The 144,179-nt window shown below is 42.4% G+C and overlaps 1 protein-coding gene across 2 annotated transcripts; it reads right to left on the bottom strand.

Annotated features, from left to right (window-relative positions):
- Positions 1 to 48,940: 48,940 nt before the first annotated feature.
- EIF6 (eukaryotic translation initiation factor 6) lies at positions 48,941 to 108,019 on the bottom strand. 2 transcript variants are annotated; one of them, XM_088442794.1, is made up of 7 exons: positions 107,909 to 108,019; positions 107,684 to 107,820; positions 103,213 to 103,298; positions 94,034 to 94,209; positions 92,320 to 92,496; positions 75,029 to 75,210; positions 48,941 to 49,182 (listed from the first exon to the last, which is right to left on the bottom strand). In XM_088442794.1, the coding sequence occupies exons 2-7, from the start codon at positions 107,788 to 107,790 to the stop codon at positions 49,173 to 49,175; spliced, it is 738 nt and encodes a 245-aa protein (XP_088298920.1). In that variant the 5' UTR covers positions 107,791 to 107,820; positions 107,909 to 108,019; the 3' UTR covers positions 48,941 to 49,172. The 2 variants fall into 2 exon arrangements, with proteins under 2 accessions (XP_088298920.1, XP_088298921.1); XM_088442795.1 differs by having other exon boundaries at positions 107,920 to 108,013.
- Between the last annotated feature and the right edge of the window lie 36,160 nt (positions 108,020 to 144,179).

Genomic DNA, 144,179 nt, shown 5'->3' with positions numbered 1-144,179 from the left:
ACAATTCTGAACCTTAAACTCAGTTATGAAGTGAGTAAGAGAAGTAACCTTCCTAGATTAAAGATACGAAGGATGAAAGATGGACGGATTTTGACAGACCTACATAGAAAGCACACAGCAATGAATAGCATGCTACATAACACCAGCACACACTTCCCTTCAGTTCATAAGGGTACTCCTAAGGGAGAATCTTTGTGCCTGAGGAGGAATTGTTCGGATCCAGGGTCATTTGCTATTAGATCAGAAGAATTGAAGAATCAATTAATCAAGAGAGGATATAGTAAGAGGGCCATCAAAAAAGCATGGTATGAGGCCAGTCAGAAGAACAGAAACTCTCTATTATATTCTAATTGGATCAAGACCAACAAACCAGACCAAAAAATCTCCAAAATGTAGGAGATTTTTGTATGGAGTAGCAAACCATACCACAAATAATACAGAAGCATTGGTCTGTGCTTACTTTAGATGAAGATCTTTCCAAAGCCCTGGGACCTAAAGCCTCAGTAAGTTGGAGACGGTCAACCAATTTAAAACATAAATTGGTTCACAGTCATTTTAATAGTAAAAGAAAGAGAAAAGCAGTGGCAGAAGGCTCTTACAAATGCGGTGGTTGCAAGGCATGCAACTACATGACACGAACAATGACATTCAAGGACAAATACAATAAAGATCATAAAATATGAGATTACATTAATTGTTACACCACTGGGGTAATATATTGTATCACATGCCCATGTGCTAAACGATATATAGGTATGACATCAAGACCCCTGAAACAAAGAGTCCTTGAACATGCTGGTAATATCAGGAATTATGAGTCGGACTTGGTGAAGTTTAAGCAATTAACCTCGGTATCTAAACATTTCCACAACCAACATTTTGGTGACCCAAAGTACATGAAAGTATTTGGGGCAAGAGAATACAATTTGGGATTAGAGGTGGAGACATGAGCAGAGAATTATTAAGAAGAGAGAGTCACTGGATTTTTCTATTGGGAGGTCTGCAGCCAATGGGACTGAATGATAATATTAATTATGGAGGATTCCTACATTGACACCTTGTAACCTATAATGTTTTAAAAATGTGGTTGAAGTAAAATTTGTATATTGACTTTTATTTATGTAATGACATAATATGGAAGATCAGTTTGGGTGTGATGATCATGTAAATAAGTGATGGTATGGGATGGTTTATATCACATAGTATTTAGAAAATATTAGTACAATTTAATACACAATAGTTTTTTTTTGCGCACATACAATTTATTTGGATTTCCAAGTGGGTTCACTTACTTTTCACAATATTTTCATGCACACTATAAAATAGTGTTATAATTTTAGATCATTTAGATTGTCACTATCACTAGTTATGTGGTAGTATATATTACATCCTGTTCACGGGGTGTAGAATGAATTTATACACATTCTGTTTTTTTTTATTTTTATAATTATACTAATTGATAATCACATATATTAATAGGTTACATTTATATTTTTTTATATATTTCTGTGATGTAATATATATACATACAGCATAATGCACTGTAAGTTGGATCATAAAAATTATATAAATATGAAATATATTATTATTAAAGAAATATATGAGAATTGTAATATGTATGTGTTTTATAATTAAGATATATTTATTTTATTATACTTTATATATTATATAGGTTAACATAAGAAAAATAAGGTGTTCAATTGACTAATACCCCTTTTCCACCTAAATTCCGGGTTTGACCCGGAGTTGGAACAAAGTTCCTATCCGGATCAGACCCCGAATTTTGCCAGTACCAACTCAGGATATTCCTGAGTCGGCGCCGCTCACACTGGAGTCGGGTCTTCATAGACCCGGCTTTTCTGGAGTGAAAGACGTCATCTCCAAGCTTCACTGAAGCCGGACCAATCAGCCGGCTAGCAGCGCACTCCAGGTCATCGTGACCCGGAGTGCACTGTTCTCACAGCAGGGTTTCATGGGCTACGCCCGTGTTAAACCCTGCTAGTTACCTGGGTTGGATTGCCGGGTCACTCGACCCGGCGATCCAACCCTCTCCCCTTTTACACCAGGGAGCTGCCTGGGTTAACCCTTCAAAAACCCGGGTTTTAGCTCCGGTGTAAAATGGGTATAAATGAATATACTTATGATTTTATCCATTCTGTTCCTATTTCTATTTAATTCTATTTACATTTATTTATGGTATTGCACTGTTTTACAATGGAGATCTAAATAGCCAGTGAGAATGCTTATGAGAGGTTCCCATTGGTGTAGAATAATGTCAATCAATGTTTTGAACCGTGATTGGTGGATAACCAGGATATAACTTATGGCAACCTAGTGGTCTGGTTGCTCCTATGACTAAGCTGACAAGTGAAATGTGCGTCAGGACAGCACAGGCACGCAATGCATAGAGTGACCTGGGCCTTTTAAAATATCAATATATTGTATGTCTCCACAAGAGTATGATGTGTGAAACTACTAGAGTTCTGTAACTGCCCAAAGAAACAAGCGCAATTCAGATGCTGAGATGCAGTAGTTCACATAATCCTGAACACAGATACTGTCAGATAAAGTAGTTACCTGCAACTGATATAATGTTGTGATTGTTGTAAATGAAAGGCATAACTTAGACGCCGGAGTATAGTGCTACAAAAGCTCTTAATATAGACATTACAACTGTGAAATAGGGCGGCACTTTCTCGACAATGTTACATTGAGATGATCGAGACTGAGATATAAACAGCAGCGCTACATTGCATTAAAAGGGCAGCAAGGAGGTGTGTGAACACCGGCCAAAGGAGCAGTTACATCTGTGATATTATGTCACATAATCACAGAACTGTGTTACAGTGGTGATCACCATAATATGGTATATCAACCTGCTTGTAATATAGTATGTGTATGAGACCACACAATGCCAGAGTAGATCGATATGCCTAGTTCCTAATACAGGTATGATAACTGTCCAATAAGGCAGCATACCATTAAACAAACCACACTGGGAGTATTGAGATTGAGAGTTGTAACAGTGTGTGAATACAGGCTTATGGAGTGGTTGCATCTGTGATATTATATTGTAGAATCACAGATCATAATAGGAGTGACCACAGCCATATGGTGCCCTTACTTACCTGTCTCGTAGCATGTATAGAAGTACATCAATGCAGGACTATAGAAGTACAATGGATTAAACTTCTCAGTGACTGAGTGAAGGAATACTGAGCGCTGTTTGGTGCCAGCGATACTCCAATTGTCGTTTGATGGAATATACTCATAATCATATCTGTCTTGCAAAATAAGGCTAGTGGTATATATGTATAATTCCACCTTGATACAGCAGGATTAAAGTTAAACAGAGGTATGAACAGTGGCAATAAGAGTATCTGTGTTCATCTATTCATTGACATCACATACTTAAGACAATTGTCTTTGTAAAAGAACACACTGTGAGATATGTTGTGACATTGATTTATTAGTTGGAACAGAAATAATCATTAGAGTATTAAGATCCAACAGAGTAGTGTGGGTAACACTTGAGGAATTATTTCAATTATAGGGATACAAGACTAACAAATGTGGAGTACAACTTATACTTTTGAATTCACTTAGTCAATATTTTTCTAAGTATACTTGCTTGGAAATTGCTGTGCAAAGTTGTATGATGCCCAGCAGAGTTTTTCTGATGGATAAAACCCAAGACATGTCACATGCTATGTGCAGATAAGTACTTACAAATAATTTTAGCAGTTTGACAAAAAACAAAATTCAATTGTGCAAATAAGTAAATACAATCTATTTTGACAGTTTTGAAAAAACAACATTCAGTTGAAATTCACTCAGGAAATTGACTTCAGTAAGATAATGGAACCATGTCAAAGAATCTGAAAATTTGGGCTCATCCGGGATTTGAACCTGGGATCTCTCGCACCCTAAGCGAGAATCATACACCTAGACCAACAAGCCACCTACCTGAACATTTTTCATTTGATTTTTCAATTGATTTAAAAAAAAATAGCTTTTTGTTTTTAAAAACAACTTCTACATTATATGTGAAAATGAATTTGCAGAATAAATAAAATATTTCCTTATGGTCCAGTAAATAGTTTTCTAAGTATGCATATAGGAAAAGTGCAGGGACAAGATTTGTGAGTGCCCACAGAGTTTGGACTTCTCTCATGGACGAAGCTAAAGACTTGTCAAATGCAATGTACAAATCATGCTTCCAGACATAGAAGAAAGGCAAAAGAAAACCTTGCAATTTCATTTTTGAACTTTTTGTGTTTCAAAATGAGACTATTCTTTTAAAACATTCAAAGCTATCTAGACAGTAGGGAACCTGCAGTTTTCCTGATATACCACATTACAGTTGAAATTTTAATAAGTATGCTCTTATTTGTAGATCAACTAAAAGGTTTCTGTAAGATTCTATTGATAGTTTTCTATGTGTGCTTATTTGGAAAGTGCAGTGGCAAGATTTAAAAATGGCTACAGAGTTTGGACTTGTCTGATCGATAAAACCCAAGACTTGTCAAAAGCTATGTGCAAATCATGCATAAATAGAAGAAAGGCAATAGAAAAATGATGAAGGCAAGATTCATAAATATGTACAAGTTCTATTGGGAGTATGGCAAAAACAAAACTCAGTTGATGCTATTGACTTAGCCAATTGACAAGAATCAGATATATAAACCATGAGATGCACCGTAAAAAGAAATATATGGCTCGTCCAGAATTTGAACCCAGGACCTCTCGCACCCAAATGTTGCATCATACCCCTAGACCAACAAGCCAACTAAAGTAAGCACATTTTATTTGATTTCTTAACTTTTTTTATGTGAAAATTATATCATTTAAAAGCAGTCACTAATGTATACAAAGAGGAAATATTAGCATAAATAAAATATTTCCTAATAGTCAATATTTTTCTAAATCTACTTGCTTGGAAATTGCTATGCAAAGTTTTATGATACCCAGCAGAGTTTGTCTCATGGATAAAACCCAAGACATGTCACATGCTATGTGCAAATAAGTAATTACAAATAACTATAGCACAATAATACAAAAAGAAGATTGCACCAAGGAAAATTGTATCGATAATAAAATCATGCAAAAAAAACATATAAATATTAATGAATATAGCTCAGTTGTATAATGAATAATGTTATGGGGTGCTATTCCCAGATCCGAAATATAGATAAATCAAGAAGCCAAGAAGAAGGGGTCCTTATAGAGGAATGCATCTATAGTTGCATGACCATAATGATAATAGTAAAACTTAACCTTTAATAATAAATATTAATAAACATATAATTACAAACAAATCCAGCAAATTAAAATGGGTATAGATAAGTAAAGAAAGTAATCCAGTAAGAAACAAGTATTAAAATATGTGCTGTATTTATCACTATGTCCCAATAATTAGCTGTCCCAAGATATAGTGCAGTACAAATAGAATGTGTCAGTCTACCAGGGAATTGTGGCAAGATATAAAGAGAAACAATGTCTCATACTTCAAATTCACACCCCACTGACACAATATATCTATTTATTATATAATTCATACATTCATTCAGCTACATGTGATAGATTCACAGTGCTGAATATATTCAATAAAGTGGTCAATAACTGTATTAATTATAATCTAAATGCTCTCATGCAAAATAAATTGATAGATGAGGGAACTCAATTTATCATCTAAGTTGATGGATCGTTTAATATGAATAAACAGTTATAATGTATAGGATAGACAAAACTACTTCCTATATAGAGAACACTATACCTTAACTATTTATAAACTGCGGAGGCTGCTATGATAATCCTGCTGATAATAGATACTTCACAAATTGTAATAAAATACTGATCTATCAGCAGTATGCATGTAAATCAGAGGAATTCACTGCTGTAGTAAATGTAATGACAACATTCTGATGTCAGTTTCTTAATACTTAGAAAATAGCAGGGATCCCGCAACCATAATAAATTGCAGCGTGTTATATTAGTACTGTCCCAATCAAACAATATCTTGCCCCACTTTTGGTCAGTATTATATGCGCTATTGTGCGCTCACATTAACAAGTCAATGTGTAAAGGCAAAAGTAGCAGGGATCCTACACGTGCACTATATAGGACAGCATGTGATAGCATAATAGCTATTGCATTGAACATCTTAACAATATTCAGCCCCGCTCACAGTGAATATAACAAGCGCTACTGTGCGCTATCATATCACAGATCAACAGTGAACACAAAAAGCATGTACATTTAAACGGGCATAGTATTGATAATAACAGCTAGACACCGATGCGCGTTTCGCTGTAGCTTTATCAGAGAGGCAAGCCGACCGCTGCCTTTCCCGGTTCTTTTATATATTGGGTAGCCAATCCCTGTCAGTATTGTTTTTCAAAAACTGCAATCCAAGTTTGTGATTGGTGATCGTACACTCCATTATTATTAACTCCTTTTATATCAATATAGCCCATAATTGAGTGAAAACAAAAATTATATATCAATAAAAAACATCCTAAATTTTCTAAAATAATAGTGAATACACATTAGCAAAATACACTAAATAATAAATAAATAAACCATTTCATAATCTCATATAGACAAATATCAATCATGAATCAACCAAAATTTTTTTATATATATATATATATATATATATACATATACAAATATTCATGCATGCATACACATATACAGACACCTGCACATATACCTAAAACCCATACATAAAATAAATAATTGATAAATATATATTAGTTGTGAATAGGTAAAAATAAATGTAAGTATAGTATATAAAGTGTTAATAGAAATAAAATATCAGTGATATAATGTAAATGTGCATAATTAATGCAATATAGTATCAATAAAAAACCATGTGTCAATATTATGAATTTCATAAATAATGTAAAATAATACCGTAGATTGATAAATATGACCACCAAGAATAAATATGTTAATAACATATTACAAAAAATAGTGCCGTAATGTCCTCAATAGAATAAAATAAATAGAATAAAATAAAATAAAAATAAAAAATAATCCCAGTGCAGATTAATGAACATTTCTGAAATATACAAATATGTTCTGCACGAAACATTTATAGAAAAGTGTAAATTAGTATAAAGTATATATGTGTTCATATAAAATTATATAAAAAACCACTCCAACATTTCAATCACAAGGGTATTTGATATTATATAAATGAATAGTAGTCACCTCTATAGATAGTTATCAATATCTACAAAAACATTGAGAAATTAATATTTTCATTAAGTCCTAATGGTGTAACACTATTCATCAAAAAAAATTGTCTGGCTTCTTTCTTGAGGAGTTCCTGAGTTATATCACCTCCTCTTAAACCAAGATTTATTTTTTCCATCCCAAATGCAATCAGCCCATTGCTCTTGCCATGGTGGTAATGCAGGAAATGTCTGGCTACACTGGTTAAGGGTTTCATCCTACTGCTGTCCCTGTGCACATTATTAATGTTAGATACATGTTCCAGTACCCTCTTCTTCAGTTGTCTCTTTGTCATGCCAACATATATCTTACCACAGGGGCAGATTAAACAATATATAACTCCCAATGTTGAGCAGTTAATGAAATCTCTTATCTCACATCTCTTCCCATATCTGTTTACATAGTAGTATCTTTTCACCATGAACTCACAAGCTTTGCAGTGTCCACATTTATGGGAACCAGTGTTTTGTTCTCTTGGTCTCTTCTTGATTTCAAAGTGGCTGCATGTTAAACAATCCTTAAGATTCTGTGACCTCCTCCAACTGATATTAATTCTAGTACCAAGAGCTGCTGCCAGATCCTCATCTGTTTTAAGTACATCTAGATGTTTTTGAAGAGCATTTTGTAAGCTCTTCCATTGTTTACAAAAAGTACCCACAAATCTTATTGGTTGTTTTTGTTCCTTTTTTCTGCCAGCTTTATTCGGATATAAAAGTGTATCTCTATTTGTCAACTGGGTCTCATGATATGCTTTTTTAATGATCTGATTACTATATCCACGAGATTTAAGTCTTTCTTCTAATTCCGTAGATCTTATCTGAAAATGTTCTTCTGTAGAGCAATTCCTTTTCATCCTGAGAAATTCCCCTTTTGGAACGCTCTTTTTAGTAGCTGGGAAATTAGAACTTTGATAGTGCAGGATGCTGTTAGTTGCTGTCTTTTTCCTAAAAACATCTGTAACTAGATGTCCTTCATCACTAATTCGGATAGTGAGATCCAAAAATTGTACCTGTATAGGATTTATTTCTACAGTTAGTCTCAGATTCAAGGTGTTGCTATTCAATGTATTGAAAAATTCCATTAAATTATTCTCTTCACCTTCCCAAATGATGAAAATATCATCTATGAATCTGAACCACATGATTAATTTGTCTGTATATAGAGAATTATCTTCTGAGAAGACCACCTCCTTCTCCCACCAGCCTAAATGCAAATTAGCATATGTCGGGGCACATGTACTGCCCATTGCAGTTCCCCACACCTGTAAGTAATGTCTTTTATTGAATACAAAATAATTCTTTCTCAAAATGAAATTCAATAATTTTACAATAAAAGCATTGAATTCATCATCTCTCCTCTCCATATTCAAGAAATATCTCACTGCTTGTAATCCTGAGTCATGGTTAATGCTCGTATATAAGCTTTCCACATCACAAGTGGCAAGTATGGTATTTTTATTAAGGGAGATACCATCTAGTTTTCCCAATAAGTCCATTGTGTCACGTAAATAAGATGGTAATTGTGTCACATGTCTTCTCAGATGCTTGTCTACAAAATTGCTAGCCTTCTCCCCAAGGCTTCCAATGCCAGACACTATTGGGCGTCCTGGGGGATTCTGTTCATCTTTGTGTATTTTGGGTACCAAATAAAATGTTGCGGTTTTAGGGTTATCCACCCATAAAAATTCTAAATCTGTTTTAGTGATCACTCCTTCTTTAAATGCATTCGTAATCATATTCTGATATAATTTCAGATAATTTTGAGTCGGATTAAAAATCAGTTCCTTATAGCACTCAACATCAGTTAATTGCCTATTAGCTTCCCGCAAATACATCTCTTTAGGCCAGATAACAACATTTCCGCCTTTGTCTGATGATTTAATTTCAACGTCATCCCAATCTTTAATTTCATCAAAAGCTCTTTTCTCATCGGTGTTTAGGTTAAATTCTCTGTGTTTTTCAGACATAATTAAATCTAATTCCTTAGATACTAATTTCACATAAACCTCTACTTGTGGACAGATTTTAATGTCTGGTGTAAATGTTGATTGTTTTTTGAGAATAGGTTTTTTATGACAAATATCAGTATGACTCCCAGTACTTTCCTCAGCTAAATCTTCCAACATCATAAGTGCATTTTCATCTTCTTTATCCAAAATAATAGAGGAGCATTCCAATGAGGTTTCAGAATAATAATCTGTTCTTTTTTAAAAAAAATTGTGCAGGAGTAATTTACGTGCGAAGAGGTTTACATCTTTCTCCCATTCAAACCTATCCAGGTTTTTCATTGGTGAAATGGATAATCCTTTACTTAACAAAGAAATGTGTTCTTCACTTAGAATTCTATTGGATAAGTTCACAATTCTAAGTGCATCCAACTGTTCATCTACCTTCTGAAATTTCTCCTCTGACTCTGAGGCATTTCTTCCCACTTGGACTTGTTGTTTCTTTTTCTTAGATCTCTGACCCCCTCTACGTACACGCTGCAATTTATTATGGTTGCGGGATCCCTGCTATTTTCTAAGTATTAAGAAACTGACATCAGAATGTTGTCATTACATTTACTACAGCAGTGAATTCCTCTGATTTACATGCATACTGCTGATAGATCATGACAGTATTTTATTACAATTTGTGAAGCATCTATTATCAGCAGGATTATCATAGCAGCCTCCGCAGTTTATAAATAGTTAAGGTATAGTGTTCTCTATATAGGAAGCGGTTTTGTCTATCCTATACATTATAACTGTTTATTCATATTAAACGATCCATCAACTTAGATGATAAATTGAGTTCCCTCATCTATCAATTTATTTTGCATGAGAGCATTTAGATTATAATTAATACAGTTATTGACCACTTTATTGAATATATTCAGCACTGTGAATCTATCACATGTAGCTGAATGAATGTATGAATTATATAATAAATAGATATATTGTGTCAGTGGGGTGTGAATTTGAAGTATGAGACATTGTTTCTCTTTATATCTTGCCACAATTCCCTGGTAGACTGACACATTCTATTTGTACTGCACTATATCTTCTCCACAACAGCAGCTAATTATTGGGACATAGTGATAAATACAGCACATATTTTAATACTTGTTTCTTACTTGACTACTTTCTTTACTTATCTATACCCATTTTAATTCGCTGGATTTGTTTGTAATTATATGTTTATTAATATTTATTATTAAAGGTTAAGTTTTACTATTATCATTATGGTCATGCAACTATAGATGCACTCCTCTCTATAAGGACCCCTTCTTCTTGGCTTCTTGAAATAATTTTAGCAGTTTGACAAAAACAAAATTCAATTGTGCAAATAAGTAAATACAATCTATTTTGGGAGTTTGGAAAAAACAACATTCAGTTGAAGTTTTGACTCAGGAAATTGACTTCCATAAGATAATGGAACCATGTCAAAGCATTTGAAATTTTGGGCTCATCCGGGCTTTGAACCCATGATCTCTTGCACCCTAAGCGAGAATCATACCCTGACTTGCAGCTGCAATTGATGCAAAAGGTGGCTTGAAAAAGTACTGACTTTAGGGGGGAGAATAGTTATGCATGCTGAAGTTTTCTGTTATGTTGTCCTAAATGTTGTTTGATTCACAATATGAAAAAAAATACACAACTTCACAGTTGTAGGCATGTTCTGTGAATGAAACGGTGCACACCTTCAAACAATCCATTTTAATTCCAGGTTGTGCGGCAACAAAACATGAAAAATGCAAAGGGGGTGAATACTTTTGCAAGGCACTGTACTGGAGAGAAAAATTTCTTTTAAATTAACTACAATAACAGATCATAAGGCATTTGGAACAATAGCAGATGCCTTATACCTTTGGTAAACATAGAGAAAATTCTGGTTACCTAATAAGATAGTTAAATCAACCAGGTACACAAGGTGGAATACTCTGCAGTATATTTCAGTATACAAAATTCTGATTACCTATTAAGATAGTTAAATCAACCAGGCACTAGAGGTGGAATACTCTGCAGTATAGTTTAGTTATTTTTTAAAAAGCTGCACGTTAGCATCTAAATGCATTGGTGGCAATACCCTGGCACAGGACACTTTATTGAGAAGCTTCTTCTATTAATGTGATACTATTCAGAGTTGGGAGTTAAAGCACATGACTTTAAGGACTGTGGTCAAGGATCCATTTATGTGCGTTGGATTTCCATGCTTGACAGGACCATCGCTAATTAAGATCTGCTTCAATCAATACCACAAGCCGGTAAAAAGCACTTTAAATAGCTGGATTTATATCTTCCACAGGACTCCTCGTACATTAACTTTTTGTCTATGCAGGATTGTCCCCTTATGTTGTTTGGATATTAAATGAACCATATATTTTAAATATTGTTTGTAGCACTGTTTTTTTAGTTTGTGTAGTTATATGTATCTAGGAGACTGATATCTCCTTTTCTAACAGCAGCTTGGAGAAACATCACACAGCAGCTCCTGTACCCACTGTTTATAGTGATTACATTTTTCCATTGTTTTAAAAGAATAGTCTCATTTTGACAAACAAAAAGATAAAAACTATACTACATTTTGAAATGTCGGATTTGATGTCCCTTACTACCTCTAATTATGGTGGTCAATTTTTGGAAACTTCTGGTACTTTACTTCCATGTAGTACATGTATTTTACTTGTGCTGAAGGTGGAGGAGATTGAGGTGGCCAAACAGTTCAAAATACTGAGGTCCAGGAAAGCACCTGGCCCAGATGGTGTGTCACAAGCTAGCCTGAAGATCTATGCTGGACAGTTGGCCTCCGATTTTACAATGATCTTTAACAGATCTTTGGAATTGTGAAGGCCCATCTTGTTTTAAGTGTGCTATAATTATCACAGTGCCTAAGAAATCCTCTATCAAGGGTTTAAAATACTACAGACCAGTTGCTTTGACATTGGTAGTCATGAAAACATTTGAACGATCAGTGTTGACCCATCTGAAGGATACTGCAGGCCCTCTTTTGGACCCTATGCAGTCCGCTTGTCAAGCAAATAGGTCAGTGGAGGATGCAGTCACTTTGGGGCTGCATTACATCCTGCAACATCTCGACTCACAGGGTACATATGCAAGTGTCCTGTTTGTTGACTTCACCTTGACATTCAATACAATTGTTCCAGGAAAACTTTACCCTAAACTTATTAGTTTGGGGGTTCCAGTCCCTACTTGTTACTGGATCATCAAGTTTTTGGAGAATAGGAAGCAGCAGGTAAGGTTGGGGAGGTTTACATGTAATGTGATCTCTGATTTAGTTATCAGCAACACTTTGGTGTCTGTGGTGGATTCCTTCAGGTTTTTGGGTTCAGTGATTTCCCAGGACCTGAAGAGGGAGTCTAACATAAATGCCATTGTGAAGGCACAGCAGAGATTGTATTTCTTGCAGCAGCTTAGGAAGTTTAATTTATCACAGGACTTGTTAATCCTTTTTAATTTAGCAATAATTCTGTCTGTTCTCTGTACATCAATCACTGTTTGGTTTGGTGCTATTACGGAACAGGAGAAGAGCAGAATGCAAAAGGTAGTTAGGGCTGCGGAAATAATTTTTGGTATTGACCTCCCCTCTCTTAAAGAATTATACTTGATCAGGGTCAGTGGGTGGGCTGGTAATATTGTTGCAGATCAAACACATCCAGATGGTCATCTGTTCCAATTGATTTCCTTTGGTAGGCGTTATAGATCACAACGGGTAAAAACTTTTAGACACTTGAACAGGTTTTTTCCACAGGCTGTTACTGTATTAAATAAATTAGGAATGTAGGGGGGGTGGTAGGTGACCGGTATTGTGGAATGGTTGTTTGGTATTGTTGTTTCTATGTGAGTTTTACAGGAGAGTGCTAACCCAAAAAATTATTCCTTGCATATTTATGTATGTATGTATACTTAGAGTAAAGCTGAATCTACAGTTTTTCTTTTACCTTTCTTCTGGGTCTGGATGCATGATTTGCACCTAGCATGTGATAAGTATTGGGTTTCATCTATCAGACAAATCCAAACTCTAGGCACTCATAAATCTATTTACTGTTCTTTCCAAATAAGCATACCTAGAGGGCGTGGATTAGTGGCCATTGTTGACAGCAGCACCATTTTACTGCTCTGTCCTTACCTGCCCTTTCAGCTTACTCTCACCATGATTGCGCTTTGGAAGGTTCCATTCACCCACTATATACTTACTTTGAAGCCTGCAAATTGGTAGATCCACTCCTGGCACTTATCAACACTGTACCTTCCAAGGCACCCAGAGCCACAGCATTGATTATCATGTTGGATGTTGCAGTACCTGGTGGCTTGGCTTGCAGTCAAGATCACCCAGCAGGAATACCATATTACAAGAGGGGGCCCTCATCAAACTATTGTGGTGACTGTCTACTGGAAGCTGTGGACCTTAAATACTAAGCTAAGCCATAAGCATGGTGGGGCTGCCAGCATGGATCCATTTTACAGAGCCTAGTTAGTGCACCTATGTTCCATCTGTCATACATGCTGTATCCTTGCAGTGCCTGATTCTCTCTTAGGCAGGGCTCCAGAGGCTCTTTCCCCCTGTGGTCCAGGACTAGTGCTTTTTGTACCCAGGAGACTGTCTGTATTCTTCCTGTATCTTTAGAATAATGCCCTTAAACCAACTGCATCTTATCAATTGATTTAAAAAAAAAAAACAACCTACTCCAGGACTCTGTCTACAAACAGAATGGTTGGAAGTTGGTAGTGGATGAGAGGAGGTTTGTGTTTGGCTGCAATTCCTACATTTGTTTGCATGCAAATCATTATTTTCTCTTGTCTCTTCTTCTCCTTCCCTCAACCCTGCTCTTTTCTCTGCAGATGTGACTTGGACCTTGAGAAGTCAACTGCTCAGCCATATCCTTGGTTCGTGGCTGCAGATGATAGGGCTCCTACTCTTTAGCAGTTGCTTTGTCATCTTCTTTTACAGGCCTCAGCAGGAACCATTTGCTGATTGGACATAGACCCTTGGAATTCTCTTACCTACCTACCCTAGTTCATTAAATATTGGGACTGCTTCATTTATTTGGAGGTAACACTAGTAGGATGAGGAAATCCCCAACATTCCCAAGACTACACGTGCAGTTTTAATGACTGATGCAAACACTCTAGTGCTGAGACCTATGCATAGAGACGAATTTATGAAAGTTTTGACCCTCCCTTGAACTTTATATGTTGAACGTTGCAGGGTAGAGGTTTACTGCAACTTTACTCTTAACATAGATTTTTGCCATTCATTTTGCAGTTGTTCAGTATGTAGTGATGTGCATATGCATTCTATTACTTTAGATCTTGTTTTGTTTCAAAGATTCTTTATGTATATTCAGGGTTGAAATATATCTAGTTTTATATTACAGACTATGGGTAGCAGCCCTATGGAAACTTTCCCCATGTTAAATACTTGCTACTTCTTCCCCTAATGCAGAAAATACTGTAGCCCCAGTTTTAGGGCTATTCCAGTTTCCCCTCCCTTCCCTAATCCAGCCTTTTTCACACTGCCAATGACACAGGTTACATAAATTCCTTTGGTTAACACTGCTCTTTATGATACTGACTCCACAAATGGTCTCCCACTCTACTCTCAGCTCTCTCCTCATTTAGCTGAAAATAATGCTTTCTTTTTTCATTTACATGTCCGGGGAAATAATTTCCCAAACAAAAGCATTGTACTGGCTACCTTCCACAAATACAAAGCTGATGTGATTGCAGTCCAGGAGACTCACTTCTCTTTAGCACATCTTTTTTATAGATACTCAGTGTGATATATGGTCAACAAGCAATTGAAATGTAATTGGGTAGCCATTTTATTTAGTTCTAGATGCAACGTTAGTCTTATTACCAAAATAGATGACATGTATGAATGCAATTTAATACTCGCTGGCCTACTGGAGAATAAACAAGTTATTCTAGCTTGTATTTATATGCCCAATTCGAGACAAATCACCTTCATAAAATAAATTCTAGAGGCATTTGGTATGAAATCCCTGCTGTCAGGATGCCGCTGGTCAGAATACCGACAGCGGCATCCTAGCAGCAAGAATCCCAATACCCAAAGGAAGCAATGGTAAGTACTTTTCTAACACCTACCCTAACCCTCCCTCCCCGGTGCCTAAACCTAACCTCCCCCTAGTGCCTAAACCTAATCTCCCCCACACCCAAAACCTAACACCCCCTCTCCAATGCCTAACCCTAACCCTGCCCCTAATAAATAATCCCGCTACCAAACCCTAACCTCTCACTACCAAGCCAATACTTACCTTCAGGATGCTGACAGTCAGGATACTGGTGCCGGGATCCCGACCTGTCGGGATTTCGGCACTGGTCTGCTGACCGTCAGCATCCTGGATGCCAACTACTTCCCTTCTAGAGAAAATCCAAAGATACAGGGTGGGAGACCTTAAATTAGTTTTAGATCCCAAGCAAGAAAATTCCTATTTTCCTAGAATGCCCCTGTCCTAGGACACCACAGGGTCTTCCACTGCTTCTCGCATATCGTTTGCATATATCATATAAATCATGTTCAGCCAAGTCAACCCACCAAATGAGAGGGAAAATATTTACCACTCCTATGTACTCGCTGCCTACTCTTGGAGAGACTAAATATTATCTGGCAGATGTACACTGCTACACTGTAGATGTATCTGAACACTCTTGATCACTTGGTCCAATCACACCCCTCTCCATTGGAGTTGGGACATAAATCACACAAAATTCTCCCTAAACCTGGCACCTTCCAATTACTTGTTTATGCTGGCTGACTCTAAACAAGTACTTAAGTCTATAAAAGGATGTTTATACTCAGACCAATTCTACGGATGACACCTCTTTCTTTGCATAAACAAAAATAGGAGTGATTCCAAAGGCGCTGTCCTTTTGTGGGGATTCCGTCTGGATGTGGCTCGAATTACACCAACCCCATAAAGAAAGAGACTATTAGTGACACATAGTCTGTATTAGATCACGAATAGGTGGAAATAATCCTGTCTGCTCACCTAGACACAGAGAGATACGTTCCTTGAAAGGTATCTTTTAATATCAATATAGATAGCTGCACTATTAGGACCACGCTCACCTGAATAGAAATATAGGCGTTCCTCAAAAGGTATCTTTGGACTTCAGTCCAGGAAAAATTCACCATGCAAGTAGATATTCTCCATGTATTTTATTCCAAAAGACAAATTTTTTTTAAAAAGGATTTACGAGTAATCCAAAAACAGCAGATGAGTATTACTCCAAACAACAGTACACCATATGGAGATATGCTCTCAGTCACAAATATTGCATCTCACCCGGAATAAGTAGCAAAAAAAGACTGGTTCAAAAGTAGAAAAAGCAATCTCCAGATCTTGCAGTGTCCCCCTTTCTAGCACCAACGCGTTTCAGACCTCTTGGGTCCTTCCTCAGGATGTAAGGGGTACACTCCATGGATTAGTATTTATACCCTATCCACACCATAAGGGTGGGATTAGGTATAAAGCACATAGTAAAATGTGGAAAAACATGCATCTAATAAAACATAGCTCCTAATATTAAGAAGCTATGAACAGACTATTTATAAATAATCATCAATGCCTGCTGGTGTTACACTCATAAGTAATCACCTTATCATAAAAAACAAACAACACACAATACATAATAATATTTATACATCCGTATTCCAGTCCAGATTTTAATAAATACCACACATAGTGGTTAGGATTCCTCCCATCGTAATTAGCGCTGCATACCAGGTGGCTCGCCGCAATCTCGTATCATGTGTGCCGCTGGAACACACATCGTACATCATGTGACATCCGCTTCCGGTTACAATGTGGTGCCAGTATCGGTTGGACCTCTAGTGATCCTCGGCGGCCATTTTGGGTAAGTTCATTTCATTTCTTCATGATCGGCCTCTAGCGGTTGAGTAGCGGCCATTTTGGGTATGTCTGTTACCATATGTTATAACCGCTCAGTCCCCAGTGGTGATAAGTAGATAAAAAATATAATAAAATAATCAGTCAGTAAATGGAATCCATAAATAAAATTAAAATGGGCAATGAATATGGACAATAAATATGGACAATAAATATAGTAAAAGTCATAGTAAATGAATAAAAATCATAGAAACCACTTGGTTTCAAAATCGGCATTGAGGCCTCTAGGTACCAATGTTTTAAGTGTATATACCATTTGCATCTCAACTTTAGCCAACCTAATGTCTCTATCATTCATCCTCCAGTTGGGTTTAATTAATTTAATACCACAAAAAGAGACTAATGGTGCATACACACGGTCAGATTTTTCCTTCAGATATGAACGATAACGATTTAAAAATCGTTCAGTCGTTCATATCTGAAGGAAAATCGTTCATATCTGACATGCCTGAATGATGGACGATCAACGATGCGCGTTCCCGTTTGTCAGATAACGATATCTGACATCTGATGGGTTTGCAGTCAGACTTGGACGATTCCATTCATTTTAATGCAGTCAAAAATCGTTCAATCGTTCAAATCGTTCAAATCGTTCAAAACTTTGGTAAAATCGTTCAAATCGTTCAGTCGTTCAGTCGTTCATCTGACAAATCTGACAAGTCTGACAAATCTGACCGTGTGTATGCTCCATAACTCAGTTAATTTGCATGCATGTTTATTTTTAAAATGAAGGGAGACATTATGTGTTTCTAATCCCTTTTTGATATTCCTCACATGCTCCGCAAGTCTCTCCTTTATTGTTCTGGTGGTTTTACCCACATATTGACTCCCGCAAGAGCATTCTAAAAGATATACACAGTATTTGGAATTACAAGTTATAAAGTCATCTATAATAAACGTCTTGTTTGTTTGAGTTGATTTATAATGAGTAATCTTATTCACATTGCTTTTGCATACTTTACATATGCTGCACACCCCACACCTATAAAAACCCTTTGATTTAACATTATACATATTCATTGGGGTATTTATGGCACTTCTTACTACATTATCTCTTATGTTATGAGCCTTCCTATACACAAAGCTTGGTCGTGTTTCAATATGTTTCTCTAACAAAGGATCATTGGTGAGGATTTTCCAATGTCTACTAATGATGGTTTCTAACTCTTTATACTGATTATTATATTTAGTTATAAAGGGAATACCCATCTTTTTAGTAATTTTCTTGTATGGTTTGGTTCTAAAAATGGCTTCCTTTCTATCAAGATCCTCATCCTTTTTCCTTGCTAAATCAACCATTTCAACATTATAACCTTTGGATACAAAGTGTCCTTTAAGTGTCTCAGATTGTTGTTTATACACTTCCATATCCGTACAGTTACGTCTTATACGTTGAAATTGGCTGTTGGGGATGCTCTTTAACCAATTGTAATGATGGTTACTATCAGACTTAATAAATGAATTACAGTCAGTGGGTTTGACAAAATTCATAGTTTTAAGTTGTTCCCCATCGACATATATTGTAAGATCTAAGAAATCCACCCTCTCTAGACTGCTGTTAAATATTAATTTAATGTTGCATTCATTATTATTGAGATATAAACAGAAAGAGTCTAAAGATGCCTGATCTCCACTCCAAATAAAGAAAATGTCATCTATATACCGTCGGCAGGTCACCAGGCTGGCTCCGAATGGGTGCCCACTCCATACAGAGTGTGTCTCCCACCATGTCATAAATAAATTGGCATAGCTCGGCATGCAAATTAACTGAGTTAGTCTCTTTTTGTGGTATTAAATTAATTAAACCCAACTGGAGGATGAATGATAGAGACATTAGGTTGGCTAAGTTGAGATGCAAATGATATATACACTTAAAACATTGAAACCTAGAGGCCTCAATGTCAATTTTTAAACCAAGTGGTTTCTATGATTTTTATTCATTTACTATGACTTTTACTATATTTATTGTCCATATTTATTGTCCATATTCATTGCCCATTTTAATTTTATTTATGGATTCCATTTACTGACTGATTATTTTATTATATTTTTTATCTACTTATCACCACTGGGGACTGAGCGGTTATAACATATGGTAACAGACATACCCAAAATGGCCGCTACTCAACCGCTAGAGGCCGATCATGAAGTAATGAAATTAACTTACCCAAAATGGCCACCGAGGATCACTAGAGGTCCAACTGATACTGGCACCACATCGTAACCGGAAGCGGATGTCACATGATGTACGATGTGCATTCCAGCGGCACACATGATGGGAGATTGCGGCGAGCCACCTGGTATGCAGCGCTAATTACGATGGGAGGAATCCTAACCACTATGTGTGGTATTTATTAAAATCTGGACTTGAATACGGATGTATAAATATTATTATGTATTGTGTGTTGTTTGTTTTTTATGATAAGGTGATTACTTATGAGTGTAACACCGGCAGGCATTGATGATTACTTATAAATAGTCTGTTCATAGCTTCTTAATATTAGGAGCTATGTTTTATTAGATGCATGTTTTTCCACATTTTACTATGTGCTTTATACCCAATCCCACCCTTATGGTGTGGATAGGGTATAAATACTAATCCATGGAGTGTACCCCTTACATCCTGAGGAAGGACCCAAGAGGTCTGAAATGCATTGGTGCTAGAAAGGGGGACACTGCAAGATCTGGAGATTGCTTTTTCTACTTTTGAACCAGTCTTTTTTTGCTACTTATTCCGGGTGAGATGCAATATTTGTGACTGAGAGCATATCTCCATATGGTGTACTGTTGTTTGGAGTAATACTCATCTGCTGTTTTTGGATTACTCGTAAATCCTTTTTAAAAAAATTTGTCTTTTGGAATAAAATACATGGAGAATATCTACTTGCATGGTGAATTTTTCCTGGACTGAAGTCCAAAGATACCTTTTGAGGAACGCCTATATTTCTATTCAGGTGAGCGTGGTCCTAATAGGGCAGCTATCTATATTGATATTAAAAGATACCTTTCAAGGAACGTATCTCTCTGTGTCTAGGTGAGCAGACAGGATTATTTCCACCTATTCATGATCTAATACAGACTATGTGTCACTAATAGTCTCTTTCTTTATGGGGTTGGTGTAATTCGAGCCACATCCAGACGGAATCCCCACAAAAGGACAGCGATTTTGGAATCACTCCTATTTTTGTTTCTGTAATTTTGATGGTGTGGTGCTCCAGAGTGTGAACTGGGCTGCAGTCCGGGAGCGCAGGAGACTCAAATAATTTCTATTGTTTGGTATTTCTGTATGCACTTGGTTCTTGTTTCCAGCTGCTCCATAATATGTTTACTTATAGAAATCAAAGGAAAACATACATTAATGAAGTTTTTAGAGATAATAATGAAGAAAATATTATTGATTATGACATAGAAAATTTATTGTTTAGACTTGAAAAAGCCCTTTTGCGGGAAAGTAAAATATGGTGGGAGCTTGTTTCCCTAGAGAAATATTTTTCCAAAAAAATGATACCCAGGGGCCTTAGAATAGAAAAAATCCCCTCTTTTAATTGTGAATCATTGGAATTTAGGGATGAATGGTTAAGGATCTTGGATTCCTGCTCATTTTCCCTGATGGAATTAATTATGAGTGAAAAGAAGAGGGAATTGAAAATCTTAGGAGATGATATAGATATGTATAAAACTCTGATTAATCCGTTTTCAGAATCTAAAAATTATAAAGATTTGGAAGAAAAAATTATATGGAGGTTAGAGAAAAATTAAAGAGATCTAAAGATAAAGAAAAAAAAGAAGTATATAAGGGATAAAAATGATTATAAAATGGGGAAACAACATTTGATCACAAAAAAGGAGATACGCTTTGGGAGAGAAACTAATATTACTGATAACAGAGAAATTTTAAATAAAGATCATGATAACTATTGAACCCCCATCACTAAATATACAGGTAATATTAAAAATAATATAAAAAATCATAATAAAGATCATCAAGAGAGACCCAGGGGAATTCCTATAACAAATAGGGTATATAGAGAGAGAGAAATACCCATGCAGGAGAAAAAAAGAAGGGAGGAATTATTAGCCTAATGGTGATTATAATCAAAGGAACTCCACTAGGAATACATTGAAAAGAGGCTTTAGAGGTGAATTTAGGTCCAATGACCGGTATAATCAGAGGAATCTCAGTGGAAATAAAAATAAAATGGTATATCATAAGGATGAATGGAGGGATAAACATAGATATGGTGTCTTGGAACATGAAGACCATTTTTTAGGACTGAGCCTAGAACCCCAATATCGACAATAACTAAGAAAAAGCGGGGAAAGAGGGGAGGGACTAAAATACCATCTAAGAAGAGGAAGAAAGTAAAAACCGGCAAACGGAAAAGTAATAGGGATCTTAATGATAATGAAAATGATCGCAAAACTAAAGATATGGATCATAAAGGTATAACTAAAATCTATAATTTGAGCCAATATCAACTAAACGAGCATGAACAAAAAATCCTAGAGAGGGGCCTTAAGTTTGCTCCATCTAGTCGCGTCAATGATTTTGAGGTGTATGTGGATTTAAATAAATTTATAAGAAGACTGACCCTAAAAAGATTTTTTAGTGATCATTCAGAAAACGACCCAACCACTATGGAGAATAATAATTTTTCAATATTTAAGAAAAAATCCTCTTTTTTTCCCACCCACAAAAAGGGTTGTTTTATCGAATCATTCGAACATCTAGTAAAAGAAGACCTTGAGAAAGCCAATTTTAAACCGATTAGGAACATGAATATTACAAAGGAAGAGAGAAATGCTATAAAAACCCTTAGAGAAAATAAACAGATCATTATCAAACCCGCCAATAAAGGGGGAAGTGTAGTGATTTTGGATATAGAGGAGTATAATGCTGAGATTATCAGACAGTTGTCTGATAACTCTGTCTATAAAAAATTAAGAGGAAATCCCACTAATACCATTACTACTAAATTAGAGGTGTTTTTAAAACTCTATACTTCTAAAAAAATTATCACAGAGGCTGTCCAGGAATATATTTGGATCGACACACCTTCTATACCGGTGCTGTACATCCTACCAAAAATACATAAGGATAGAAAAAAACCTCCAGGACGACCTATTGTAGCAGGAACAAATTCAATTTTGTCAAACCTGTCCCACTATCTGGATCACCTCTTACAGCCTATGGTACAGAAGACACTCTCCTACCTAAAGGATACAGTTTCCATTATTAAAGAACTTACTGATGTAGAATGGAAAACAGGATATGTATTAGTTACTGCGGACGTTACGTCCTTATATACCATTATCAGTCATCAATTAGGTATAGAGGCAATTCAATTCTTTTTAAATAAGGAGGAGGTGTCAGAAGATCATAAGAACTTCATTACAGAGGGCATTGAGATGATTCTTTATAATAACTTTTTTTGGTACGACCATACGTTCTATTTACAACTGGAAGGCACAGTCATGGCCACCAGGCTGGCGCCGAGCTATGCCAATTTATTTATGGCATGGTGGGAGACACACTCTGTATGGAGTGGGCACCCATTCGGAGCCAGCCTGGTGACCTGGCGACGGTATATAGATGACATTTTCTTTATTTGGAGTGGAGATCAGGCATCTTTAGACTCTTTCTGTTTATATCTCAATAATAATGAATGCAACATTAAATTAATATTTAACAGCAGTCTAGAGAGGGTGGATTTCTTAGATCTTACAATATATGTCGATGGGGAACAACTTAAAACTATGAATTTTGTCAAACCCACTGACTGTAATTCATTTATTAAGTCTGATAGTAACCATCATTACAATTGGTTAAAGAGCATCCCCAACAGCCAATTTCAACGTATAAGACATAACTGTACGGATATGGAAGTGTACAAACAACAATCTGAGACACTTAAAGGACACTTTGTATCCAAAGGTTATAATGCTGAAATGGTTGATTTAGCAAGGAAAAAGGGTGAGGATCTTGATAGAAAGGAAGCCATTTTTAGAACCAAACCATACAAGAAAATTACTAAAAAGATGGGTATTCCCTTTATAACTAAATATAATAATCAGTATAAAGAGTTAGAAACCATCATTAGTAGACACTGGAAAATCCTCACCAATGATCCTTTGTTAGAGAAACATATTGAAACACGACCAAGCTTTGTGTATAGAAAGGCTCGTAACATAAGAGATAATGTAGTAAGAAGTGCCATAATACCCCAATGAATATGTATAATGTTAAATCAAAGGGTTTTTATAGGTGTGGGGTGTGCAGCATATGTAAAGTATGCAAAAGCAATGTGAATAAGATTACTCATTATAAATCAACTCAAACGAACAAGACGTTTATTATAGATGACTTTATAACTTGTAATTCCAAATACTGTGTATATCTTTTAGAATGCTCTTGCGGGAGTCAATATGTGGGTAAAACCACCAGAACAATAAAGGAGAGACTTGCGGAGCATGTGAGGAATATCAAAAAGGGATTAGAAACACATAATGTCTCCCTTCATTTTAAAAATAAACATGCATGCAAATTAACTGAGTTAGGCCCTCATTCAGAGCCATACGCTCTGAGCAGAGCGCACGCTCTGAATGAGGGCCGGCCTCCATGAAAATGGAGCGTCCTCCTGGACGCTCGTATAGCTGTGGGTCACCACCCACAGGCTATACGAGCGTGCAGTTTGATGGCCGCGATGGTCTTGACCATCGCGACCATCGAAACTGCGAGCCGGAGCCTGCGGTTGAGGTTTTCAACCGCAAGCTCCGGAGTGATTTTGGCTCTATCAGAGCCAAAATCCCTCCCACTGACATCACTAGTGATGTCAGTGGGCCGGCTTCTGATGGGAGGCGTTCCGGTGGGAATGCCCCCATCAGGGAGGCACGCCCCCGGCACGCCTACCAAAGGGGGCATGCTGTCAATCAACATCGACAGCACGCCCCCTTTGATCAGACACAACGAGCAAAGGAAAGTCCTTCGCTCGTCGCGTCTGGTGCATGCGCACGACGGAGCTCCCTCAGTCCAGAACATCGACCCACTTCCGAGCGGACAGCCGCTCGCGAGTGGGTCTGAGTCAGGCCCTTAGTTTCTTTTTGTGGTATTAAATTAATTAAACCCAACTGGAGGATGAATGATAGAGACATTAGGTTGGCTAAGTTGAGATGCAAATGATATATACACTTAAAACATTGGTACCTAGAGGCCTCAATGCTGATTTTGAAACCAAGTGGTGATTTTTATTCATTTACTATGACTTTTACTATATTTATTGTCCATATTTATTGTCCATATTCATTGCCCATTTTGATTTTATTTATGGATTCCATTTACTGACTGATTATTTTATTATATTTTTTATGTCACCACTGGGGACTGAGCGGTTATAACATATGGTAACAGACATACCCAAAATGGCCGCTACTCAACCGCTAGAGGCCGATCATGAAGTAATGAAATGAACTTACCCAAAATGGCCGCCGAGGATCACTAGAGGTCCAACCGATACTGGCACCACATTGTAACCGGAAGCGGATGTCACATGATGTACGATGTGCGTTCCAGCGGCACACATGATGGGAGATTGAGGCGAGCCACCTGGTATGCAGCGCTAATTACGATGGGAGGAATCCTAACCACTATGTGTGGTATTTATTAAAATCTGGACTGGAATACGGATGTATAAATATTATTATGTATTGTGTGTTGTTTGTTTTTTATGATAAGGTGATTACTTATGAGTGTAACACCGGCAGGCATTGATGATTATTTATAAATAGTCTGTTCATAGCTTCTTAATATTAGAAGCTATGTTTTATTAGATGCATGTTTTTCCACATTTTACTATGTGCTTTATACCTAATCCCACCCTTATGGTGTGGATAGGGTATAAATACTAATCCATGGAGTGTACCCCTTACATCCTGAGGAAGGACCCAAGAGGTCTGAAACGCGTTGGTGCTAGAAAGGGGGACACTGCAAGATCTGGAGATTGCTTTTTCTACTTTTGAACCAGTCTTTTTTTGCTACTTATTCCGGGTGAGATGCAATATTTGTGACTGAGAGCATATCTCCATATGGTGTACTGTTGTTTGGAGTAATACTCATCTGCTGTTTTTGGATTACTCGTAAATCCTTTTTAAAAAAAATTTGTCTTTTGGAATAAAATACATTTAGAATATCTACTTGCATGGTGAATTTTTCCTGGACTGAAGTCCAAAGATACCTTTTGAGGAACGCCTATATTTCTATTCAGGTGAGCGTGGTCCTAATAGGGCAGCTATCTATATTGATATTAAAAGATACCTTTCAAGGAACGTATCTCTCTGTGTCTAGGTGAGCAGACAGGATTATTTCCACCTATTCATGATCTAATACAGACTATGTGTCACTAATAGTCTCTTTCTTTATGGGGTTGGTGTAATTCGAGCCACATCCAGAAGGAATCCCCACAAAAGGACAGCGCCTTTGGAATCATTCCTATTTTTGTTTCTGTAATTTTGATGGTGTGGTGCTCCAGAGTGTGAACTGGGCTGCAGTCCGGGAGCGCAGGAGACTCGATTAATTTCTATTGTTTGGTATTTCTATCTTTGCATATTGGTGTTCGCTGAGAGGCACAGCAAGACCAGAGGGTGCCAGAATTAAGAGCTTCAATGGGCACTTACTTACAAACTTCTGGCTCTAAAAAATTAAACAAAATCCACCCCAACAAAACAAACAAAAAGGAAATACATTTATATAAGAGCCAATTACAAAAGCTCTTCATGTTCCGTTTGCAAGCTAGAAACAGCTGCTGACTGTGATAAAGTTTATAACCCTTGGATATTGCCAATTTATTTGCCAAATTGATGCAGCCCTGAACAATTTAATTCTGGAATACTACAGTGGGGTACTGCAATTCCCCCGCATTTTTGTTTTAGCCATTTTTAAGAAATGGCAGCACTTTGTTATTTATGCTTTCTGGTAAACGTCTGCCAGAGTAAGACCTAACCAGTAGCAGGTCTGAACTTGTCTGAAGTGGTTGAGTTATTCATTAGTAGCAGTTTTGGGGGACCGCATACTCCACCTAGTGTTATTTTAAGCATTTCTTCACAGTTTATTTCAGTTTTCTGCTATTATAAAGCTCCTGATTATGTAACACAGTTTAGATTGTTCATATCTGTGATTCATTTGGATTCATTACAGGGCCTGAAGCAGTTATGTGTCTGGAGGCCGTGCGATAGAAACTGGGAAATGTAGTAAAGCTTCTTTTCATAGAGAGATACATGTAATTGATTTATTGAACAAACAGACAGAATAATTGGCAGAGCACAATACAAAATCACTGTTACCGGCAGGACTGGCTAATATAATTCAATCAGGAACTGAGATAAGTGCTCAGCACTATACATAGAAAGTCTCTAATGGTATACAGCCCAAACAGGGCATGATGGTACTTCCAGTAGCAGGTAGTGTAATAACAGGGGGGAGAAAGTGGACGGTACCAGTGACAGCTTAGAGTCTTAGGTAGTGCTCACCAGCAGGGAGTGCTGTGGAACTCTGATACAAGGCTTCTTCACTGCAGACTGTAGAAGTTGGTGAATAAGTGTAGATACCACAAAGATGCACAATGATAATTCACAAGCTGAATAGCACTGATAGGTCACTGGAAAACTGCAGACTGTGATGAAACCAGCAGAGCAGACTGGCTGTAGTTGTAAACAGGTTGGTATAACAAATAGCAGCAACAACCTCCTTCGAGTGTCAGATAACATACAGATGCGCTGATTAGCTCTTGGATAGCACACAGTCTAAGGCCGGCCATACACGGTAAGATATTTTACACAATGTGTGCGATTTAGATCGATAGTACCAATTGATTGTGCAAATTGTATGTTGGTTTGGTGCACATACGATGGCGATGTGCATCCCCGCAGTCGTATAATCAGATCGCCTCTCGTACTGGTAAACCATACGAGGGCGACCTATCTAACCTCGATGTGACACACATCATATCACTTTTGGCAGATAATACAATCCGATGTCTTATTACGAGGTATATAAAATCCCTAGCCACTCCCTTCCTCCATTTTGTCTGAGACGGCGTTCCGAGCAGCAGCATCGCATCGCAGCGTGTGGAGTGTGATTGTTGAATGAGTATACATCGTGGCACTCAGGGCCTGATTCAGAGCTGCTCGTAAGCGGCCGCTCGTTCGCTCCGAGCGATGTTCGCAGATCTGCGCATGCGTATGGGTCGTAATGCGCATGCGCCAACCAGTCAGTGCGGTCAGAAATCGTGTGTTCGCAAAATAGCGAGTGTCTGCTAATTTGAGTGACAGGATGAGGCGTTTGTGGGTGGTAACAGGGGAAGGTGCTTGAAAATGAGGAGTGGAGATCCGAATGCAGGTGTGCCAAACGGTCAAATCGGGCGTTTAATGGGAGTGCATAATTAACAAAGCAGCGTCATCGGCCATGTCACTTGGTTGTCTCTTAACCTGAACTGTTCGCATGATTGCGGTAGGAAAATCCAACCACAAGCACTGCGAGCAGTTCAGACGCCTTTCGATGTACTCGATTAATCTAATAAATAGTGGAGATGAAGTATGATGCGAACGGCCAGGGGGCGTCTTTACAAAATAGCGAGCGCATGTTTCGTTCGCTTGCTCAGACATAGAGGCGCCAACAGACCGCAAAGAGAGAGCGCTCTATTTAAAAATCCAGCCCTTTTTTCTGAAAGAGTGAGCGCAAATAGCGTCCGGCTCTGAATCAGGCCCTCAGTACAGTCTGCCCTGCATTGTTTATATACCACTATGCCACCAATGCATATGACCCTTGGCACTGCCATTGTTTATATACCACTATGTCACCAATGCATATGACCCTTGGCACTGCCATTGTTTATATACCACTATGCCACCAATGCATTTGACCCCTGGCACTGCCATTGTTTATATACCACTATGCATCCAATGCATATGACCCCTGGCACTGCCATTGTTTATATACCACTATGCCACTAATACATATTATCCCTGGCACTGGCATTATTTATATACCACTATGCCACTAATGCATATGACCCTTGGCACTGCCATTGTATATATACCACTATGCCACCATGTGTCCCCCCACATGGCCCTGCATTGTTTATATACCACTTTGACACCAATGTATATGACCCCTGGCACTGCCATTGTTTATATACCACCATGCCACCAATGCATATTACCCTTGGCACGCCCATTGTTTATATACCACTATGCCACCAATGTGTCCCCCCCCACATGGGCCTGCATTGTTTATATACCACTATGCCACCAATGCATATGACCCCTGGCACAGCCATTGTTTATATACCACTATGCCACCAATGCATATGACTCTTGGCACTGCCATTGTTTATATACCACTATGCTACTGATTTATGTACACAGATAAATATTTCAAAATTTTAAATTTTATTAAAATCAATTTAAAACTCAACTATTAACTAAAAACTCAACCAACTATAAACTAAAAACTCAACCATAAACCTTGTAACACAATCAACGATCAACAATACAATTTTCAAAACATTTAAAAATAAACATATATATTACATTTACAGATGTTTCTGATTTTTATTTCCACAGAAATGAATAGCCCTCGAGAACGCCAGTTTATAAGTGGATTTCTCGAGCGTTATCACGCTCACGAGTGCCTTTGGAAGGTGAAGGCCAAGGACTATAAAAACAAACATCGCAGGGCAACGGCGATAGAAGACATAGTCACCTTTTCCCTCCCCTTCCATGATGAGGCTTGTCCGGATTGGGTGAGAAGACGTATCCAAAACCGGCCATGACGACAGAATCAGTTTTGTCCACACGAAGGTTTATAGTTATATGGAATATCCGGAACCTGCTGCACATTATCCCAAATGCAGTTTCAACTATTCGCCGGGCCCTAGATAGGCGATAATTGAAAATGAATTTCTCTCTGCTCAGTCCCCTTTGTCCATACGGCTTTAATAAATGTTAATGTAGAGCAAATGCCTCGTCAGCCTCGAACACATAGTTGAGGCCGTGCTTTGTAACTGCTGAAGATGGCAAATTGAGAGGGTTGGTGGATAGTCTGTTATAAAATTCCGTATTTTTGAAGGATCCACCATCTGAAGCATGGCCATTTTTTCCCACGTCCACATAAATAAATTCATAGTTGGCATTGACCACCGCCATCAGCACAATACTGTGAAAGCCCTTGTAGCTAAAATAAAAATGAACCGCTGTGGGCAGGCAGGATAATACGTATGTGTTTCCCATCAATGGCACCTCTGCAATTTGTGAAATTCCAGCGGCAATCAAATTCATCACCTATGGTCTGCCACTCCTCCACTGTTGTAGGAAACTAAAATAAAGAAAAATTATAAATTAGACTTTACTGTATATTAATATTAATCTCTCTCTACTCCTACAGTCTTTCCTGGCTGACTTGGACCCCTCTATTAGTCCACCAAGTGCAACGGCTACAACTGCTGTAAGTGTTGCAGAGGCACCACAGCCTCCCCGCCGAGCTAGAAGACAGGCACGCAGGAGTCTGCCAAACCTGGATCCATTAATACAGCAAGTCAGACAGGCACTCTGCAAACCCCCAGATCACTTCAACAGCCTGGGGTCACACGTTACAAGTAGCATGCGTGTGAAGGAGGAGGAGCAACAGCTTCATGCTGAAAGAATAATTTACCAGGTCATTATGCAGGGTTAATTAAAGAAGCTGACAGGCACCTCCACGCTTCACCTAGACCATGTAACCCCATCCCCTTCACTTCCACGTGCAGGTCCTCTACTCCTGTCACCTCCACTTCCTTACGCAGCACCATCCTACCATGGTCACCCACCACCAACCTATCTGGCCACAGAACGAATGGGGCCATCCTCATCCATTCCTACACCCCACCCACTTACAGTAGGCCCGAGAGGACCTACCTCTCCACATACACCTCTACAGAGGTTTTATATAGTGCCATGTTAGCTGAGGGACCGAATTTTATAATATTGGGTGATGTTGGAAAAAGTTTTATGCTCTTTTTTTCTACTCTATCAGCCATTTTGTTCTCTCCCAATACCTGCTGCGTGGTATGGGGTGTGGATGATGTGGATTGGGCAGGGCCACTAAAACACATGGTGCAAGGGCAGATTGAGGTTTGCCGGGGCCTCAATCTGCACTTGAACCATGTGCTTCATGGCCTGTTCAATCCGTCATCTGACACACCGCATACCATGCAGCCGGTATTGGGCAACAAAAAATGTGTGATAATATTTATATGTGTGTTCCTGTAAAGAGAAAAGTTATCCTCCAGCGGTATGGGGCGACAAAAAACTGGCAAATATGTTGTGTAATAAACAAACCATGTTGGTTTGATTAAACATTGTTTTATATTTTACTATGTTGACTGCAACGTAATATGTTGTAATTAACATTACGTTAATTAACAAAACATTTGATTGCAAACAGGTTGCAAAAAAATAAAATAAAATAAAATAATTTTTACACCAAAAAAAAAAGTGTTGTGTTTTTACTCACCATAAAATACTGGTACTTTAGGACTTTTACAATGGCATCACAGGTTTCAGGTATTATGCGCCCCAACGCCTGGGCGGAAATGAGGGTCCCAAACTTCAGGTCTTCGAAAGACCATCCTTTAGCCAGCTATCGCAGGGTAGCCACCAACCTGTCCTCAGCCAGAATGGCCATCCTCATGCTGGTGTCCTGCCTCTGAATATAGGGAGTCACCACACGCAGCAACTCCTGGAAGGTGTCGTCACCCATACACAGATAGTTGCAATAATCGTCCAGGTTGTTCTCCCTAATCTCCATCATCAGGGGCATATGAGGGCAACTCTGCCTCCTCGTCAGCCACTCTTTAGTCCAGCATGACCTCATCCTCCTCCTCATCTCCTCAGCTTCCTCACATTTCAGCTTCAAGTAGCCATAGGCTAGCAGAAGCTTATGGCGATATGAATCCATCAGAAAATGATAGAAATTAGAAGAAATACAACACTTTGCAAGCCTTTAATAAAGCACACTAGCACTAGGTATACAACCAAGCTTCAATAGTCACAGAGCAGAGTATATAACATACCTGAAAGGGTAGCTGTCTTTTATACCCCCTAGATAAGCCCTCCCCTATTCACATTCCAGCAAATTTATCGTAATGGTTATGTGCACAACTAATCAATCACTTACGATTTGTAATCGTGAAACAAAGCATCAGATCGGATGATCGAATGAAAAATCAACAGGTTGTATGTGTTTTTATCGCACCGTGTATGGGCCGCATAACACATGAGTCTACAATGTAGTGGTATTGAAAGTAACTCGAATTACAAATAAACAGAAGTCTATGGTAGCACAAGCAGGACAGATGGGTGCTTAGTAAGTGAATACCTTGGATCAGAAGCCTTGCATGGAATGTAGCAAGACAGGCAGGAACCTGGATGCATGCTAATGCACAGGATTCACAGGAGAGTGCTCAGCAGTGCTGACTAGCACTTCGTGAATTTACAGAAGTCTTTAATTGAATACAGCATGACAGGCAATAACTTGAAGCATACAACATACAGGAGTCACAGAATAACGCTCAGCATAAAGGCTAGCACTGGAAAACACATAGCAGCTGTATGGAACACACTGGACTGTGGAGTACTTGCAATTGGAACTAGCAGACAGGAATACAACAGAAGTTGTTTTGTCAATTAGAAGTGGCCAGGGAGAAAATTATATAGGGAACCCTAGCTACTGATTGGTCACAGAAGTCATGTGCAGGAAATCTGAACTGGCATTAGTTGAGCAGCGTTCAAATGATCTTAGGCAAGATGGTGGTGCCCATGTCCCAAAGGTGCTGTCTCCACATGAGAGAATCAACAAACTACTTGTTACAACTTATGGTGCATACACGCGGTCAGATATGTCAGATCATTGATTTCATTGAATGATAACGATGAACGATTTCAACAATGATTTGAACTATTTTCACAATGATCAATGATTTTTTACATTAAATAAAATGAATTAAATCATCCAAATCTTAATGAAAACACAGTCAATGTCAGATATCTTTATCTGACATGTGGAAACACACGTCGTTGGTCAATGCATGCCCAATATATCAATGATAAGAACGATTGAACGACTTTTACAATCTGACCGTGTGTATGCACGGGATCGGTATGAAATACAGCCGGAAGACCGGCAGCAGTGAAGATCCCAACAGCTCCAAAGGTAAGTATTTACTAACCCTACTCCCCCCCTAACCCTCATTTAGGGGAGCCTAACCCTAACCCCCCTTACCCACAGCCTAAACCTAAGTCTCCCAAGGGGTGCCTAACCCTAACCTCCCCCCAAGGGTGCCTAACCCCCCCTTTCCCTAGCCTAAACCTAACCCTCCCAGGGGGGTGCTTCACCCTAAGCCCCCCCAGGAGCCCTAAAACCTAACCCTCCCCCCACGGCTGTCCGCACCTGACTTACCTTCATTTGGTATGCCGGGCGTCGGTCTCCCGATGCCTGTCATTTGTACCTTGCCAGGATTTGACAGTTGGGAAGCCGGTGGTCAGCATTTCGACCATCGGCTTCCTGACTGCATCTTGTATGCACCATAAGAATATGTTCTGACAGCTTGGGTGAGTAATTCACTGTTTTGAAGAGACAGTGTCTGGCATTACCAGTCTGAAGTGACATTCTTACTATTATTGGCCTCTGTGTTTTTGATAAGCTGATGAATGTAGCTGGTGTTACTGCTACCCTGATATACACTATTATGCTGGTAGTCGAAGGAGAGAAGGAAATTCCAAGAAAGAAATTTCTTCTAAATCTTGGTCACCAATTCGTAAGTCCCTGGATTTGAAGCAGTCAAACTTGGAGCTACTAGTCAGTGACGTTCTTTACACAAGTACTCAAGTTAACCCATCACAAACTGTCCTCAATGAAAACACTGCTAGAGCAGGACATTGTTGTGTATGCCCTAGGAAATTTGACAGAAAAACAAAAATGTCACAGGTTTATTTGCAATACTCAAAGTGTGATTATGTCCTGATTGTCAATAGACTAATTTAGGAAACTGTTATTCAGTACTTAGTTGATAATAAATTCACATTAATAAAATTATGTTTTTCAATCATTTAAACTCTACTTTTACTTATTTTCATGGTTGGGGTATACAGTTCCCCAGTATAGTGTTAACAGTATTATGCATAGGTATAGTATGTCACGTTTTGAACACCTTAAACCACCTTTTTACCTCTCCGGTGCCTGTCCAGGATAGCACAGAGGTCCGCTCATACTGCACAAAACTCTTGGCTGATGCGGAGGTCTACTCCTGCCCCGCCTGCTCAGTGTCCTGTCACTGAGCATGGAGATAGCTCTCTGCAGTCACTTGCTCACAGCGTGTCTCCCCAGCATGATGATATACAAACTGCATGCCAGAATTTCCTCCAGAATGACAGTATGGATGCAGCCATGTTGACGCTCTTTGTCCACTCAGAGAGCTGCTCCCAGACCAGCTGATCACAGCATCCAATCCCTAGGGATCCACCCCTATAAACTCTGGACACAGAGAAGGCATTTGATCACCTACATTGGGATTATATGTAGGAAATACTAAGGAGGTTCAGATTGCACAGTAATACCTTAAGAGCCAGGGTTTCAAGAATGGCTTATCAAGAACATTTCCCATTACAAATGGCACTCGATACCCTCTTTCAACTTGGATATTAATTCTACTATTTTCCCATCCTTTTGAACTGTAGGGTACGATACACAAACTGCTTGTTTGCTGAAAAAATCATTCTTTTTGTAACCAGCCTCACTCCCCTCTCTGTATAATATTCCAGACCAATTCAGTTGGTTAAGCTTCTTATTATAAATTAAACATGACTAAATCTAAGGAATTGCTGATTTATCTTTCTCCACAATTATGCCACCTCTTGAAAAGTAAACACAAATATGTATGGAAGATAACCAGTATATCTTATTTGGGTAAACAGATTACTGGAGGATATCAAGGACATCTTTGAAGTAAAATTCCGTCCCTTCTGTTACACCTAACAAATTTGACCAAACCTCGGATGCAAAACGAGCCAGTCTGTCAGCATCTAAAATATCACATTTGCTGAAATTAATGTACTATTTTCATATGATTCCACTGAGTATACCCAGGAAGTTTCTTCACAAACTTCAGTCCTTAGTGCTAACATACATGTTGAATGCTAAACTCCCCAAGATTGCCTATAGCAGATATGACTATCCTCAAAGGATTTGGAGGTTTGGCTCTCCCCTATTTACTTCAATATTAAGATGCATCTCTGATCGCACAGCTTACTGATGAGGTCTGCCTCTAAAAACTTTTCTCCCAAATAATTGGCAACTCCCTAGCAGCTTGGGATAGATCCATAGCCTCCCTTCCAGAATTTACCCTACCATCCAAACCTAATAAAAAAACAGAATGGGAGGTGTCCCCCAACACACTAAATTGTACCTGCAACAATACTTGAAAACTATATTGTAATAGAAATTCTGAGATATTTGTTGCATGCATTTGCAAATATATGGTAAGCCACCAGACCAACTTCACGGTTTCTCTGATACTGGTGGTCCCTACACTGCATGATAACAGTACCCACTCTGGGCCATGTAATTGTCTATTGATCAACTGACTAATGACCTACAGACACATGAACAAATTGTTGTATTCCAGCAGACTTTTATGAAATATAAAAAAGAACTTGCTGAATATGAGTCTCTAATTACGGATCAGAAGAGACATAAGTTTGTTCGGGATAAGAGGGACTATGCTCTCAACCAGGTATTTAGATGGATGTTTAAGACAAATAAGAGAACTGGAGACATAATGAGAAAACCAATACATGGTTATATTTCTACGGACCAACAGTCATCAGAAACAGAGGGGTCAGAATATTCATTCAAAATAAGAGGCAACTTACCCTGTCACTCATCAAAGGATTTTTTAGATGCATCCCAAGGTACACCACTGGACCCGGGACCCCCAAGAGGAAGATCAGGAGGGGAAGAAACACCCAAATTCGAGACAGATGAGATGTTCAAGAAACTCCCAGGTACCAGAGACTTACACAGGAGGAGGAAATAGAATCCTTGGACAATGATGACAAGCTGAGAGTCATCAATTTGTCCAAAAGAAATATGAGTGATGCACATTTGAAGGTCCTAAATAGGGGCCTGACCTTTTCCCCAGAGGCTCACTTTGATAGATGTAAATGGGAAAAGGACCTCCAACTATTTGGGAGGAGACTTCGCCTTAAAAAAAAAATTTCTACCAGTTTCGTAGATAATACCGATAAGTCTCAACTTAATATAAGGAATGTGACTGATACTTTAACCACAAAATTATCCAATGAAGAGAGAGAAGCTTTATCTATTTTGCAAGATTTGGCCGATGAAACAGAATCCTCAGAATCTACATCAAGACCCATATGCAAAAGGAATGGAACTTTCTTCCCACCAATGAATGTATGTCCAGATTTTGGTACATTTATAAATCTAGTGTCGAGAGACCTGGACAAATTATGGGAAAACAAGAACAGATACCGTCAAATGATTACTAATTTAAAGAAGGAAGAACAACAAACCCTTCATGAAATCCAAATGTGGGACGACATAGTGATAAAACCCTCGGATAAAGGGGGAATGTAGTATTATGGACCAAAGAACAATACTTGATAGAGGCAATGAAACAACTAAATGACATCACCTGTTATAAAAATTTGATGTTTAACAACTAAATGACATCACCTGTTATAAAAATTTGATGTTTAATTCCTGGACACTCACCTAAGAAAATAGGTGGTTGATTTACCCTCATACACACAGGACACTATGGATGTGTTGTGTAAACTTGACGAGGTCCATGTAGATGAAGGTGTCATTCTGGCTACATGTGACATTGAGTCATTATACACCAGTATCCTGCATGAGAAGGGTATAGAGTCAATAAGATATTTTTTGGAAAAATAGACCGACGGAATTTGGTAACTTCCTCATACAGTTACTGACTTTTGTACTTACAAAAAACTTCTTTGTATTCAATGACCGATTTTATATACAGGTCAGAGGGACAGCTATGGGGGTGGCCTGTGCCCCCACATACGCTAACATCTATTTAGGTTGGTGGGAGGAGACGGTTGTTTTCAATGATGTCTATGAGGAATACACTCGTCATATACTCAATTGGATGAGATATATTGATGATCTCCTCATAATGTGTGTAATGGTCCTCAGGAGAAATTTATGACATTTATCAACCTCTTAAATGATAACAATTCTGAACCTTAAACTCACTTATGAAGTGAGTAAGAGAAGTAACCTTCCTAGATTGAAGATACGAAGGATGAAAGATGGACGGATTTTGACAGACTTACATAGAAAGCATACAGCAATGAATAGCATGCTACATCACACCAGCACACACCCCTTCAGTTCTTAAGGGTACTCCTAAGGGAGAATCTTTGTGCCTGAGGAGGAATTGTTTGGATCCAGGGTCATTTGCTATTAGATCAGAAGAATTGAAGAATCGATTAATCAAGAGAGGATATAGTAAGAGGGCCATCAAAAAAGCATGGTATGAGGCCAGTCAGAAGAACAGAAACTCTCTATTATATTCTAATTGGATCAAGACCAACAAACCAGAAGTAATTTGAAATATAGGAGATTTTTGTATGGAGTAGCAAACCATACAACAAATAATACAGAAGCATTGGTCTGTGCTTACTTTAGAAGATCTTTCCAAAGCCCTGGGACCTAAAGCCTCAGTAAGTTGGAGGCGGTCAACCAATTTAAAAATAAATTGGTTCACAGTCATTTTAATAGTAAAAGAAAGAGAAAAGCAGTGGTAGAAGGCTCTTACAAATGCGGTGGTTGCAAGGCATGCAACTACATGACACGAACAATGCCATTCAAGGACAAATACAATAAAGATCATAAAATACGAGATTACATTAATTGTAACACCACTGGGGTAATATATTGTATCACATGCCCATGTGCTAAACGATATATAGGTATGACATCAAGACCCCTGAAACAAAGAGTCCTTGAACATGCCGGTAATATCAGGAATTATGAGTCGGACTTGGTGAAGTTTAAGCAATTAACCTCGGTATCTAAACATTTCCACAACCAACATTTTGGTGACCCAAAGTACATGAAAGAATTTGGGGCAAGAAAATACAACTTGGGATTAGAGGTGGAGACATGAGCAGAGAATTATTAAGAAGTGAGAGTCACTGGATTTTTCTATTGGGAGGTCTGCAGCCAATGGGACTGAATGATAATATTAATTATGGAGGATTCCTACCTTGACACCTTGTAACATATGTTTTAAAAATGTGGTTGAAGTAAAATTTGTATATTGACTTTTATTTATGTAATGACATAATATGGAAGATCAGTTTGGGTGTGATGATCATGTAAATAAGTGATGGTATGGGATGGTTTATTTTTAGATAATATTTAGTACAATTTAATACACAAAAGTTCTTTTTTGCGCACATACAATTTATTTGGATTTCCAAGTGGGTTCACTTACTTTTCACAATATTTTCATGCACACTATAAAAAAGTGTTATAATTTAGATCATTTAGATTGTCACTATCACTAGATATGAGGTACTGTATATTACATCCTGTTCACGGGGTGTAGAAAGAATTTATACACATTCTGTTTTTTTTAATTCTTATAATTATACTAATTGATAATCACATATATTAATAGATTACATATATATTTTTTTATATTTTTTCTGTGATGTAATATATATATGAGAGCACTATGAACGAATCAATAGTTTATTTCACACAATATAACGCACTGTAAGTTGGATCATAAAAATTATATAAATATGAAATATATTATTATTAAAGAAATATATGAGAATTGTAATATGTATGTGTTTTATAATTAAGATATATTTATTTTATTATACTTTATATATTATATAGGTTAACATAAGAAAAATAAGGTGTTCAATTGACTAATACCCCTTTTCCACCTAAATTCAGGGTTTGACTTGGAGCTGGAACAAAGTTCCTATCCGTATCAGACCCGGAATTTTGCCGGCACCAACTCGGGATATTCCTGAGTCGGCGCCGCTCACACCGGAGTCGGGTCTGCATAGACCCGGCTTTTCAGGAGTTAAAGTGGTCGCTTGGAGATGACGTTATCTCCAAGCTCCACTGAAGCCGGACCAATCGGCCGGCTAGCAGCGCACTCCATTTCATTGTGACCCGGAGTGCACTGTTCTCACAGCAGGGTTTCATGGGCTATGCCTGTGTTAAACCCGGCTAGTTACCTTGGTTGGATTGCCGGGTCACTCGACCCGGCGATCCAACCCTCTCCCCTTTTACACCAGGGAGCTGCCCGGGTTAACCCTTCAAAAACCCGGGTTTTAGCTCCGGTGTAAAATGGGTATAAATGAATATACTTATGATTTTATCCATTCTGTTCCTATTTCTATTTAATTCTATTTACATTTATTTATGGTATTGCACTGTTTTACAATGGAGATCTAAATAGCCTGTGAGAATGCTTATGAGAGGTTCCCATTGGTGTAGAACAGTGTTGGCTAACCTTGACACTCCAGCTGTTGTGGAACTATATATCCCAGCATGCCCTGCCACAGTTTTAGCATGCCCTAATAGCAAAACTGTAGCAGTGCATGCTGGGTTATGTAGTTCCATAACAGCTGGAGTGTCAAGGTTAGCCAACACTGGTGTAGAATAATGTCAATCAACGTTTTGAACCGTGATTGGTGGAGAACCAGGATATAACTTATGGCAACCTAGTGGTCTGGTTGCTCCTATGACTAAGCTGACAAGTGAAACGCGCGTCAGGACAGCACAGGCATGCGATGCATAGAGTGACCTGGGCCTTTTAAAATATCAATATATTGTATGTCTCCACAAGAGAATGATGTGTGAAACTAATAGAGTTCTGTAACTGCCCAAAGAAACAAGCGCAATTCAGATGCTGAGATGCAGTAGTTCACAAAATCCTGAACACAGATACTGTCAGATAAAGTAGTTACCTGCAACTGATATAATGTTGTGATTGTTGTAAATGAAAGGCATAACTTAGACGCCGGAGTATAGTGCTACAAAAGCTCTTAATAAAGACATAACAACTGTGAAATAGGGCGGCACTTTCTCGACAATGTTACATTGAGATGATCGAGACTGAGATATAAACAGCGGCGCTACATTGTATTAAAAGGGCAGCACAGAGGTGTGTGAACAACGGCGAAAGGAGCAGTTACATCTGTGATATTATGTCACATAATCACAGAACTGTGTTACAGTGGTGATCACCATAATATGGTATATCAACCTGTTTGTAATATAGTATGTGTATGAGACCACACAATGCCGGAGTAGATCGATATGCCTAGCCCCTAATACAGGTATGATAACTGTCCAATAAGGCAGCATACCATTAAATAAACCACACTGGGAGTATTGAGATTGAGAGTTGTAACAGTGTGTGAATACAGGCTTATGGAGTGGTTGCATCTGTGATATTATATTGTAGCATCACAGATCATAATAGGAGTGACCACAGCCATATGGTGCCCTTACTTACCTGTCTCGTAGCATGTATAGAAGTACATCAATGTAGGACTATAGAAGTACAATGGATTAAAATTCTCAGTGACTGAGTGAAGGAATACTGACCGCTGTTTGGCGTCAGGGATACTCCAATTGTCCTTTGATGGAATATACTCATAATCATATCTGTCTTGCAAAATAAGGCTAGGGGTATATATGTATAATTCCACCTTGATACAGCAGGATTAAAGTTAAACAGAGGTATGAACAGTGGCAATAAGAGTATATGTGTTCATCTATTCATTGACATCACATACTGAATACAATTGTCTTTGTAAAAGAACACACTGTGAGATCTGTTGTGACATTTATTTATTAGTTGGAACAGAAATAATCAGAGTATTAAGATCCAACAATTATAGGGATACAAGACTAACAAATGTGGAGTACAACATATACTTTTGAATTCACTTGCACTAATAATTTTATTTAAAAACAATTTTTGTATATTTCGCTGACCCGATTTTAAAGGGATTTAATAAAGGTTACATTTTATTATAATTGCTAATAGGTCACCAATAGATTTATTTTCCAGTTAGTATGTCTAGACATGGTTAATCTGTGAGTGCCCATTATAGGAATACTTTGCTTTCTTTTGCTTCTGTATTGTTTTATTCCTGGGAAGCACCTCCCACTAAGATAATAAATATATAGGAAAAATCATTATGAGTGGGAAAGATAATCAAATAATATATGTTCTGTGCAGATATTTCTCTACAACCATTACAAATCTACAGAGTACAGGGGTTTAAATTAGGGAGCTTGTAGCCCCTCATGAACCAACAACAAATTCCACAATACCAGTGGAACAAACGGAGGCTGAACTCGCAGAACTCCCTGAAAAAAATTCTAATACCTGGTAATGAGGCAATCTTCCTCTGGAACCAGACTGACAGTGCAGAAACCTGTACTTTCAAAGTGGCCAAGCGGAGACCATGGTCTAAACCCACCTGGAGAAAAGCCAATAACCTGGCGATCCTGAACACCTTAGGATCATACTTTCTATGGGCACACTATTGACCAAAAGAATGCCAAACCCTGTAATAGATATCAGCAGAGGCAGGCTTTCATGTCCTAAGCATCGTCTAAATTACATAACTGGAAAAATCTTTTGTTCTTAAGATGGAAGATTCAAGAGCCACGCTCTCAAAGCTAGACGATTAAGGGCCTGATTCAGACCCACTCGCGAGCGGCTGTCCGCTTGCAAGTGGGTCGATGTTCTGCACTGAGCATGCGCACGACGGAGGGAGCTCCGTCGTGCGCATGCGCCAGACGCGACGAGCAAAGGACTTTCCTTCGCTCGTTGTGTCTGATCAAAGGGGGCGTGCTGTCGATGTTGATTGACAGCATGCCCCCTTTGGTGGGCGTGCCGGGGGCGTGCCTCCCTGACGGGGGCGTTCCTAAGGGAACGCCTACCGTCAGAAGCCGGCCCACTTACATCACTAGTGATGTCAGTGGGAGTGATTTTGGCTCTGATAGAGCCAAAATCACTCCGGGCCTTGCGGTTGAAAACCTCAACCGCAGGCTCCGGCTCGCAGTTTCGATGGTCGCGATGGTCAAGACCATCGCGGCCATCAAACTGCACGCTCGTATAGGCTGTGGGTGGTGACCCACAGCTATACGAGCATCCAGGAGGACGCTCCATAGTTATGGAGGACGGCCCTCACTCAGAGCGTGCGCTCTGCTCAGAGCGTACGGCTCTGAATGAGGGCCTAAGTCCGGATGCAGACAGGGACCCTGCATTAGCAGATCCTGACATAGAGGAAGAGGATACGGACTGTATATGGATAGATTCTGTATGTCAGTGAACCAGTGATGTCTGGGCCAAGCCTGAGCCAACAGTATTAATGTTCCACCTTCCTGCTTGAATTTCCTGAGAACTCTTGGTAGGAGGAAAATCAGAGGAAAGATACGCCAGCTTGAAGTCCCATCTTACTGCCAGTGCATCCACAAAGGCTGCTGATGCGTCTCTAGACCTGGACCAGTACCTGGGGACCTTGTGGTTGTTAAGTGATGCCATGAGATCTACTTCTGGTAGACCCCATTTGTTTAGAAAATCATACAATTGGAAAAAGGAGACAACCGCACCAGTCAGTGACCTTCTCTTCAATATTCAAATTTAAATTTATTAATTACTCACTAAAGAGGTGCTACCCACTATGAGAAGATATCAAGAATTAAAAAAACAAGGATAGTGGTGCAGTGCACTGGTCACACATTAAATATAACCTTTATTAAATTCCATATAAAATTATAACAAACATATAACCCATAAATGGGTGAAATATTAAAAATAAAAATAATTTTTAAAATAAGTGACAGGCACTGTCTGAATAGACAAAAATTGAGGTAATGCACAATTATTCACTAGGTGTATAAGCAGAAAAAATGTGAATGATTTGGTCAGATCACAATGTTACCTACACTATTGGCAATTGTAACAGGATGATGTAACTCTCTGTAATTTATTTAATACAGAATCATGTTCTTTGCTGTGTCGATATATTCCTTAAGAAACACCAGATATGTATATTTCCTTATGCATAAACATGGATATTTACCATTTTCCAGTCACTGCAAGCATATTAATTAAGCAACCCAGGAATAAAAATTAATTTCTAGGACATTTTGAACTTAATTCAATAGCTCTAAGTGTGTATTAACTCCATGATTATGCCTTAGGTGAAATGTACATTGGGGTACTTGCCAGGGACCGGATCAAACTAGCAAACACATTGCCCCTATGCTGCCCTCTTAGTTTGTCGCCTTGCAGTCCGGCGAAAACTAGACGGTTTAACAAAAGACTTACCTTGCTCATCCCTGAGGATGGAAGGACTGAAAAGAAACGTACCTAGACTTTATTGTAGCCGTAGATGGCAGACCTGCTGACTTTGAAGCCGCCAGAATAGCTATTATTTTATCTAACGCTGCCTTGAAAGTTTATGGTGAAATGGCCGTTGGCTTGTGCACGACTGCTGCTATCATTAGGAGTCCTGTTTGTGCTTGAAATTGATTGCTACAGTGTGCCCTATCCACTACATCATGTTACTATAATCAGGAGCGCCGAGAGGGGGGGGAGCGGCTACATATTACCGGGGCCCGGGCTTCCTGAGGGGCCCGGCGCCGCTCCCCCTCCCTCACAGCAGCCCAGCACACAGCGTGTGCTGAGCTGCAGTGGAGACTGCTCTCTGCTGCTGAGCAGCAGCCACAGCAGTCTCCTATGCCTGTGCGGGGGAGCGATCACACTGATCGCGCCCCCCCTGGCTTTGAGCAGGGCGCTGCAAATCTTTGTTTTTTGTTTTCCGGGGAGGGGGCGTGGCCACGCCTCCCACAATTAGGCCACGCCCCTTATTACCCGGGCCCGCAGCGGCTCTCAGAGGGCCTGACTATAATTGAGAACATAGATTGATACAATGTATTATTTGTAACTTAACTGCAGTAAACAACAAATACACTGACAGAGTGAGGAGACAGAGACCTCCTAATCACCATGTCAGCTAGCTATTAGCTGCAGCTGTATAAGACTATTCAGTGTGTGCACACCACAGACACAGCCTGCTGTTAAGATCTGTTTGTATAACCCTGACCTCCCAGCTATAATTACTAACGATTACAAATGCCACTATGCAGGGAGACAGTTAACTGCAGTGAATAACTAACATACTGATAGAGTGAGGAGAAAGATTGAAATCTCCTGATTATCGGGCCAGCCAGCCAGCCAAAACAGCTGAGGCTGTGAAAGTTATACTGTTCAGTATATGTATACCAGGCAAATATAGCCTGTTGCTAAGATATATTTGAACAACCCTGACTTCCCAGTTACAATCACGAGTGATTATAATTGCTGCAGTACAGGAAAATTCCATATCAGGGGGATACTGATTAAAGGGAAACACGATTATATAAGTAATAAATATTAACAGTGGTGTTACAACACATCACACACGGCATATGGTTATAGGTTAGGGTTGCTGATCCCTATAGCCACTATATTGAAGAACATAATCTGTCTGTCTGTAATATGTCTGGTTTGCAATAACACTAATAATATATGGATATATGGCACACTAATAGCATCTATAAAAGGTTCATATATCTATACTTGGAGTCTTGAACTGCAGGGACAGAACATCCCGTTTTCCACACATACATATATATATATATATATATATATATATATATATATATATATATATATATATATGTCAAGTTGATACTCTTTATACTCCACTATATATGACTGTGATGTAATGACAATCAGCACAACCTCATATGAATAAAATAAGCAACACAGCACGTATATGAGAGGAGGTGAACAGGACTATAAAAAATTGAGACAGCAGCTGTCATAGTTTAATAATCATTTTAATACACTGTTTCTTGATCTTTACACTTCTATATTTTAATATTTCACCAATATTTTGTTACCGTATCATTTTAAACAGATAATAAAAGTTTAAGTTTTAATATTTGTTGGTTCAGAGTGCACTCTATTAGATGCTTTCCTTTTCTCTTCTTTGAAGCATTAGAGTAGCACCATATATCCATATCTACACTGTGACAAATAAGTCCAAGAGTATGCAATATATGATATAAGGATATAGAACCCATTATTATTGGATAATTAAAGTTACAAGTTCTTTGAACACTGGTGTGGGTATGCTTTCTATATAAATTGCCATTACAAAGGTGCGTCTTAATCCTGCCGCACCAAACTAACAACTGAATGTCTGTGGCTAGGAGCAGAGTATATATATGGAGGAGGACCAGCGGCATTCAGGAAGCTGAAGCTTTAACTGTTAAGTGCCTGGATCTCTCCAACCACAATATCCCCCCATGGTATCCCTGTGGATCCCTATGGACCGTGAAAGAGAGAATTTGGGGTTCACTCCAATCTAATGTGGGAGCGTGCTTGCGTAGCCATGGGAGAACTAGGATAATTGGGCTGTCAGCTGATGGAAGTATGTTGAATGAAATTTACCCTTTATGAAGAGCCAACTTGCATGGTGATCTCTTGGGTCATGAGTGGATGGTAGCCATAGGAAGTTTGTTCCCGCCCACTCCATTGCCGCAGACTGTACTTTGTAGAGGCACACTGGGAATACTTTACTCCTGGACCTTTTGGTGGTTTTAAAGTTGGCATCGGCACCTGAATCAAAGAAGGCCTTAAGAGTCTCTGATGGTTTTTCAAATCACATCGACCGCCAACTGTGATGGAAGTTTCTCAGTTGGGGTGTCCTGAAGTGTACCTAATCAGACCACCCCTTGATCAGTTAGGCCCTTTTCATTTCCCAGATGCTTAGGACAATGGACAAGTAGATGATCTGGCTCACCACAGTACAGACAATTTATTCTTGAACCTCCTCTCGCTTTCTGCTATCGGTAGTCGTGACTTCCCAAACTGCATGAGTTTTTCAGGTTGTTCTACCGGAATAGTCAAAACGAGGTGCAAGCTTGAAGCACAGAGACTGCTCCCCACTCCCGTGTTCTCTCTCTGTGGCGAAGGTCTACCCGGATGAACAAGGAGATTAGATCGTCCAGGGACATTGGCAACACTCTAGGACATCTTTAATTTGTTCAAAAAGTCCTTGCATAAAAGCAGAAACCAATGCTTCATTGTTCTATCCCATTTCGGAGGCAAAGGTTCCGAATTGCACTGCATATTGACCTGCAGACTGACTACCCTGTTTTCATTGGAGGATAGCTGATGCTGCCGACAACACCCTGCCAGGCTCATCAAAGACCCTTCTAAAGCTTTTTAAATGTTAGTGCCGTCATTGACCAAGGGATCATTCCTTCCCAGCTGCGGAGATGCCAGGCTAGAGCCTGTCCACAGTAAGGAAATGATGTAGACCATCTTGGTTCTTTCTGATGAAAAATTTGCAGCCTGGATTTCGAACTGGATTGAGCACTTGTTAAGAAAACCCTAGCAGTTCTTGGGATCTCAGTCATACTTGGTGGAATTTGGAATCCATAATGGTGCAGATGACCCTGTAGAGGCGTACAGGCACCGCAGGAGGTGACGCCGGCTGTGCTGGAGATCCGATTGCCAACTTGATGCACGAACATCTGCAGGCATTTCAGGATTTGAGCCTGGTCTCACTCTTGCTTTTCTACTAGACAGTCACGTGGCAAGGGGTTACCAGCAGAATCCATTTTGGGCCAGAGTATTCTGCCACAAAGTCACAGATAAATAATGAATGTATGCCTATACTCTGGACTGGCGAAGACCCAGAACAGAGGCGCAGAGAGTCTAAAATGCAGGTGGTATGCACCAGGGACTTCCGCAAGGAAATATGGACTTAGCTGCACCCGACACGCAAGTCGCAGCACTCTGCCCAGGTTTCCTCGTACAGGTGCTGGCGTGTCCAGGAGTGCTGCTGGAAATACAGAAGCAGCGTAGTCAACAAGCAGGGTCAGCCGCTGTCCTATACCGGCCGGGACCGCAGGACCTGGTAAGTTAACACCGGGTTCGGCTGCGCTGTAACACAGTGTAGGGACCACCAGTATCAGAGAAGCCTTGAAGTTGGCCTGGTGGCTTACCAGGTATATGCTAATGCATGCAACAATTAACTCTGAATTTCTATAACCATATAGTTTTCAAGTACTGTTGCAGGTAGAATTTAGTGTGCTGTTTTTTTGTGTAAAATGAGCTCTCCCTTTCATGCACCTGATGATTTGAGCAGCTTCCGCTTTGTTATATTTGCCGTTTTGGGAGGCATAGATGGAACCAGCATTTGGAGGGCATGCTGGTTTTATAGTTCTAATTGGATACCCCTGTGTGTCCGGTGCAACTAAGTCCATACCTCCTTGTGGGGGTGCCTGGTGACTACCACCAAAACATTAGACTCCACGCCTCTGTTCTGGGACTTCGCCAATCCAGAGTACGGACCTACATCCATTATCCATCCATGAGTTTGTGATACACTGCATGAGAACAGTACCCACTCTGGGCCATGTAACTGTCTATTGTAAGGTTCATGGAAAAGGTACATACAAAAATATATCTAAATTGAGAGCCAGCTTGGGAGTCACCTCTGGGACCTCCAATTAGCACTATAAAAAACAGCATGCCCTCCAAATGCTGGTTCCATCTATGCCTCTCAAAACAGCAAACAAAGTGGAAACTGCTTAAATTAATTTGGCAATACTCTTTAGGTGCATGGAAAAGAGGAGTCATACTAAACAAAAAAAAGAACAGAAAGGGGGATGTCCCCCAGATATCCAGCAGCACACTAAATTGTACCTACAACAATACTTGAAAACTATATGGTAATAAAAATTCAGAGATATTTGTTGCATGCATTTGCAAATACATTGGAAGTGACCAGGGACATCTGGGGGACACCCCACTTTGTTTTTTTGTTTACTATGACCCCTCCCCTTTCATGATTTCCACAGATTCCACTTTGTTTGCTGTTTTGAGAGGCATAGATGGAACCAGCATTTGGAGGGCATGCTGGTTCTTATAGTGGTAATTGGAGTTTCAGGTGTGACTCTCGGGTGAGCTGGCTCTCAATTTGGATGTACTTCTGTATGTGCCTTTACCATGAAGCCTTACAATAGACAATTACATAGCCTAGAATGGGTAGTGTTACCATGCAGTGTAGGGACCAACAGTATCAGAGAAGCCTTGAAGTTGGCCTGGTGGCTTACCATGTATTTACAAATGCATGCAACAAATATCTCTGAATTTCTAAAACTATATAGTTTTTAAGAATTGTTTCAATTACAATTTAGTGTGCTTGGTGACACCCCCCCTTTTAGTTTTTTTGTTTAGCATGACCCTGTTTCATGCACCTGAAGTGTATTGCCAAATTGATTTGAGCAGCTTCCATTTGTTTGCCAAATTTTTATCTCCTTACATGGAAGCGCTAAAAATAGTCACCCTTACTGAAAAATTTCACTCTGCTAGTCTCAAATTCTACTAATCTTAAAAAAAAAAAATAATTTTATATATATATATATATATATATATATATATATATACACACACATACATACACACACACACATATATACATACACACATATATACATACACACATACACATACACACACAGTACCAGTCAGAAGTTTGGACACACCTTCTCATTCAATTGTTTTTGTTTATTTAAATTATTTTCAACATAGTAGATTAATACTGAAGACATCAAAACTATGAAAGAACACATATGGAATTATGTTCTAAATAAAAGTGTTAAATCAAAATATGTTTTATATTTTAGATTCCTCAAAGTAGCCTCCTTTTGCTTGGATGACAGCTTTGCACACCCCTGGCATTCTTTCAATGAGCTTCATGAGGTAGTCTCCTGGAATGGTTTTGAATTAACAGGTGTGCCTTGTCAAGAGCCAATCTGTGGAATTACTTGCCTTCTTAATGTGTTTGAGACCATCAGTTTGTGTTGTGCAGAGGTAGGGTTAGTACACAGTGGACACCATTTGACTACTGTTGTAATCCATATTATGGCACCAACCACTAAACTCAGTAAAGAGAAACGACAGTCCATTACTTTAAGACATGAAGATCAGTTGATACGGAAAATTTCAAGAACTTTGAATGTATCCTCAAGTGCAGTTGCAAAAACCATTAACACTTTTTTGTTTACAACATAACTCCATGTGTTCTTTCATAGTTTTGAGGTCATCAGTATTATGGAGCATACACACGGTCAGATTTGTCAGACTTGTCAGATGAACGATTAAACGATTTTACCAAAGTTTTGAACGATTGAACGATTTTTGACTGCATTAAAATGAATGGAATCGTCCAAGTCTGACTGCAAACACATCAGATGTCAGAAATCGTTATCTGACCATCGGGAACGTGCATCGTTGATCGTCCATCGTTCAGGTATGTCAGATTTTCCTTCAGATATGAACGACTGAACGATTTTTAAATCGTTATCGTTCATATCTGAAGGAAAAATCTGACCGTGTGTATGCACCATTAATCTACTATGTTGAAAATCATTTAAACAAAAACCATTGAATGAGGCGGTGTGTCCAAACTTTTGACTAGCACTGTATAATTATATATATATTATATATATATATTTATTTTCGACATACATATATACACACACAGTCACCTTAATAAAATCAAGTGACGGTTGAGTTAGAAAAATTTATTTACTATTATTCAGAAAATAGCATTGGTGCATTAAGCAGGCTGAACACTTGTTGTCACAAGTAGATAGATATTAATTTATTTCAGAAAACAATGTATAGATGCAGTCTAAAGAACATATAGCAATAATTTCCTCTTTATCTAATGGTTGTAATCATATGAAGAGGAGCAGCTGTCTGTCACCAAATTGGATGCGGTCTTCTGCACTGAACCATTTATGTTAAACTGAAAAACAAAATAGCAAGAAATATCAGTTGAGCAATGCAATGCTATTTTTATTAAGTAGTTTTCAGTTTTGCTATATAAAAAAGTAGGCAGAAAACATTAAACACATTAAAAATGACCAAAGGAGATAAAATAAAAGACTGCAAATAAGTTTACTAGTAGATACATAAGAATATATGTAAACATTGCAGAACCTTATAAGAACTCAATATATTTCAGGAAATAAGTCTTGTAGCTTTTCCTACACTGCAAATTTCCTGCAACTAATTCTCTCAAAAACACTACAGTGAAACTTCAGCTACAAGCAGAGAAACCTGAGGAACTGGAGCATCTACTAATAACAAGGAGTCCTGGAAGTGATGATATGGCCCACACAGAGCCCTGATCTCATCATTATCGAGTTTATCTGGAACTACATGAAGAGCGCGGGCATATTTATTTTCTGTTTTGTTTCAAAAATTTGCCTTGTGCTATCATGGCAGCTTTCAATTAAGGCTATAAAGGGCCTAGTTGGGTGTGGCTAACAGCCAGCCCCTGTATAAATGTGTCCCTCTGTATCTAGGAGGTGAGTACATTTAACTGCAATGTAATGATGTGCTGGGCATATATGCTAGTGTTAGGGATCTGCAGAAAAATGGAGTCCCTTGATGCTGGGCTGCAGGTTTAAATGCTTTGATCAAATCATGACAAAATCCCCTTTGTTTTATTTGCTGCACACCTATAAATTTGCAGTATATTATTGTTAGCGCCGATAGCAAAAGCTTTTCTGTTTTGTGGCATTAAAATTGCCATGCTGCTGGTACCATATATGATATGGGTAACACCGAACACGGGCATATTTCTTTTCTGCTTTGCTACATGAAAAGAGAAGGATTTGAGCAAGCCTTCATACACAGAAGATCTGTGGTTAGTTCTCAAAGATGTTTGAACAACCTCCCTGCTGAGTTCCTTCAAAAAACTGTGTGCAAGTGTACCAAGAAATATTGATGCCATTTTGAAGGCAAAGGGTGGTCACACCAAATATTTCTTTGATCTAGATTTCTCTTCTGTTCATTCACTTTGCATTTTGTTCATTGATAAAACAGGATTTTGGTACTTACCGATAAATCCCTTTCTCTGATTCCATAGGGGACAATGGAGGCTTCACGACAGTAGGGTATAGACGGAGCTGAGTGGAGCTGGCACTTGAAATTTTTTTGAAGTGACTAGCTCCCCCCCCTCTATACCCCACCTACAAGCCCAGTCTAAGGAAACTGTGCCCGAGGGGAGCAGAGAAAAATGATGAACAGAACAGGAGGAGGCGAAATTACACAAAATATTTGAAAAGTTTGAAAGAAAACAAACACGGCAAACAGGTGTCTAACAGTCATAATGTAAAAAGGACCACAAGCGTGGCAGGAAGGAATAGTGCAGGGTGGGCGTCCAGTGTCCCCTATGGAATCAGAGAAAGGGATTTATCGGTAAGTACCGAAATCCTGTTTTCTCCTTCATCAATAGAGGACACTGGAGGCTTCAAGACAGTGGGGACGTCCCAGAGCTCCCATCACGGGTGGAAGAGTGCTGAGAACCCTGCAAAACAGACCGGCCAAACTGCGCTGCAGTGGCCGCGAACGTGTAGAATCTGTAGAAACAAAAGTATGCCGGCCCGACCAAGTGGCTGTCCGGCAAGATTCCATAAATACCCCGCGAGCAGCCTCCTACAAGGCACCCACTGAGCGAGTGGAATGTGCTGTAATAGAAGGTGGAGGCTCTCTAGATGAGGCCATATACGCCTGTCTGATGGTCAGGCGAATTCAGCGAGTCAGCGACTGTTTGGAAGCTGGTCAACCAGGACGAGCAGCATCGTACAAAACAGTGTTCGTTTTACGTATAGCCTACGTATATGTTACGTATAGCCTTTACGTATAAGTCCTTTCCACATACATCCGAAGAGCCCTAACATCATCTAAGGAACTTGACGAAAGGTGATTCCTGTGGAAGAACAGGTACCACAATAGGTTGGTTGATGTGGAAAGCCAAAATCACCTTAGGAAGAAAATCCATTCTAGTACAGAGTTCCGCTCTATCCTCATGAAATATAAAATATGGAAGATGACAGGATAGAGCTCCCAGTTCTGACACCCTCCTAAGCTGATGCCAGAAGTGTAACATTCCATGAAAGGTATTTTAACTCCACAGACTCCAAAGGTTCGAACAGGGAGGACTGTAAGAAGGAAAGGAGTAGATCCAAGTCCCATGGAGCTGTAGGAGGAACAAAGGGTGGCTATAACCTAATCACACCTTGCAGAAAAGTCTGTACATCCGGTATCAAGGCCAATTTCTTTTGGAAGAAAACAGTGAGCTGAAGTTTGGACTTTTAGAGAACTTAAAAACGCAGACCTGCTGAGACCTGACTGCAGAAGAAGCAGAAATCAGGTTAGGTAGAATTCTGTAGGCGGAGATCCTCTACGTTCACATCATGAAACATAAGCCTTCCAAATACGGTGGTAATGTTTTGAAGTAACTTCTTTTCGGGCTCTGAGCATAGTAGGGATTAGCCTGGATGGGATCCCTCTAAGTCTTAAGATGGCCCTTTCAACAGCCACACCGTCAAACATAGCCGCTTTAAGTCTGGATACACTAAAGGACCCTGAAGTAATAGATCTTCTCTCAGTGGTAGGGGTCACAGATTGTCGATCAGCAGAAGTTAAATGTTGGAATACCAAGCTCTGCGAGGCCAGTCCGGTGCTACCAATAGAACCTTGGCCTTCTCTCTTTTGATGCGTTGTAGGATTCGAGGGAGAAGAGGGAAGATAGACAAATTGGAACTGCGACTGTACTGACAGTGCATCCACTGCCACTGCCTGCGGATCTCTCATCCAAGAGCAGTAGAGAGGCAGTTGATTATTTTGTCTGGATGCCATGAGGTCGACCTGCGGAAGACCTCACCGTTGGACTAGCTGGTGAAAAACTTGAAGATGTAGTGCCCGTTCCCCTGGATGCATGTCCTGCCAGTGAGGTAGTCTGCCTCCCAAGTTTTGACGCCCAGAATCAAGATTGCTGAAATTGCCTTTGCAAACTTTTCCGCCAAGATTAGAATCCGGCTTACTTCCTTCATAGATGCTCGACTTCTGGTGCCGCCTTGACTGTTTATTTATGCCACTGTCGTGGCGTTGCCCGACTGGACCCTGACTGCTCGGTCCCGCAACAGGTGATCTGCTGTCTGGATAGCGTAAACGACTGCCCTTAGTTCCAATATGTTTATCGGCAGACCTGCTTTCTGTGATTTCCAGTGGCCCTGGAAGTGATGTTCTTGAATCATAGCAGCACAGCCTGTCAGACTCACATCTGTGTTGAGGAGAGTCCAATCCCACACTCCAAATCTCTTTCCCTCCAGTAGGTGAACAGAGTTCAACCACCAGAGAAGGGATATCCAAGTTCTGGGACTTAAACTTACCTGATGGTGACAGAAAAGATGGGATCCTGTCCATTGTGAGAGATCTAGCTGAAAAGTCCTGGAGTGAAAATGACAGTAAAGAATGACCTTCGAAGGCCGCCACCATCTTCCACAGGAGTCGGATGCACACATGCACCAAAACCTGACAACGTCGAAGGACCGTCCTCACCATCTCCTGAATGGAAGTTACCTTTTCCCGAAGGAGGAACACATGCTGAGACAATGTGTCCATGATCATTCCCAGAAAATGCAACCTCTGCGTCGGTTGCAGATGAGACTTGGGGAAATTCAGTATCCATCTATGACGAATGAGAAGGTTGTGCATCACTGTGATGTTCTGCAGTAATTGGTCCGTGGAATGTGACTTCAGCAGTACATCGTCCAGGTAAGGGATAATGATCCATTGTTTCCGAAGGAGACATCATCACAGCCATGACCTTTGTGAATACCCTGGGGGCTGATAAGCCAAAGGGTAAGACCCGAAACTGGAAATATGAATTCCGATCTGCGAATCTCAGAAACGCCTGGTGAGGCCAGATAGGGATGTGAAGGTAGGCATCCTTGATATCCAGAGATACCATGAATTCGCCTTCCTCCAGTCCCGCAATCATCGACTGAAGGGATTCCATCTTGAAATTGAAAATCTTTAGGTATGGATTGAGATCCTTCAAGTTCAGAATAGGTCTGACTACCACGAAGAGACTGTAGTAAAAACCCTTTCCAGTCTGATGTACGGGAACTGGTACCACCACTCTTGCGGATAGAAGCTCGTCTATTGCTTATTGCAGAACGATACTTGTCGTTGGAAACTGGTAAACCTGTGGTTAAAAATAAAAAAAAGAGAGGGAAGCCCGTCATGCACTGGGCTTGGTAGTGGTCTTAACCTCCTGCAGAGCAGAGGTTGTTGCTGCTGCTGCTCTGCCCCAACGTCTGGAATCAAGGGAGGTTGCTGATGGTCCTCTGAAGCAACAACGTGAACCGGGGTGCGAAAAGACCGAAACGAGTGTCCAGAGTAAGATCTTCAGGGGGAAGAGCAGCAGAAGGAAGATAAGTGGATTTACCTCATGTAGCCTAAGAAATCCACTTATCTAGTTCCGATCCAAATAATACACTTCCCGTGACTGGAAGTGCTGCCACAGCTCTTTGATTCTGCGTCCGCTGCCAATATTTAAGTCTACCCCAGGACGAAACGCGTTGGGGACCACTATACCAGCCATTCCTAAAAACCTTGGATATATGCAGATAAGCACATTTTCTATTTACTTTGTTTTAACCATTGTTGTTTGTTCCTATTTCCCATATCCATTGTATACTGTAATAAACGCCCCCTCCTTTGAAATATCATCACTGATATTTGGTCATCTTTTGCTTGATCCTAAAGCTTATAAATTTACTCACATGAGGAATTGCTGGGAGTACTAAGGGATACTGGAGGAGTGGACAGGAACCTTCAATTACATGCTGTATTTCAAGTGCTATCTGGGACGCATATAACATTCAGTTAGCGTATATACCATTTCCAGGAAGTACTACACTATTTATTTCTCTCTATATGGCTCTGAGCCCCTCCATATCAGGTCTTCATAAGTACCAAGAGTCCAGGATCTATTCCATCTGCTGACCTACCGGAGTGGATTTTCAGATAAGCATTAAAGAATTAATTTTTGGTATGCACAATCACTTTGGAGCACGTGCACCCCATTATTTCAACCTACTACACTATTAGGCGCATGCCTTCTACCCCCCTTCTTTTCAGATTAACCACATCAGTCTGCCACACGGAAACACTAAAAGACTGCTGCCTCCTTCACTTAAGGATCAGTGTATAAAACTGAAGTTTCGACATTTTTCATCTGGGACATTGATTTGTGCGCTGTCCTACAACACACACACACATATATATATATATATACATATATACATATACATACACACATACACTCATACTGTGTGAATATATATATTGTGAGAGAAGCACTGGATAAGTGTGGAATGGCTGCTATATATGTCCCAGACTCCTGTCTTATGTCTTTTAAAAACTCCAGGAGAAGTCTGTTGGATAAGCAGACTAGAAATGTCGGATTCTGTGAAAAGCCGGAATGGGTCCTGGGGGTGTGGATGTGAGGAGAGGGAGGGCTCCATCCACAGGCCACTCCAGGTTTTGGGCCTTTCAGCCTGGTAGCAGGCTCATTAGGGCCTCCACCTGAAAGTGGCTCACATAACCAGGGTTTTTTCATAGCCGAGTGTCTCATACCTGGGAGAGCAGGCCGCAGGTTAGCTTGCTCTGAGACACTGTTGGCTGTAAACCAGAAGGTACTGTGGACGGGGATTTTGTTTAGTGTTCTGTTAGATAGGGAACTTACTGTCTAGTTAGTGCCCAGCCAGGCTAGGGTTTATTTTATGTTTTGTTTATTTGATTGTTGATATTGCACAATAAAAATTGGCACCGTCCATCTTGCACGAAAATCCACGACTGGAGTGCTGATGCCTGGCTGCTGTGTGTAAGGTGGTGTCCATCGACCCCAGGAGAGGGACCCGCTATCCCGACATCACTATATATATATATATATATATATATATATATATATATATATATATATATATATATATATATTAGTCAGGTGAATAAATATTGGGACATTGACAGTATTTTCATATTTTGGCCTCTATTCACCACCACAATGGCTTTGAAATGAAACAAACAAGATGTGATTTAACTGCAGACTTTCAGATTTCATTTGAGGGTAATTACATCCAAATCAGGTGAACGGTGTAGGAATTACAACGGTTTCTATATGTGCCTCCCACTTTTTAAGGGGCCAAAAGTAGTGGGACAAACTAAACAATCCTAAATCTAACTTTCACTTTTTAATACTTTGTTGCAAATCCTTTGCAGGCAATTGCAGCCTGAAGTCTGGAACGCATAGACATCACCAGATGCTGGGTTTCATCCCTGGTGATGCTCTGCCAGGCCTCTACTGCAAATGTATTCAGTTCCTGCTTGTTCTTGGGGCATTTTCCCTAAAGTTTTGTCTTCATCAAGTGAAATGCATGCTCAATCGGATTCAGGTCAGGGGATTGACTTGGCCATTGCATAACATTCCACTTTTTAGCCTTAAAAAACTCTTTGGTTGCTTTTGCAGTATGCTTCGGGTCATTGTCCATCTGCACTGTGAAGCGCCGTCCAATGAGTTTTGAAGCATTTCACTGAATATGAGCATATATTGCCCGAAACACTTCAGAATTCATTCTGCTGCTTTTGTCAGCAGTCACATCATCAATAAATACAAGGGAACCAGTTCCATTGGCAGCCATACATGCCCACGCCATGACACTACCACCACCATGCTTCACTGATGAGGTGGTATGTTTTGGATCATGAGCAGTTCCTTTCCTTCTCCATACTCTTCTCTTCCCATCACTCTGGTACAAGTTGATCTTTGTCTCATCTGTCCATAGGATGTTGTTCCAGAACTGTAATGGCTTTTTTAGATGTTGTTTGGCAAACTCTAATCTGGTCTTCCTGTTTTTGAGGCTCGCCAATGGTTTACATCTTGTTGTGACCCTCTATAATCACTCTTGTGAAGTCTTCTCTTGATATTTGACTTTGACACATATAAACCTACCTCCTGGAGAGTGTTCTTGATTTGGCCAACTGTTGTGAAGGGGTTTTTCTTCACCAGGGAACTAATTCTTCTGTCATTCACCACAGTTGTTTTCCGTGGTCTTCCGGTTTTGGTGTTGCTGAGCTCTCCGGTGTGTTCTTTCTTTTTAAGAATGTTCCAAACAGTTGATTTGGCCACACCTAATGTTTTTGCTATCTCTCTGATGGGTTTGTTTTGATTTTTCAGCCTAATGATGGCTTGCTTCACTGATAGTGACAGCTCTTTGGATCTCATATTGAGAGTTGACAGCAACTGATTCCAAATGCAAATGTCACACCTAGAATCAACTCCAGACCTTTTAGCTGCTTAATTGATAATGAAATAACGAGGGAATAGCCCACACCTGTCCATGAAATAGCTTTTGAGTTGATAGTCCCATTACTTTTGGCCCCTTAAAAAGTGGGAGGCACATATAGAAACCATTGTAATTCCTACACCGTTCACCTGATTTGGATGTAATTACCCTCAAATTAAATCTGAAAGTCTGCAGTTAAAGCACATGTTGTTTGTTTCATTTCAAAGCCATTGTGGTGGTGAATAGAGGCCAAAATATGAAAATTCTGTCAATGTCCCAATATTTATGCACCTGACTCTGTGTGTGTGTGTGTGTGTGTGTGTGTGTGTGTGTGTGTGTGTGTGTGTGTGTGTGTGTGTGTGTGTGTGATGTATATATATATATACACACACACATACTCTTTTTTTTCAAGGCAGCCAAATACAGCATGCAACGTTATCACTTTTTGTATGCTGTATTTGGCTGCCTTGAAAAATAAGAAGAGCGCAGCTCTGAAACGTAGGCAGCTTATTGCCAAATACAAGTTTTATTCACGTATTCATCGTGGAGTGCTGCAGTTTTTCTTGTGGTTTATTTGTACTCCCACTGAAGGCATCCTTTCATTATACTACCAGGAAGCATTGAGTGCCAGTCCTTCCTTGCAACGTGTGTGTGTATATTATATATATATATATATATATATACACATATATACATATATACACACACACACACACATATACACACACATACATACATATATATATACATACATACATACATATGCAGAGGAGCAAATATTTTTGGTACGTACTGTTGAGTCCCTTTCTCCGAGTTTATCTGCTGATCAAAAGGTGTATTGAGGGTATAGGAGCTGGCACTTAAGTCCTCCTCTCTTACCAGTACCTTAGTTTTAACTTCCAAATCCCAAGAAAAAAAGATTTGAAAAATAATTACATAAGTCACTCCATTCTTACAAAACAAAAAGGGGGTTCGCAATGTCCCCCAGATGGACTCTGAGAAAGGGATTTAACAATAGAATTTTGGTTGTTATTTTTTCTCTCATCCATCAGAAGGTCACCGCGGACCATGGGGACATTCCACAGCTGTCCCTAAGGGAGGGTACACTAAGACGTGAACACAATACTATTATTCCAAAAGTAATCATCTTTGGATGCAAACTCAAAAAATCAGTAAAATTTTGTAAATGTATGAATAGATGACCATGTGGCTGCTCTAAATAACTGCTCTGCAAAAGCACAATGCCACATAGCCCACGAAGTCCCAATCATCCAAGTGGAATGAGACAAGATTCAAGATGAAACTGGACATCAAGCTCCCAGATAAGCTTGCTGAATCATAGACCTAATACATCTAGCTATAGTCTGTATAGATGCTGGTCAACCTCCCTTTTTAGTATCAAAGTACGAGTAAACGGTCTTATGTATACTGACCATTCCATAAAGATAAACAATGTCTAGCTACATCCAAGAGTGACAACTGACCCTGGTTGGTTATAATACTAGATTTCCCAATATCAGGAATGACAATGTGATTGATTAAGGTAAAGAGCAGATACCACCTTCAGTTTAAAAGGATAGCTTCATGCTTAATACTGCCTTATCTTCATGTATCACTAGAAAAGGAGACTTACAAGACAAGTCAAAAACTTGAATTCCACCCAAAGAGTTCAAATGGTGGTAACTGAAGAGTTGATAAAACAAAGTTAACGTCTCATGGATCTATAGGATAAACATAAGAAGGCTGAATGTGTAAAACCTCCTGAATAAATGTCTTAACCTCCAGGATCAGAGCCAAACTTCTCTGAAAGCATATTAACAGTGCAGACACCTACACTGTAAGTGAACCTATGTGAAGACCTATTTTTAGACTGGCCTGAAGGAACAAAAGCACCTGAGCTAGAGAAAAAGATTAAGGAAAACTTAATTTTCAGCACAAGAAAGTGGATCTTATTTTTTTTTTTTTTTTTTTTTAATAAGGCTTTACATTCATACTGAAAAAACTGATCTTTCTTTTGGTTAACTTTTTGTCCCAAAAGCTTGGCTCTAGACATAAAATTGCATATTGAGTGTTGTGCAAAATATTCAGAGAAAAGTAGAGATATGGTAAGAACTTACCCTTGTCATCTCTTTTTCTACAAGGTCCATAGGGTCCACAAGGTGACCTTGGGGTATAGGTGATGCAGAGTCATCCGGGCACTTTACGCAGTAATTTTTTCTCCCAGGATGCAACGGGTCTCCCTCTATACCCCGCCCCGGGCCAGAGGCTCCTCAGTTACGTAGCAAACCAAAAGACCGGAGGATAAAAAAAAAAAAAGGAGAGCGAAGAAAGTCTGGAACACACTAGAATTACATTCTCACACAGAAGGAGGCGGAAAACCGGTGACCAGAGTGAAGCCCAACTGAAGCACAGGTGCATCATGGCGGGTGCCCTGTGGACCTCATAGAAAGAGATAACAGGGGTAAGTTCTTACCATATCTCTACTTTTCTACTTCAGGATCCATAGAAGGTTCACAGGGTGACCTTGGGGATGTCCCAAAGCAGTACCTTCAAGGCAGGGGACACTCCTGTGCAGAAAGATTCCGCCGCCTGAAGGAAGCATCCTGAGTGGCAAAGGTATGAAAAGCATAAAAAAGGTCTGGATAGAAGACAATGTGGCCGCCTAACAAAGCTGAACAGCCGAGGCACCACGACGAGCTGCCCACGAAGGACCCACAGACCGAGTAGAATGAGCAGTAACAGAGGGCGGCACAGGAAGGCTTTCATGAGTGTAAGCCTCAGAGATAGTCATACAAAGCAATCTAGCCAAAGTTTGTTTATTGGCTGGCCATCCCCTCTTGTGGAAACCATAAAGTACAAACAAGTAGTCTGATTTCCTAAAAGAACTGGTACGATCCACATAAACCTTGAGGGCTCGTACCACATCCAATGAGGCCTCACCTGCCGAGAGGTCTGGGGAATTAAAGGCCGGCACAATAATTTCCTTATTAATGTGGAAACTAGAGACCACCTTAGGAAGGAACCCAGGGCGAGTTCGAAGCACTGCCTTGTCCCTGTGAAAAACTAGAAGTGGGGAACGACGAGAGCACCCCAAATCGTAGACTCTTCTGGCAGAAGCAATGGCCAGAAGAAAAATAGTCTTGGCAGTAAGCCATTTGTGGGCCACTGAGCCCAGTGGTTCAAAGGGAGGGCCCTAAGGACAAAAGCCAAATCCCAAGGCGATACAGGAGAGGCAAAGGGCGGCTGGATGCGAAGGACCCCCTTCAAAAACGTGCGGATGTGTAGCAAGGCGGAGACCAAGTTCCAAATCCACCTGCAGGAAAGCTAACACACTGGATATCCTAAACACCTGGGGGTCATAACTTTTTGGATGACACCATTCAAAATAGGTATGCCATACCCTGTCGTAAGTTCTAGCAGAAGCAGATTTACGTGCTCTGAGCATGGCGTTAACAGAGCCGGAAAAACCCATGGTACTTAAGAGGGATGTCGAAGAGCAACGCCGTCAAAGACAGACGACCCAGATCTGGGTAGAGGCAAGGACCCCGAAACAACAGGTCCGGACGTTGAGGCAACAGCCACGGAGTGTCGATGGAGAGACCATGGGGCCACGCTGGAGCCACCAGCAGGACCGTGCCTCCCTCTTGTTTGAACTTTCAAAGAACATGAGAAAGGGAGATTGGAGGGAACAGGTACAAACTGGAACGTCCACCAAGAGAGCAATGGCGTCTCTTGTCCTGGATCCATACTGTGGCAGCTTGTGATTTAGTTGAGAGGCCATGAGTTCCAGGTCTGGAAGGCCCCACTTGTCCACTAGGAGCTGAAACAGCTCTTGGTGAAGAGACCATTCCCCGGGATGCACGTTGTGATGGCTGAGGAAGTCTGCTTCCCAATTCAGCACTCCTGGAATGAACAGCACCGATATGGCTGGTAGATGGCCTTCTGCCCATGTCAGAATGCGGGACACCTCTGTCATTGCTGCCTGACTTCGGAGTTCCTGCTTGATGGTTTAGGTAAGCCACCGTCGTGGTGTTTCTGACTGCACTTGCACGGGCTTTCCGTGAAGCAGCAGCCTGGCTTGTTGTAGGGCCCTGAAGACTGCTCGAAGTTCCAATATGTTGATTGGTAGTGCAGATTCCTCTGCGGTCTACCTTCCCTGAAAGGAGTGTAGACCTGTCACTGTGCCCCAACCTCAAAGACTGGCATCCATCGTCAGAAGTACCCAGTGCGAGATCCAAAAGGGATGCCCCTGATGAGATGGATCGTCTGTAGCCACCAAGTCAGAGACAGGCGCACCTCCGGCGAGAGCACCATCATTTGAATCTGCATATGATGGGGAAATCAGTCCCACTTGGAGAGGATCAATTGCTGCAGAGGCCGGGAATGAAACCGGGCATACTCCACCATGTCGAACATTGACAGCATAGATCCCAGTAACTACATTTCTGAGTGGACTGACACTCGGCAACTGTGAAGGCATCTGCGTACACGTGTCTGCAAAGTGGAGATCTTTTCTGCTTTCAGAAAAATCCTTTGCTGTTGTGAATCCAACAGAGCTCCCAGATGGAGCATCCTTTGAGACGGAATCAGTGAGGACTTCTTCCAATTGACCAACCACCCATGTACCTGGAGCACAAATATCGTTAGCTGCAGGTGGTGGTGAAGCACCTCTGGGGACCCTGCTAGCAGTAAGAGGTCATCCAGGTATGGTAACAGGCAGATCCCCTGCAGCCGCAGATGGGCTGCTATTACCGCCATGACCTTTGTAAACATCCGAGGTGCAGTTGCAAAGCCCAACGGCAGAGCCTGAAACTGGAAATGTTGTGACACAGCAAACCTGAGAAAACGTTGGCGAATCGGAATATGCAGGTATGCATCCTGAATAGCCAGGGATACCATAAAATCCCCAGGTTCCATAGCCAGTATAATTGATCGTAGGGTTTCCATCCTGGGTACCAAGGAATTTGTTCAGGGACCTGAGTTTGAGAATAGGACGGTAAGAACCATTTGGCTTCTGGACTATAAAAAGGCTGGAATAACCACCCGTTCCCCTTTGGGACAACGGGACCGGTACAATGACACCTGCCTGCAGCATGGATTGTACCACCTCTTGAATAGCCAAAGCCTTGTCCGTGTTTTTCGGAATTCCTGTGCAAAAGAATTGATGGGGAAGCCTTCTGTGGAAGGAAAGAGCGTACTCCAGAGACCACTTCCCTCACCCAGGAATCCGTGATAGTCTTACACGAGTACTGGGCAAACTGAAGAAGTCAGCCTCCCACCCTGGGATCCCCAGGAAGAGGCCCGTCCCATCAGGTGGAGGGCTTGTCATCAGGCTTGGCAGACAGACGTCTGGTACTCCAAGCCTGCTTCTTAGACCTGGCGGATTTCTTGGCGGTGGATGGCCTGAGAAAGGACTGAGTACTAGTCTTACCTGGGGCTCGATAGGTCCGAAAGGACAGAGTCCGAGCTCCCCAAAGAGGCCAGAGCAGAAGGCAGACTTAGCTGCTGCTAAGGTATTCACAATCTTGTCTAAATCAGGGCCTAGCAAAACTTTTCCGTCATAAGGCAAACACTCCAACCCCCTCTTGAAGTCCGCATCTGCCCTCCAAGAACAGAGCCACAAAGAGCAGCGAGCCGCAATGGCCGCCAAAGAAATCCTGGCATTTAATAGGCTAATATCTAATGCTGCCTCATTTATGTAGGTACCAGAATCCCGGAAGTTTCCCACAAGATTCAGCTGTTCCTTGGTAGCATTTGGGGCCAAGGATGTTCACAGGCTATTAGCCCAACAATCCATGGACCGAGTCACCCAGCAAATAGCCATAGCTGGTCTACACGCAGCCCCCGAAAGAGAATAAACAGATTTAAAAGCAGACCTCTACCTTCCTATCTGTAGAATCCTTCAGGAACGACATGGAAGGTATAGGTAGCGTTGCGCTTTTCACCATGCGCGTGTGACATGGGAATCCACCGCTGGTGGAGTCTCCCACTTGGTAAAATAATTTTCAGCAAAAGGATAAGCTGAGGCTAGATGCTTCTGTGGTTGATAACGCTTCCCTGGCGTTTTCCAAGCTACCTCCAAAAGTGATTCACCAGTTGATCAGACATCAGGAATATAGTCTCAACCACTTTTTCTTCCATGTAATATGCATGCTTAGACTTAGGCGCAGGAGGCTCATCCTCCTCAATGATCGGGGAGGGCTGCCATCACAGCCTGTATCAGACCTGGAATGTATATTTTTTACTTGCACTCTGCCTCCTGAGGAAGGAGATCAGAGTCAGACTCATCGGGGAGCTGTCCATCATCAGATGATTCATCATCGTCATTACACACAGTAGATTGCGACGACAGCAAGACCCTTTTAGCTGGTCTGCTGACTGGTGCGTCATTTTGCAGTACCTCAGTCGCATTCTGCAACACAGCGGGAAATGTATTAACCCAATGGGGAGGCAACACCTGCATAGGTGTAGACTGTTGCAGCAGATTCTGTGCTGGCATAAGGTGCTGCTGTTAAAAACCCAACTGGGGAAACCCAGGAGCGCCTGTCAAATGCCCCGCAATGGCCGTTAGTGCCTTTGCAAAGCACTTCCATGGTGGCTCCTGCTGAGTGGCAGAAGCCGCAGAGGGACCTGGAGGTGTATAACACCGCAAACATAACTTCTCAGTGGTAATGTCTCCCACCCCGAACACCGCTGTACATCTTTTACAGAGCAGCTTAGTAGGAGCCAAATTAGGCATATCACTCTCACTACCATAGTGAAGAGGATACCCACTCTATAGATGTGACTGTGTAGTAAGGTCACAGACAGCAACTTTAGCCACACCCGCACAACACCAGTGCTATGGCTCAGAATAGGTACAGGGATAGCAAAAAATGGCTGACAGTTATAGAAAAAGAAACTCAGACAGCACTAGCATAGTCGCAGACAAATGCAGAACAACAACAATACCTGCACTTAATGGCACTTACTGGTCAACTACACAGACTTAGCATCTAGTGGGACAAAGTGCTACATACACTGACCACCATCAGGAGAGGTATGTAGGGGGACCCATACTCCGCACCGCCCGCCGAGATCTGCAACACGCAGCCAGGAAAAATGGCCGTTGAAGAACTCATGGGGGGTGGAGCCGGAAGAATTAAGCCGTCATAGCCCAGCCAGACCGCGGTGGAAAGGCGCGTTGTGCAGCGGGGAGGAGCCGGCTGTGAAACAGGGAAGGCTGCCTCCCCAGGCCAGCGATTAACCCCCGCAAACTCCAGCCCGCCATCCCAGACGGTTTTGTGGAAGTGCAGGACTCAGTGCCTGGATACACACGCTGTCAACCCCAGGGAGTCCCCAGCCCTGGAGGAAAAAGACTGATTCGGTACACTTACCTGCTGCCCCGTAGTGTCCGGCCGCAGTCTAGGGATCCCCCGGGGTCTCTGCTAGCCAAGACCCCAGAGGCCCGCCGAGAAACCCCCAGATCAGTACCGGTGTCTCGGTGCCAGATGGGTGATGATGCGGGCAGTGTGAACTTCCACTGGACTGTTCGCACTAGAAGAATCTTCAAACTTCAGGGGCAGTCAGCAACAGCCCCAACTGCGTGTTCAGTGACCCAACTCCGGCCGGGCACCCAATGAAACCGAGGAGCCTCTGGCCCGGGGGCAGTGGTATAGAGGGAGACCCGTTGCATCCTGGGAGAAAAATTGACTGTGTAAGGTGCCCAGATGACTCTGCATCACCTATGCCCCAAGGTCACCCTGTGGACCTTCTATGGATCCTGAAGTAGAAACTATATTTAAGGTATGATTCAGTTTGTGTTTACTTTAACCCATCTATAAAAAAAGCATAGATAACCAGCACAGGAAAATAATGATGAAATGAGTAAAATTATTAGGCTACTATGTAGCCTACACTTGCACAGGTTGGTGGTGCTCCCCTGGGTTAACAATACAAAAGCATATTCTACAATGTTGATGCAAGGAAGAGCCTGCAACAAAAAGTAAGAACCCTATGTGGGGGGACAACTTTTTTGAATGAATAGGAAGAAATATGATATATAAAATGTTAAATTATAACTTATTAGTTAAAATATGTGGAAAAAGAACACATTTGCAAAATCATAACCACAGATATGTGGTGCTAATTAACAATAATTATATCCTGTTAAATTTAAAATTATTTCCAATAAAGACACACAGAACACTTTTCATAAACAATTGTACTGTAAATGTGTCTATAAAAAGTTTCACTTTATGAAACAATCTTTTGTTTGACTGGGTAGTTTCACCCAGTCAAACAAAGTCAGTTGTAGACTCTCCGTATTTGTGAGAAAAGATTCAGTGAGAGAGAGATTTATCCTATAATGGAGAACAATTATTGGTATAAAATAACCACTGATCTATGATCACTGAAAAATTGCAGTGCTGTTAGCTAGCTAAATGTAAAAGGTGATACAAGGTTCAGATGATCTTATATTACGTATGGATATACAATAACTTGGTTCATGATCACTTATTCAAATGATATATGTCAAAATATCACAATATATATTTCTATTTGCAGGGTCAGGAGTGATATGATTCAACAGTTCAAAGTGATACAGTACAGTTAATAGGCAGACATAAATAATGCAGATAAGTGATTACAAAGTGTCACTATATACAATTCAAAGGACACTCTCAAAACGTACAAAGGATATGGTGTGTTACTTTTGAACCAGCTGTTCAGAATATATTTTATCTAAACAATTTTTATCCCAATAACCTAACTGCAAAACCATACACTAGAGACATTGATTTAGTCAAATTATGCAACTAGTTGTGTGGCTTCTGTATAGCTATAAACACCTTGGCAACAAAATAACCACAATCAAATAAGACACATAAGAGTGACACAGACTTAATCCAAAAGGTGACAAATAAAATGGATCGCTCAGCCTGAGGATTGAGTACAGAAAGAGAACCTTTATTAGACAACAGTTTAAAACATATATTGGCAGCACCTAAATCGCATCAGCAGTAGTAAATAGAAAAGTACATTCATACATAAACAAACGCCACTTAATAGTACCCTGTTCAATTAGTGAATACTGGCTCAGTTCATGAATAAACCTCACAATTGGCTATAGTGGTGGTGTTCATTGTACTAAGTGACTGTCCATTCAAATAAGTGACAATATTTAGTTACAAGCTATTGTAGATGTGGATATTTAAAGCACTGTAGCCAACTTACAGTCACATGTGTGCCAATAATCCAAGAGACAGTAGTTAATGGTTAACAAGAGATATTGGTGAAATCTCTTACCACAAGAAGTCCCTGTAAGAAGTAGCAGAGGGGGAAGTAAAAAGTCCTGTACGGTGTGCTGGTTCCACTAATAGGTTATACTACCGCAGTATGAGTTGCAATTGTTGCGGCTGTGGTTCCAACGTAGAAAGCACCCTGTGTTGGCAAGCAGGATCCCAACCGTCGGGTAACACTGCACTCCCAGCATCAGTAGCGCTCCCACTCCTAACGTGTATTACGGACCAGCGGTCATCGTCCTAAGGCTGTAAGGGGAAACCTGTGATAGCGTATAGCTAACAGAGATTAGCAGTGGTAAGCGGCTTCCAGGTAATCGGGTGGTGAGATCAAATAGTCGGTAGTTATATTTACAGTGCAGATGCAAAAACAGGTGCAGTAGCAGCAAAGTCCTTGACCTGTTTCTCCAGGACTTCAACCCACGGTTTCTTCAGAAGGTTAATCCATAATTTACGTATAGCTATAAAACAATTTTGCAATAACCACTTCATCATATAATGCAATTGTTGTTGTTTAGAAAAAATAAGGAAACAAAGTTACAGTCAGTGAGGCAGACATCTTTGTACTCTCACGTGTGTGTCAGTGACAGATAGTAAAAAGAACAGAGGAGTTGTAACTCTACAGAGCAAAACCTTTACATTGCCTGTGCTATAATGAAGTGAATAGGTTATGTTGAGGTATGTGATATCGAAAATACAATTAGAAAAGGAGATAGGTCACTTCTGCCATTCGTTAAATGTTAGCCGGCATGGATCTTGTTGTTCAAAGCATTGCAGGTTTCCGCCACCAGACCGAATGAGAGTGACTACAAAGGATAAAAGAAATACCTGCATTACTCTCCAAGCTGTAAGGGAGTTCCTGTTGGCGCTGACGGGAGCCCCTGTACTGGATGTGCGTTTTACTCGTAAAGGAATGGGATTGTTCACAAGCTCAGCCTAGCCCACTCTCCTATTGGAGTAATAGGAAAAAATATTTAAATTAATATGCCCAGAAAGAGTGGATTCAAAGTGGAAAATAAATTAAGTTGGGAGAAAGACTCTGAAATTAAGCAATTCATGAAGGCCATGGAAGGATAGAGGACCCAATCTAAAAAGTAGAGTAATTCCTCTTATCCTTAGGTGGTTCTTTCCAAAATGAAAGTGTCTTGCAACAGTGGTTTTGTTTTTAGAGAGAGATCAGATGCCGCATTTCTTATGGAACCTAAGTGCTCAAGTGCTCTCTGTTTGAGCATTTGCTTGGTCATCCCTACATACATTGTTTGACAATCACAAGTAATACAATATATGACATTAATTGCACGAAGTTCATAAATTGTATGTTAATGGTGTTGCCGTATTTATCCAGAATTGAGCTCTTATGTACTCACATGTTTTGCTTGTACCACAAGCGCACGTGCCTTTTCTTAATGGCTTTTTGGGGTGACTTTTGGTATAGTGACTGTGGATCAATTCATCATTAAAGGTTGAGAGATCTCCTACAACTCATATCCAATTTTTCTTTAAGATGTTAAGGGTCTGTTAAGATAATTAGCCAATGGGTTTGAATGATTTCCTGTATAATTTTCCATTCTACAAATCTGATTTTCTGGTTCTCAATTGGTTTGTGTATTTGCTGCCTAAACATAAGGGTCTCCCTGTTCTTTTGGTCTAACTTTTTTGGCCTTTTTAATAAATCTTCCACTATACCCACGTTCTTTTAATCTTCTCATCAGTTCAATACTTTTGATTTTTTAAAGATAAATCATTGGAGCAGTTTCTTTCCAGTCTAAGAAACTCTCCCTTCAGGATACTGTGTAAGGTAGAGGAAAGATGCAAGCTCAAGAAATGCAGTAGTCTATTGGTAGCTGTGGTCTTTTTATACAGAGATGTCGATTGTGTTATAGTCTCCTCTGTATATTAAAAGATCCAGGTAGCAGAATCTTTCCTTGTTGATATCAAAGGTTAGTCTCAGATTAAGGTCATTGTTGTTCAAAGCATGTACAAAGTTATCGAAGGAATCTAACTCGCCTTCACATACCAGGAACACAACGACTATATATCTGAGCCACATGCTGATGTTCTGTGTGTAGATGTCGTTCTCATCACAAAATACATATTCCGTTTCACAACCAAAGTACAGGTTTGCGTAGGTTGGTGCACACACTGCCCCATAGCTGTACCTTGGCTCTGGACATACTTATCGTCAAAAAGTAAAGTCATTAAAATGTAAGACGAAATGTAAGCATTCCAAAAATAATTCTTTGAATTCGTCAAAATCTTCCATGGTAGAAAGTACTTGACCATTAATGCTTGTATATAAGGCTTCAAGTTCCAGGCTGATAAAATATGGTGGTCTCTAAATTTAACGTCATGGATCTTTCTTAAATCATCTACAGTGTCCTGTATGTATGAGGGAAGTTCTAGAACATGCTGTCCCAGATGTACATCCAGGAAATTGTTGGCTTTCTCCAAAAGTCCACCTATCTCTGAGACAATGGGTCTACCAAGTGGTTCTTGATGGTTTTTGTGTACTTTTGGAAGATAAAAAGAATGGGATCTTCGGGTTGGTGACTAAGAAAATGATATTCATATTTATTAATGATGCCTTCCTTTAGACCTTTATCAATAATCCTCATGTAATAGATTACAAAATTATCCGTACGATTAAAAAGGATTCTCTTTTAACAGTTGCTGTGGTCAACTTGTATATATGCCTCCCTTTACTGAAGGTTTGAGTAAGACATCTTCCCAGCTTTTCATTTCTTCTAAAACTTTTTTTTCTTTGAAGTTCATGTTGAGTACGTCCGTTTTCAACATGCATTTTATCTAGATCTCTGGAGTGCGAGTTCATGAAAACACAAACCTCCAGAGAGATGGGAAAGAAAAAGGCCTTTGGAAAAAATTTAAATTTAGCCTTCTGTTAGGACGTGTACGGAGGTTGATGATTTTTAGAGTGGAAGAATTTTGTTCATCTCCTTAAAGGGTCTCGTTTGGTACCTTGATGGCGACGGGGAGTCCCATCTTGTGTAATCCTTTTCTATTGAGGCTTCTCCTCATCTTCCTTTTGGTGGTCTTCCTCTCGCTCTTTGGCGGTTTTCTAAAAGAGTAAAATGATCTCTTCTATAGCTCAATAAGAATATGATGAAATCGGGTCTATGTTGTCCTCTGTTACAGAGGACTACATTTTTCGTAGAGGAATATTGATTGGGGATCTCTAGTCTCTCTTCTATTAAACCTACTCCACTTAAAAAATTCTACCCATATGAAAGTCCTGTTTAACCCTGATGAACTTGGATTTCTTCCTCTCTATTGTCGTGTTTTCGTACACCTCCAAGTCTTTAATTCAAATTGCTTTTGAAAGGAAATGTATTTTTTTTAAAAGATTCCAATTTCTGGCCTAATTTCTCTCTCCTTTGTACAGGCCTCCAATACTAAATGGTCATGTTTGATTAGAATAATAATTAGTTCTTGGGAGCATTTAAGTAGGCAGTCTTCCCACTCCTTGTTCAGATTTTCAGTAATGCGATTGAATGATGGGAAGACTTTCGGTTTCAATTCTCTTGGGGCAATCTTTAGATTTCTGTAATTTTCTAGACTAGTAAGGTCACAATTAACTCTTAGTATTCTGCAAAGAGTGAGAGTTTCTTCAAGTCTTCTTCCCAATTTATAATGTGGTTCCCTTATATTTTATCATCCAAGAAATTACTATCCAGATCTTCTGTCCATCTTCGGTTTGATAGCCAGTAAGTCCATCACCTCTATAGAAGAGGTGATTAGTTCCTTGATAATACTTTAGATAAGACCAATAGGAGAGTAGGCTAAACTGAACTGGTGAACAAGCCCAGGTGAAACGCGCATACAGTACAGGGGCTCCCACCGATGGAGACGAGAATTACCTTACAGCCTGGAGAGTAATGCTGATCCTTCATTTCATTAGTGACATACACAGGTATTTCGCTTCTCCCTCATATTCACTGTCTCATTCGGTCAGGCGTAGGAATCCTGCAATGCTTTGAGCAACAGGATCCATGCCAGCTAGCATTTAACGAACAGCAGAAGTGACCTATTTTCTAATTGTGATCTTGGCAATGCATACCCCGACATTGCCTGTTTGCAATAATGCAGTTTACAGGTTTATACTGGTTTTGATCTGTAGAGTTACAACTCAGACATCTGCCTCACTGACATTGTTTCACTATTTTTCTAAACCACAGCAATTGTATTATATAATTAAGTGGTTATTTTATTGCAAAAGTGTTTATAGCTTTACAGAAACTATAGAATCTGTCACAACTTTGGATTAAAGTTGTGTCACCCTTGTGTGACTTTTTGATTAATTGGTTATTTTGTTACCAAGGTGTTTATAGGGGATCAGTATGAAATACCGCCGGATGCATGTCAAATCCCAACGCTGGAAGACCGGCAGTGAAGATCCTGACAGGTAAGTATTTTAAGTATTCGCTAAGCTTACCCCCCCTAACCCTCCCTTAGGGTTGCCTAACCCTAAAATAGTGCCTAACCCTAACCTCCCCCCAGGGGTGCCTAACCTAACCCTCCCTTCCCCAAGCCTAACCCCCCCCCCCCCCCCAAGAGCCCCTAACCTATCCCTCCCTTTCCTTCGATTGGTATGCCAGGCGTCGGGCTCCCATAGGTAAAATGACAGGTGTCAGGATTTGGACGCCTGTCATTAGACACCTGCCGGGATTAGACTGTCTGCTTCCTGACTGCATCCCATTTATAGCTATACAGAAACCACACAACTCGTTGCATGATTTGACTAAATCTGTGTCATTTGTGTATGGTTTTGCTTTTATGTTATTGGAATAAAAATAGTCTAGATAAAATATATTCTGAACAGCTGGGTAAAAGTAACATCCTATCCTTTTAATTTTTGTGAGTGTCCTTTGAATTGTATACTGTAATATCACTCATGATACTGCAAATAGAAATATATTGTGATATTTTGATATAATATATGAATAAGTGATCATAAACCAACGGTTATTGTATATTCATACATAATATAAGATCATATAAATTTTCCTTTTTGTTGCAGGTTCTTCTCTGCATCAACATTGTCGAGTATGCATTTTAACCCATCTATACCTTACTCAAATAGTCCATTGTGTATTTACTGTAGTCTCTATTTTCAATGTGTTCTGAATGAAACTGCATCATCAAAAAAAAAAAAAAAAAAAAAGTTGTATTCTGGATTACTGTGTATCAGAAAATACTTATACAGTCAAATCCATGACTCTGCCCAATATTTTTACCCGGAGATTAATTTGGTGTACATTACAAAATACATTTATTTGTGCACAAAAGAAATTCTTCAGTTTATCTAAAAATAAAAAAATTGAAAGGATAATTGTATTTAGTATTAGAATGTATAATGGTCTTGTATGTGACACTGTGGTCAGGTACAGTGCATCCGGAAAGTATTCACAACGCTTCACTTTTTCCACATTTTGTTATGTTATAGCCTCATTCCAAAATGGAATAAAGTCATTTTTGTCCTCAAAATTCTACACACAATACCCCATAATGACGTGTAAAAAACTTTTTTTATTTTTAATTAAATTTGCAAAAATCTCAAAATACACTAAGAAATCACATGTACATAAATATTCATGGTCTTTGCCATGAAGCTCAAAATTGAGCTCAGGTGCATCCTGTTTCCACTGATCATCCTTGAGATGTTCCTACAGCTTAATTGGAGCCCACCTGAGGTAAATTCAGTTGATTGGACATGATTTTGAAAGGCATACACCTGTCTATATAAGGTCCCACACTTGACAGAGCACAAACCAAGAATGAAGTCCAAGGAATAGTCTGTAGACCTCAGAGACAGGACTGTCTCGAGGCACAAATCTGGGGTAGGGTACAGAAAAATATCTGCTGCTTTGAAGGTCCAAATGAGCACACTGGCCTCCATCATCCGTAAATGGAAGAAGTTCGGAACCACCAGGACTCTTCCTAGAGTTGGCCGGCCGTCTAAACTTAGCGATCGGGAGAGAAGGGCCCTAGTCAAGGAGGTGACAAAGAACCCGATGGTCACTCTGTCAGAGTTACAGCATTCCTGTGTCGAGAGAGAACCTTCCAGAAGGACAACCATCTCTGCAGCAATCCACCAATCAGGCCTGTACATTAGAGTGGCCAAAAGGAAGCCACTCCTTAGTAAAAAGCACATGGCAGCACACCTACAGTTTGCCAAAATGCACCTGAAGGACTCTCTGGTCTGACGAGACAAAGATTGAACTCTTTGGCGTGAGTGCCAGGCGTTCTGTTTGGAGCAAACCGGGCACCACTCACCAAGCCAATACCATCCCTACAGTGAAGCATGGTGATGGCAGCATCATGCTGTGGGGATGTTTTTCAGCAGCAGGAACTAGGAGACTAGTCAGGTTAGAGGGAAAGATGAATGCAGCAATGTACACAGACATCCTGGGTGAAAACCTGCTCCAGAGCGCTCTTTACCTCAGACTTGGGCGACGGTTCATCTTTCAGCAGGAAAACGAACCAAAGCACACAGCCAAGATATCAAAGGAGTGGCTTTAGGACAACTCTGTGCAAGTCCTTGGAGTGGCCCAGCCAGAGCCCAGACTTGAATCCAATTGAACATCTCTGGAGAGATCTGAAAATGGCTGTGCACCGATGCTTCCCATCCAACCTGATGGAGCTTGAGGTGTGCTGCAAAGAGGAATGGGCGAAACTGCCCAAAGATAGGTGTGCCAAGCTTGTGGCATCATATTCAAAAAGACTTGAGGCTGTAATTGCTGCCAAAGGTGCATCAACAAAATATTGAGCAAAGGTTGTGAATACTTATGTACGTGTGATTAGTTTTTTTTTTTGTTTTTTTTAAGTTAAATTAGCAAAATTCTCAAACATTTTACACGTTGTCATTATGGGGTATTGTGTGTAGAATTTTGAGGACAAAATTAATTTATTCCATTTTGAAATATGGCTGTAACATAAAATGTGGAAAAAGTGAAGCGTTGTGAATACTTTCGAGATTCACTGTATGTCACAAAAATGTGTCTTCCATGTGACATTGTTATTATTTTCTCTTTAGAGAGCAATGTTTTTTATTTTAGGATATTCTTACTAGAGGTCGTGGTAGCAAATTCATGTTTAGATTGCGTGGGGGGAAAAAATAATAGCCAGCGAGATGCATGCATCGGCAGAATTCCAGCAAGTTTGTCCGATGTTTTAAAGTGGTAATACAGATAAGTCCTCATACACTATTGCTGTAGTCGTGCCAAACATCCCTTCCCAGCACAGCAGATTGCATGCAACTCAGCTCATACAGAACATCTTTTCTGTTCATATATGTGTCTTACTCTAATACACCTAGGGCCATATTCAATTAGCGGCAACAACTGCAGTTTTTTTTTCGCCATAGGCAGAATAAAAAGCAATTTGGTGAAAAAAAACTGGAGAAAAGTTCTCTCCATACCAGACCAGGTGAAAAAAAAATGCAAAATCCCTATTTTTGGCTAAAAAGGTGGGGATTTCATTTAGAACCCTTTGGACACCCCCCCTAATAATAAATGACCCAAAAAAACATTTGTAAGTTGCACATTAATTTTAGTAGCGCTCCTAGTACAAGTATTAAGAATCTCCTCTCTGTCCAAAACTCGGAGTAGCTCCCAAACACTCAGATGTTTATGTCCCAGCTCTGAGAGCTCCACTGCTGTTCTGTATGATGAGCCACACACAGGTGGAATGATTAGGCAGCAGGATCCAGCCTTACCTGACTCCAAAGTGTAATTAGCGGGACCCTGCTCCTCCAGTCACCCTCACGCCGGCGGGAAGAATTAATGTAATTAGCGGGACACGACACAAATGTCCTTTCAGACTAGCACAGTGACAGCAATATCGGCAGGTGTAGACTTATCCACTAATTCATTTCACTCATTTGTAGTGGGGCTTTATCAAAGAGTGAAGTGCTTCCAAACTTTCAGTTCTTAAATGCCTGCTACTATCTTCTCATTGAATCTACCTGCTGGTCAATTACCCAGCACCCGTGTCCATATTGCATTGTTAATTACTTCAAATCATTTATTTTAGAAAAACCAGAGTATAAACATCTGTGTTAATATAAGCCAATTAAATTACACAAGGAAAAATTATTAAAGATTCATATATAATAACCATGTCTTGATAATTTAGACAAAAATTAAAATATAAAAAAAAATTATTAGAAAAAAAAAAATAAAAATCCTTTTTTTGTAGCACATTGTAGAGAAATGCTGGCCAACGCTTCCTAATAAAATAGGTAATTTGCACAGTAGATAAATGTTGACAGGTAGCATGTTTTCTGCATAGCACAGCTAATTTACACAATAAAGTGATGCTGGGCAGGTCTACTGAATAACCCAAATTGATTGCACTGTGGAGAAATGCTGACAGAACTTCCAAATAGCAGTTTACCAAAGAAGCCTCCAGTCCACGTATGCAGAAAGGGCTTCTTTGCAAAAAGCGCAAACATTTACAGGTGGCCTCTCTGCAAACCTGGGCTACTAACACCTAATGAAATGGCGCTAAAGAAGGACTGACCACCTTGTTTGAAAATGCAATTAGGTCACCGGGTACTTTTCCCCCTTCTGCAGAATAAACTTGCTGGCTTGCATTCCTGATCCAGCAAAGGACACTATAAAGCACTATATCCCTTCCTACAGCCCTTATAAAGGACATCCAAAAGACAGAACTCCTGAGTCCTGGACAGAATTCCACAGATAAGGTGCCCAGTCCAAGAAGTGTAGCACTGCCTTCTTGGGATTGTGAAGGCACCAATATTCTTATTTATGTAAAAACTATATACAAACTTAGATAGAAGCAAAGGAACTATATGAAGGGCCATCTAGTTTCTGTGAAAAACAAACACTTATGGGAAAGCAATAATAATTAAAAAAAAAAAAAAAAAAACAGAAAACAAAGTGCCTCAAAAAAGAGCAACGCCATAGGATCTTTCAAAATAGGTTCAGTTCCACCAAGAATTATAGAGGTTAGTGGACCATGCCATGTTTGGCCGCCCTTTAACCCCACTGAATGCCTTAAAATGTTTTTACTGTGGCCAAACATGAGGGATACAGTTTCGAGGTGGATGTGAGATTCTTTCATGAAACACTTTACACTTATGATGATCACAGGGTTTAGACTTGCACAGCACAGAAAGTCATTACCATACCTGTCAATGAGGGAGTCTCTCATGCTGGTGGCAATTGTGCTTGGCTGAGCATCACTTAGTTTGAATACACTTTCTATGACTGAGAGTTCTGTACTTGTTGTATCCAGACCACAGAAAGCACACCAGTCATTGACAACCATTCCTGAAGCAATCACCTCACTGCCACGATTAACCGTGCCTGCCTGCCAAGAAACAAGTTTAATTCAGTGTTGCAAGTACTAAAATTTGCCACGACACTTAATATCCATTCTTTTACACAAATATAAAAAAGAAATCTGGAATAGTTGACATTAATTGAATTGCCCTACTGATTGGATACATCATTCCCAGATGAGTTGTGAATTATTGTTGGGTTGGAGAGCCGTTAATTCCATTTGAAATATATATATATTTGCCAAATGAATCTAAAATTACATTAACCTACATTGAGCTTAAGGTATACAAGTGTAAAAACCAGCCAATTTAAATTAAGTGCAAACACTAAAACAGGATTTTTAGCACTTACCGTTAAATCCATTTCTCCAAATCTATCTGGGGGACACTGCCACCATGGGGTTGAGCTCATAGTGCAGGCACTTATTAGATTAACCCTGTAACATTATGGAGGTTCCTCCCCTGTTTGCAAATTACAAAGCCCCAAGGATATAATCAAGAAAATAATACACGCAATGAAAGATTTCAATAAGCATAAGGGGAGGGAACACAGTATCTACCAGATGGACTTGTGGAAATAGATTTAACAGTAATTATCAAAAATCCTATTTTCTCTTTCATTTCAATGGAGGACATTGCCACCATGAAGAGATTCCAAAATTATTCCTTGGGAAGAGTCCATTCAGACTTATCTGAACTCAAAACTTTGCTTCCAAGGATTCTGGCTTTAGATACTAAGGCCTGTATTCAATTTGGAGCGAAAAGCCGGAATCGGTGAAAAAATTTCGCCAATGACATTTCGCCAGGCGGAAAAGTATCGCCGTATTCAATTTGAAAGACTTTTCGCCTAGGCGTAAAGTCAACGCAATGTAATAGGCGAAAAAGTTTCGCCTATGAATAGCAGGCGGAAAAAAGTGCAGAATTGTGGTTTTGGGGTGCAACGTTGCCGGAACCCCCGTGCAGCCTTCAGGCAGTCCCCCAAAGGTAAACGGTCAAAAAAAATTTAAAAAAACACTTAAGGACACCCCAAAAAAATCTATTTGAATTTGGGGGCGAAAAAAAAAAGTTGGGGACAAAGAAAAACTAGCGAACTTGACTCTGGGGGGGTCCCCAAGTATTACCCAAGTGTTTTTTTCATTGCAGGTGCTTGCGGCAGGTGGATTTTTCACCATTTTTTTAACATAACTTTAGCAACTTTAAAATATGCTAACCCCCATTTTCAAGTACCCCAAATTTGCTGGTTTTCAGCAAAAAAACCCCTCCAGAACACGATTCTTCACCACTTGTACAAAAACGCTATTTAGCAACTATTGAGCCCGTTTAAAACACCAAATACCTTCAGCAAGCCAAATCGGGGGGTACCATAGGGAACCCCCCATATCAGAGCATCTTTTGGGGGGGTGCCAGGCTGATTTCCCCAAATCTGACATGACTTTTCGCTTGTTTAGGTTTCGCCGGGTCCCGTTTTCACCTACTTTCAAATTGAATACGGCGATACGTGGGCACGCGCGATACTTTTCCGCCTGCAAAGCAGGCGAAAAGTCAGGGAGGCGAAAAAATATCGTGGCTGAGCTCAAATTGAATAGGGGCCTAAGGCTAGGTGCACACCTAAAGATTTTCTGTCCAACCATCCAACTAGTTGATTGGTTGAAAAGAAAATCTGGTAACGTATGGGAGTAAACGACAATCAGCAATTTGCTCCTAAACGCCAGAAAATGGACAAAAACTGGTGTTTAGACAAATTGTTTAGATCAACCATTTAACAAACTTGTCTGAATGACATGAATGAATTTATCTATTTTCTGGCATTTAGGAGCAAATTGCTGATCCTTTACTCCCATACATTACCAGATTTTCATTCCAACCAATCAACTAGTTGGATGGTTGGACAGAAAATCTTTACATGTGTATGCACCTTAAGACCTGAATATCAGTAGAATATGGTAACTATGTGGAATGAGCAGAAATCGGAGTTGGAATCAGCTATCAAATATGCCCGCTGAATGGTTTATCTAATCCACGTAAGTACAATCTGTTAACTTTAGACGCTGGCTAACCCTTCTTCTGTGCATCATACAAAATGAACAAACTGTCCGTCTTACCTAAACCTGCAGTTCTAGGCAGGTAAACCTTCATTGCTATAAATACAAAAGCACAAGCAGACTATTCAAATCATGAATGACAATTTCCTGATTAAGAAGAAAACTAGAGGGGTGTCAGCTTCGGACGGAATTGGCCGGCTTGCGAGACCAGGAAACTGTGTCCGTAGACACTCCCAGAAAACGGGGCCGACACCCCATTTCCGGGAACATTGGCCAACCCCACACCACCCCTTAAATGCCTCTGCCTGTTAATCAGGCAGAGGCATAGAAGGGTCTGCGTGCGATCACGCAGGACCCATTCTGCACACTTGCAGAATGGGTCCTGCGCACACGCACAAATTCCCGATAATCAGGAATCTGCGTTCAGCATTGCACATACATGCAATGCTGAATCAGGCCCTGGATACAACATTAAGCTGAAAAGATGGGGTAGTACACAACAATGCCCTATCATCGTGAGACACAAGAAACAAAGGCACCAATTCTGACACTCTTCTAGCTCAATCTAAAGAAAGAAGAAAAAGTATTTCCCATGTCAGAAAAAGCAAATCAACTGTCTTCCAAAGGCTTAGAGGGAACTGAAGAACCTAAAAAGTCAGGTTACGATAGCAAAGTTCCACAGAAGGAACATAGGGAGACTTAATATGTAAAAGCCCTTGAGTGTTAGCCTCTAGAGTCAATTTCCTCTGAAAATAAATAGAATGTGGACACCTTCCATTTTAAAGAACTAAGCTGCATGCCAGAATCCAATGCAGACTAAAAGAAAGATAGACTGAAGGAGAAAGAATGTTCTCCAGTATGCTCACACCAACAAACAAACAAGTCCCCGACCCTTTGGTAAATCTGAATATAGACTGGTTTCCTTGCTTTATTCTTGGTCTGACTGTGGTCATCCGAAAATCCCTGATCTCTAGAGATATAGGCTGCACTAGCCATGTCATCAAAGCTAGCTGAAAAAGGTCCTGGAGGAGAAATGGACCTTGGGACAGCAGACCTCTCAAATGGAGTCTCTACCCTTGACCTTATGTCACGCTTTAATACAGAACAGTGACAGGTTCACTTTGGACAATCTATGGTGATGAGAATAGCGGGAACTTGTTGTTTCACCTTCTTTAGAACTCAAGGGAGCATCAGAGGGGAAGGAAAGAGAATAAATATGGGAATGTCAACGGGTCGCTGGTCCAAGAACAGAACTTGTTCACCATCTTGTTGTGCTTAGAGGCCATCAGATCTATCACTGGAGACCCCACCATTTCAACAGGAGTTTGCACACTTCCAGATGGAGAGACCATTTTACTAGTAGGATTGAGTGAAGACAAATAAAATCTGTCTCCCAATTTTCCTCTCCCCAGAATGAATGCTGCCAAACTTTCCGGGACACAATTTTATATGTATACGAATGCCATGTTGTTCTTTGCCTGGATCAGAATTTGGACCAAATTCTCTGTAAGCGAAGATGCAAGACGACAGTCCAGGTCAGAATGACCTGCCATGACCCTTGGCACTGTGATTAATCCAAAGGCAAAGCCCTGAACTGGAAATTATAATCTTGTATTGGAAATCGGAGCTAAGACTGCCATTTCTCCCAGATATGAGGATGAAGATATAAATTTTTCAAGTCCAAATATGCTAAGGCACACTAGTACTATATCCTCACCATTTGTCGACATTTCGGAAAAACAAATCGTGAAGATCGTTTAGTGTATACCCACACTTGCACGCTCACTCGGGTTGCATACGAGATCTTCTGGTTGGCCGTGCTGCACGGCGTATGCGTGGCTGTGCAATTTAATGAAGGCTGGAACGAGGTATAGTTATGACGTTCATTAAATCGCATAGTGTGTACGGGCTATCTTGAATGGTCCGGGGCAAAGGGAATTCGTCCCGATTATCGGCAAGACTGCCCATCGTTTAGATGTGTACCCGGCCTAAGATATTCTGCTTCCATACTGCTGACTACTGATCTCAATAACTATTTTGAACCTGTCAACTTTTAGCAAAGGACTTTAGGTTCAAAATAAATTGCAACATCTTGGGTGGTTTTTAAAACCGAAACCGAAAAAAACATAGTAAAACCCCCTTATTTCTCTGCTCCTAAAGAATCAAGTAAACTAATTTCAAAGACTCTAGGGAGGAAATCGCCTGACAAAGAGCCAATCTCTTGATCAGGTTTGGTATATTCTGTCGACATTCACAATGTCTTCACCAACATGTAGACAATGGGATTTTACGTTAGATCAAAACCTAACTGCAGTCTAACCCAAACACAAATTACAGCCTAAATTTAAAATAATGTGTCAACATTCTGGCTGTCGACATTTTCAGTGCTGACACTGTCAACATTGTGAATGTCGACATAATGACTAATACCTTCATGACACTGTTTCTTGGAAAACCAGTGGATAAGAACATGATCGGTGGAGATCCAAGGACATAACCACTCCATTCTCTCAAGGTGTGCTGACAATTTACTTAAAAGGTATAAAAATTTGGGATTCCTAGAAGCACAACTACCCAGCTGTGAGAAAAACTCTGCCCTCTTTGAGCTTTTCAAATTCTTGTCTAGTTTTATGCCAAACAGAAGATTACCTTCAAAAGGCAAAGCCTCTAAAGATCTTCATCACAGCAGCTACTAATCATGCTCTAAGGGCCTGATTCAGGTTTGTACGTAGTAGCACAGCTGCTGTGTCTTTGTATGCAGCAGCTGTGCTCTAATGTGAAATACAGAAGGAGGCATCCTGTGTAAATAGCCACGTAATGCATGCTTCTATGATCGACAGCTGTGTCCAAAGACACAGCCATCGGATCACTTGCGTGAACTTCGCCCATCTGAGTAACCATCAGGTTACTCAGGATGGCAGGTCTGTTTATGCTGCAGGGGCAAGGAAAACCTGCCCTGCCACTCCCACAAAAACAGAGGCGATACACCTCAGTTTTGTGGAGCAGACCAGGTCGCCATCCCCTCCCCCAAACGGCCACAGACCATCAATCAGGGGGCACTGAGAGCATAATTGCAGGACTCTTTCTGCACATGCACCGAACAGATCCTGAGCATGCACACTTAAATCGCCATCGAATTAGTACGTAAACCATCGTGTTTACATATTAACTTGGATCAGGTCCTAAGCCAGATAATGTGTTTAAAAACCAGTGTCAAGGCTAATATCTTAGAATCAATACAGGCTGTATACATGGCCGGTTCTCAATTAGTCTCTGAAGCAAATTGAATCTGTTCTGTTAAATTATTGAGAATGCCTACACACTGCACAATATTAGGACATTTTGGCAGCTAACTTCTGCCAAGGTTGACAGATCAGACCAGTGTTCTCCCCAGAAAATTTTTCCAGCCGGGTGGTATCAAGAAGTAGCCGGGTGGGGCCTTCGCAATAATAAAATGTTTTAAACCCTGACCTTATGATTTAAACTTGAAATAACATTTTTATATATTAATTCTCCTCTTATCAGTTGTCCGATTATGAAAAGCTGCAAAGTCTGTAGGATCTGGTCCTTTTTATACAGTTCCCAGATACTGTCCCCACTTGCAGGTCTCCGAAAGTGGTGGGTGGTGCACCCGTAAAAAACAGCCTAGGGAGAACACTGCCCTCCCTTACCATTCCAGCCTGACAGGTCTCAGGCTGCTCCCCCACTGGCTCTCAGTCAAAAGTGCCCATTATACAGTGCCCCCTATAGGTTTTTCCCTTTATGCATTGCCCCATGTAGTTTTCCCCTTTATACATTGCCTCCTGTATTTTTGTTTTGCCCCTATGCAGTGCCCACAGACTGTTCCCTTATGCAGTGTCCCCAGACTGGCCCCTTTTGCAGTGCCCCCAGACGCGTTCCAGCCCAGAACTTACCTTAATATGCTGCTCGGCACTCCCACTCCCTCGCTCTGACTGGATCTAACTAGATCCAGCAGACGAGCACTGCAGGCTCCTCACGTCACTGGGGGAGGCGCCGGGACGTCACCTGCGCAGTGCATCACTGGGAACGCTTGCCTCTGAAGCGATGGGAGGCTTCTTTAGCCTCCGGTCGCTTCAGAGGCCAGCGTTCCACAGCAAAAGGCAGAGCGCGGAGGTGGAGGGTGACCAAGAATGCAGCAGGGGGGGGAAGTGCCTGGCGGTAGGCCGTTTCTTCCGGGCGATGCGCCCGCAGAAAACAGCCTGGGGAGAACAATGGAGATAATCGAAGCAGTGAGTTTCTGGCTTTTTTTTTTTTTTACAGTATTAAAATCGATAAAACAACAGTCTCTACACAGTACACAAAACAGCCTCATCACCCAATTGTTGCCAAATCTGGACAATTATTGTATAGTGTGTGGGTACCTTTAGGCCTCAGTGCTGAGGCTACACTAATACATCTTCTGTCCATAGCATCTTTACCATTTCCAGAAAGTGCATCCTTTTAGTGCTAGTCATGTACTATGAGTAGATGACTCGAGTAGATGGACATTTGCCATATCCACATGGAGAATGCGGAAAAGGGTAGGACACTTTCATAGCAGCAGATATTTTATCTGGTTTCAGTCAAACTTAGCCTAAGAATTAAGAGTAGGAAGGTAAAAAAAAAAAATAGAGATTTTTTTTTTTACACATTTTACTTTGGGAGGACACAAGCATGACTCAACAAAACTTAAGAAAATCAAGAACATGGTCCATTATTTTAATTTGAATATCAGGTTACAGGAAAAAACATAGGAGGGGGGGGGATTAGGGAAGAGGCAATGAAGCATACAAGGAACGTATTTGCAAGTGGAGCAGCCGAAATGATTTGGATCTTTCAATTAAACACCTTGGTTACAGCTGGTCTCAACTCATACTTTGAATTGCAATGGTTTATTTTATTGTAACTGGCTGTATTGTCAGAATTTTGTTCCCTTCTCTTCCCACTTTTTCCCTTTGTAAATCAATGCGAGAAACAAATATCTTTGAAATGCAAGATACATGGAAAATGCCACAAAAGAAAAAGATGTCATTTGTCATGATTATTGGTGTTGTGATGAATTGGGCTATAACTTTGCAATTGATTATATGTATTTATTTTTATGTCCATCCTTGGAACCTTTTGACCTTTCAAGATGCATAAAATCACCATTATTTATAGTTTTATTTGATATTTCCCTTCATAGAATTTTAAGTATATAATTTGAAAAGTATGAAAACATTTTGGATGTTTTAAGAAGATATTTAACATATCCCACTTCCGGGTCAATATAGTGGAACGCAGATATACACTTCTGGCATAGGGTGGAACGCAGTCATTTTCTGGTTTTAGGGTAGCAGTCCAGCTGCGTTAGAATAAGATTAAAATCATCATGTTTAGTGCATCGTCCGGATCAGCGGATTGGTGGCGCATCTTAGTAAATAGGGTAGCTTAAAGACCTACTTATCAGCCTTTTAAAAAATATATTAGTATTGAAAAGTGTCAAGGTGCTGAGTGGGATCTTTGGTGGACGCCATCCAGGGCAGAACACATAATAACGAAAATAACTTACAACATCCATTTGGTCTTCAGATATGTTCTGTGCCCTTATATTCTCAAGTTCTGGTAGGCAAAACAACTCCATTTAAAATGTATTTTTTATGCATTTAACAAAAAAAAAAAAAATTGGTGAAGATAGTGTAGCACTATATTTTTTACTTCTCCCCTTTCAAGGCAACCATGAAGAAATCTACTTAATGAAAATATTTAAAATTGATAAGCTTTTAAAGCTCTTATTTCAAGTAAGGATATTTAATCTACATCTGTTTGAAGGTGGTGTGGGATATTTCACCTGAAATAAGAAACATCTTTTAATCTGAAGGAAAATAAATTATATATTCCTTTTTCTCATCACTAGGGTATTTCTTTACTATATAGCAGAAGTTCCCAAACTTTCTTACTTCACAGCATCCCAGAGTATCAGCATTATTGTCACAGCACCCCTAGGCCAACAATATGAGAGAGGGTCAGATCGTGCTTGGGTAGGACTATGTCAATTATGGAACAGGAGGAGTGGACAGGTAAGAAAAAAAAAAGTGTAACCTCTAGAGAGGGATCCAGTAGGATGATGTACCTTTTAGGTGGTCAGAAAGAGCTTTGGAATTCCGGGCATCAGCCCTATCTGGGTGGGTGTACAGAAGACGACCTATCCAAAGTTTGGTTTAGGACAAAGTCAAAGTCACCAGTATAGAGCCGTATTCAATTTGAGCGGACCCGCGATACTTTTCCACCTCCCGGACATTTCTCCTGTTTTGAAGGCGAAAAGTATTGCACACGTGCCCATGTATCCCTGTATTATATGACAGTACGCGAAAACGGGACCCGGTGCAACTTAAGCGGAAAGACATGTCAGTTTTGGGGAAATCCGCCTGACACCCCCCAAAAGACGCTCTGACATGGGGGTTAGCTATGGTTACCCCCCAATTTGGCTTGCTGAAGGTATTTGGTGTTTTTAAACGTGCTCAATAGCTGCTAAATAGCGTTTTTGTATAAGTGGTGAAGAATAATATTCAAGAGGCTTTTTTGCAGAAAAAAAAAAAAAAAAAACTTATCCCAGCAAATTTGGGGTACTTGAAAATGGGGGCCAGCATATTTAAAAGTTGCTATAGTTAAGTTTAAAAGATGGTGAAAAATCCACCTGCCGCAAGCCCCTGCAATGAAAAAAACACCTGGGGCACACTTGGGAACCACCCTGGAGTCTAGTTCGCTGGTTTTTAACTTTGTCCCCCAACTTGAAAGTGATTTTTTGGGGTGTTCTTAACTCTTTAATAAAAATTGACGCAGTTTACCTTTAGCGGACTGTCTTAAGGCTGCACGGGGGTTCCCGCAATGTTGTACCCGATAACCCCAATTCTGCACTTTTTTCCGCCTGCTATTCATAGGCAAAACTTTTTTGCCTACTATATTGCATTGACTTTACGCCTAGGTGGAAAGTCTTTCAAATTGAATACGGCGATACTTTTCCGCCTGGCGAAATGTCATTGGCGAAATTTTTTCACCGATTCCGGCTTTTCGCTCCAAATTGAATACGGGCCATAGACGTAATCAGGGGAGAGAATTAGGTTTACCTACAAGAATAAGATACAGTGCATCCGCAAAGAATTCACAAGGCTTCACTTTTTCCACATTTTGTTATGTTACAGCCTTATTCTAAAATGGAATAAATTCATTTTTGTCCTCAAAATTCTACACACAATATCCCATAATGACAATGTGTAAAATGTTGGTGATTTTTGCAAATTTAATTAAAAAAAAAACTAAAAAAAATAAGAAATCACATGTACATAAGTATTCACAACCTTTGCTAAATACTTTGTTGATGCACCTTTGGCAGCAATTACAGCCTCAAGTATTTTTGAATATGATACCACAAGCTTGGCACACCTATCTTTGGGCAGTTTCACCCATTCCTCTTTGCAACACATCTCAAGCTCCATTAGGTTGGATGGGAAGCGTCGGTGCATAGCCATTTTCAGATCTCTCCAGAGATGTTCAATTGGATTCAAATCTGGGCTCTGGCTGGGCCACTCAAGGACATTCACAGAGTTGTCCTGAAGCCACTCCTTTGATATCTTGGCTGTGTGCTTAGGATCGTTGTCCTGCTGAAAGATGAACCGTCGCCCCAGTCTGAGGTAAAGGGCGCACTGGAGCAGGTTTTCATCCAGAATGTCTCTGTACACTGCTGCATTCATCTTTCCCTCTAACCTGACTAGTCTCCCAAATCCTGCCGCTGGAAAACATCCCCACAGCATGATGCTGCCACCACCATGCTTCATTGTAGGTATGGTATTGGCCTGGTAATAAGTGGTGCCTGGATTCCTCCAAACATAACGCCTTGCATTCACACCAAAGAGTTCAATCTTTGTGTCTCATGGTCTGAGAGTCCTTCAGGTGCAAATTTGGCAAACTCCAGGCGGGCTGCCATGTGCTTTTTACTAAGGAGCGGCTCCCGTCTGGCCACTCTACCATACAGGCCTGATTGGTGGATTGCTGCAGAGATGGTTGTCCTTCTGGAAGGTTCTCCTCTCTCCACAGAGGAATGCTGTAGCTCTGACAGAGTGATCATCGGGTTCTTGGTCACCTCCCTGACTAGGGCACTTCTCCCCCGATCGCTCAGTTTAGACGGCCGGCCAACTCTAGGAATCCTGGTGGTTCTGAACTTCTTCCATTTACGGATGATGGAGGCCACTGTGCTCATTGGGACATTCAAAGCAGCAGATATTTGTCTGTACTCTTCCCCAGATTTGTGCCTCGAGACAATCCAGTCTCGGAGGTCTACAGACAATTCCTTGGACTTCATGCATGGTTTGTGCTCTGACATGCACCGTCAAGTGTGGAACCTTATGTAGACAGGTGTATGCCTTTCAAAATCATGTCCAATCAACTGAATTTACCTCAGGTGGACTCCAATTAAGCTGTAGGAACATCTCAAGGATGATCAGTGGAAACAGGATGCACCTGAGCTCAATTTTGAGCTTCATGGCAAAGACCGTGAATACTTATGTACATGTGATTTCTTAGTGTTTTTTTTCTATTAAATTAGCAAAAATCTAAAAAAAAATGAATTTTGAGGACAAAAATGAATTTATTCCATTTTGGAAATCAGCTGTAATATAATGTGGAAAAAGTAAAGCGTTGTAAATACTTTCTGGAACCACTGTATGTACCCTGTTTACCCTGCTTTTATTTTGTCTGCAGTCACACACATAGAAAGTAAGTGGATAGGCTTGAGACCGTAGTCCAGGGTGATGTGCTTGGGAAAGGCAATATCAAATCAAATGAGCAGAGTACGAAATGTGGAAGGAAAAAAAAAATAAAAATTAAATTTTAACTTTAATTTTTTTCTTCCTTAATACATTTCTAGATATATCAGCAGGTCACCAAACCTAGGATCTGACAGAGCCTCCAAAAGGAGCCTCAATTTAAAAGTTCTTCATTACAATGTTCAGAAAAACTGGCTCTCCCATGAAGGAAGTAGAGTAATCGGAATCCCCAAGTATCAGACCCTCTTCCTGGCAGAAGAAAAAAAAAAAAAACAGAATTATTGAACTTGCTGCCTCTGTCTGAACTTGTTCTTAGCCCTTGGGACCCCAAAAAGTGTTTTTCTAAAGATGAAAGGGTAGGTCCCAGACCCACGGCCAGTGTTTGCAAAATACGCACTATAGCGCGTTTTTACGTACTAGAGTTAGTTGGGGACCCACTTTTTAAAACTGAGCTGGTCCTGCAGGAGGCGCTGATTGTGCTGTGACCGCAGCAGCGTCTCCCCAATCTCCGCCAATGGCGTCTCATCCAATTGCCACTGGAGACCACCTCCTTCCCTCCAGCACGCTCTCCGGCCAGACTTTGCACCCATCAACATCCTTCTTGGCTGTAGCAGCAGCATTGTCGGTGATGACCGGCTACTCCATTCCAGCTTTCTACGCACAGGAGGCCAGGGAAGTGGACAGTGCGCAGTACAGAAAGGAGCTGGGGCGGATAACAATGATCCGGCTGGGGTCTCCCACCAGGAGATATCTACCCTTACCACCTACCCTATCTCCAGTATTGCCACAGCTGCTATCCTAACCCCTCCCTACCCTCAGCACTGCCCCAATATTGACTTCCCCTAACCCCCTTCTTGCCTCCCAGTCTGCCCCAGTTGCCATCTCTCTATGCCCCCTCCCTACCCCAGTACTGCCTTTTTCTAACCTTTCCTTGACGCCAGTACGGCCCTAGCTGCTATCCCCTACCCTTTCCTCCTCCCTACTCCCAGTACTGCCTGTCCCAAAGGTCCTCCTTGCCGCCAGTAGTACACCAGCTGCTAGCTACCTTTGCCTTCTCCCTACCCCCAGTACTATCTGCCCCTAACCCTCTCCTTGTCCCCCCCCCTCCTCCAGTACTGCGCCAGTTGCCATCTAATAAATAGTATTAACAAAGAAAGAGAATTCTATCGCACAGAAAAATAAATTAGTATTGGTAGAAAAAAAAATAAAAATCTAAATATTCATGATTTATCATGCGTTTTTTTTTTTTGTTGTTTTTTTTTAAGATAGGGGGTGCTGTCGTAGACCTAGTGTTCTTTCATACAGGGTAATAATAATTGAGACTAATAACCTCTGTATTCATATCAAAGAATACCTACTGGTCTTGAACAACAATATATCAGCAACGGAATAGTAATTGTGTGAGATATATACACCAATTGCAATATACTGCTCTATCTTTCCTTAAGATAATTACAAGCTAGGGGAACATTACGATTTTATGGTACAGGCTAATTAAATCAATTTAATAACAGGCATAGACACACAGCGGGACATTCCGGTTTTTAATACACTTTTTCATATTTTTTACACACCATTACTATCATTTATATTTCGCTACTCATCTATTGAATATTTTAATACTAATTAATAAAAGTTATATTTTAGTTCAATATGTGCGTCTTATATAGACCTCCTTTTTCTCTTTCCTGAACCAGTTGCCATCTACCCTTGCCCCCTCCCTTCCCCCAGCAGTGCCTGCCGCCCCTAGTCCCCTCCTTGCCCCCCAGCACTGTTGCAACTGCAGTCTGCACTTACCCCTCCCTACCCCCAGCACTGCCTGTCCTTACTCCCTTCTACCCCCAGCTCTACCCAAACTTCTCCCTGCCTTTATCCCCAGCTCAACCCCAACTGCTGCTTGCCCTCAACCACCTCTACCCCAACTGCTACCTGCCCCCAGCATTGTCCCAACTTCTGCCTGGGACCCAGACACTGTGGAGTAGGACCCCAATTTATGAAAGTGAGGAGTCCTGGGACTCTTATTTTTGCTCAGCACAATTATTGCATGGCTATGTTTCATAACTTAGTCCCATGCAGGAATCTCTGCAGGCACAGACACGATAGGTTCAGAAGCTAGACTGCTTTTCTGAGGACTATATCCTCAGGTAGACACCTTCTGAGGGGTTGGATACAGGTTCCCAGCGGTCACAATGCAGTTGGTCAGAATCCCGATACCGGCATCCAGACAGTAACCTTCCCCTAACCCAACCCTCCTGCAGCCTAAATCTGGGTACACACTAAACTATGTGTACCCAGTGCGATATCGCAAGCGGCGGGACCCAGAATCGGCAAGTGCATACACACTTGCCGATGCATACACACTTGCCATTTGGCAGCATGGCACCCGCTGACTATATGCAGGTCCGACGGGGGATGTCGATGCGCGGGAGTGCACATAGTCAGCGACATAGCGGATACACACTGGCCAATGTGCCCGATATGTCGTCCGATCCGCGTGTACCCAGCATAACCCTAACCGTCTCTCAGCCTATCCCTAACCTTCTCCCTAGTGCTTAACCCTCCCATCCTGCAGCCTAACCCTAATAGTTACTGTCGCGATTGCAACCACCAAAATGCCGCTGTCTGTATTGTGACTGTCGGCATTCTGACTTTTGGGATCCTGACTACATCCACTTCTTAGGTATCACAGCCATTTAATTTCTCATGGCTGAAGTCATAGTCTGAGCCAGAGACTTAAGCCATTCTGGTTCCTCCACTACATACCTCTGCAGGTGTGAGTCAATGCTCTTCTCACATATCAAATACCGGGCATGAGGATCCATCTGTCCACTGGGTAATTTGGCTTGATCTATAGCAGGGATTCCCAACCACGGTCCTCAAGGCACACTAACATTCCAGGTTTTAAGGATAGCCATACTTGAGCACAAGTGACTTAATTAGTACATCAGTGTACATTAGTACATTGCGTCGTCAGCCTGAAACCATTGTGTGCGATGCTAATATGCAATTATTAGCATCGTGCGACTACATTGCTACCGCATATTGTTAAAAGTCCTACCATACCCCATACGTACAATAAATCATACATATAATATACAAGACAAAGAGCGCACAGTTGCGCTGTTTATCAAAGCACTCTGCACATAAAACGTGCCACGCAAAGTAGCGACTACACGCAATATCCTTACACATACCAAAATTATAAAAAGGTTTCCTAAGCATTAAGGTTAATATTAGAGGTTTTATACGTTATCAAGTCTACTGTGAAATACATATATTTGGTATCTAAGGTTTAGTACATGATAAGCAGACAGTGTTTGGTGCCATTCTAAACCACTGGTTATTTGCAGAATTCCGGTTGCATCGGCAAGGAAATCGCAACATGCATCTGCGAATTATGGATCATAGAGAGATAGGCATTGAAATGTACTCTGTAATGTAATGTTTATTAGCCAGTTTAGACTTGTTCTTCGGCGGGAAAACGCACACAAAGAGCTGTTGGAGGGCTGAACTATTACAATACGAACTGACCTATGAACAGAAGAACCAGGAGGAAGAACCAAGGGGATTATGCCAACTTATTATATTGTATTGCCTATCTCTGCAAGGGTACATATGCTAGCACTCTAGATCTGGTAGTTAGTCATCTTTCTTTTTCTGTTGGCGGAGGTTTCATAGTTGATGCAGGGAAATCTGGATCCAGAGAGCATGCGTATGTATCGACTGTACCTTGTATGTTGTATAACCTTTGCGCTAATTGTATTATAGATCAAGGCGTGTAACTATATGCTTTTATGTGAATAACTTTTGTGCTTTGGAACCACAATCAGTCTGGAAAGCGATTATTTCATATGCGTACGCAATGCTAAACAGCGACTTTAGGGTATAGAAGTTAAATAGGAATTCATACCTGGGAGAAATGGACTTTCCCAAAGGACAAATGGGCATTGCTGCTAGAGCCAGTTTCCTTTTAATATTCTGGCAAGTCTCCGCTTCCCCTTCTGTCCAGGGAATGTTGCCTTCCTCGGGTCTGACTGTTCTAATGGTGCCCACACACTAGGCAATATTTTACACGATCAGCCCGATTGAGACGCATCGGGACGACAGATCGTGCAAAATATGTCCTAATCGTGAGTCTCTACTCACGATTACGATGCGTGACCCGCTGGTCATACCTCGCATCTTAAGATCTTGCCTGCTGCAGGCAAGATTTGCCAATCTCGGACCCGATGTGGTGCGGATCGTACGTGTTTGTACTCACGACCCAATGCACGATCTATCGTCCCTTCCGTCACTTGACTGACATACCTCTGTACACACCCAGTCTCCATTTTGTGCAGCATCGTGACTTCAAGGAAGACGCACGTGATTTCCAAGTTCAGCACACCTGATCGTGGAATCTGGCAATTTGGCGAGTATATTTGCACTGAGCATCAATGTATATGCAGACCCTGTCCACCAATGAATATGCCTGACTCACTGGCCACCAATGTGACCCAACCACTTACCACCTATAAAAGAGCTGCACTCCACAGACAGTTCTCCTGCTCAATAATGGCAAGCCTCTGTGCGGAGCTTGCATGTATGGTCTAGGTATCTATACAACAGATCATCCCTCTCTTTCGCTCATCTCCTTCTCATCCAAACTTAAATGCCATCTTTCTTACATACCAATCTTCAGGCAGGCGCTCAATTTTTCTAACACATAAAATGTAATTTAAAAAAGTAATTGGCAGCACCCATTATGCTGCCTTTCTTGCAACATTAAAGCTGGGTACACACTAGACAATAGGTCATCCGATCTCGGAGTGACATATTGTCATCCCTGCTGCCATGCTCCCCCCGTCGGGGCATATACAAGTGTGTATGCACTTGCCACATGCTGGGTACACATCGTGTAGTGTGTACAGAGCTTAAGAGAAGGAATTAAAGGGGAGGAGATCTTTAAACAACTGCACCATGAGCATAAACCTAAGGTGGCCATCTCCCCCAGATGAAAGATAAATTCTTTATAATAATGTATTTAAAAAAAAAAAAAAACCTTAAGTTCATATAGAGATGCATTTGACACTAAATCTTCCAGCATCAATTTGATATGATCCTTGCATCCCTAACTCTGTACAGTTGTGGCTTCACTAAGAGTCTGTGGCTTCCCACTCTTCTCCAAGCCCCCCAATATTTTTTCACCCTGTCAAAAAACAAGCAGGAGATGAACACTGAATACAATGAGCTGTTCAGAACGGTATGTAGTCATTATGTCGACATTCAGATTTATGACAATCTGAATGTCAACAGTGACATGCTGACCAACATAACAGTCTAACAGTTTAAAAAAAAAAAAAAAAAAAAAAAGTTGTGTCAACATTCCGGAGCACACTTGTTCAGTCCCTACTCAGTCACTAAAAAAGCAATACCATAGCTATTTGCACCATGAAAAATAGTTGTTTCTTAAAACCTACATTTTGAGTTTTCCCCAAATCGCTTTTAAAAAGAAGTCGCTCAGCTTCTAGCATTTCTAGTTGTCATGTCAATTCAAAAGAGGTTTAAGGGTGGTAGTACATGGCCCCATGTCTCCAGCTAAAGAGATGGGGGCTGCAACACGCAGTTTTTTTCCTGCGGGCTGTAAGAACAACAGAGAATATCCAAGAAAAATACTGCATGAGCATCCCCGGGTGCAGTAGCTTATACTAGGTGGTAGTGCAGTGTTAAACTGTGCTTAAAAGCATCACTCCATTTGTAACTTTGCTAATGGTTGACATGGATGAATGCAAAAGATGCTTAGTCAGAGATCAATGAGAAGTCATGCTGGCCAAACACCTACACGACCAGCATAAGATCCGATTCATCATACGATTTCCCTTCGACTCCCCGGAGCTCCCTGGCAGTTCCGACAGCATGGATGTTCCTTTTCTTAGCACACGATCTGTCGTAAGATCGATCCTGTGTCTCACAGGCTCATAAGGGAAACAGTCATTGAAATTACTTGAATTGCTGCATGATGGATCGCATGAACAAAAAAAAACGGCACGATCTGCACACGATATGATGGACAAGATATGCTGCACATCTGATCATAAGATCCGATTATAGGAGCTGCAGGAGCACGCATCGGATCTTATCTTACTAAAATAATACACGATTTTTACAAGTTCCATCTTATGACTCATCAAAAATCAGGCAATCGGCCCAAAATCGTGCAGGTGTATGGCCAGCTTAAGAGTTTTGGAATGTAAAATTAGGAATAACACAAAGACAAATAAGTTGTGAAAAAGTTACATGCAGTTATACCACATACCACTAGGGGGACCTGGAGTAGAGAAGACAATTCATCCTGGTCTTCTATTGATGTTTTAGGATGTACCAAGCCTCCCTGATTACTAAATGCACAGTAACTCCCAACAAGAACTTGATCTGCAACAGTTTGTCTGAAAACTTCTACTTTCAGGAAATCTGCCAGGATCTCCTCCGTCTCCTACAAGATAAAACTGCAGATTATTAAAACTATAATCACTCTGTCGGAAAAAACAGTCGGAAAAATAATCTCATGAGTGTAACTGGCATGTGAAATTTGCATGGTTCCCTTCATGTCTGCTTTCCTAGCTCCAACACACTTTGCAGCATTGTCAGCTTTACTCTTGTAGCTCCTGCTAACTCGGAAGCATGCAACAGTAGACTGGAGAATGTAACACCCCAAATAAAGAAACATTTCGGAGAGAGTATAATCTGTGATGTTCCACTCAAATTAGCATATTCAGTTTTGGATTGCACTATATGAGCTATAGTTTAATTCAGTGGTTTCCAGACTTTTTTGAATCACGGCACCATAAGAGGATCAGCATTTTTTTTTTACTGCACCCCTAGGCCAGAAGTTTCTTATTGAGAAATTCTGCAAAAAATTTCAAGTAAATAGTACTTATATGTCATCCTTAGAGTCAGTTATGTGGTGGTGACAGGGTTGCAATTCTGATTGTCCCCATCAGCTCTGATTCTACCTATCATATGGACCATAAATCAGGGTGTGAATAAATGATTAAAAAAAAAAAAAAAAATTGGATTTTTATAAAAGTTATCAAGTAAAAAAAACAAAGTATATTTTTTTTTTTAAATACTGTAACTAATATATTTAATTAAAATGACTTGACAGTGTCACCATGAATCATGGCGTGGCACAGCAAAACACACATAAATCACACAAACTGCAAACGGAAAGAAACAGCAATGATGTTAAAAATTACAATAGTTAGCAATTGCCTTGCCCGATTTGTAAATCTGAATAAGCTTACACATTAAGTTCATTGAACTCCTGAAAAAGAAGCACAACGATTTGCAGCTTTGTCAGTACCCAAGCGGTTTCTCAGTTTTGACTGCACCAAACCAAATGTTGAAAATATTCTTTCTACTGAAGCAGATGTTAGCAATTGCTCTACTGCAACCATGATATTTTCATTACCAGCTACAGTTGGAGGTTTAGGTTTTACTGGCAAAAAAAGGGGAATTCAACTGTCAGGGGTTTGTGTTTGCAGGCTTTTCTCCACACAGGAATCCCATTCATATAAAATTATAGCAATATATAGAAATATATAGAAGATACAGACTGCGCACTCAAAGAATATTCGGAGCCAACAAGTCCATTACCCAATACTTGTTGGCTCTGAATATTCTTTGAGTGTGCAGTCTGTATCTTCTATATTTTTCTATTTTGGGAGAAGTGCACACCTCTCTTAACAGACAGCTGTACCATATATATTCAGATTCTAGAGACACACACACTAGCACCAACCACATTCCAATTGTTACACTTCATAAAATTATACCCTTTTTTCATAGCTTTTCTGTATTATTTAATTTAATACTTTGTGTTGTGTGATTTTGTACAGCACTTCCCCTAGGTTCTATAGGATCTATTGGTAGAAATAGTATACACCATCTGTCAAGAACAAATAACATTACTTCATGTTGGATATAAAATTAAGACACTTTTTTTTTTATATATAGAAAGACACACGTACCCGGTCAAGATCAGGATGGACAAGAGCCACATAGTCATTACAAGCTATCACATTCCCTAAGGCTGACAGACGCTCCTCTACTCTCTGAATCCGAACAGTATCTGGTAAACTGTTCCTGATGTGTTGCAGCTCCTGGTCTGTGGTGTTGTTTGGAACCAAAAGGCCATTACGATTTCCTAAATCAAGGAATATTGGAGAAAATAGAAAAAAAAAGAAGAAATTATATAACATTACGTGGAAAAGCATATTAAATATAGAGAACGGCCAAAAAGCGTTCATTTAAAAGAGTGTTTTAGAAAATAAAGAAAACTAGTTAGCCAACATATTTAGCAATAGCCGTATCAAATTTAAAATAAGGGATCAGTGACCATTTAAGTGGAACTTATTATGGTGCATACACACGGTCAGATTTTCTAGGACGATAAACGATAACGATATCGTTTATCTAGTCAATTTTTTGGCCCCTTCCAATCCCCAAACAATGGACGATGGTGGGAAGGGATGATCGATAACCACCATAGCGTTCACTAGCTCCGGCAGCAGGCAGGATGCTGGAGCTAAAGAAGGCGCGCGCACCCGAAAAGGGGCGTGTCTATAAGACGCGTCAACCTTTTCGTCACTCTTGGGGACATGCCGGGCAGCCCTCCAAGCGCTGCTGACAGGGAGAATAGATGCCGGGTCACCGCACATTTCCCCACCCGCGGGACAATGCGACCCGTGGGTGAAGACGAGACCCGCAGGCTGTGAGGGCAGGGCGCTGCGCCCTGCTAAAACAGCCTAGCGGGAACGCTACGACCATTGCCGGTACATGCAGTCAAACCTAATCGATATCGACCAGGTTACTATAGGGACCCGCGATCGTTGATCGCTAGTCGTTTGGGGGTTGGTGGTGTGCTGGATGATCGATATCGATCATCCAGCACATTCAGGATGATCAGACAACGATATCGTATGCACCATTATTGACGTGAAGTACAACTTTTTGGGTGTTTTCTAGGCACCATTCTTGCCAATATGTGCATATATAATCATCACAATTGCATGCAAAGCCACTAAAATTGGTGTATAATGTGATGGTATCTCCAGCACTGAAAAGTTCCAGCCCAGCCTTTACCACCATCAGTGAGCAGCACCATGTCCTGGATCACGGTGGGCAGAACCGTTCACCGCACCAAGCCTAGGTCAACGCCAGGTAGTAGCACCCTAGAACCCCACGGGCTGGTGGGGTTCAGCGACTCACCTGGGAGGTCCATCCTCCACCAAGACGCGGGTTTATTTACCACAGCTCCAGCGGCAGAGCAATCCATCCACACCAGGACGAGGGAAGACTCACCCCATCAAGATACATTCTGGCCGCAACATTATGCACCAAGCGCTCCTACCGGTAGGCAAGAACTCTTTACCCACAACCGTGCGGGACATCACCAACACCAGACTATACTGGCATCACAGATACCCAGACTGCTCACAAGACTGTTGACCCAGCACCACACGGTAAGGAACCCCCTGCAAGGTTTTACCAACCTCCCCCCCATTCTATATAAACAGTTTGCCCCCCCCCCCCCCCCCAACATTGTTGTCTATTTAACACAGCATCACCCATTACACGTGCCACAACACCTTGTCCTATACCTATAAGAGAGCGCACCTGACCCCCATGGAATTCACTTGCTTAAGACACGAGGATTTTGGTATTTAGAAATGACATGGAAACCTTGCATGTTACTAAGAACTGAAGGGTTCTCTTTGCATCTGCAAAGTTGTAAATGGATAGATGAATGAACTATTGTAGGGTTTCAGCGTAACCCAGAAGAATAACGATTATTAATCGATTCTACTAAACTGAGTTTAAAAGCCTGTGTACTCCTCAGGGCCTTTTTAATGGGAACTCTGCCAGGCACCGCCCAGATGCACGCTCTCATGTGGCACTAGGCTAGAATTTTTCTCCTCTACTGCAGGAAGTGGTTTGGCGACTGTGCCTTAAAAAACACAACTAGATTTTTCCTAAGATTTGTGCTGTAAGTGTTTAAAGCACCTAATGAGTATTTTCTTTAGTTCCTGTGTTAAAGACAGAAGCTACCTGTTATACGATTTGTAAAGACAAGCTGTGAGAAAATATGAGATATGGTAAGAACTTACCCTTGTTATCTCTATTTCTACGAAGTCCATAGGGTTCCACAGGATACCTTGGGTATAGGTGTGACGTCAGTCGCTGGGCACCATAGAGTTAAGCTTTTCAGCCTCCCAGGATGCACTAGGGTCCCCCTCCTATACCCCGCCCCCGAGCCAAGGCACCTCAGTTAGTTATCAAGCCATAGGCCGGAGGAGGAGAAGGAAGAGAGAGAAAAAAGATCTGGACACATACAAGAATCACATTCTCACCAGAGGGAGACGGAAAACCGGTAACCAGAGCAAAGCCCATCTGCAGCACAGGTGCGAAAGGGCGGGAGTCCTGTGGAACCCTATGGACTTCGTAGAAATAGAGATAACAAGGGTAAGTTCTTACCATATCTCATATTTTCTACTTCAGGGTCCATAGGGTATCCACAGGATACCTTGGGGATGTCCCAAAGCAGTATCCTTTAAGGGTGGGGACGCTCCTGTGCAGAAAGGAGAATCCGCCGCCCGAAGGAAGCATCCTGAGAGGCGAAGGTGTCAAACCTGTAATACCTCACGAAGGTATGGACAGAGGACCACGTAGCAGCCCTGCAGATATGAACTGCCGAGGCACCACGTCGAGCTGCCCACGAAGGACCCACAGACCTAGTGGAATGAGCCTTCAGAGAAGGTCGGACCGGTAGGACTTCTAGCCATACGGATCCAGGCTGCCAAAGTTTGCTTTGAAGCAGGCCAACCCTTTTTACGGAAGCCATAGAGGACAAACAAAGCGTCCGACTTCCTAAACGAAGAAGAAGTGCGGTCAACCTAAGTCCTTAAGGCCCGCACAACATCCAAAGAGGCCTCACCCACGGAAAGACCCGGTGAGTTAAAGGCCGAAACAACTATTTCCTCGTTAACATGAAACTGGGAAACAACTTTGGGAAGAAACTCGGGCCGAGTGCGGAGCACTGCCCTGTTCCCATGAAAAACCAAGAAAGGGGGTCTACAAGAAAGAGCCCCTAACTCAGAAACACGTCTGGCCGAAGCAATGGCCAGAAGGAAAACAGTCTTAGCTGTTAGCCATTTAAGATCCACTGAGCCCAGTGGTTCAAACGGCGGTCCTTGGAGAGCCCTCAGGACCACAGCCAAATCCCAAGGCGCCACAGGTGGAACAAAGGGCGGCTGAATGCGGAGAACACCCTACATAAAGGTGCGCACATCCGGGATTGTAGCAATCCTACGGTGAAACCAGACAGATAGGGACGAAACCTGTACCTTCAAAGAAGCAAGGCGAAGCCCATGATCTAGTCCCGCTTGCAGGAAGGTGAGAATACGAGACAGACGAAACTCCCGCGGTGCATAACCTCTCGGTCGACACCACTGGAAGAACGTATGCCACACGCGATGGTATATCCTCGCGGAAGACGGTTTCCGAGCTCGTAACATGGTACGCACCACAGAGCTGGAAAACCCCCGGGACCTCAGCATGGCCGTCTCAACAGCCACGCCGTCAAAGACAGCAGAGTCAGGTCCGGGTGAAGGCAAGGACCTTGAGACAGAAGGTCCGGTCGTAGCGGCAACCGCAGAGAACTGTCCACGGACAGACCCTGAAGGTCTGAGAACCAGTGCCGTCTGGGCCACGCAGGAGCTATCAACAGGAGCGTCCCTCCTTCCTGTTTGAATTTCCGGATTACCCGTGGAAGAAGGGAGACCGGAGGGAACAGGTATGCGAACCGGAACGTCCACCGGACGGACAGAGCATCCACCAGAGACGCCCCTTCGTCTCTTGTGCGAGACCCGTACACCGGCAACTTGTTGTTGTGCCGGGACGCCATGAGGTCGATTTCTGGAAGACCCCACCTGTCCACCAGTAGTTGAAAAACGTCCGGGTGCAGGGACCATTCCCCCGGATGAACGTCTTGGCGACTTAGAAAGTCCGCCTCCCTATTTAGCACTCCCGGGATGAAGACCGCTGATATGGCCGGAAGATTGCGCTCCGCCCAAATCAGGATCCGAGAGACCTCTACGAGAGCCGCCCGACTGCGAGTTCCTCCTTGCCTGTTTATGTAGGCCACGGTGGTAGCGTTGTCCGACTGGACCTGCACCGGGCGACCCTGGAGAAACCGCTGTGCCTGCTGGAGAGCATTGAAGACCGCACGGAGTTCCAAGATATTTATTGGAAGCTCCGCTTCTGTCGGCGTCCACCTGCCCTGGAACAAGTGTGGACCCGAAACTGCTCCCCAGCCCCGAAGACTGGCGTCCGTTGTCAACAGGACCCAATTTGGAACCCAGAACGGACGTCCCTTGTTGAGGTGGGTCGTCTGTAACCACCACGCAAGGGACAGGCGAACCTCCGGGGTGAGCACAATCGTCTGGGACTTCAGAGACTGAGGCAGCCCGTTCCACTTGGACAGGATCAGGTGCTGCAGAGGTCTGGAGTGAAACTGGGCGTATTCCACCATGTCGAACACCGACACCATGGAGCCCAGTAACCTCATCGCCGAGTGTAAGGACACCCGGCGGCTGTGCAGGCAACTGCGCACCCTTGACTGTAAAGCAGAGATCTTGTCCTCCGTCACGAAGATCATTTGCTGTCCCGAGTCCAATAAGGCTCCAAGATGCAGAATCCTCCGAGACGGGATTAGAGTGGACTTCTGCCAGTTGATTAGCCAGCCGTGCCGTTGCAGCAGTGCAATGGTCAGGTCCAAGTGGCGTAACAGGAGCTCTGGAGATCCTGCCACCAATAACAGGTCGTCCAAATACGGCAACATGCGGACTCCCTGCAGCCGCAGAGAAGCCGCCATGACCGCCATCACCTTGGTGAAAACACGTGGTGCTGTTGCCAGGCCAAAAGGTAACGCCCGAAACTGGAAGTGGTCGCTGCGGATTGCAAACCTGAGGAACTGTTGATGGCGCAAAAGAATAGGGACATGCAGGTAAGCGTCCTGTATGTCCAATGACACCATGTAGTCCCCAGGTTCCAGCGCCAGAATGATGGACCGTAGGGTCTCCATCCGAAACTTCGGGACCCGCAAAGACTTGTTGAGTGCTTTGAGGTTGAGAATCGGACGATATGACCCATTGGGTTTCTGTACCAAAAATAGATTTGAATAGAAACCCTGGCCAGTCTGGGAGAATGGAACAGGCACTATAACTCCAGCCTGGAGCATAGTGTGCAATACCATCTGCAGCTCCGTAGCCTTGTTCCGGTCTGATGGTAGACCCGTGGTGAAGAAGCGAGCCGGGGATCTGTGCCGGAAGGAGAGGGCGTATCCGTGGGAAACCACCTCCAGAACCCAAGTGTCTGTCGTAGTGGTCGACCAACACTGGGCGAACTGTAGCAGGCGGCCTCCACCCTGGGATCCCCCAAAGGGAGGCCCGGACCGTCAGGCCGCAGGCTTGTCATCTGGCTTGGGGGCCGGACGTCTGGTACTCCATGCCTGCTTCCGGGGCTTGACCGATTTCTTAGGGCCAGCTTGTCGAGGAAACGACTGTGGTTTGGGCCTGCCCTGGGCCCTAGATGACCGAAAGGACGATGGTCCAGAACCAGAAGGAGCAGCGGCCGACGGGAGACAAGCAGATTTGGCTGTCGCCAGCGTGGCCACAATCTTATCCAGATCCGGACCGAAGAGAACTTCTCCGGTAAACGGCAACGCTTCCAGACCTTTCTTGGAATCTGCGTCCGCTTTCCAGGATCGCAGCCACAAGGTGCGACGAGCAGCTACCGCTGCTGAAGAAATTCTAGACACCAGAGTACTAATGTCTAGAGCCGCCTCGTTGATGTAGGTGGCCGAATCACGGAGATTGCCAATCAACTCCGCCTGTTCGGCCGAACAGTCGGATTCAAAAGAAGCCTCTAATGAATCCGCCCAGCGCTCCATCGCTCTGGCAACCCAGCAAATGGCCATAGCCGGCCGTGCTGCCCCCCCTGCAAGGGAATAAGCGGACTTCAGGCAGATTTCTACCTTGCGGTCCGTAGCATCCTTAAGGGAGGACATGGATGGCATCCGCAATGTTTCACTACGGACAAGACGGGTCCCGTGAGAATCCACCTGTGGAGGGGATTCCCACTTAGCAAAATAATTATCCGCGAACGGATAAGCCACCGCCAGGCTGTGCGGACCGCCCGAATAAGTCCAGGAATATATACTTTGGACTTAGCATCAGCGTCCTTAGTATGGAGAGGTTCCTGATCGTAAGGATCCAGAATCTCCCCATCATCAGACGTCCCTTCGTCATCCTCATAAGGAGCGGACAGAGACGCCACCGGCCTTTTATGAGGCCGCATCACAGACTCCCCTTGCAACACATCCGACAAGTGCTGTACAGAACTCGTCAGGGAGTTAACCCACGCTGGCTCCTGAGAACCCGGGAGCGGGAAATAGGGAGACTGTGGGGTACCACCAATTGTCGTGGGAACCCCTGCATGGGTGACGACAGCACAGACTGCTGGGACAAACCCATCGGAGTAAACGCGGGCTGCGGAGCTAACTGGCCCACTAAAGCTGTTAACGCCTGAGCGAAACAAGCCCAGGGCGGCTCCTGTACCGGTGCTGTAACAGGCCGCGCCATGGACAAACACTGCCGGCAAAGGCCCTCCGCGCTACCCTCCCCCTCCGCTAACGGTACTTTGCACGTGGTACACTGTAGCCGGAGGGGAAAATCACTTTCAGACATGATGGCACCACGTATGTGACCTCTCTCACCAATTAAGTATTAAATAGGCGAGAGACCACCCTGCAGCACCGCACCGCAAGGGCTTTAGCAGAAAGAACAGGGACAGTAATAAAGCTGACAGTTTAGAGAAGAAAAGTTACAGGCAGCGCTAGCACAGTCACATACAATGCAGAGAAATAACAATTCCTGCACTAACAGCGCTTATCACTCAACTACACAGACACAGGGCCTGGTAGGACACAGCGCTGCATACACAGACCTGAGCCACAGCGGAGGAGAGGTATGCGGGGGGACCCAGACCACGATGCTTCCGTCCAGCGCTTCCAGCAGCGTTCACCATGCGTTCTGGAGAAGATGGCCGCCGAGGAGCAGAGAGGAGGCTGGCCTGGGGGAGGAGCGCTGCCACAGGACCAGTCGGCAGCATGCAGAGAGGGCTGTGTGCAGCGGGGGAGGCGCCGGCTGTGAGACAGGGAAGGCGCGCTCCCCTGGCATGCATTTAACCCCTGGGACGCCGCAGCGCTACCGCTCTGCTGCGGTCCGCTGTCCCAGGGGGTAGTGGAAAGCGCAGGTTGGTCGCCTGGCTCCACGCTGCAGCCAGTCCCCAGGGAGCCCCCTGCCTGGGGACTTGGGACCATGTGACCAGCGGGGACCCACCGCGGGACCCCGCTGCTTACCTTTGTCCCCCTTGGATCCGGCCATGGTCCGGAACATCTGGGGTCACAGCTAGCTCACCAGCATCCCCGGATCGGTACCGGCGTTCTGGTACCGGCGGGGGTGTAGGGAAGACAGCATGGACGTCAGGACTGACTGTCCATGCTGTACATCCAGATGTGCAGCCACAGCTGCACTGAAGAAAGCTTCAGGGGCTCTTCTAGCCCCCACTCCGACAGGTGCACCCGACGCCGGCCGGGCACCAAACTAAACTGAGGTGCCTTGGCTCGGGGGCGGGGTATAGGAGGGGGACCCTAGTGCATCTTGGGAGGCTGAAAAGCTTAACTCTATGGTGCCCAGCGACTGACGTCACACCTATACCCAAGGTATCCTGTGGATACCCTATGGACCCTGAAGTAGAAAAGGGAATAATAGCATTGGCTCATGTTCCACTAACTTAAATGCAATGTTGAATAGGGGCCGGGAAGGAGCGCCCAGAGCTATTCAATTGGCCACTCTGTAAACCCATGAATAGAGGATTTGTGCTCGCACCCTCCTGAAGTTGGAACATAAATCCAACTAAAACTAGTGGCTCAATGATAGTTGCGGGCTTACCGTATGCGCTAACAGCTTCGCTCCCTGCACTTAAGTCACAAAATACAATGTTAAACTAGAATTCTAAGTACGCTGTGAGTTACTTGTCAGGAAAAAATACAATTGTGCAAGCACTGTACATCTGCAATAAGCAATAAATATAAAGGCACCCAAATGTCACAAGGTTAGAATGACCAGTACAAGATGAATAAATATAAGAAGCTATCTGCTTTAAATCTCATCACCCAGGCCATCTCAAGTAGTAGTGATGGACATTTTGAATTAAACATTTCCAGTGCCAAAAGTAAAATGACCTGGATAACCAGGATGCAAACGCATGGAAGCTATATACAAGGTTAATTTGCAAACCTATTATAGTGGGTAACTTCCAGGCGACCAATGGGAGACTAAGATGTTGCAAACAAGTAAGCTTTTATTCCAGACTGAAATGGCAGAATCAGGGTAATGGCTTCTTACACAAGGCAAACAGTTCAGGTACAACAGTTCAGCTTACATGAAACAGCACTTGAAACAAGGAGAGTATTCACAGCAGAGTAAAGGTGCATATACACGGTACGATCTGTTCAATGAACGATACTGTTGAAAGATTTCCCTTGAACTTTCTGTTGTGCAGGACAAATGATATTGGGTGTACACACTGAAAGATATCTATGATAGACATATTTCAGTGAAGTTATCCTGCCACATCTCTGACCAGATTGGCCTGCATGTATGGACGACCAAAGAGATCGTTACCGTCCATGCGGAAGCACGCATCGTTGGTCGTTCATTGAATACAAACTGAACGTTATGAACGATATATCGTTCAACAATATCATTATAGTTCAAATATATCATACCATGTGTACGCACCTTCAGGGTTCAGGTTGTCAACCTTAAGGGTTCAGGACGCCGAAGGTGCAACCTCTCCTTCACATTCCCCCTACCTAACTCATCTAACCTGGTTTTTATACCTTAGCTGGTCTTTATTGAGGAAAGGGTTCGGTTCCTCCCTGGCTACAGGAGGTTAACCCTTTCCTCAAAATGTAGGAGAGACCCTCACTGCCACAACTATGCAAAATGAATGACTGTACATCACCATCAACTGAATGTATAATATAGTCACTCCTCAAAACTGAAGACAAGGCTATACTCACCTACACACATCCTCCCAATAATTCGACAGCCAGCTATTGACGCATGGACAACAGGTATGGTCTCAGAAAGTTCACCTTCAAACACACTGCAAAAGTGAATTGTTCACAATTAAACACGTTTCAGTAAAATATACTGTATTTTACCTTCGGGAAGGAATACATCGGTTACAAAGAGCTGGTCAGGGTAACATGCATTATTAATAAACAGAAAAATATCACCTGCACAAGTAATTGGATAACAGATCAAGTCAAACACATTTTCGGAATGTTAGACAAAGGTTTTCCTCTTTAAAGAATATTAAGTGATATAACCCAGGGCTGTCGAGCAAACCTTCAGCCGTTCTTGCAAGTGTTGTTACCTATTTGAAGATGGACTTCTTGTTGCTATGGAGTAGCAGTGCTATCCAGGCTTTTTCAAAAAAATAATGAAGACAAAGGTTTGTCTGGTCATATGAAAGGAGGCTAAGAAGGTAATCAGATGTGTAAAGGCACAAGCTAAAGAGAAAATGGCCCAGTCCTTAGGTAAAGGAGGGAAAACTTTTTAAGTATATAAGTGAAAGAAGAAAAACAAAAGGATAAAAAAAACTAAAGAGAGAGTGGAGTCTTGTTAAGAGAGACTTGGTAATAGCAGATCAAAGCTTGGATAAAGATAAAGTGGAGAAAGATAAAGGGATCTATTCACGTATATTTGCGATAGTGATATGTTAATTAACACTGGCATCACATTTTACAAATTCGGCATAATAGTGTAATATGTCGGTATTCATGTACACTTACCTTCTCTGCGATGTGATCCGGTAACCTGGGTCACGGCGATCCTGTCTGGTCCTTTCTTCTAAAGGTTCCTACACACATACCGATATTGTACACGATCTGGCCGATTCCGACGCTTTGGAATGACAGATCGTGTAAAAAATGCCCAAATCGTGAGTCCCCACTCACGATCACGATGCTGGTCGCACATCGCATCGTCAGATCTGCCGTGTTGTAGGGCAGATCTGACAATCTAGGACGCGATGCACTGTAAAAAGTCTGGATGCAGGACAGATCGTATGAAGATTGGACACCAAATCGTGTGCAGAGCTGCCGAGGAGAGTTTAAAGGGAAATCATACACATCAGCTGATCGCGAGCACATCGCTATGTGTGTAGGCACCTTGAGGTTTTACAGATGTCCTTGGGATCAGCTTCTGTCAGCGCATGTGCCCTCTTCTTGGATTTATGGTATCCTGCAAAGCCAGTACCGTCCACAGGAGGAGCAGCGACAGTGGTGAGGTCGGGCAAAGCGTGGTCGGGAGCAGCGGGAAGTCAGCAGTGAATACACACATATACAGGACAGAGCAGATGTGGTGGCAGAGCTAGTCGGCCGTGGGAGGGTAAGGGCAACAGGTGGGAAGCGGGCAGTCAGCAGTATGAAGTGACCCAGCCGGCATATGCCGGGTCACTTCTATATACACAGAGGAAAGCTCTCCATCAAGGAGGGGGTAGAGTTTCTCCCTCACACACACACTTTCTCCCTGGGACACTTAATTGGCTGCTGTACATTAGCAAATTATGCCATCCTGAGAAGGCGAAATAGTAAGCGGAGCTATCCATGCTTTTACGAATCACTCGCAATATGTACCCTAATCAGGGGCACCGCTGGAGAAATCTGAGATTTCTTCATGGTTTCCCCTTCTATAAAACGGAAGAAGCAGTGAAAAGCCCTGTTATCACTGATAAGGGGCTTTTCACTGCTATATTTCACTGAATATGAATAGACCCCATTCTAATCAATCAGCTCCTAAACTGTGACGTTACAGGCTGTGTTTCAAAAATGATAGTTAGGCCCGTATTCAATTAGCCACGAAAAGCAAACCGCAATGTTTTCGTTGCCTTCGCGTGTTTTTAGGCAATAATTTTGCCGCGCGCGCTCCCGCTCATCTCTGTATTCAATTCCAAAAGTTGCTAAAAGGCAGACAGGTGAAACAGGCGTAAAGCAAAACTGGCGAAAAGTCCCTAAAACTTTGGGGGAAATCAGTTTGTACCCCAGAAAAAGCTGCACTAACATTAGAGATCAATATAGAAGTGTCCTAATAGCCCTAATAAAAGTGTTTTGTGTTCTTAAATTGTCAGAATTGGCTGTTAAGTGCTGAAAAATTATAGAAAGCAATTTTCTTTGGAAAAAATAAGTACAGAGGTCAAATTTGGGGTACATGAAAATGGGTACTAGCATATTTTGATGTCTTTAAAGTGAAGATTTAAAATGTCTTATAAATACACCTGCTGCAGCCTCGTGCAATCCTAAAAACACCTGTCCCATCCATATAGCCCCCCAAAGTACCCAGCCCCCCACTTTTTACCCATTTTCCAAGGCTTTTTTTATTTTTGCCCCAAAACTGACATCTTCTCAAAAATATTTAAAGTTTTTTGGACTGATTAGTCATTAGGGGGGTGTCCAGAGGGTTCTGGACCAAATCCCAATGTTTGCACCCCAAAATAGAGATTTTGCACTTCCTGCCAATACATAGAGAAAACTTTGCCTGTTTTCTTTCCGCTTAGGCGAAAAAACTCCTGGAATTAAATACAGAGATAAGTTGAAAACAACCAAAAGGTCCAAATCAGCGAAACATTTTCTCCAACCGGCACTTTACACGGCTAATTGAATATGGCCCTTAGTTGGTACTTTATCTCCACTTCATCTCTCAAAGACTTGATAAATCTCCCCCTGGGTAGCTGATCTAGACTTTAGTAAAGGTGCATATCCGTTACAGCAGTGGTTCCCAAACTTTTTTGAATCATGGTGCCCTAGAATATCAGCAATGTTTTCACGGCATCCCTAAGCCAAAAGATTGTTATTGAGAATTTTTTTTTTTTTTTAAATGTAGTGAAGTGGTGCATATATATGTCATCCTTAGGTTTGGTTATATAGTTGTGGACAGGTTTGTGCTTCTGTTTGTGCACATATTTACATTACATTGAGCATAAAGAATTTGATTTGGCGCTGTACCACCAACCTGAGGCACCCCTGCAGTTGTCCCGAGGCAATCAAGGGTGCCGCGGCGCAGTTTGGGAACCACTGCATTACACAACTAATAAACGACTGTACGATAACATCGTTATCATTCGTTATACTGTGCAGTGGATATCGTGCCCACACAGAACGATATGTCGTTCAGTGCAATCACCCTCCCTCATCCCTCAACATGCACAACCTGATGATGCAGTATGTTCAGGCGATGACAGATGCCGACAACGATCAGCGGGAGCGCGTATCTCTGGTCGTTACCAGCATATTCACTGCATGATTAATAAATGATAACGATGTCGTAATCATTCATTCGTCCATTTATATCATGTAGTGGATATGCGCCTTAAGGCAGACTGTCAAACTCAAAAGCTTGGGACTGGATTTTAAGATGTGTGTGTACCAATATTAGGACTTGATCCTATTAGGTGCGATTATCTCACACCTGCAAGTAAGTGCGGCTATATGCCTCACTTGCGGTACCTTCAAATTCGCACATTTCTGTTCATAACCTCATAGGGCTGCGAGCAAAGATGTACAAGTCTGGATTGAGAACAGGCCACAGGACAAATTGCCATGTTTGGTGTTTCTATGACGTTGCAACGGGAATTCGCCCCCTTCGCATATAAGTGTATTGACCAGTAAGAATTCTAAAGAAGTCTTCAAGTGGCACAATTTACCCTTCATATTGACACTTGATAACATCAAAGTTAACCCTCTGAAAAGCACTGTAATCGTTCAATATCCAAAGCTGTCATTACAAACGCTATCCAATTAAATATGTATATTTGAGCTGACCACCATATAGAGTATCAAAACGATGTAAAAGCACCAGTCTATTTCAGCTATAAACATTAGGCATGCTTGATCAGGGAGTATCAAATAAGCACTTAGGGGTATATTTACTACTAGTGAGAGTTTTTAGAAGTGGAGATGTTGCCCATAGCAACCAGATTCTACTTAACATTTGTCTAGCACCTTCTGGAAAATAATAGCTAGAATATGATTGGCTGCTATGGCAACCTCTCCACTTCTAAAAACTTTCACTTTAGTTAATACACGCTATACTCCCTTGCATTCATTCACAGTCATCTTAAGTGAATAGAGCAGATCTGCCACTCCTGACTGCAGACAGATGTAGGGAGAAGGTGCTTTGAAGGAATAAGTGACATAGCTTTTTTTTAACGATGAAAACAAAAAGGCAAGGTTTTGGAGATCAGAGGATAGCTCATCATGGAGGTTAGTAACCCTAAAATATGAGCACTGATGCTTTGTAATAGTGTACTGTCAGGAGGCGGACAAAGAAATCAATGTTTTATAAAAAATGGGTACATCCCGCAGCACCGGCTGTCATCTTATATATAACTAGCTAACTTGACAAACTAGAACAGACACATGTAATACTACAGAATGAAGCGAGTCTGTGTAAGACTCCTGCTGTGCAGAGTAAGTTACTATCACTTGCCTGTAAAAGTTTTCGGAACCCCCAATTGCCACCAGGCAATACGTGTTCGTCAGTTTCGCGAAGCAACCGATCTCATTGTTGTTTTCAAAGGACGCCCGGACTGCCATGATGTCTGCTGAGTTGCTCGGATCCTCTATCTAGGGCGACATAAGAGACACATTAGCACACTGATAGTCGCAATTTGTGTATTATCAGCAGCGGATGATCCACCACAACTATACTCACAGCTATTCTACCTCGCTCCACTGACGGTTTTACCGGAGTCTCAGCCGCCTCCTCCGATCACTCCAAACACGAGGCCAACGAGTGGATTTGCTGTACTTCCGGGTGGTGCCGCGGTGTCAGGGACGTAACCAATCACACTGAGGATGCGTGAAGCTAATGGAGCCATGTTTTTTGTGGGTAACTGCCGAGCATTACTGGCAATACCTTGTAGCCTTAGTGGTTCCCACCCTAACCCTAAAGGTGCCCACACACATACCGACTTGCTCCCAATCAGCCAATGTACACGATTTCCCCTGAACTCTCCCCAGGCAGTCGTGGTCACGATTTGGAGTTAAAAATGTCCAATCTGACTTAAGATCTATCTTGCAGCCAGTGCATTGTATCCCAGATTGGCTAATCTGCCCTACAGCACGGCAGATCTGAAGATGCGATGTACGACGAGCGGGGACGCGCATCGGCATCCTGATCAAGTGTAGAAACTCACGATTTGGCCATTTTTTACATGATCTGTCGTCACGATTCATCGAAATCGGCCAAATTGGATGAAAAGTCGGTATGTGTGTGGGCACCTTAACAGTCCAGGTTTTAAGGATATCCAAGTTTGAGCACAGGTGATTTAATTGTCACCTCATTCATTTTGATTACACCATCTGTTCTCTACCATAGATAACATTAAAACCTGGACTGCTAAGGTGCTTTGAGGGCTGAGCTTGGGAAACTCTGTTGTAGCCAAATCTTTTTCTACAGACATTGAATATATGTACTGCTTATATTAAATAATTTGTAGTAAATATTTCAGTTGAGAGAAAATTACCTGGGGCTGCGTTCCAAAAGGCTCCACAATATAGTAGGGATGCTGTATGACACATCTTTCGAGTTTTGTCCTCGCTGCTGGCCTGTTCCCAGATGTGAGTAATGATGCATACACACGGTCAGATTTCTTGGTCGATTTAAACTATATCGTTTATCATTTGATTGTTTAAATCTATCTTTTCTCCCCCCCTCAAATGATGCACGGGCACGGATGGTCGATATCAACCATCGCCCGTGCATGCAGGCCAACCTGGTCGATATCAACCAAGTTAGCCTGGTTACTATTAGAGATGAGCAGGTTCGAATCTCAGAGATCCGAACCCGCCCGAACTATGGGGATCCGAGGCAGATGCGAGTCGGCTCGGGTTTTCCCACCTGACTCGGATCCGAAAGCAAGGCAAAACATCATCATTCTGCTGTCGAATTCTCGTGGGTTTTGGATTCTATAAAGGTCCCGTGATCGCCGCCATTTTTTCATTCCGGCTGTGGAGAGTGAAGAGGGATGGAGCTGGGATATGTGCTGTTGCTGTTGCACTCTGACGCTGTGCATAGGGGCTGGCTACTGTTGTCCATATAGGGGCTGGCTGTTGTCCTGTCCATAAGGGCTGGCTATTGTCTATAGAGGGGCTGGGGGTGCTGTCCATAAGGGCTGGCTGGCTGTTGTCTATAGAGAGGCTGGCTGGCTGTTGTCCTGTCCATAGGGGCTGGCTGTTGTCCTGTCCATAGGGGCTGGCTGGCTGTAGTGCTGTGTTGTCCAGGGGGTGCTCTGTCCTTCAGGGGTGCCCCTCACCCACCCCCAGTGTGAAAAAAAATAAAAAAAATTGTGTGTATGTTATCCACACTTGTCATCAGTGCAGGGGTGCTGTGCTGCTGTCTGTTAAGGGGCTGCTGTCTCTTTCAGGGGTTCACCCCAGTCTTAGCTATACCTGTCATCGGTGTAGGTGCGCAGAGGTGTTGTGCTGCTGTCTGTCAAGGGGCTTCTGGGCAAAAAAATAAACAATTTTTTTGTGTGCGTGTTAGCCACACCTGTCATTGGCGTAGGTGCGCAGGAGTGCTGTGCTGCTGTCTGTCAAGGGGCTGCTGTCTCTTTCAGAGGTCACCCCCACTGTTAAAAAAAAAATACTTTTTTGTGTGCGTGTTAGCCACACCTGTCATCGGCATAGGTGCGCAGGGGTGCTGTGCTGCTGTCTGTCAAGGGGCTGCTGTCTCTTTCAGGGGTCACCCCCACTGTTCAAATAAAAATATAAACAATTTATTTCATATGCGTGTTAGCCACACCTGTCATTGGCGTAGGTGTGCAGGAGTGCTGTGCTGCTGTCTGTCAAGGGGCTGCGGTCTCATTCAGAGGTCACCCCCACTGTTCAAATAAAAAAATAAACATTTTTTTTGTGCCCATGTTAGCCACACCTGTCATCGGCATAGGTGTGCAGTGGTGCTGTGCTGCTGTCTGTCAAGGGGCTGCTGTCTCTTTCAATGGGTTCACCCCCAGTGTTCAAATAAATAAAAAAAAGAAACAATTTTTTTGTGTGCGTGTTAGCCACACCTGTCATCGGCGTAGGTGCGCAGGGGTGATGTGCTGCTGTCTGTCAAGGGGCTGCTGTTTCTTTCAGGGGTTCACCCCCAGTGTTCAAATAAAAAAAAATTGTGTGTGTGTGTTACCTGTCATTGGCGTAGCTGCGCAGGGGTGCTGTGCTGATATCTGTCAAGGGGCTGCTGTCTCTTTCAGGGGCTTGCTCCAGTGTTCCAAAAAAAAAAATTTGTGTTGTTGTGTGCGTAGTGAGTATGGAGGACAGTCACATGACCGGAGAGCAGGATCCACATACCTGTCTTGTAGCTGCCGCAGCAGTCATGATGACGATGCAAGGCCGTCAACATCATCTATAAAGGCCGATGTACCAGGGCTTAAGTCAGGCCACAAAGTCAGGCTAAAAAATCAACGTTTAACCTGTTAAAGCAAAACAAATTTAAAGCTAAGTCATCTGTAGAGAAACAAAAAATTGGCATTATGCCATTCATTACACGAAGTGGCAAAGAAAGGATAAGGCATTGGTCTGTATTTATGCTGACTGATGTTTCTAATGATAGTCTTAGCTATACCTGTCATCGGCGTAGGTGCGCAGAGGTGTTGTGCTGCTGTCTGTCAAGGGGCTTCTGGGCAAAAAAATAAACAATTTTTTTGTGTGCGTGTTAGCCACACCTGTCATTGGCGTAGGTGCGCAGGAGTGCTGTGCTGCTGTCTGTCAAGGGGCTGCTGTCTCTTTCAGAGGTCACCCCCACTGTTAAAAAAAAAATACTTTTTTGTGTGCGTGTTAGCCACACCTGTCATCGGCATAGGTGCGCAGGGGTGCTGTGCTGCTGTCTGTCAAGGGGCTGCTGTCTCTTTCAGGGGTCACCCCCACTGTTCAAATAAAAATATAAACAATTTATTTCATATGCGTGTTAGCCACACCTGTCATTGGCGTAGGTGTGCAGGAGTGCTGTGCTGCTGTCTGTCAAGGGGCTGCGGTCTCATTCAGAGGTCACCCCCACTGTTCAAATAAAAAAATAAACATTTTTTTTGTGCCCATGTTAGCCACACCTGTCATCGGCATAGGTGTGCAGTGGTGCTGTGCTGCTGTCTGTCAAGGGGCTGCTGTCTCTTTCAATGGGTTCACCCCCAGTGTTCAAATAAATAAAAAAAAGAAACAATTTTTTTGTGTGCGTGTTAGCCACACCTGTCATCGGCGTAGGTGCGCAGGGGTGCTGTGCTGCTGTCTGTCAAGGGGCTGCTGTTTCTTTCAGGGGTTCACCCCCAGTGTTCAAATAAAAAAAAATTGTGTGTGTGTGTTACCTGTCATTGGCGTAGCTGCGCAGGGGTGCTGTGCTGATATCTGTCAAGGGGCTGCTGTCTCTTTCAGGGGCTTGCTCCAGTGTTCCAAAAAAAAAAATTTGTGTTGTTGTGTGCGTAGTGAGTATGGAGGACAGTCACATGACCGGAGAGCAGGATCCACATACCTGTCTTGTAGCTGCCGCAGCAGTCATGATGACGATGCAAGGCCGTCAACATCATCTATAAAGGCCGATGTACCAGGGCTTAAGTCAGGCCACAAAGTCAGGCTAAAAAATCAACGTTTAACCTGTTAAAGCAAAACAAATTTAAAGCTAAGTCATCTGTAGAGAAACAAAAAATTGGCATTATGCCATTCATTACACGAAGTGGCAAAGAAAGGATAAGGCATTGGTCTGTATTTATGCTGACTGATGTTTCTAATGATAATTTAAAATTTTTAAGACAAGTAAGACACCAGAACCAACTGTGCGCTCGGAAAAATCACAAATCCCAGAGGAGAGTCCAAGTGTGTCCGCGTTTGCCATGTGTGAGCCTGACCTTTCTAATACTGTACTTGAAGAGGATCCTCCTTCCACCATTTGTGTGCCTTCTGATGTAGAAATCAAGGATGCTTCTGTGGAATTGCACGAGGAGGATGAGGAGCATATTTAACTAGTTGGCAATAACAACAAGGATGATGAGGATGTTGATGGCAAGGATGTTTGTGTAAAAACTGTAAATCAGGCAACAGTTGTTGCCCATGGTGGGAAAAATCCCATCGTTGCGATGCCTGGGCAAAGGACCAAAAAATCCACTTCCATTGTGTGGAATTATTTCCACCCAAATCCGGACAACATTTGCCAAGCCATTTGTAACCATTGCCATGTAACAGTGAGTAGAGGTAAGGACCTTAACCATCTTGGAACCTCCTCCCTGTTACGTCACATGCAGCGCTTTCATCAAATTGGAAAGGGTATTTAAAATTCTAAATCTTTGGGGACAAAAAACCGAACAACAATCAGTCCAGTGTCACCTAGCTGCTCCTTTCTATCTGGATCCAAGCACCTGCAATCTCTACCACCAACACCGGCATCATCATCAACATCCTCATTCGTGATTGGAAGTAGTCCTGCATCCAATTTCATAAGCATGACTGACTCCTCTCCAATCCGTGATTCCTTAGAAGGATCCTTGAGTGCTACGCCTGTTGCTGCTGCTGGGGGTGGATCTTCATCCCAGAAAGGGACTAAGAAGACTACTACTAGTAATTTAAAAAAAACAATTGGCTATTAAACAGTCCTTTGATAGAGGAAGTAAGTATAACAGCTGTCACCCAGTTTCACAGCAGATAACTGACGCCATGATGGCTATGCTAGTATTAGATGGTGAATTAATAAAAAATGAGGATGATAGTGTGGAGGAAGTGCAAAAGGAGGATAAGGGGGAAATTTGTGTCCTATCTGATGCTAATGTGGATGTTGATGATGAGGATGTGGTTTGTGTAAATCAGCCACCAGTGACAGCAGTTCTTGCTCATGATAAAAAGAAAGCCAGAAAAGCCACGTCTTGGGTGTGGAATAATTTTAACCTTAATTCTGACAACAGTTGTGAAGGCATCTGTTCCATTTGTAAAGCCAAAGTTAGCAGAGGAAGGGACGTTAACCATCTAAGCACCTCCTCCCTGTTACGTCATTTGCAGCGAGTTCATGCAATTTGTTTAACAAAATTATAATAATTTGTAATTAATAACAAGCAGTCCAGTATCAGCTACCAGCAGATTGGACCAGCACATGCAATCTCCACCACTAAGGTAGTCCTTCCAAAAACTGTTTTATGGGGGCCCAAACAAACCAAGCCACGAAAGTGTCAGTCCTAGTCGCTAAAGTGCTTGGTTTGTTAAACTGTGCATGTCCTTTTTAATATCCCGCATAAGAGTGGGTGGGAGGGCCAATTCCATCTTGCACCTCTTTTCTTTACATTTTGCACAATTTGGGGCATTGCCGACTGACATTATTATAGTTTATTAAACTGCCATCCTGTCTGCCACTGCTGTGTGGCAATGTTTCATAGATGTCGTATATTTTTTTCAAACTGTCGTGTGTTTGTGCCACTGCTCTGTTGCTTACTTTAGCCTGCGAGTTTGCTGCAGCCTTTGGCATATATTGCTAAAAAATAGTGAAATCAATATTGTGAGCTGTGAGATGGTTAAAAATGTATGGAAATGCCTTAAAATAATTGTTATTAAGGTTAATAATACTATAGGAACAAAAATAGGCCCAATTTATGTGGTTTTAGCTGTTTATATCATATTTTGCAAAAAATACAGATCCAAAACCAAGAAACAGAACACCAAGTAAAAAAATCCCAATCCAGATCCAAAACCAAGGGAGATCTAGATCCAAAACCAAAACACGGGGGTCGGCGCACATCTCTAGTTACTATAGGGACCCTCAATCGTAGTTGGGGGAATGAAGCATGTGCTGGATGTTCGATAACAATATCTGATAGTTGTCTGATCTGACCGTGTGTATGCACCATAATATTGACCAACAACATAACCATACCTGCCTACCCTCCCAATTCAGCCAGGAGCCTCCAGGTCCTTGGTGACCCGTCTGCCCCCCCCCCCCCCACGATTATGGTATAAAAACCACGGCAGCGGGAGTGTGTGACTACGCGATTCGTGCTGAATCGCTTCATCTTGGCCCTGCCCCCAGCGCTGTCACGCCTATGCTCCACCCCCATTGTCACATCATCTGCTGGGTCACGCCCCCTTTCTCCGTGAAATGCCCCCCCCCACTGAGAAAGCTCGACAACTCCCTCCTAAAAGTCTGCAACCATGAACATAACACTACTCTTGTTTTGTAAGTTCAACTACTCGTGTTTATTATTTTGATTAGTGTTGAAAGTGAATATTTTAAAAATAATATTATTGTTTGATAATAACCATACCATAGGGCAGATGTTCCCAAACGCAGTCCTCAAAGCACCCCAACAGTTCAGGTTTTAGAGATATCCATGGTTGAGCACAGGTGGTTAAATCAAATTGACTGAAGAACTAATGAAGTAACCTGTGGGCAAGCATGGATGTCTTTAAAAAATGGACTGTTAGGCTGCCTTGAGGACCGAGTTTGGGAAACACTGTCATAAGATTAAAAAAGGGGCTGACTGGTTGGGCCAAGTGGTTCTTATCTGCTATCAAATTCTATATTTCTATGAGAATGAAAAACATAGGGCCTACGCTGAGCGCTCGCAAGCGGGTCGATGGTGCCCTAGTGCGCATGCGCACGACGGAGGGAGCTCCGTCGTGCGCATGCGCGAGACCCGGGAAGCAACAGGGAAGCCGTCGCTCCAGGTCTCGCACCAAAGGGGGCGTGCTGTCGATGTTGATTGACAGCACGCCCCCTTTGGTGGGCGTGCCGGGGCGTGGCTGCCAGACGGAGGCGTTCCCATGGGAACTATGCGAGCGTCCAAGAGACCGCTCCAAGTTTAGGTAGGAGGGCCCTGATTCAGAGTGAGAGCTCTGGTCAGAGCGTCCGGCTCTGAATCAGGCCCATAGATATCTTGTGGACGGAACTCTGGGATGTGTAATAAATGGAAACTACACAATCCTGTTTGTTTGTCGGGAGGATTGCCACCTAGCAACAGCTGGTGGGTGGATGACCAAGCCACCCAAATACCGCTGGGACACGGTAAAGTGAAAACATTTCACTTAGCTTGTCCCTACACAGGAGGGCGGGGCCAAGCAGCTGCTCTCTGACCTAATTGTCATGTGACCGCTTGAGCCCACCCTCAGGCAGATTTTTCTACAGCGCAGCCATGGAAGGAAGCTGGGCCTCCCTGGGCTTGCCTTAATGTGACAGGAGAGCCACTAACAGTGCTGGCAGTGACTATTTATCATTTACACTCAGGAGAGTGTAATTTTTGTTTTTTCACCTCAGAGTCTGAGGTAAAGTCACAGCCAACAGTAACCTCTTTCCTCTGTTATGAGATATAAATAAAGTGGCCTCTTCCTGCTGGCAGTGATTCTCTCTCATTTAAGCTGCTACTTATGATGAAAAAATATATTTTTCTGTGAAGTGGAATAAAAAAAAAAATTTTTTTGTAGCTCAGAGCGTGAGGTACAAATCACTACGAGGAGACACCTTTCCCTCCGAGGTTGACACTGGCGGTGGTGCTCGGATTGCGCACTTTGGACGCTGAGGTGCGACCAATGCCGCCGGCTTGACACTGGTGGTGGTGCGCCGGATTGCGCACCTTGGAGGTTGAGGTGCGGCCAATGTCGCCGGGTTGACACTGGCGTTGGTACACTGGATTGCGTACCCTTGATGCAGGAAAGCAGCTAATGTCGCAGGGTTGACACAAGCCGCCAGATGTTGACAGGTGCTTCTGGATGAGGAAGCGCGCAGTGCCGCCTAGATAACACAAGCAGCACTAGCAGGTGAAATGCGGATCAAGCCGCATGGATGGAACAAATGGCAGCGGGTAGACACAGCAGAACCGGACACTGGAACTCGACTGATCAACAGGAGACCGGCACAACCGGAAGCACAAGTAACTCTATCACTGGCATCGGAGCAGTGCTGACAGCAGCAGGATATGGATTCTGAAGCCAAACCGGACCAGCCCCAGAATGATGGACAGGAGGTAGGCGGAGTCTCAACGAACGCTGGACCAGCATTCTGCACGCACAGCATTAGCCGTGCGGTGGCTTGTGAAAGCTACAAGTGAGAATGATAAACAGAAAATTGACAGGCCCGAACAGCACCCCTTGTCTTGCGGTGGCCTGTGCCATGGCACAGGTCGCACTACCCTAGTTATTTTATTATTATTATTATTATTACCAGTTGTTTATATAGCGCCCACATATTCCGCAGCGCTTTACAGAGAACATTTGGCCATTCACATCAGTCCCTGCCCCAGCGGAGCTTACACTCTATAGCCCTGATTCTGAGCCGGACGCTCTGACAGAGCGCTCGCTCTGAATCAGGGCCGGGTTTTTTTTTTTTCAGCCTCCTGGCTGCTCGCATAGCTGTGGGTATGGTCATTGCAGTGGTAGGGTCTCGTGGCCGCAAGCCCAAGAGAGCTCTCCCACTGACATCACTTGTGATGTCAGTGGGGCCACCCCCAGATGGTAGGCGGTCTCATGGGAACGCCTCCGTCTGGGCAGCCACCCCCCCACCAAAGGGGGCGTGCTGCCGATGTTTGGTGCAAGACCCGGAGCAACGGATTGCCTGTCGCTATCCGGGTCTTGCACATGTGCACAACAGAGCCGGATCCGTCATGCGCATGCGCTCTGGGCCACCATCGACCCGGTTGCGAGCGCTCAGTGCTTGCGACCGGGTCTGAATCAGGCCCTATGTTCCTTATCACATGCTCACACGCATACATACACACTAGGGTTAATTTGTGGTGGGAGCCAATTAACCTACCAGTATATTTTTTGGAGTGTGGGAGGAAACCGGAGTACCCAGAGGAAACCTACGCAAGCACGGGGAGAATATACAAACTCCGCACAGATAGGGCCGATGGTGTAACCATTACACCGTCTAGTTATGGCCCTGAGGGCCTGATTCAGACCCGCTCGCTAGCGCTGCACGCTCGCAAGCGGCCGATGGTTTGCGAATGCGCACGCTTCATTCTGCGCGTGCGTGAACTACTCTGTGTGATCGCTGCCCGCTCGCTCGCCCAGCAAAGACAGTCCAGTGAAATAAGTTACAGGAGAGGCCGTTTGTGGGTGGTAACAGGGGCAGGACACTAATAACGGGGGTTGGAGATGTGAACACAGGCGTGCCTGAGTGTTTCAACGCCATTTTCATAGGCATGCATAATTAACAGGTAGCGTCATAGTACACGTCATTTGCCATTTTTTACCCTGATTTCCTCGCAATGCTTGCGGAGGGTTAAGCTCCCGCAAGCACTGCATTAGCATACGATGGTGCTCGTGGTACCAATGTTTTAATAGAATTCCAGGAGATGACGTGTGCTGGTGGGCGCCTCTGCTTTTGCGATTGGGCATACGCTCACACAAAGTAACCTCTCGCTAAGACACTGTGGGTGTGCTTATACCTTGGCGAGCGATCGCTTCCCATGGCATCACTTTGAAAAATTTGCATATGCATCTAGCAAGCGTACACAGATAGCGACCGGGTCTGAATCAGGCCCTGAGTGTCTCCACTGTGAAAATTTACCTGGATTCACACTGAAGTAATTTCTGCCTCTCACCCCATCTACTCATCGGTGGAATAAAATCAATGATTATGTATCTTAGATGCAATGCTATGTCCATGTGTGGCAAAATGCCTAGCCACAGGCTGCTCACTGCTCCTGAAGAGGATGGACTGCACGTACTGTATATCTGACCTTTGCAATGCCTTCCTCTCTTTTAACTATCATTCAGTCTTTCCATACATAATGTAGCCTGCATGGGCAAGATAATAAAATACACAACATATTTGTTTCATATACTGACACGTTATACAAATTTGGTATATATAGCACCCTACCTTCTTTTGTAGGAAATTACGTGACTTATACCCATGTTAGACTTAAGTCTAAGTCCTTGGTTTTTCCATGTGAATGTTCATCAACCTTGTTCTGGCGTAAGTCTGAACGCTGTAATCCAGGTTGACAGTCCCGAGTCTGCGACCCTGCTCGCTTGCAGGGTCTTTTCCAGGACTTTCAACCTTGGCAGATGACCCGGCTCGAGTTTAAAAGGTGTGACCAGGGTCTTGATGACAAGCAAACTAATTGGCTGGGACAGTGTCGCTTGGAGATGAGAGATCATCTCCAAGTGCATAACCTGGGTCGTCCCCCTTGGTGTGAAAGGGGTAGCTCGGCTTCAACCCGTCCTCGGTGTCTCGGGTCCGAGCCGGGTTGAAGCCGGGATTTTATGTCTGAAAGCAGTATGAGGGGGGTTTAATGTTGTAACTAGAGATGAGCATTTCAATTTTACTCGGATCTCAAAAACTGCATCATATTGGCTATCCTGCGCTCACGTGTTTTGGATAACCAATATGATAAATCCAAACTTGCGCTAATTTGGCGAAGAAAACTGATTCAACACTGAACCACTCAAATCTTTAAGGTTCCTTCCCCCTCGTTTAACATAATGTTAATGTTGCTTAAAGGACAACAAATCACTATCGGCTTGGACAATAGGCCACAACTTTTTAACAGACTTACTGTAGAAATGGTACTACTTGCTGTAGTGAAGGAATTAGTGTACACTTTTACTCCTTAGCTGACTTAGGGCCTGATTCAGACCCACTCGTGAGTGCTGAGCGCTCGCAAGCGGGTTGATGTTGGCCCAGTGCACATGCGCACGTTGGAGGCGGCTCCGTTGTGTGCATGCATGAGACCCTGATAGCGACGGGCAAGCCCTGAGTGACAGCACGCCCCCTTTGGTGGGCGTGCCGGGGGTGTGGCTGCCCAGACGGAGGCATTCCCATGGGAACGCCTACCGTCTGGGGCCGGCCCCACTGACACCACTAGTGATGTCAGTGGGAGTGCTCTCGGCTCTGATAGAGCCGAAAGCACTCCAGAGCTTGCGGCAACGAGACCCTACCACAAGGGTCTCATCACAAGCCCGATGGTTGTGATGGTCTTGACCATCGCGACCATCTTCCAGGCCGCTTGCTATAGCTGTGGGTGGTCACCCACAGCTATACGAGCGGCCAGGAGGCCGCTCTAAAAATGAAGAAGGACGGCCCTGATTCAGAGCGAGCGCTCTGTCAGAGCGTCCGGCTCTGAATCAGGGCCTTACTCCGCTTCAAGTTCATCCTCTCTTCCTACTGCTGTGCCCTCTCCCTTGCCAAGCAATCCTTCTTCAAGCCTCTAATCTCTTCTCAGTCCTCCAATCCCCACTGCCTATTTGCAACATTCGATATACTCCTTCACCCCCCACCTCCTCACCTCCCACCCTGCCTCACTGACATTGACTTTGCCTCCTTTTTTAACTTCACCCTCCCCTCCCTCTAGCCACCTACCCCTTTGCTCCCCACACCACCATGGGAGAAGAAGTCCCTTATTGCATCCTCTGCCCCCTGGATCCCATCCCCTCTTGCCTCCTTTGTTCTCTCTCCCCATTGCCTGATCCCAACTTTCTCACCTCTTCAATCTATCCCTCTCCACTGCCATCTTTCCCTCATTCACCAAGCTCGCTCTTGTCTCTCCCTTTCTAATAAATACCCAGCCTTGATCCTTCTCACTCTCTAATTAATGCCTCATGTCTCTACTCCCATTTGCTTCTAAAATACTTCAGCGGCTTATCTACAACCATCTTACCTGCTACCTTTCCTCCGATAATTCTATTCTTGATCCTCTCCAATCTTGCTTCCGCCTTCTCCACTTCACTGAAACTGCCCTGGCTAAAGTCACCAATGAACTTCTCTCAGCTAAATACAGGGGCCAGTTCTCCCTCCTCATCTGCCTGGACTGTTCTGCAGCCTTTGACACCATAGATCACCCTCTCCTACGGCACACCCTTCAGACCATGGTCCTCTCTGACAATGTACTTTCTTGGTTCACCTCCTACATCACTGACTGCTCATCTGTCTCTAACTCTGGTTCCACCTCCCCCTATCCATCCCTTCTGTGGGCATCCCCCAGGGTTCTGTCCTTGGCCCTCTACTCTTTTCTCTGTACACCTCCACCTTAGGTGAACTGATCGGTTCATTTGCCCTCGAGTATCACCACTATACTGATGACACTCAATTCTATCTCTTCTTTGATCTCTTCCCTTCCCTCCTTTCTCAGGTTGCCTCTCTGCCATCTCCTCCTGGATGTCCAAGAGCTTTCTCAAGCTCAACATGGCCAAAACTGAACTCAATATCTTCCCTCCATCTAGATTCTCCTCCCCTCCCAACCACTCTATCACTGTTAACAACACCACTAACTCCTCTGTTCCCCAACTCTGCTGCCTGGGAGTCATTCTTGACTCTTCCCTCTCCTTCACCCCCAACATTCAATCTATTGCCCTATCCTGTTGGTTCGAGCTCTGCAACATTGCTCGCATCAGACCCTTCCTCTGCCAGGATGCCACCAAAACCAATGTTCACTCACTGATCATATCTCGCACTGAGTACTGCAACCTTCTCCTGACTCGTTTCCCCTGCTCCCATCTTGCTCCTCTCCAATCTGTACTCAACCCGGCAGCTAGACTTATTTTCCTTTCACACCACTCCACATCTGCCTCCTCTCTAGGCCACTCCTTTCACTGGCTCCCCTTAGATTTGTAGTGCTAATCATTACTTGTCCATTGTATTGTTTTGTACTGTTTATCCTGTACTGTCATTGTTTTGCCCTCTGTACTGTGCTGCCAATCGCATGTGGCACAGAGATGTCAGCACTCAGAATGCCAGCGCCTGAATCCCAACACCAGTCAGAATCCCGGCACTGGTATCCCAAGGGTAAGTATTAGGTATAGGGGGAGGGTTAGGGTTAGGGTTTAGGGTTAGGCACTAGGGGGAGGGTTAGGGTTAGGCTGCAAGGGGGAGGATTAGGTTTAGGCTGCAGGGGAGAAAGTTAGTTTTAGGATTCATGGGGGGGTTGGTTTAGGGGTAGGATTGGGATACTTACCAGCAGCTGTCAGTATCCAAACCCTGTTGGGATGCCGGCATCTGGATTCTGACCGCTGGGATCCTTAGCGCCGGCATCCTGTACCCAACCTGTGGTGCCCTATAAAAAAAGTTTAATAATAACAATTGCACAACCTGACCATATAAGTAGCAGGACAGAGGAGGAGAAAATGTCAATACATTATACTTCCAGGGGTGCATCCCCACATGTGTGATGATGATTATGTTGGCAAATTGTGACGTAACAGGATTTTTCTTTAATAGTGGATAATAACTACTAAGTTAGCAGTTTAACATCATTATTCATTTTAGCAGTGCTCAGGTTCTCCCCTGTTACCCTCCCCCCTGTGATTACAACATATAAGTAGCAGGTCATCTATAAATATTGTGTATAAGACAATTTTACTTGCAATATTATTGTCCTTAGAAAACAATTCCTTTTAAACCATGTATATAGAGGTTGGTGTATGAAGGGGCCACATTGGACCCCATCGCATAGCCAGACACCTGAAGATAATACTTGGAAAAATATACAAAATAAGTACTAATTCTAATAACGTAAAGAAAAATTTAACAAATAGGCCAGAGTAATTGACATTGTCATGAAATAAGTTGTTTAGTGGCTTCTAAACCTTGCTTATGTGGAATAACCATATACAAACTTGTGACAAATATACAGCATAATAAGTTTGAAGATGGAATAAAGCCCAGTTCCCTGAGGTTAATTAAAAGAGCACTGGTGTCATTGAGGACAGTCCGTATATTCTGGATGCAAGGTTGTAAATAAGCAGACAGGTAAGCGGACACTGGCTGATATTAGGAGCCCTGGGCCAAAATAATGAGTCAGCCTGGAGGATCCTACAGATTTTTATGTTCCTTCGATACTGTATATATAAGGGGGATTATGGGGTACAAGCAGTGATGTGCAGTGTGGTAAATAGCTGGGGAGGCACTAGCTTGTATCAGAGCCAGATTTACAGATACATATATGAACCCAATGGTTCTTGTGGACATTATACAAAGGTGCAGCAGTATATAGTGCTGGAAACTTGGTGTGTTTTGATCAGGGATGTGCGGAAAAGGTAGACAGGGAAGGCAGTGCCTCACCTGCCATACACTTTATACTCCAGAGTTTTGACTATAAAAATGATTAGAATTATACAAAGAAGATATTTATAATATTTTCTTTACATTTGTCATATTTTTTATAGTCAAAACACTGGAGTATACCTAAGTACGACAGGAAAGGCTCAGCCTGATCTGACCACACATCACTGGGTACAAGGTGGTTAAGGCGCTACAAAGAACTTCTGTAAGAATCTCTGATCTAGTTTATCCAGTACTGAATCCAGTTCTTTCTTGTATTGTAGAGAAGGATCTACAGGTAAATTTTGATAGGTAGTGTTGTCAATCAGTTGATGATCTCATTCTTATATTAACTTATTTATTTGCCTTGCATATAACAATGTCTGTATGTTTTCTTCACTTTTTGTTGCTTTACTGCAGTATTAATGAAAGAGTCCAGCCTACGCACAAAGGTATTGATTGAAGCGTTATATGTTGTTGGGTCAAATTTTGATCCTGCTTGAATTTCTTTAATTGTGACAGTATTTCTATAATCGAAGGCGTCGAATTTGGTTTGTTTTAAACAAATTCTTTATTTTTGAGTTGTCTGAGCAATCTGTATTATTCCACTTTTCATTGAATAGGTTCAACTTACTGAATTGGGACAAAACTCAGGAGCTCATTCAAATCCGCTCGCTAGATGCATTCGCTCGCTCTCAGCTTATGCAAATCCAGTGCATGCCCAGCAAGGCAGGCGATCGTACGGCAAACCCTCTATGTCTTGGCGTGTGATCCCTTTGTGCATGCAGACGCCCACCAGCTAGTCTTAAGACGTCCACTTGCACACGTCATCTCCTGGAAGTGCATGAAAACATTGGTACATCGAGCACCATCGGATGTGCTTGCAGCGCTTGAGGTTGACTATACCTTGCTGCAAGCATTGTGATCACTTCAGTGTGAAATACAACCAGGTGACGCTGCCTGTTAATTATACACGCCTCTGAAACGGCGTTGAAACACTCAGGTATGCCTGCGTTCGTACCTTCACTCCCCCATTTCTAGTTACCACCCACAAACGGCCTCTCCTGTCACTCATTCAACTGGGCTGTCTATGCTGGGCAAGTAAGCGCTTCCCGAACTGTCGCAGTGGTTCGCGCATTGCGATGCATACGCATGTGCAGATTGCAAAAATCAGCCAGCTACGAGCGATCGCATCCTAGCGAGCAGGTCTGAATCAGCTCCTCAGTCCCTTACTCAGAACTTTGGCCCTGATTCAGAGCCGTTCGTTAGAGGCAGTACGCTCGTTGCGTTCCGATGTTGAGTAACCGCGCATGTGTCGGTGTTACACTGCACATGTGCGTACGACAGATTGCGAGTTTTTTTCGTGTCGTTCGTCAAATAGCGTACAGGAAGTGACATGTCAAATGTGATTGACAGAACAGGCCGTTTTTGGGCGTTGACGGGGGTGGAGATGGAAAAACGCAGGTGTGGCGAGGCGTTTTTGGGGCGTACATACATTAACAAATGCGAACGTCAAATGTGTTCGTACCAACTCATACGTCACTGGATGATCCTCTTTCCCTTCAAAATGCTCGCACAGCTTAGGGGCTGGATAACTCGACCACAGAGGCGATGGCCTTCTCCTCCGTCCCGACACTCCACGATGTTGCATCGATTAATCACGGCTTGTCAGAAACTCAATTAGTGTTGGATTGAAAACCGGCTTGGTATGTGTTTTGAAAGCTGTTTTTTTGGATAGCACAAAACCGAACGCAGGTGGAAATCATAGCTGCTAATGTCAGGATTACACAATCAATTAGCGTACATTTGTGGGGGTGTATTTTGGCCGCAATGTGTTAGTTTTTGGACTATTGTAACAATAATGTCATCATGTTTAGGTTTGGTCCCTCATTTTGTGTTTGCAAAGTGTTTTTTCCTCCTTAGGTAATGTTTTAAACGTTCCTTAACGAGCACTTTTTTTACAATGTGTAATTTTTTAGTTTGAACGTTGTTGGCTTGTGGGCCCGGATTAAAAGTAACCCATTTTTTCAATAATGTCAGAATACAAAGTCGTACATTTCTGGTAAATTTATTGGTATCCACCCCAAAAAAAAAACACATATTGAACTCCAACATTTTGGGCAGTGTTCCACAATATTTATTAATTGTGCAAACAATAATTTTTGGGTAAACGTAAAAGCAAAAATTAAAAACAATTCACAAGAAAGGAGAGGGAAGTTTTGGCCAGAAAGGAATATGAGGCAAGCACAGAAGGAGTGTGGGAAAAGTAGCCAATGGTGTCACCGTTTTTTCGCCCGTTTGGCTGGGGGAGGGAGGGCGCCAGACCGGGTCCGGGATGTCATCGGGCTGGCCTGTCCAGAGGCAGATGTTGTGGCCTCTGGACTAGGCACAGGGCTAGGCACATTTGGAGGATTGGCTGATGTTGTGCCAGAGGTGGAGGATCCTGATGTTCCGGCAGGAAGGGAGGTCGGCTCCACCATGTGCTGGCGAACGAGCTGCTACAGGGCAGTGGCGATGCGGATGTTGGCCCTGGTATTTTCCGCCAGGGCCTGACCAATGGTCACGTTGGCCTCAGCATTTTGCTCCAGGGCCTCAGCCACCCGTACCAGACTGGCGTCCATCCTCTGCAGAATCTCCGTATGGAAATCCGATTTAAAATTGAGTTCTGTGAGGAGGGACACTGCCTGCGAGGGGGATTGCCCTGGACTGGCTTCTGCAGGATCCTCAGCCGGATGTACTGGTTCCTCCCCTGCAGAGCCAGCCGAAATTCTGCGGCCAAGGCTCCCCTCTGGAGCAGACTCATCCGCCTGTGTCTCTGTTGGAAAAATGAGAAAAGACTCACATTAGAATCTACATATTGGCACAATAACATTTCAGAGTTGGTGACATCACAACATTTACCTGGGACAACATGAGGAGCCGCAAAGTCTGGCATGTCCGTATCCATTTTGAACACGCCAAACACCTCCACAGGCTGCACACACCCCTGTGCCAGCTCTTCTAAATCAGTAAACTCCAATGACACGGGTGGGACCTCCACCTGTCCCCTTTGCATGCCTAGCCCTGTGTGCCATTTTTTGTTTCAGGCGATATTTGAAGTCTTGCCATCTGTGGGTTAAATTGGATCCATTACTTTTTATTTGATTTGGTTTTTGGTTTTAGGGTGGTCAAGTGTTTACTTACCGCCGTTTGACATCCCGGGCTAGACGGACATAATCACCCACCCTATTGACATCCACGGCTACCTCTTCCCACATTCTCCACTTCTGGCTTGCACTCATATTCCTGTCTGCCTGTGGCAGGATGTCCACACACTTCTGAATCAAAACCTCCATCTCCTTTCTTGTGAATTGTGGCTGCCTTTTCTTTTTGGCAGCTTTGCCCGGAATACTGGGCCCAGCAGCCTCTTCCATGTCATCCTCCTCACCTATTTGGGTAAATTTGCCGAATTCTCAACTTCACAACTTGCACAATATTATGTTTATAATTAATCATTGAGTCAAAATGCATGAAATACTTACCGCCTGACTGTTGTCCATTGTTTCCCTGGTCTGTATCCATGTGTGATCTTCAAACTAGAAATACACCAGAATTGTGTTTTTGTCTCGTGACGTATTTATACATGCGTCCTTATTTTGCGGCCGCATCATTGATTGTGCGTTCCTCTGATCCTTCCTTAATTTGTGCGGGAAACGAAACACTATTTATGGCTTGGGCCGTCTCAACTCGAGGTGGCGTTTATTGAATGTTGGAGGTTACGTTGGTTGGAGTTGATTGTTGGCTGGTTTCGGAGATTGCGTTTTTTGTGGGGTTTTTTTATTTTTTTTGTTTTTCTTTGTTTTCCTTTCCTTTTTTTTCAATTTATAATTTTTTGGTCGTTTCCAGTTTTGGTAAGTTTGGGGGAGTATAACTTTGGGTCAATTTGTCTCTCTTTCTGGTGTCGATTTTTCTAATAAGTTTTTCCCGTCATTTCATCTCTCTTAGGTTTTATTTTGGCTCTGCCCCAAAGACATTTTGGTCCGGTTTCTTATATATTAGCTCTTGGTAAGTTCATGTGTTAAACTGTTTAGGAAATGTTCTTGTATGTCTGTACGCAACTTTGGTTGGCCTTCCACATGTAACGTTGTTTTTTGCAAAATCGAACTCTGTGTTTTTTGAATATTATTTATGCGGCGTTATTGTGCCTTGTATTTGCGAACTAATTAGCGCATTTTTACTACTTCCTATTGTGCCATGTATTTGCGAACTAATTAGCGCATGTTTACTACTTCCTATTGTGCCATGTATTTGCGAACTAATTAGCGCATTTTTACTACTTCCTATTGTGCCATGTATTTGCGAACTAATTAGCGCATTTTTACTACTTCCTATTGTGCCATGTATTTGCGAAATAATTAGCGCATTTTTACTACTTCCTATTGTGCCATGTATTTGCGAAATAATTAGCGCATTTTTACTACTTCCTATTGTGCCATGTATTTGCGAAATAATTAGCGCATTTTTACTACTTCCTATTGTGCCATGTATTTGCGAAATAATTAGCGCTTTGTGAAATGTGTATTCATCCCTTAAAAATGTTTTTTTTGGCCTGGAGCATTGGTTGCTTACATTTGGCCTCTATTTGACGTAGTGTGCGTAACGTCGTTTTGCTCTTTGCCCAAATGTGTGTGTGTGTCCTTTTATGTTTTGTCTTGCTTAAATTTGTGATAATGACATGGCCAGCATAAAATGATGTATATTTTTGATGTTATTATTTGCAGTTACAACATATCATGACAATACCCCGGCATGTAAGCATCAATGGATGGTATTTTCAAGCAAAGTTACATGTATTTTTATTGGGTGGGGTAAAAAGGCTGACATTCCAATGTTGTCATTTCAGGTTGATATGGGTCGGATTGTTCTGGCCCTGCTCCCGGAAGCCGACCAACCTCAATCTTGTCCCAGGCGTAGGCATCGTAGGCGTGCAAGGCCCCAGATATTCGAACATGTGTCACCCTTTTTGGAATGCCAGATGATGAGGTTTTAAGACGATACCGTCTTCCTCCAAAAATCATCATAGACACTCTCTCATTAATAGAGAGTGATCTTGAGCGGCAAATTGACAGTCCTACAGCAATTCCACCACTTACGCAATTAATGGCGGTGTTACATTTCTGTGCCTCAGGATCGTTCCAAACAACGGTGGGAATAGTGGCGGGCATCTCACAATCCTCCTTTTCCCGGATCCTGAGGGCAGTGATGGAGGCACTTTTCAAGCACCTCCATCATTTTATTCAAATGCCTTTGGATATGGGTGCCCTTAGTGTGGCCAAGGCCAATTTTTACCAAATAGCTGGCTTCCCACACATCATAGGGGTTGTGGATGGTACTCACATACCACTTCATCCTCCTGCACGGCTGGAGGCAATATTTAGAAACCGGAAACACTATCACTCCCTCAATGTAATGGTGGTATGTGATGCCTCCCTCCAGATCCTGTCCCTGAATGCAAAATTACCAGGAAGTGCACATGACTCCTTCGTCATCTGGCAATCAGGGATATGGCACAAATTAACCAACCTACAAGCTGGTGATGCGTGGCTTCTGGGTAAGTGGAGACCTTTAGTACATAACAATGTTAAGCTTCATACAGAGTGAGCCTGATGTTGTCTTTTTGTTTTCACAGGAGACAGTGGCTACCCTTGCATGCCCTGGCTGCTCACTCCTTATTTGGCTCCCACACCAGGGCCACAAAGTGAGTATAATTCCGCACTTACAGCCACCAGGCAAGTGGTGGAGCGCTGTATCGGCCTTTTAAAAGGCCGATTCAGATGCCTCCACTGCTCTGGTGGCGAACTCATGTATTTGCCGGATATGGTTTCGAAAATTGTGGTCCTGTGTGGGATATTTCACAACATCGCCATAAGGAGTGGTGTCCCAATGCAGCCAGAGGATGCCTTACCTGAGGATGGCCCCCCCGAGGTTGGTCGGAGGTCAGTATGTGGGGGGGCCATACGCAATGATGTGGTGGCCAGATTTTTTAGGTAATTATTTGCCAAAAAACAGTGTTGATACCTAATGTGGTTGGGTTTGTTTGAGAACATCTAATTTTTGGCTAATTTTTTTCTCCCTCTTCTGTTTTTTTACATAATCTTTGGCACTCCAACGATGACTACTTCCTGCTACCCTTACAAAACCTGTATGTGGATATTTTGTGGATATATTCTGGAACACTTATTGCCACGCCATATATGTGGAATCATGTTGGCATGGTCCTTCGTCAACCAGTTCTTGATTTTTTATTTGTGATGTTGGTTTTTTGGTATGTGTTGTATTTGAGATTATCACTGTGTGTTTTGTTTGTGAGTGACCACTTTGAATTTTAAGTTATGTTGCTAATAAATGTTTTGAGAGTGAAATGTTGTCCCTTTTTTGGAACGTTACCACCAAGTGTAACCAGGTTCACACACGTTATATTTGACTAAGGGGTAATCCAGTACTGACGCCATTTGAGCAAAAATGTTTTATTTCTTCAGGGTCCAAACCAACACCAAAAGGAAGCCTGTACAATCCTTTTGCTTCGTAATATTGCCCTAAGCTGCTTGCACACCAACTAGGAACCTGTAAAATGTAGAAATATCTAATTGTGACTACACCAAAAAAGGGAAATCAGATTTGTACTGTTAGGTGTTTCTTGTGGCTGTTTGACAAAAAAATACAACACACACTCTTATTGCCCAAAATTTGAAATCCTTGCAGGAACACTCTACTTATGTCAGGGTAAACAATATGTGGTTTTGACAAAACGAATGAGCCAGAACGTAACTTCAAACAAAACAATTTATTTACAGAATGGGGAAAAAAAAACAAACTACTCCCTAAGGAGGACCGACATACGGTCAAGGACCACCAGCACCCCGATGATATTGCTGTGCATCTGGGCCACACAGCCGGATAAATTGGCCCGAAGCCTCTGTTCCTCTGTGGGTGAGAAAAGTTTGGGGATTAATACAACAATAGTGAAACTATATTAAAAAAAAAAAAAAAAAAAAAACAACAAAAAACATTTTAAAAAAACTACAATAAAACTCATCACACTAAAATGGTGTAGGGCAAAAATACAAGGCCTATGTCCAAATTCCGACAGGTGTGCTATGTGTATGTTGAAAACAGCAGTAACAGGTTACGGCAATCGGCCAAAACCACTTAATTTTGGAAAATAAACACAAAAAAAAAAAAACAAGAATACATACAGTTTGTGACGAAAAAAAAATGCAAAAAAAAACATACCGGAAGACCCAATGCCAGCTACAGAAGGCCCTCCATCGTCCTCCTCGGAGGTGGGTCCATTCCCCAAAGATCGGGGCGGTGTAATGACCGACTCCGGGGAGGGGGTCATTCTAAGAGGGGTGGTTGGAGGAGAGGGGGAATTGGGACGGAGGGGAAGGAGTCCAGAAAAATCTGGCTGAGGGTGTAGGAAGGCTGGGGAGGAGTGGGGAATAGGGGAAGGAGTGGAGTTGGAGTGTTGGCTGGGGGTGGGGGAGAGTGGCCGTGATCGCCATCTGGCGGGACGCTGACGGCGTAGTCTTCGCTGGGCCCCTAAAAGATGGAAACAAATTGGGGTTAGTTCCAACACAAATCCGCGCACAAAAACAATTTCAAATGCACCCCCAAAAACAAAATAAAAAAAAATTTGGAGGAGAATGAATAAATATGAAAGACAGGGAAAACATGGCCATGCAGGTATGAGGAGAATGAATAAATATGAAAGACAAGGAAAACATGGCTATGCAGATATGAGGAGAATGAATAAATATGAAAGATAGGGAAAACATGGCCATGCAGATATGAGGAGAATGAATAAATATGAAAGACAGGGAAAACATGGCCATGCAGATATGAGGAGAATGAATAAATATGAAAGACAGGGAAAACATGGCCATGCAGATATGAGGAGAATGAATAAATATGAAAGACAGGGAAAACATGGCCATACAGATATGAGGAGAATGAATAAATATGAAAGACAGGGAAAACATGGCCATGCAGATATGAGGAGAATGAATAAATATGAAAGACAGGGAAAACATGGCCATGCAGATATGAGGAGAATGAATAAATATGAATGACAGGGAAAACATGGCCATGCAGATATGAGGAGAATGAATAAATATGAAAGACAGGGAAAACATGGCCATGCAGATATGAGGAGAATTAATAAATATGAAAGACAGGGAAAACATGGCCATGCAGATATGAGGAGAATGAATAAATATGAAAGACAGGGAAAACATGGCCATGCAGTTAGGGCCACAAAGACAAACATGAAAACCACAATCCACTAAACTTACTTTCAGTGATCTGCATGCGAAAGCATGCCAGCAAGCGGGGCGTCCGCCGTTGCAGGTCCGACCACCTGCGCTCCAGCTGCCCGATATGGCGGCGTGAGCCGAAGGAGCGCAGGCGGGCCCGAACCTCCGCATATGCGGATCGCTTCTCACGGTTGGTGATGGGTGGAGGCTGGCTGGTGATCCGCCTATCCATCACCTCCGTAAGCACCAGCAGCTCGCGCCTGGTGAATGCGGAGGCTCTCATGATGGCAATGGAGTTTTTCATAAAAATCATTTTTGATAAAGTGCTCCAAATTTTATGATTGGCTAATGTATTTGGGAAATTAACAGGAGCAATTCTATTGGTTAGTGTATGAGTCATGTGTTCGACAGGGCCAGAAATCTGTGGAGACTTATGATAGGCTTAATGCAGTGACATGCGTAAGCAAATTTACATAAAGAAATGAACTCCAGGAAATATGCGGGTCTAAAAACAAATAGACCAATTATTTAATAGGGGCTAACATGTTTTTTGACAATTAAAAGCGAATGTTTAAGCCGTACGTATTCTGTGGGTAAACACAAACACGGACATAAATAAAGTTTATTGCATTGTGTAAAAAAAAAAAAAAAACAATTAAGCTAATTGATATATTGATTGGCATGTTACGATTGAGGGAGGTAGGCAGAATAAACGAGCAGTTAATCGAAATCTGACAGTCCAACTTCCGGGTAGTACTAGTGCGTGCGTTCCCTTCAAACCACTTCGGGGATGTACGCTCGCTATTTGGCACGCTCGTTAGTTAGAGGAGGGGTCGCCTGAGTTTGGGGAGGATGTTTTGATGCGAACGAAAATACGAGCGTGTGCCTGAATTTAAATATTTTTTTACGTTCGCCCAACGTACGAACGGCCACTTGCGTCCGGGTCTGAATGAGGGCCTTTATTTTCTGCTGAGGTTAATGGTGTAGATGACCAGTTAAAAAACTAGGTTTTCCTGGGCATCCGGGACCTTCCGCATTTTTGCCTTTTGTGTTCCTCATTGGCTTTCTGTAATAGTGGCAATTTGTGCCCACGTGTGCATCCCTAAAGGGGGATCACCACTTGTAAAAATGTAGAACTTTCATTCTCTATTGCTGAAGTACTGGATGTCACAACCCAGGTCTCTTTCCCCTGTCACCGGGTCACTTACCGATTCTGCCACCGTTATCTGTCACATTCCAGATGCACAGATGTTAGAGTACTGCATTGATAAGTCCCGATTACCTGACTGTAGCAGCCAATCGAGTGATAGCCTGAGCCTCTCCGTACCACCTGTCTCTGCTCAGCCTATCCCAGGTAACCCAGGGGTATATATCCAGCTGCTGACTGTACCTAATTGCAAGTACAATGTCTAATCTCAGTTCTTACTGAGTGAGCTATACTGAGCTCCTGTTGCTTACTTGTATCCTGTTTGTGCAGTTTTGCTTCCTTCTGCTACACGGACTCCTCCAAGTGATCTACACCTAGTACAGCTATTGCTTTGACTGCACGGAGTATCTCAGCCTGTTCCTCATATCCAAACCTGCCACTTGCCTGTGTATACCATTCTCATTGCATGGTGAGCGTTCCTGGTTCCGGCACCATTGATGCCGTCTCTGGTATCATCATCCACTATCCATGCCGGTGTCCGGTCTGAATCCAGTTCAGTCTATGCCTGAGGCAGCTATCCCACTATTTTCACGGTGAATACCTACCTGATCCTGTTATCCTAACCTACAACTTCCTGTGTATACTATTCTCACTACATGGTGAGTGTTCCTGGTTCCTGCTCCATTTGATGCTGTTCTTGGTATCATCATCTACTACCCATTCCAGTGGTTTGTCTGCATCTGGTCCTCCTACCATCTGAGTGATCCTGGATCCTGGACTATAGCAACAACCCAGTTTCAGCCTGGTGAATACATTGTCAAGATATACCACTCCAGCATTCCGGTTACAGTAAGAAGAGTGAGTGTTTTATTATATATCTACAGTACTAATCCAGTATCAGCCTGGTCAATCTACTGCCACACTCTCCTCTGATTGCACATAACAACTTGTCTTCAACACCGACGTCCCTGGTGGTCTAGTGTGTACGATCCAGCATCTCTCCGCCGAGACCCGGGTTCGATTCCCGGTCAGGGAAGTGTTCTTCACTACATGCCAGGATGTCTCCTTAGGTCTGCCAGCTTTCTGTACACGCCTCCAGACACCAACACAGATGAATATCAGACACCGAGTTCACAAACAAATACTAGTCTGACAGTGGAATCACCCTATATGGCCTCTGTTCTTTTCATATACTGTCTTCTGGAATATGGGCGGCTTTGATTATTCGCCTTTCCAGAAGTCAGCCAATTATAGAGGTCAATCCAAGTAGGAGCAATGTTTTTTCCCCCGCGAGGAATTGTGGCTGTATGCTGCATTTACGGTAGGGCTGTAAGCAAAAATGTGCGAGTCCGGGGTGAGATCGGGCCAGAAGGGGGGTGACTAGTCATGTAGTTGCTGGTGTTTCTAGTCTGTTGAAACGCCAATTTGCCCCCTTCACTCCTAATTGGATTGACCCCATTAACTCTATGTTGTTGATAATCCATTTGTACATTTGATCATTTCCCTTTTTTTACATTTATTTAAATCTTTTTTTGTACAGGTACAACCAATCAGTACTCTAGTCTGACTGCAGAGTGTTTTATGCAATGTATCAAAGGTCTGTATTTTTTCTTTAGCAAGTTAAATTCCTATGTGGACTCTTCTATTACAAATAAAATAAGATCCATTGAACATTTGTTCAAAATTACAACCATTTGTGACAAAAATGTACACTGTAACCCACTATAGTGGGCATGTTTTTAATTCTAAACCCTCTGGGTATTTATTTTTGTAATATTCTGAGAGTGTAATTCTGTGGTATAAAAGTCCATTTCACATTCTGACATGAAAATTGACTCAAAACTCAACCTTTAGTAAATATACTCCTTAATACAGATGTGTCTTACCTCCGTGCGCTACAAGTTGCACTAAACAATGCGTCTTTTCATGTGACTTTCTACCTTCAAATGCATTTTATTTGCAAAGTGAATATGACACACAAGGATATCCTGCTGATTAAAATGATATACAGCATGCTTATATTCTGTGTGCGACAGTGGCTGTATCTCCATTCAAAATACTAAGGTACAGAGGGCCTGATTCAGACCCGGTCGCAAGCACTGAGCACTCGCAACCAGGTTGATGGTGGCCCAGAGCGCATGCACATGACGGAGCCGGCTCCGTCGTGCACATGCGCAAGACCCGGATAGCGACGGCCATGCCGTCGCTCCGGGTCTCGTACCAAAGGGGGCGTGCTTTTCAATTTTGAGTGACAGCACGCCCCCTTTGGTGGGCGGGTCGGGGGAGTGTCTGCCCAAATGGAGGCGTTCCCATGTGAACGCCTCCGTTTGGGGGCGGCCTCACTGACATCACAAGTGATGTCAGTGGGTGAGATTTCGGCTCTGTTAGAGCCGAAATCTCTCTGGGGCTTGTGGCAACGAGACCCTACCACAAGGGTCTCGTCGCAAGCCCGATGGTCTTGACCATTGCGACCATCTTCCTGGCCGCTCGCTATAGCTGTGGATGGTCACCCACAGCTATGCGAGTGGCCAGGAGGCCGTTCTAAAAAAAAAAATAGCCCGGCCCTGATTCAGAGCGAGCGCTCTGTCAGAGCATACGGCTCTGAATCAGGGCCTGAGTCAGTGCACAGTGCATAGAGCCTATTTCACTCCAAAATTGAGAATTATTACAGGTGTGGTCACAGATTCTTTCTGCTTTAAATGTTCCCAACCTGTGGCGGATCTGCTACATTGTATGTGGTATTGTGAGAAGGTGCAATGGAAGGATGTCTGTTCAAGAAAATATTAAGAGATTTGGAGATATTTTTTAAGGTCTCTTGTGAGTGGGCCCTATGGGTTGTTAAACCTAATAGTCCTTCTCATAGGTTACCATTGATTACTGCACTGTTATTGGCTAGGGTTGCAGCAGCAGCTAAGAAAACCATCCTCTCTCAGTGGATTGTTCTCGAGGTACCAGATTTAGCTTTGATGTTCCCTAGACTAACAAATCAATTTCAAATTAATCAAGTCAAGATGTCTATTGATACAGAGGGAAGGGCTGGAAAAACATTTTGAATAAGGTTTCCATATGTTCACACCTTTTCTCCTAGGGTACAGCAATCTATTAGAAAAATGGTTAAGTTGACTTCTTGCTATTACCAAGATATACTAGCAACAGGCTCCCCTCCCATTTTGAATGCTCCACTGCTTATATATGCACCATACTGTCCCTATCACATAATTGTTCTGTGTTGAGTGGAAAAGCAAAGAGAAGGTCTTTCTTTGGACTTTTCATTTGCCTTCTATATTGCCTACCTGAATGTTTTACAAACTATGTGACTGTACTATACTGATTGCTCTCATGACCATTCTGGCTGTTTTTTGTTTTTTTCTGACATTTCAATAAATTATATTTAAAAAAATATATATCTTTTTGCATTGATACGAAATACGGATTATAGAAATACATTTGATTCTGTAATGTTAGAAAATAAAATGCCAGGGGGGCTGAATAATTTTTTTTTTTAATATAAGAAGAGAAGTGTCTCTGATGCGCTATGTATAGGAGCAGCAGTTATCCTAGCAGAATCACCAATACTGAATTCAAAACATAAAACAATACAAAAAGTTATGCGCTTCCTATGGTCATACACTAAACAGATAAAAAAAATTGCCACACAGGCGTGATAATTCTCCTGAAGTTCCAGCATCCTTAATGTATGGTCCAATAAAGATGCAGTCTCCTTTCTCAAAAGTTTTTACCAAATAATGAACATGAAATCACACAGGAGTACTGGATTTCCCAAATTTTTAACATCATAAAAGTATGGTTTAGTTATGATGTAACCTCTGTCATCCACAAAAAACTTTTTCTTAGCCACTGTATATGTATGGCACCTCAAATAAAACAAAAAGTGTGCTTCTCAAGGCATAAAATCATTTAATAACCACACACATTTGTATATAAACGGACATAAAAAAATATTAGCACAGTGGTGAGCCAAACTGCGTACCAGAGATCAGTAATCAGTAAGCACATCACAAGTCAAAGGAATTCCAAGATGTTCATGTCAGGTTCCAGCCTAGGATCCGCCATTACTCACCTCAGCGCTGACTTCCCCTGAATTCTCGCGGTCAGACGTCAGGTGCAGCGACAAGTGACGCGCTGAGGATTATGCCTTAGGTGCGCTTGTCTTCCAGTTGCTGCTCCCCCGTGATTTGGTTACCGAGGTTGCCATCATGGGCACACCCATGACAGTATTCATCACCTGACTGACCCTCTGTCCAATGGTAGCATGATCTTTGTCAGCTGATGCTGCCTTCCAATGGACTGCTACCTTTGGATATTTAACAGGCTCTGAACAACAGGAAGTTGCCTGTACAATATCGTTACTACTAGTGTTTGCTTGCCGTCACTACGTTCCAGGTTCCCTTGTTGTTCTACTCTCAAGTCTATTCTAAGTTCCTCCTGTGCCAGCGGTGAATCTGTAACACCTTGCTCGTGTACTCAGTACATCCTGCGAGTACCATCACAGCGACATCCTCCTCTGCCAGCGGTGCATTTGTAACACCTTGACCGTGTACTCAGGGCCTGATTCAGAGCCGCTCATAAGCGGCCGCTCGTTCGTTCCGAGCGATGTTCGCACATCTGCGCATGCGTATGGGTTTAAGTACGCATGCGCGAACCAGTCAGTGCGGTCGAAAATCGTGTGCTCGCAAAATAGCAAATGCCTCCTAATTTGAGTGACAGAATGAGGCATTTGTGGGTGGTAACAGGGGAAGGTGCTTGAAAACGGGGAGTGGAGATCCAAACACAGGCGTGCCAAACTGTCAAAACGGGCGTTTAATGGGAGTGCATAATTAACAAAGCAGCGTCATTGACCACGTCACTTGGTTGTCTGTTAGACTGAACTGCTCACATGATTGCGGTGGGAAAATCCAACCACAAGCACTGTGAGCAGTTCATACGCCTTTCGATGTTCTCAATTAATCTAATAAATAACGGAGATGACGTATGATGCGAGCGGCCAGGGGGCGTTTTTTCCAAAATAGTGAGCGCATGTTTTGTTCGCTCATTCAGACATAGAGGCGTCAACAGACCGCAAAGAGCGAGCGCTTAATTTAAATAGCCAGCCTCTTTTTCTGAACGAGCGGCCGCAAATAGCATCTGGCTCTGAATCAGGCCCTCAGTACATCCTGCGAGTACCATCACAACGACATCCTCTGGTGCCAGAAGTGCATCTGTAACACCTTGCCCGCGTACTCAGTACATCCTGCGAGTACCAGCACAGTGACATCCTCCTGTGCCAGCAGTGCATCTGAAACACCTTGCCCGCATACTCAGTACATCCTGCGAATACAATCACAGTGACATCCTCTTGTACCAGTGGTGCGTCTGAAATACCTTGCCCACGTACTCAGTACATCCTGTGAGTACAATCACAGTGACATCCTCCTGTACCAGTAGTGCATCTGTAACACCTTATCCGTGTACTCTGGGCCTGATTCTGACCCGCTCGCGAGCGCTATGCGCTCACAAGCGGGTCAATGTTTGGCCACTGTGCATGCGCACGCCGGAGCCGGCTCTGACAAGCGCATGCACGAGACCCGGCTAGCGACGGCCACTCCGTCGCTCTGGGTCTCGCACCAAAAGGGGGTGGCTGTCGATTATGATCGACAGCTCGCACTGTTTTGGAGGCGGGCAGGGGGGTGGCTGGTCAAATGGAGGTGTTCCCGACGGAACGCCTGCCGTTTGGGGGCAGCCCCACTGACATCACGAGTGATGTCAGTGGTGAGCTTTCGGCTCTATTAAGAGCCAGAAGCTCACTGGGGCTTGCGGGAACGAGACCCTACCGCAAGGGTCTCGTTGCAAGCCCCGATGGTCGCGATGGTTGAGACCATCGTGACCATCACCTGGCTGCTCGCAATAGCTGTGGGTGGTCAACCACAGCTATGCGAGCGGCCCGGAGGCCGCACCAAAAAAAGAAAAAAATGCCCTGATTCAGAGCGAGCGCTCTTTCAGAGCGTCTGGCTCTGAATCAGGCCCTCTGTACATTCTGTGAGTACAATCACAGTGTCATCCTCCTGTGCCAGCGGTGCGTCTGAAACACCTTGCCCACGTAATCAGTACATTCTACGAGTACAATCACAGCATCATCCTCCTGTGCCAGTGGTGCACCTGTGAAACAGCCCTCCGGAGAGACCCGAGGATCAGACCCCATCTCTTACCTAAATATCATCAATATAACAAATCCATAAAACAATATTCTCAATTAAGTCATTATTATCCCATATTAATTCCTCCTCCCAAAAACCCATATACATGTTAGTGTATGCGGGAGCAAAGCGGGTGCCCATCACTGTACCACATTTTTTGGATGTAAAATTGCCCTTTCAATCAAGTAATTATTTTCATGTATAAATGAAAATAACTATCATTAATAAACTTTTATTTGGACGGATCCATTCCACTTTTTCCTAGAAAATGGTTTATTGCCATTAAACCTAATTCATGGTCTATGATTGTGTACAATGATCCAATATCTCCGTGACTAAAGTATAGTTCTCATTGTATTCCAATGGTTTTATTCATTGTATGCCAATGGTTTTATTCATTGTATTCCAAGGGTTTTAATTTATTAATAACATCGGTGTCTTTCAGATATAATTTAATCTTCACCACTTCTGTTTGAAGTTGGAAATCAACGTAATGGGTAAGATTTGAGGTAACTGATTCCATTTCAGCGGGATGACCAGGGGGATTAACCATGTGTTTATGTATTTTGGGAAGTATATATAAAGCTGGAAGCATTGAATTTTCTTTAATAATATATTTAACTTCCTGTACAGTGATGGTATTTGTTGTCTTATAGTTCAATATAAGTGTACATAGATATATAGATATTTTTCTATTGTTTTTCCAGGATAATTTTTCAGGGGATAATACGTATTTGTATGTTTTTGTTGGCGGAGAACCTCTCTTTCGCATTTTGCCATATCCATCACCTTTATACCTCCACCTTTGTCGGCAGTTTAATTGTTATATTTCTATTTTGTTCAAAAGAGCTAATTGCCATTCTCTTTTCTGGTTTTTGTTTTTTGCTTTGTTTCTTGCATTTGGGTTCTATTTTTTCTACTTCTGCACATACCAGTTTATTAATAGTATCAATATAGCATCCTCTATTAAAAGCGGGGTTAAACATTGTTTTAGGTTTAAAAATATTGTGTACTTTAGAGCATTCTACTTTCTGGTTTACAAAATATTTTTAAGGGACACTTTTCTAATACATTTTTAGATGTCAAAATAGGTTTGAAACTTATTTACTTTGTTATCAGGGGCATATTTCATGCCCTTTTTCAGAAGCGATTCTTAATCAGTACTCAAAGAATGGGAACTTAAATTAAAAATCTTAGTGTCTGCTGTATGAGGTATATGAATGGTTTTATTATTAGGGTTTTTTTTACTTAACCCCTTTCCTCTTCCTCCCCTCTTCCTTTTGATATTTTTCTGTTTCTTTCAGGCTAGGGCCAATTCCTCCTGTTGTGACTCCTCCCTAAAAAATCTGGTTTCCCCAATAGTTCAAACCTGTTTTGTGTTGGAATTCATTCTCTATATTGTGAGAATCTCCTGTTATATGGGGTCCTACTCTTACGTGTAGAGTACCATTCATCTTTTACAAAGAATCTATTATTCCTCCTCGGGAAGGGTGTTTCTGTGGGATCAATGAAATAGATGGAACTTTCATGTTTGATTTTCTATTTTACTTCCTATCCCTTTGTGATTTAAAAAATGCAGTAAGCTCATACTCCCTCCTTCTTTCTTTCCTACATCATAACTGAACCATACTTTTATGACTTTGAAAATTTGGAACATCCTGTACTTCTGTGTGATTCCATGTTTATCAATTGGTAAAAACTTTTGAGGATGGAGACTGCATCTTTATTCGACTATACATTAAGGACGCTGGAACGTCAGGAGAATTATCACTCCCATGTGGTACTTTTCTTTATCTGTGTACTGTATGACAATAAGGAGCGCGTATCTATTTGTGTTGTTTTACTTTTTTTTTTATAGCCGACGTGTAACAAATTCCATGTTTAGCCAGATCACACTATGAACTCAGGGCCTGATCAGAGATGTATGAAAACCAGATGGTTTGTATACATCTCAGATGGCGGGAGGACTGTTCATGTGCAGAATGGGTCCTGCGAGATCGCTTGCAGTGTCCCCAAAGCAACAGCCTGATTGACAGGGTGCAGCTGTTTGGGAGTGTGGAGGGGGCGGCCACCAGGTATGTATTACAAACATCGCCCCATTTTGTAGGCATGCCAGGGTCTTTGTCTTCCAATGCAATTTCCTGGCCCCGGCAGAGCAATTCCGGTGGCTAGTCTGAGTAAAATGGACTCCGTCATCACCAACAAAACCAAACACCAGCAGCCTGTGAATCAGACTGCGGGGTCCAGGGCACTGCAACCAGGGTTATATTGACATTGCAGCGCATACACACTGTGGCCCTGGCACATGCGCAATCCCCAAAACATTGGTCATTCCTACCCAATTAGGACTGCATGTGGGTCTGAATCAGTTAGTATAGCTCACTTTGCTCCATTAAGTGTGTTTTTTTTGTCATGCTGAGGACTGTAACTCTGATTGCAAGATGTAGAGGGACAAGCAGTGGGCTCAGGTGACTCTTACTCTTCTTCTGGAATGGTGAACGCCCAGTTTGATGATCAGGAATCAGGATTGCAGGTGTATGTGGCACTGGTCAATTTGAGGATGGGAGATTGGAACATTTTGTAAACCAGACCCTGTCAATCAGGCTGCAGCTTAGGGGACACTGCATGTGACAATGTAGGACCCGTTCTGCACATAAGCAGAATGGGACCTGCACATGCACAGTCCTCCCACCATTGTAGTTGTATGCAAACCACTGGGTTTGTCTACAACTATGAATCAGGCCCTATATGCACAATTTGTAGCATAGGTTTATTTAGAGAATATTAATGTTTTGATGAAAGGCAAAATTGGACCCCCAGTCAAAAACTCACTCATTGTCGCAACTCTTGGATGGATAATGGATGCTAACCCATATTCCAGGATTGCTGAGATGCAGTACTAAGACGCGGATTCTAACGTGCTGGCGATATTCACCAGGCACCCCAGCAAGGAGGTTTGGACTTAGCTGCATCCAACATGCAGGTCATGGCCCTCAGACTTGGTTCCCTAATACAGGTGCTAGTGTACATTGAATAGAAGCTGTGTATGATGAAGGCATATAATGTAGTCAATAAGCCCAGTCAGAACCAAACAGACAAGATGGTACCATGGAACAGATGTAAACAGATCACAGAGAATAGCCAAGGTCAAACCGGAAAACCAAGCGCAGTACCAGGGATGAGACAGAATCAGGTCACGAACAGATCATGGATAGAGGAATGCTGGAGTAAGGTTGGGAGTCTATACTCTGGCACCAGAGTGTCCTCAGGGACCTCCTTATATAGAAGGAGATGGGTTTGGCTCCAATTTGACATCACCCCCGATGCACCTGGTCCTTTAAGAATACTTCTGAGCTGCCCAATGGGGGCCGCAGCCACTCACCGGAAGGAGGGGGAACAAGCAGCTGGGACTGCATACAGCTTGCCCCAGGCAACTTCAGAGCAGTGGAGCTGGCCGGATATAGAAGCAGCGGGCATCAGGAACCACCCCCCTGCTGTCCAGCAGAACACCAGCGCTGCCGGACCTGGTATGCAGATGCTGGGATCCAGCATGCTGTGCACTGAATAGAGCTTCATTGAGCTCTAGTGAAGATTACTGAATGGTTTGTAAAACATGCCAATATCAGTACATTGCACAATGTACAGGGGATATTTGGGAAGCCCTTTCACTGGGGGGCAGTTTATATTAAGAGAGGAGTCCCCTCTTTCAATCAGTGTGTCCCTTATAAGATTATTGCCTGTGATCAGTGGCAATAACCCCTATGGATCAGAAATTCATGGTGTGCAGGCACAGGGGTAGATCTCTCCCAGCATGGCTTCCATCTAAGGAGGCACACACATTTGAAAGATAACGTTCAAATTATGTGGCCCCTTAGTGGTTATTGTCTGGTGATTATTTTTGACCACCAGACAACATAGAAACATAGAAACATAGAATTTGACCGCAGATAAGAACCACTTGGCCCATCTAGTCTGCCCCATTTTTAAACATATTATTACCTCAACCCTTATTGATCCTTACTTCTTCTGAAGGATATCCTTATGTCTATCCCATGCATGTTTAAATTGCTCTACTATCTTAGCCTCTACCACCTCTGATGGGAGGCTATTCCACTTGTCCACTACCCTTTCTGTGAAGTAATTTTTCCTCAAATTTCCCCTGAACCTACCACCCACCAGTTTTATAACATGTCCTCTTGTTCTAATACTTCTCTTTCTTTGAAGAATGTCTCCTTCCTTTACCTTGTTAAAACCCTTTATATATTTGACCGTTTCTATCATGTCCCCCCTATCACTTCTCTGCTCCAAACTATACATATTAAGATATTTTAGTCTTTCCTGGTACATTTTGTGGTGTAGACCTTGCACCATTTTAGTTGCCCTTCTTTGTACAGTCTCTAATGTATTAATATCCTTCTGGAGATATGGCCTCCAGAATTGAACACAGTATTCGAGATGAGGACATACCAATGACCTATAAAGTGGTATTATCACTTCTTTCTTTCTGCTACTGATTCCTCTCCATATGTAACCAAGCATCTGACTTGCCTTCCTCATTGCTTTGTTACAATGTTTGCTTGCCTTTAAGTCACCTGAAATAGTGACTCCTAGATCCCTTACCTCTTCAGTACTTTCCAGTATAGTTCCATTAATACTGTATTTAGCCTTTGGATATTTGAGACCCAAGTGCATGATCTTGCATTTTTTTGGCATTAAACTTTAGTTGCCATGTTCTTGACCATTCCTCTAGTCTACCTAGATCATCAATCATTTGTTTTACCCCTCCTGGTGTGTCTACCCTGTTGCATACCTTTGTGTCATCTGCAAAAAGGCATAGTTTCCCTTCAATACCATTTGCAATGTCACAAATAAAGATATTAAAAAAGCACTGGTCCAAGTACAGATCCCTGATGTACTCCACTGGCAACATTTCCCTCTTGAGACTGCACTCTGTTTACTACAACTCTCTGTTTCCTATCCTGCAGCCATGATCTTATCCATTCAACTATCTTTGTATCCAATCCCATGCTTTCCAATTTATTTAACAGTCTGCGATGTGGAACAGTGTCAAAAGCCTTACTAAAGTCAAGATAAGCTATATCTATGCCCCCCTTTATCTATTTCCTTAGTCACCCAGTCAAAAAAGTCAATAAGATTTGTTTGACATGATCTTCCCCCAGTAAATCCATGCTGTTTGGGATCCTGCAAATTGCTGGATTTGAGATAATCTACGACTCTTTCTTTTAAGAGTGTTTCCATCAATTTCCCTACTACTGATGTAAGGCTCACTGGTCGGTAGTTGCTTGCCTCTTCCTTGCTTCCACATTTGTGCAGTGGGATGTTTGCTCTTTTTAGTCCTCTGGAATTACTCCAGTAGCTAGTGACTGGTTGAATAATTCTGTTAATGGTGTTACCAGCACCTCTTTAAGCTCTTTTAGTATCCTTGGATGTATCCCATCTGGCGCCATTTATTTATCCACTTTCAGTTTTGAGAGTTCTGTTAGGATCTTCTCCTCTGTAAATGTGTTTGTTCCTACCTAATTTTTCTGATTACACCTGCAACTTAACTGTGGCCCCTTTCCCTCTCTCTCAGTAGTGAATACTGAACAAAAATAATTATTAAGATGATCAGCTATTACATTGTCTCCCTCAACAAGACTCCCTCTTTCTGTCTTTAGTCTTTTTATTCCACCTTTTGTTTTTCTCCTTTCGCTTATATACTTGGGACTATGAAAAACATACATTTTACATTAATGTTAGAGGGCCCTAATTGTGCCTTATCATCCCCATAATAGCACCTGCACAATCCCCTCTTTCAAGTGTGGCCCCATTGCAACTATTGTTTGTTGATCACTTCTTATCACAAGGCAGTATTACCCTGCGTGTAAAATGCTCAAAGTAGCATTGTACCCAGAGGCATATCTATAATGGGTGTAGGGTGTGTGAGGCACATGGGCCCCTGGGTCCAGGTGGGCGCCGCACTGCAAACCCTACACCCATAATATACTTACCACTTCGGAGTCCCACGTCGGCGCGGGGGTCCGATGCTGTAAAAATGTCTGGAAAATGGCCGCAGTGGCCATTTTCCCATCGTTTGCGCATGCACAGTACAGGGAAAATAGGCAGAGTCTATAACTTTGGTGCTGGCTGTGCACAGCTCAGAGTGCTGCCAGCTGCCGAATGGAGAGGAGGGGGCCCATGACGGAGACTGCACACGGGCCCCCTCCTCACTAGAAACGCCCCTGATTGTACCCATATCGAGATCCCGGTGCCACTATTGTGTTATCTGCATACTCACTGGTGACATTGTCAATGTCGACCTCTCGTACCCAACCCGGTACATTGTGCCC

The sequence above is a fragment of the Taudactylus pleione genome, unplaced genomic scaffold (genome assembly GCF_031769625.1).
Source record: "Taudactylus pleione unplaced genomic scaffold, aTauple2 ptg000317l, whole genome shotgun sequence".
In the NCBI taxonomy this organism is placed as follows: domain Eukaryota; kingdom Metazoa; phylum Chordata; class Amphibia; order Anura; family Myobatrachidae; genus Taudactylus; species Taudactylus pleione.
Note: the sequence above shows the minus strand (reverse complement) of the source record. Positions and strands in the feature narration are given on the sequence as shown.

Excerpts from the sequence above, each read along its gene's own strand:
- EIF6 (XM_088442794.1), bottom strand. The coding sequence starts at position 107,790 with ATGGCAGTCCGGGCGTCCTTTGAAAACAACAATGAGATCGGTTGCTTC. Across the intron at positions 103,299-107,683 it reads GGTTCCGAAAACTTTTACAG|TGTGTTTGAAGGTGAACTTT; the intron begins GCAAGTGATAGT and ends TCACTTTTGCAG. Across the intron at positions 94,210-103,212 it reads TATTGGGAGGATGTGTGTAG|GAAATCGTAATGGCCTTTTG; the intron begins GTGAGTATAGCC and ends TCCTTGATTTAG.